The sequence below is a fragment of the Acanthochromis polyacanthus genome, chromosome 19 (assembly GCF_021347895.1).
Source record: "Acanthochromis polyacanthus isolate Apoly-LR-REF ecotype Palm Island chromosome 19, KAUST_Apoly_ChrSc, whole genome shotgun sequence".
Classification (NCBI taxonomy): domain Eukaryota; kingdom Metazoa; phylum Chordata; class Actinopteri; family Pomacentridae; genus Acanthochromis; species Acanthochromis polyacanthus.
The window spans coordinates 12,427,771-12,554,602 of record NC_067131.1 but is presented as its reverse complement, the minus strand read 5'-3'; the positions used below and the strand labels follow the sequence as shown (position 1 = coordinate 12,554,602).

Sequence of the window (126,832 nt, the reverse complement as noted above, 5' to 3'; positions counted from 1 at the left end):
CTGATAAAGATTTGATTCACTTTCCTGATGGAGCTGCACGTCACACATGAGATCAAAGAGGATCCTGTATGTTGTTACAGTTTCTGGCTCCGATAATTGGTAGAATCTTACAGATGGTTTTAAAGAGAACATGCCTTTTAAGAGCAGGTTTTGGGGTTCAGATTTGGACATTTCTTTTAAAGCCTTTTACACCGCCGGCAGGGTTCGGGATTTGGAGGGTTAATTCAATTCAAAATGTGCAGGTTTTTATTTATTTACTGTTAAAGAGCATGTGCGCATTAATGTACCGTGTTTTCAGAACAGCAGAACAACGGTTGTACCTCACATATCATATTGATGAGACCGTGATTTTTACAGGCTGTATGGAGACTACGGGCTGTGGGGGACAAGGGGGCAGCAGATGAGGAGAAAGAGGAAGCTGGGTTGCTGTGGGGGGATAAATAATGCATGAACGAGAAGAGAAGAAGCGAGAGTGAAACAGACAACGAGAACAAAAGAAAGAAAGGCCATTCCAGAGTCACTTACAGTATGTGGGCCAAGAATCTAATATTCGCCGTCTCTCCTGTAATTCACTATAAAGAATCAGTGTCTTTTCCACCTGAGCTTACTCACTGAAATGTTGCCTAATGATGCTGAGATGGCATCAAGATTACAGGAAAACAGATTAGACTATAACCCTGTTGTAATGGCTTCAGTATGTGAATATAAGTAGATGTTATAGTCACACATGAGGACCTTTTTGATTAACAAATGGATATTCTTATCCAGTCAGTGTAAGTAATTTTAGGCTTTTTTTTCCTGGGCATTTCTAAAATCTCTCAAAATTAAAAGGCACATTGAAAAAAAATCTAACCTGATGTTAAAATTGTAGCTTTAGAGGACTAATTGATGAAGACAGGAGCAAATAAACAAAAAAAGGGACAGTGATGTGTGAAGATTTATGACCATTTTGAGTGAGTAGTTTTAATGCATCTTTTACCTGAAATGCTCGTCTTGATATTCTACAGAAATGTCGATTATATCTAATAAATCTTAGGAACGGCACAATCTGGGGGCTTTTGTGTGTTTACCAGTCTATGTTCAGTGGAGGAGTAAAAAGGAGGATGCGTGGATTATGAAATGTGAGAGGAAAACTGCACCAATTTGATCACCTACACAAAGATCTAAACTCACACTAGTGCTTTCATACACATGCATATGCACACACTTTTTATGCAGGATCAACCACCTGGAACAAAATCCTTTTCTCGGAACCTGAGATGGCACAGTAAATGTCTCCCGGACCACCCATCCTCTGTCCACTCACTGCTGACAGATGGCCAGTGTGTGTGTGTGTCATCGTCTTTGTAGGATTTCCATGATCGCCGTTTTTCTTCGGACCTGAGCAGAAACCACCTGTCACGTCCACCTCAGCAGCAGCACAGCGGCACAAACAACACTGGCAAAGCGATCCACGTTCTCCTTTGCGAGAGCTTTTCCTTCTAATGCACTGTAATAGCTGCATGGGCATCATATGACGAGTCGAGGAAGCCCTTGAATTACTCTGAGAGCACTCACACCAATAACTGGCCTGAGAGTGATATCGTGTTGTGTTTAGAGAGAACCTTTAGAGCACTGCAGTGCGTCCCTGTTGTGCACTGTATTTCAATCTGTATTTGAAAGAAGTTCAACAACATCATTACGTGCACGGAGGGCTGGAGTTGGAGCAGATGTTGTTAATTTCATTGTGTGCCTACTGTGGCGATGAAATGATTAAACTTATGCCAGAGTGAACCTTTGGAGAGGACAGATGGCGACAAACCCAGCGTCTCCCTGTGGGACTTCCTCATCTGCACCGTATTGATCTGCTCTCTCTATCCTGCTTTTCTCTGTCCTTACTGTACGTCCTCCCTTCATCCTCTGTTCACAAGCTGCTACATCTCGCAGAAAAGCAATAAATATATATTTTATCACTAAACGCTATGGACAAAATGTTCTGCCTGATTAAATATAAGAACCTGATGATGAATCAACACTGAAAAATCACTCATCCGCTCACTTTCCTTTTCCCATTTACCCTCTTTGAAGTTGCAGGTTGTTTTCCTGTTGTTTTATGTGATCAGATGAGATGTTTAACCATCTCTTTGGCATTTAGCTGTATCCACAAATGCACTTGTAACTGCACTTGCAATGCAGCATATAAAAACTCATGTTTTAAGTCAATGCAAAAACTAAAGATGAATGTGTCTGTTGGGGCTCTTTCTTTTCTTTGTCTACTTCAGGTAAACATGCTCTGACGTTTCCTTCCCTAGAAATGCCTCTGGAAACTGTTATTTCTTAATATTTCTATAGCTTTCTTGCCTCCAAAATTCTGAATGAATGAATGAGCAAGTTCCACAATACGTGTAGTATGTGATATTCTGTCTGACATTGATGTCTGTGGTTCTACTGTGTAGCACAAAGTCGGTGCATTTTCATTTGTGTTTGCTCATCCCCACTGCATCATTAATAAAAGCTTCATTTGTTTCTCTCCTCTGAATTGGCCTTTGTATTGATCAGATTTTGGGCAGATGCAGTTGGGTTTAAAACACATGTAAAAAATGAGCCTCGGGCTGATGACCATCAATGCAGCCCATTATGCATTCAGACACTCTGATAGGGCAGTGAAACGCTCACAGACACAACAGTAACCTGCTGGACTGAGACACCAAAGTCACAGAGGTGCAGGATTGTAATTTATGGCTGTATCACTGGAAAACGTGACCAAATCAAGCTTAAAAAAGTACAGAAAAACTTTGTTTTTAAATAATGTTCAGATAGAAACCACAATTCAGTACATTTAATATAAAATGAGACTGATTGATGACATTATAGTAAGAAACTGAGGACATGAACTCAGCTTTGCTTTAAAAAGTATTGTAAAATGATTGTACGGTTCCACTAATGCGTCATAAATTTAGATATACTTGCGGATGCACGCATGAACATGCTTATACAAGAGTTTTACGCCGCTTTGTCCTTCTTCTTGTTCCATCTAATGACTTTGTATTCTGAGGAATTGTACAAACAATTTAAAAACCACATTATCAGATTTTGAGGTAATGACAGAGGTACAAGAGCACGATCTGGCTACTGAACTTGAAGCATGTTGCAGCAGCTACCAGTGTATTACCAATAACAACAACAATGTGGGTGACGCCAAAGACTGACACCATCCAAAATTCACTGTTTACTTCAACTTACATAGAAAAACAGATGGATATGTGCTGTGCATAGTGAATATCTGTGGAAACTAGATTGCAAGATTACATTTGCCAAGGAGCAAACGAAAGAGGCCTATTGAACATTTGCAGCACATATGTGGATATTGCAGTGTTAAATGTGAAACTTGCCATTTTCCCTGATCTGGAGCTTCCTGAGTACAAAAACAACAAGTGAGATGACATTTATTGAGGATTCTATAAATGCAAGTTCGAGTGAAAAGATGACTCTCAGTCTTAAGAAAGAGAAGAATGTCATGATATGACAACGATCCCATCCCAAACACACAGCAACAGTCACACAAGAGCTTTTAAAGAAGAAAATTGTCAAACTGGTGACTTGGCTGAGGATGTCTCTGAACTGGAACACCTATGACTTGTGAAGTGAAAGGCTACAGTAAAACCCCCTCCAGCAGAGATGGGCTAATATGAATCGTCTGTGAAGAACTGCAGAACATCTGTCCACAGATTTGTGCAACACTGCAGTCACCCATGCCCAGGAGGACAGAATCTGTCATCAAAAACAAAGACAGAAATGTAAAATATATTTTAAAAGATCAAATACTTTCTGCCCCAAATCTTGTAAAATAAGTTAGAAGCATGGAGTAGTAAATATATACACACGTGGACAAAATTGTTGGTACCCCTCAGTTAAAGAAGGAAAAACCCACAATTCTCACTGAAATCACTTGAAACTCACAAAAGTAACAATAAATAAAAATTTATTGAAAATTAAATAATCAAAATCAGCCATCACTTTTGAATTGTTGATTAACATAATTATTAAAAAAAACAAACTAATGAAATAGGGCTGGACAAAAATGATGGTACCCATAACTTAATATTTTGTTGCACAACCTTTTGAGGCAATCACTGCAATTAAACGATTTCTGTATTTGTCAATGAGCGTTCTGCAGCTGTCAACAGGTATTTTGGCCCACTCCTCATGAGCAAACAGCTCCAGTTGTCTCAGGTTTGATGGGTGTCTTCTCCAAATGGCATGTTTCAGCTCCTTCCACATATGTTCAATGGGATTCAGATCTGGGCTCATAGAAGGCCACTTTAGAATAGTCCAACGCTTTTCTCTCAGCCATTCTTGGATGTTTTTGGCTGTGTGTTTTGGATCGTTGTCCTGTTGGAAGACCCATGACCTGCGACTGAGACCAAGCTTTCTGACACAAGGCAGCACATTTCTCTCCAGAATGCCTTGATAGTCTTCAGATTTCATCGTACCTTGCACACTTTCAAGACACCCTGTGCCAGATGCAGCAAAGCAGCCCCAAAACATTACTGAGCCTCCTCCACGTTTCACCGTAGGGACAGTGTTCTTTTCTTTGTATGCTTGGTTTTTGAGTCTATGAACATAGAGTTGATGTGCCTTACCAAAAAGCTCCAGTTTGGTCTCATCTGTCCAAAGGACATTCTCCCAGAAGCTTTGTGGCTTGTCAACATGCATTTTTGCAAATTCCAGTCTGGCTTTTTTATGAGTTTTTTTCAGCAGTGGTGTCCTCCTTGGTCGTCTCCCATGAAGTCCACTTTGGCTCAAACAACGACGAATGGTGCGATCTGACACTGATGTACCTTGGCCTTGGAGTTCACCTTTAATTTCTTTGGAGGTTGCTCTGGGCTCTTTGGATACAATTCCAACGATCCGTCTCTTCAATTTGTCATCAATTTTCCTCTTGCGGCCACGTCCAGGGAGGTTGGCTACTGTCCCGTGGGTCTTGAACTTCTGAATAATATGAGCCACTGTTGTCACAGGAACTTCAAGCTGTTTAGAGATGGTCTTATAGCCTTTACCTTTAAGATGTTTGTCTATAATTTTTTTCGGATGTCCTGGGACAATTCTCTCCTTCGCTTTCTGTTGTCCATGTTCAGTGTGGTACACACCTTTTCACCAAACAGCAGGGTGACTACTTGTCTCCCTTTAAATAGGCAGACTGACTGATTATGAGTTTGGAAACACCTGTGATGTCAATTAAATGACACACCTGAGTTAATCATGTCACTCTGGTCAAATAGTTTTCAATCTTTTATAGAGGTACCATCATTTTTGTCCAGGCCTGTTTCTTTAGTTTGTTTTTTTAAATAATTATGTTAATCAACAATTCAAAAGTAATGGCTGTTTTTGATTATTTAATTTCAATAAATTTTTATTTATTGTTACTTTTGTGAGTTTCAAGTGATTTCAGTGAGAATTGTGGGTTTTTCCTTCTTTAACTGAGGGGTACCAACAATTTTGTCCACGTGTGTATACAGTGCCTTGTGAAAGTATTCGGCCCCCTTGAACTTTTCAACCTTTCGCCACATTTCAAGCTTCAAACATAAAGATATAAAATTTTAATTTTTTGTCAAGAATCAACAACAAGTGGGACACAATCGTGAAGTGGAACGAAATTTATTGGATATTTTGAACTTTTTTAACAAATAAAAACCTGAAAAGTGGGGCGTGCAATATTATTCGGCCCCCTTGCATTAATACTTTGTAGCACCACCTTTTGCTGCAATTACAGCTGCAAGTCGCTTGGGGTATGTCTCTATCAGTTTTGCACATCGAGAGACTGAAATTCTTGCCCATTCTTCCTTGCAAAACAGCTTGAGCTCTGTGACATTGGATGGAGAGCGTTTGTGAACAGCAGTCTTCAGCTCTGCCCACAGATTCTCGATTGGATTCAGGTCTGGACTTTGACTTGGTCATTCTAACACCTGGATACGTTTATTTGTGAACCATTCCATTGTAGATTTGGCTTTATGTTTTGGATCATTGTCCTGTTGGAAGATAAATCTCCGTCCCAGTCTCAGGTCTTTTGCAGACTCCAACAGGTTTTCTTCCAGAATGCTCCTGTATTTGGCTCCATTCATCTTCCATCAATTTTAACCATCTTCCCTGTCCCTGCTGAAGAAAAGCAGGCCCAAACCATGAGGCTGCCACCACCATGTTTGACAGTGGTGATGGTGTGTTCAGGATGATGAGCTGTGTTGCTTTTACGCCAAACATATCGTTTTGCATTGTGGCCAAAAAGTTCGATTTTGGTTTCATCTGACCAGAGCACCTTCTTCCACGTTTGGTGTGTCTCCCAGGTGGCTTGTGGCAAACTTCAAAGGAGACTTTTTATGGATATCTTTGAGAAATGGCTTTCTTCTTGCCACTCTTCCATAAAGGCCAGATTTGTGCAGTGTAGGACTGATTGTTGTCCTATGGACAGACTCTCCCACCTCAGCTGTAGATCTCTGCAGTTCATCCAGAGTGATCATGGGCCTCTTGGCTGCATCTCTGATCAGTCTTCTCCTTGTTCGAGGTAAAAGTTTAGAGGGACGGCCGGGTCTTGGTAGATTTGCAGTGGTCTGATACTCCTTCCATTTCAATATGATTGCTTGCACAGTGCTCCTTGAGATGTTTAAAGCTTGGGAAATCTTTTTGTATCCAAATCCGGCTTTAAACTTCTCCACAACAGTATCTCGGACCTGCCTGGTGTGTTTCTTGGTCTTCATGATGCTCTCTGCACTTTAAACAGAACCCTGAGACTATCACAGAGCAGGTGCATTTATACGGAGACTTGATTACACACAGGTGGATTCTATTTATCATCATCAGTAATTTAGGACAACATTGGATCATTCAGAGATCCTCACTGAACTTCTGGAGTGAGTTTGCTGCACTGAAAGTAAAGGGGCCGAATAATAATGCACACCCCACTTTTCAGGTTTTTATTTGTTAAAAAAGTATAAAATATCCAATAAATTTCATTCCACTTCACGATTGTGTCCCAATTGTTGTTGATTCTTGACAAAAAAATTTAAATTTTATATCTTTATGTTTGAAGCCTGAAATGTGGCGAAAGGTTGAAAAGTTCAAAGGGGCCGAATACTTTCGCAAGGCACTGTATATTCCGACACCAAATTCTGGTGTATATCACTCCTGTTTCTGAAAAAAGGGGGAATATGTTGTTTCAGGATGATGCCAGAGAATTATTACTGAATCACATGTATAAATACATGATCCCTTGTGAAGTTTCTAATAATTTTAAACATGCCTGGAATATATTTGTTTAAATTTGTAATAAATCCTGGAATTCCTGGAAAACCAGTACTGGTTGTAATTCTACCTGAAGAAGCAAATCTCCAGCACAGATTTCCTCACTGTCATCTTTGACAATTTCTGATGTCTGAAACTCTGCTGCCCCCTGCTGGGCTGGAGAAAATCCTCCTGTTGCTGTTCAGAGGTCAGAGCTGATGGTTAAACTGTCCACTGGAGGAGTCTGAATGCTGTTTTATTGAGCAAACTGTAAATACAAAGCAACTTACATTTTATCATGAATCAGTAAATAGTTTTAACTCTCAAAGCTACAAGCAAAGTATTGTTGTTGTTTTTTTGGCTGTCTCACTTTTTACTCACTGTAGGCTAATTTTTTAACTGTCATACAAAAATCTGCACCTTTATGGAAGCAGCACAAGCACAGAGAATTAAAGAATATATGCTTATTGGCGAGTGTAACAAATGCATGATGCCATAAATTGCAAACTAGCTTTCTTTGATTATTTATTTTACACAACTTGAAAAAAGATTTTTAAAAATGAAATGAGTATGCACAACATTTTCTCAAGTGTTACCAACCCTGGAAAAAAAATGTGGCCCTCCATAATGATATTTACCTGTTTATAGTTTTACACCCTCTGCTTAATTTTCACACCACTTTACACATCCTGTCTACAAAGATATTTCACCATGCTGAACATATCTTTAATGCTGACAACTTGCGCTTCTTTATGAGATTTTTGAGAGTTGCTGCGTTTAGCTTGTTCGATTTTCCTCTCAGTCTTTCTTGTCATCCTCTGTCTGGTCCATGTAAAGACTGCCTGCGTTTCACCTGAAACATCTATGAATATTTTCAGGTGACAGTTGTTGTTTTTGGGTGAATTTTTGATTGAGACATCTCGATTAAATATTCAAACAACAAATTGCTATCTACAGCGGTTATATTTCTAAATGTAGCGTGTTCTCTGTCAATACTGTTTATGATATTTATACTGTAATCTTCTAAATATACTCCATACTGCATATAATGCACTCTGTTGCTTCTTTTGCACTTCTGGTTAGATCCAAAACTATTAGTATTTCTCCTCCATGCAATGGGAGTGAAGCTTAATCTAATCTAATCTAATCTAATGAAGCGATTTTGATAAAAATGTCAAAATGTACTTTAATTTAAGCTTAATTTGGTGACACACATAAAGATTGTTGGAATCTTTCTGGCTCTTAAAAAAACAGAAAAATTATGTCATTTATCCAATTTTTTCCTGGCATCATGTTTTGGCTATTTAAAGAGTTAATTAAGCCACAGTTAGGGGTTAAATTATTCTTAATTTTAATTCCAAATAGGTGCAGTATTTCATGGATGCAGTGAATTAGGTTTGACCACAGTGTTTCTTCTTTGCATTTGTGATTACCAGCCACAGGACTGATACCCTGTTATTCCTCACCTGTCCACTAGGGGGCTTCAGTAGGTTTCTTTCCACCTCACATCTTTTGTCATCAGTCTCCTGCCTGTGCAGCTGTTGGTCTGCTTCAGAGCTTCATTACACAGAGAGCAGAAAACAGTTTTCCGGGTGCCTTTTGCCAGACTGTTGCCTGGCTGTCCAACATTTCTTCCTGCCTCGTTCCAGTTTCCTCCAAGTAACCTTCCCTTCTTTATATCTTGTCTAGTGTCTCCATTTGCTTTTAGGTGTTTGATGTCTGCTGCCAAAACTGGGCAAACAGGTGCAGGTAAACAGAAACACTCATTAAGAGGGGTTTGGTCAGCTCCAGCGCTTTTCTACTTGGACTAAGATAAACTATCCGCATGTGGACACCTCTGATACTCTGTCACCACTTCCCATTGATTATGATAATAACAACATGCGTGTCAACATATTTAAAGGAAGCCAACGCAAAACACTGTTGTTTGCTTAATTCTAAAACTTGAATTTTGCATCAGATTTTGCATAAAAATGCATCAAAGTACAAATTTGCAGTATCATCAGCAAGATGTCAGTATAAGTATTAAAAATAAAGGCACTCATTTTATGTTTTGTAAACTAATTAATAGATTATTACCCTGATAGTTTACATTACTTTGTATATAAAAATGTAAACTTGCTAAATTTCTCCTACTAAAGTACAGCTTTTGTGCTACTTTGTGCGGTTTTATTATGTCATGTATTCAGATGTTGCATGATTTGCTCATTCTGGCACGTTGCTACACACTCTGCAGATTAATTCTTTCCTTCTCTAATGTTGAATTCTTAAAATAACCCTGTGACTTTTCATATCACCTCCAAGCACACTTTGCATCCATGACAGTGTCAGTTAGAGCTGCTCTGTCTCAAATCTCTTCAACTTGAATTGTTGATTTACTTTAAAATGTGATTCAGTCAGCAGCAGTGTTGCATTTATCCAACTCTGAAAGAATCTTTTCAAATTTGCAAAGAATATTACTGAGCCTGCGACATACTTCTAAAAATCTAAACAGATTAATTGTTTGACCATCCTGGGTAATTGATCACTGATGTCACACAGACATTAAAATCCTCTAACTGAAGCAGCAGCTCATACTTTACAACACGGTGAACTTTCCCATCTTCATTTTCATCATCTACCTGTGGCCCCTGGCTGGGTGTGGGTCAGGGAGGGGTCATCTTCATCTGGTCTGAGCCAGATGTGGCCAGCTGATAGCATCCCTGTGCCTCTGGGCAGCTTTTATCTTGTTGCTGTCCGAGAGAAGAGCAGAGCAGGTTACTGGTTTGGAGCCTCTGAGTCTCAGCCCCTCGGTCCGTTTGCACCGAGCATCTCAGCAAATGAGACCTAAACATGCTGACCACCAATCAGAGGATCACATTGACTGTGACAAGGAGCCCGTTAGGGTGGGAGGCTGCTGTACATCACAGTATCTTAACCGAGCATCCATTGATCTGAGGCAGTATCACGGAAAAAACTACTTAACAGGTGGGACTGGATTTATTTCTTGATAAGTTGTTATTGTAATTGTTGTCATTATTATAAATGGGTTATCCTTTTAAGGGTTCAGAGATTAAACTACCACATCAATAAAGAACTTCTGATTCTGACATATAGACAAAATTAGCTCCACCTCAACCAGGGCAGTGCTGCTTGCATACAACAGTCATGTTAATCCAATATTATTCTAGAAAAAAGTTTTGATACTTCTAGTACATATTGCTATACTACTATGACACTTTCAGACTTTTACATACATACATTTTAATTTAGGTTTTAGTCGTACCACTGTCCACTGAGAGAAAATAATAATTTCCCAATCAGTGTTTATTTAAATACTGGTAATATTTCAGGGCATCATTTACTAAGTAACTCACAATCACTGCTTCCATCTTTAAAACTATTAAACTTAAGCTGTGATACACGCTTGTGTACACAAATATTATCAGATATCTGATGACATATCTGTCATTTCTTATGTACATTTCTGTCAGACGGATGTCAGATATGTGTATGTACACATACCTGCAGCCATGCATGTGTAAATACTAATACAGTATATAGTGTGTGATATCTCTGCTGAAATCTCTGACAGAGGCAACACATGGTGTGAAGGTTACTGTAATAACACAGTGAAACATTGTCATCTATGATTTCATCTTTTGTTGACTGTCCTTAAGGATGAACGACATGGCGGCATGTGTTCCAGGTAATTGCCATTTGTGCTGACTTATCAACAGGAGATACAGTGAAGGATTTGGGATACATTGAGCTCTGACCTGCTGTTCATGACTGTTAGTGAAACACACACACATGTAGACTCACACTGACTGTTGATATGTCTTCTGACAGGTTAATTAACTGCAAACGGACATCAAAACTCCTACCACGAACCACAAAACTAATACAATGACACTCCAAATGACTGTGTAGTCATGCAAAATCAAGAAAATAGATGCAGTTCAACAAGAGAAAACAACCAAGAGATACAAAACAGCTGTGAAGAAGTGCATCCTGCAGGTTTTGCTGCTGTGTGGGAGGGGTGGTGACCTTTAACAAGGGACCCAGTGTCTGATTATCTGTCCATGGAGGTTCTAGAAGAGCTTAAAAAGAGAAAAAATAGACAATTTACACAATATTTGTGACTAAAATGACACAGAAATACTTATTATTGATACAATAAAGCCTACTTTGCAAACACAGGTGTGATGTTTGGAAGATGATTGCATTTGTCCTTCATGTAGGATCTAAACAATACATTATTTTATATTGTGGATCGTTAAATAGAGTGTTTTTGTTGTATTATATATGTTGCACTTCTGGCTAGTCATTTTTCTGCACAATCTTTATATTTCTGATTCTCTGACATGTCTATCTTATTATCTGTTTTCATAGTTGGGGGCGTTACACACAAAAGTAATGAATTAAATATTATTTTTTATTTATCAAAAACATAATGCCTTGATTTACTCATTGCATAAAATAATTATTTGCACAACATGTTACTGTGCAACATCACCTACGAGGCATTGTCACTTAAATTGCTAGTTAACAATATGTTTATTCTTACATTTTTCCACAAACACATGCAAATCTAATCTTTATTTTAGCCAGTTTATTAAAATATTAGCACAAAACTAAGTTGAAAAGAGATTTGAAGTGGCAGTGGCAGTAAGCTGTACCTCCTTAGAATAAAGTTGCAGTAACTGTAACTTATTAGTACCTCTGTTGTGGTTACTGAACTCAGCAAGAGTAATGTGATTACATTAATGTATTAACCCAACACTGTCTGTTTTGTAGATATTATATTTTTCTGTGACTGAAAAGCAGTAAGAGATGCTTACAAGGCGTTTTATGTGTGGAAAAAGGTCTATGACCTCTGCAGAATCGAGTGTCTTCACTTTTTGTGGTGATGAAACTTGAAATCTATTGAAAAACAGAAGGAAAGTTGGATTAACATGTAGGATCCAGAAGTGATGAAGCTTCAACCACACTAGAAATAAGGAATAGGATATCTGGGCAGCTGTTTCAGTTCTGGCTGTTCTCTGTGGATTTGTCTCTTGTAAATTTGCTGGAGTCAACTTTTAATGAACCGGACAACAAAATGACAAAATGTTTCCTTTTGTGTTTTCTTTACTCTACTAAGAACAAAAGTGACCACGAGGTCTCCTTTTCCACCTCTATCAGAGGGTACGTCACTTAAAAATTAGTTAGTTGGCAGTTTCAGTGTCATTCTCTGCCTGAAGGTGATTTTATCTTTTCAAAAATGTCAGATCTCAGTTTCAGATGATGGACACATACAAGACTATCTTAACGACAGAGACAGAAAAAAGAATGGCAGCCAACCTCCAGCAAAGTTTCTTTCTCTACTCCAGTGAAGTTGAAGGTGAGTGGGCAGGTCCAGCAGCGTAATCCAAGCCTTTGTTGTCATCTAAACACAGACATTAAATGTGATAAGATGCTGGTTGAATAATGACACAGTGCGACTGGTTTTATGACATACCAAGTCTCTGTATTTACTATCAATATTATGGGTGACACCAGAACACATTGCTCTATTGGATGGAGAGAATTAGAGCGTTCCTGTCCACATGTGTGTGTGTGCATGTGTGTAATAGTCCCACCCACTGTCAGGCAGCATGCACCCACACATACACACTGAGGCCGCTTTCAAAAGCCGGTGTTTATAAAGTCATGCTTTTTTGCCAATCTGGGGTCAGTCCCTTGTCACTTCTGACAGCCTGGCGAGAGCCTGCGGGAGGTAAGTGTCACGCTTTGTGTCACAGTTTTGAATAGGATTTGTGCAACAAAACAAGTGAAGTTGTTACTTTGTAGCATTAAAATATGGAAACAGAGCAGTTCTTGGAAGCTTCATGGTTACTGCTACTGTCTCACAATCAATGCTACTAGAATGACTTTTATGCTTAATGCAGGATTTTCTGCTTTTTGATTTTTTTTTTTTTACATGAAAAATACTCAGCAATTTGCAAAAAAAGAAAACTCAGAAGGCAGTGAAGCTCGTAGATTTTCTGTGCGACAAGTGTGGGGGAAATTTAACATCATTACAAAATGTATAGCACCATGTGCAGGCTCTCTGCCGTTTAAGTCACAGGGTAACACACCAGTCAATAACTCAGAGACAAAAGCTCTCAGGCCAGGTTTGATTGAGTTCATTACATAATTACACTACCAGTCAAATGTTTGGACACATCCTCTCATTCAATGTTTTTTTTATTTATTTGTATTATTTCTACACTGTACACTAATACTGAAGATTAACAGTTTTTTTTTTGTTTACAACATTATTCAATAAGTATTATATTGTTATTGTCTCCAGTATTAATCTACAATGTATAAAATAGTTTAAATAAAACTACTGAATGACAATGTGTGTCCAACTTTTGACTGATAGTGTATATAAAAGTGATGCACACATTTAAATAGGTTCTAATTTTTTGGTTAAGAAAATGTGCACAAATTATGCAATGCTGAAAAAAAGGCTGATTTTGCAGAATAAATATTTTCTGTAAGAACTGAACAAATTAATCGATCTTCCCACATGCATACTGACAAATATATGCTTTTATGTATAGATGGTGTGTTTTAGGTGCATGAGATGCATTCACATATCTGCATGTTTCACGCAAACTTGCACAGATATATTGTAGACACGTGCACCTGTGCATGCCCGTTGCACTTACACTTACTCATATAGCATAGCATGTATTTATTCCCTGCACATGCTATATAAATTAGAGCAAAATTGCATTTATTAATTCCCATATGCAGACACACACGTAACATTGGACATTTCTTACAGTCCTGTTCTAACCCTAACTAACCTTAATAGGAACCTTGTCTTTACCCAACACCAACACCTGAACCTTCATTCTAAAATTTAATGATCCATTTCATGGGTGCTTCATTTATGTCCCCACAAGTGAGCAGAATCCCCACGGTGTGACTGTATGAACACATTTATGTCCCCGCAACATAAGTAATAAAAGTACACACACACACACACACACACACACACACACACACACACACACACACACACACACACACACACACACACACACACACACACACACACGGCAGACAGCATCTAGTCAGTCTAATCTGAATTTTCCACCCCTTTGCCTCAGCTGTGTTTTGAAAATAAATCATTGTGTTGTTACAGACAACTTCAGTGCTCCGGTCCAGTCTGAGATAAAGTGGACACTCTGGAGACACCTTCATACAGTGTAAAGATTTAGGAACAACTTGATTATTTTTGGATTTTGGTTAACATCCGCCTAAACATAGAAAAGCTTTTTAAGAATGTAAAATGCGTATGGATGAGAATTTAAACATAAAATGGGATCAAATCCTTAGTTTAATGTATTTACTGTGTTAATTGAAAAAAAAAAAACCTGTCGTTTTTTTGAAATTGGGTCCATTGTGTGTGTTTCAGCCGGCTAGAACACAAACCCCAACGCTAACCCCGGTGCAGAGTATCAGGTAAAGGGCACACACTCGCCATATCTCCACTCCAGACATACGACATGTATTGACAGTCCAAACATGTGGAAGGTGAACCATCAGTCATGTCCACACCGGAAACCAGCAGTGACCCAGAGTGTGGAGCCAGCTGGCTGGGGAGGCAGGACAACCACCATGTTTACCTTATAGACACACAGCTCACCTGGACATTAGCATGATCCATGTCCACTCTGCTGCAGTCAAGAAGATTACAGAAATGGCAGCAGCTTCAGGTTGCTGTGGTGGAAAACAACACCCATAATATCAACAGTGTTTTTGTAATGCAGTGAAGCATGAACATGATTTTATCTGAGGCCACTTTGGCGCCAGGATAGCTCTCTTAAGGACCATATGGCATGAAAATAGGACACCTATTGCTCTTCTCACCTGCAACTCTTATCTGAACGCAGCAAGCTCGGGAATGTTCTGCGAGGTTTGTTCAGTGTAATTCTGGGAAATGTAGGAAATGATAAAGTGGGATAACATAACTTATGGTGAGCTGCTTCCAAAGAAAATTTCTCATCTGAACAGCACAGCTTTTTATATTTTTGCCACCCCTTTCCACTTTCCAAACATATAAAATATATAAATAAATAGAAAAAGCATCTGCAAATTTCATTTAAGACCCCCTCAGGTACGTTTGCATAATTGAAAAGCATATTGTGCTTTGATAATGGTTTGTGTTAGATGTTTTTTTCATGAAAAAATATTCAAATATCTTTTTTTTTTTTTTAAATGACATCAACACATCGTCTCACTGAAACCCTCTTTAAATATGCAAATACCTTTCATTTAAAACTATTGTTCTCAGTGTATGTTTAATCAGGCTTCAAGTTTCCCCATCACAATTGTGTGAATTAGACCAAGATGCTTTACCAAAGTTGGCCTCCAACTCCATGTCTGTAGCGAAAAAAAGCTTTTTATTTTCACCACAAGAATCTGGATGTAGTCCTCTCAGGTTAAAAGCCTGAACATACGTCTCTGTGTTAAATCAAGGTCAGACATCCAAAAGACACAACATTGACACAAACACATTTTTGAAAGGAGGGTTTTTAACATTTTTATGTTGTTGTTTGCAAATTAAACCATTTTTGTTTGGTTGTTTTTACCATACAGCTCACTGTAACTGTGATGCTTTAGACATATGACATGTATTATCATTTTTGTTACAAATAACATATTCTGCATGATGACTTGTGCTGACCTATAATGCATCATCTGCATTACAATAAACTTGATACACATCAGCATTATTGGTAAAAAACAATTGATGACTTAAAGGATAGATTCACATTTTTTAAAGTCCCTTTAAAAACTCTACTGATATGCGTATCTGTGCAGTGAGAAAGTTAACTGGCTGCCGTTTTATGCGGTCTGATTTGCAAAACCATTTTAGTGTAGGAGAACAGGAAGCATTCACCCATCGGTTTCCTGAACAGCGGTTTTAAAGTCTTCTGAGATGGCTCATGCAGTCACTATCTTGGCCTGACATGAGCCACTATTGATCTGCAGCTATAATCCAAAAAAATGAGCATAAAGGTGAAGAGTAAATGGAGCTGTGGAATGTCATGCAAACATCTCTTGGTTGTGGACTGTCTTATGACAGTAACTGTGAGTCAAAGCAGCCCTACCTGCTATTATGTGTAACTAGAATTCTTAATACAATTTAAAAGGATTCATTTTATAAAGATTCACCACCAGTACAGTTGTCCTGAGGGAGAAAATGAGCTATACAGGCCAAAATTATTCTTGGTACCAAGCTGGAAACGTGTCTATTTCTGCTTTAAACTTGGTCATTTTAACATTAAGATCAATGAAGATTCACTCACTGTTGGCGTCTGCCTCATGTGGCCATTTGAGGAGCTGCAGTTTTGGTGCCCATGGGTTGTTTCCATTTCTTGTACCAGGAACAGAAATCACAGTTCTAAGTAGAAAAAATACTTGTATAGTCCAACTGAAGATAATTTAGTAGTCAAAGATATTCAGATCAAGAAACTATCTACTAAAACAATTGTATTTTTAGTACAATAGTGTGAGTTCTATGGATTTAGTTCCTCGATTGCTTAACTACCAGCTAAAAGCGTAGTTTGTTGCTGAAAATTCCAAATTTGGTTCCATAGGAGGAATAAATCAATAACCTCTCAATGGACCAATGGAATGTTTTCTGAGAGAAGCAGTGAACTTTGTACTAAAAATAAAACACGAAAAGCTTTTTAAACTTTTCACCAGGTCAGAGAGACTCACAATGACATACACTGATAATTAGGAAGAGGCCAGCAAATGCACAGTTGTGCACCACCAACTGAAGCTGTGCTTGTGGGAGGTGCCAGTTTGAAATAATCCACCTGCCCTGTCCAACTTGTACTCAGTATCTCTCAAACACAAGCATGTTTGTTTCTGTGCCCCATGCTCATGTCCATCTCAGCCGGACTTCTGTGTTTCTCTGTGCCTTCAGAGCTACGTGGAGCTGAACGAGCTGATGAAGGACCAGCAGGAGACCTACTGGCAGGAGACGGGCCGATGGGCCGGATACGAGGAGAGCTACGACCCCCAGGCCGGGGTGTGGGGGTCCTCACACATCTCCTGCCTCACCTTCAAGAGTCTCATCCAGCTCCGACGCAGCATGAACACAGGTCAGCGAAGGAAATCAGTGAAAACACGAACATGATAGAGTTTATATATAAATATGGCTATATATAATTATTTTCAGCAGTAAAAAGCATGTTACTTGTTGTGCATATGTGGACTTTGAAGGTGTTTGTACTCTAATATCTTCCTTATTACTTTCATTATGAACTACTTTTCAGATTTAGATTATCATAGCAAACATAGTACCAAATACTTGTATGTTGTTTTTGCATATTAAACTACTCTATAGTATACAAGATAATCAAACATAGCTAGTTTCAACTACCTTACAGAGATGCTTAAACACTGGCATATCGCTATTTCTAATGCGATAACTTCATATGATATACATTAAATATATGCGTACTTTTCTCCATAATTAGATCTTTTACAACTTTGACAATATTTTGAAACTAATACTTTAGTACTATAAATGGCTAATACTTCTTAATACATTTGCTAGTATGTGCATTTCTATACTTGGCATTAGTATTTCTGACTGAGTTAAAGCTCAGAGTCTAGTACTGATATATGTTTATAAGTGTGAGGGTAACAAATTCATGACTAAGAGCTTAAAAATCCTTTTGTTTCTTTCTCTCTTCTTGTATACAATTCTTATTATTGTAAGAAAAAATAGCGTTATGTCTTCTTTTATTCCTCTCTGATTATAGTGTCATTGTTATTTTGGAATCAGCTGTTGATTTAAGATATACAGCTCTCACTTTCCTGCTTCTCTGATTTTCCTCTAGACAGTATGCTTAACCATGAGACAAACCTTTTATCATTCAGCATGTTCTGGCCCTTGTGGTCCATCTTTTTAGCTCTCATTGAGACTCAGCTCCCTCCTTAACCCACAAACACAGCTCCCTCCTCTTGATGATCATCTCTGAACATTTCCCAACACTTCCTCTGTCAAGGTGTGACGCTTTTCGACTGTGAAGAGAAGACTCTGGCCACCATTGCAGAAAAGATGGTCGGCGAGATGGTTAATAAGAAGGAGATCAGGCCAGGAGACCGGGAAGAAGTGCTTAAAGCTCTGCTCCAAAACCGCAGGTATCCCCTGAGACATCACCCAACGGTGACTCAAACACAAATGACCTACATTTACGCATTTAGCAAGACGCTATAATCCAAAGCTGCAGGTGAGAAAGGGATATGTCAGTATCTTGCTCAGAGAAAGTTCAACAGAACACGTAGCTGCTGTGAAGACCAAACCTATAATTACAAAACATCATCTCTGACCACCAAACATGCTGCCTGTCTGACCAGTGTGTACTGTCGTTACATTGTACTTGTAAAGATACAGAGTGTGAGAGTTTACTCTAAATATCCAGAATAGACAAATACAGCAGTTTCATATGTTGCTGAATAAATTAAGAACTCTATGGGAAGCTTGTCTGACATGGCACTCCAAATACATCTTATTAATTTAGAGATGGTTTATTCTACAGGGTTAGGGTTAGTTATTTTATGCTACTATTTGGTGTTGTAGACAGACTTGTGCAGATACAGAGAAAATCAGGTCCAGCTGCCTTGTAAAAAAATTAGAGAATATTACCTTTCATTTATATACCATTGTTCTTTTACAGTTATTTTGTTGCTACATTATGTAGCTAACATCTAAATAATGTTTCTCTAATGACAGGTAGATGGAAGCTAAATCCCTTACTGTAATTTATTCGTTTTGTTTTCCATAGGAGGGTATTCTGATGAAAATGTATTCGATAGAGTCCATTAAGAAATAGTGTGGCATTTCCTGGTGAGACTTAGATAAGAAGATCTGATCAGCTCAAATGGCTGTTTGGTAAACATGAAACTACAACCTGTAGCTGGTTAGCTTAGTTTACTATAAAGACTGGAACCTGGGGGAAACGGGCAGCCTAAAGGTAATAAATACCAGCAAATCAGATTACAGACTACCACTGATGCAACCAGCTGATACTCCATGAAGTTATAGATCGTGGCCAAGAAACAGTCCATCAATCCATTTCCTTCTACTGATCCGTGGTTGGGTCTTGGTGGCAGTAGGCTAAAGGTCCCAGCAGCATTTTTCAGTTCCTTCTAGGAAATATTGAGGCATTCCTAGGCCAGATGAGAGATGTAATTCCTCCACTGAGCTCTGGTTCTACCCCACAGTCTCCTTTAAGTTAGACATGGCAGAAAGACCTCCAAAAGAAGGAGTCCAGGAGGCATCCTAATGAGATACCTAAACCAATTTAGATGGCAATTAGAAACTAGTTTTAGCTACTTGTATCTGCAATCTAATTCTTTTGGTCACTACTCACTATGACCACAGTTGATGTGAATGTAGACCAACTGGTAAATCAAGAGCTTCAGCTCCCAATTCACCACAACAGTTGAGTGCAATGCTCACAATATATTGAAACTGTACCAATCCAACTATTCCCTTTAAATGTATTTGGATGTCTCATAAATTCACAGTAAATATTATCAAGTACATGACCTTAGTGTCACCAGTGGATGCCCTGCTGTTATCTTTAATATTTGTCCCCTTTCTCTCAAATGTTTCTCGTCAGTGATTATGTAATCATCTATTTTTGAATTCTTAAGGTAAATATATATTTGGACAAACGGAGAAAGAGTGAATAATTTGGTTAAGTCTGATTCAAATATAACCAGTAACACGCAATTTTCTCCCTTCAGCCAATCATCAGATCCAGAGAGCCAAACTCTGACTGACAAGGCGGACCTACACAAGTTTTCAGTCAAAGAAAGAGTAAGTAATCATTAAAATGCTAATAATACAATCTGAAATCACGATCATGGTGACATGATGACAGCAACGTTGAAGGTGAAAGTAACTTTTGCTTAAAGACCATTTAGAAGGTCATTCAGATGCAAACTTTTTGTGTTCTAATACACATTACTTCAGGTTTTTTGGATAATATCCTTCACATTTCTGCAAATCTTTTTGTTGGTGTAGAGGATCTTGTCTCAGTTGTAATGTTTGCTCACTGCACTTGTCATTCTGTGTTCCTTTAGAGAGATGAATCTAGCTGTGTTGAGGCCTCCATGGTACTAGTAGGTGAGACACTTTGTTTCTTTTCTTGTGTAGGATCTGGAGTGCAGTGTGTTTATGCAGATGTGTTTCAGTGCATAATTCAGTTTGAACATATATGTTGGTGTATTTGTTTACCAGGAGCCTTGGACTTTCTGGAGAGGGCCACGGTTGTTTTTGTGCGTCTGAAGGAAGCAGCGGTGTTCGACTCAGCCCTAGAGGCCCCGGTGCCTGTACGCTTCGTCTTTGTTCTGGTTGGACCGAACAAGGCTGACATAGACTACCACGAGACTGGCCGTGCCATGGCAGCACTGTTGGCTGATAAAGTGAGCTTGATGAGATTTTTGACAAACCTAAAATGTGTGGAACATGATACATTAACTGCAGACGACCTCTTAAAGGTTGCACTGCACTCTTAATGTCTGCATACCAATTTTCACCCCGCATTTTTTTTTTTAAATGGTTGTCTATGTAATTTCATATCATGCAAGACTTCCTGGGTCATCTGTTGCTGTTGTTTAAGAAATAGATCTCACCATGTCTCCAAATTTCTCCCACTGTCCTCAAACGATAAAAAATAAGTTGTTGCAGGTCACAATTGAGTCCAAGTGAAAATGTAATGCAAAACTTCACAATAAACGCAATATCAGAACTTTTCATAGTTCTAAATATGGTGATTATTATCAGAGAAATAAATGCAGTACCACTTCAGGAAAAATAAATACTTAGAGCAAGAGAAAATGCAGACACTCTGATCTCATGGCACTTATACACCCCTCATGCTATGTTGCTGTCTAATCCAACAATCTTCAGTCCTCACATCCAGCGCCTCTTTCTCTTTGTGTCGCAGGTGTTCAATCAGGCAGCTCTTCAGGCAAAGAGCGCTCGAGAGCTGACGGACGCTGTGGGTGATTTCATGGACTGCAGCATCGTCATCCCGCCTACAGAGATCCAGAATGAAGCCATGCTCAGCTCCATCATCAGCTTTCAGAAGAAGTTACTGGCCGACAGATTCCAGTCCTCGGACAGCACGGTCCAGCTGGACTCCAAACCTCGCAGGGGTGAGTAATATCAGGACATTCCCAAAAACACAACATTAGTCATGGTTATCATTCATCTTTATAAAATAAGCACATGCAAACAAAAGGAGATTTATCTTAGATTGAAATTTCCCTCTAGTGTCCATCTCTAGCGGGCCTCCTCCTGAAGATCCTCTTGCTCGTACTGGTCGACCTTTCGGTGGGATGATGAAAGATATAAGGAGACGCTATCAACACTACAAGAGCGACATCACTGATGCCCTCAATGCCCAGGTCCTCGCTGCTATCATCTTCATCTACTTTGCTGCCCTGTCTCCTGCCATCACCTTTGGAGGACTGCTGGGTCTGTATCTGGTCACATTTAGTTGACATGGTTCTTCTGTTACCTGAAATAAATCCTATAATTAACTTTGAGTCTTTGCCACTGCAGCTGATAAGGTGGAGGACATGATGGGTGTTCCAGAGCTGCTCATTTCAACCAGCATCCAGGGCATCATCTTCTGCTTCGTTGCTGCTCAGCCCGTCCTGGTCATCGGTTTCTCTGGTCCTCTGCTAGTGTTCGAGGAAGCCTTCTTTGCAGTGAGTTTCTTATTTTCTAATCACCTTGTACATTTTTTTTGTGATGCAACTTTTTGATTACGAGCTGTTGCTTGCTGTTATAATGCACAATATGCTGGGACTGCGGTCAGAGTTCAACTCATCCCCAATTTCCTTCGTTCAGTTCTGCAAGTCCCAGGAAATTGAGTACATTGTGGGCAGAGTGTGGGTGGGAGTGTGGCTTGTCATCATTGTGGTGATCATTGTGGCCTGTGAGGGCAGCTTCCTGGTGCGCTTCATCTCACGCTTCACCCAGGAGATCTTCTCCATTCTCATCTCCCTCATCTTCATCTATGAAACTTTTGCCAAGCTGGGGAGGGTAAACCATTGCCATCCATTACACACATTTCATCTCACCATTCCATCTGAGACATTTCATTTATGTGATTACATTGCTGTTAATCATGATTACGACCTATCTTCATCTACACTCTTCTAACTTCTCTTCAGACCTTCAAGTCACATCCGCTGATTCTAAACTACGATCACCTGAATGCAAGTTTGGAAAATCCCTGGCAATCAAAGGTGGAAGAGACCGTCATCTACGACAACGTCACCGGCAACACAACTGTTATTATCAGCACTATTAAGTCGCCTTACCCCAACACAGCGCTGCTCTCCATGTGCCTCATGTTAGGCTGCTTCTTTATTGCTTACTTCCTGCGTCAGTTCAAGAACGGGATGTTTCTTCCTGGAAAGGTGAGTCGGAGCCCAGAGGCCAATCCCAGAATGTTTCAGTCCTTTGATTAATAAAATAAAATTCTAATGCTAATACATTTTTGAACAAAGTAAATCATTAAATTTGAACTGCCCATTTTTTTTTGTATCTGATCTCTGCTTAACAGGTCAGGCGTTTGCTTGGTGACTTCGGTGTGCCCATCGCCATTTTCCTCATGATTGTGGTGGACTACAACATTAATGATACCTACACTCAGGTAGGCCCAATATTCTAAGCAACAAAGCCCAGTGAAAAGTGGATTCAGGGAGTTTTTTTTTTTTGCACATTCTGCAGTGTGATTTACATCCTTATATTTGTCATTTCTTTAAATACTAAATAAAGCACAACGACAAAGTGAAAAATGTTTTTAGGCATTGTTGAAAATGTATTAAGATTAAAAAGAATCTCTCATTTACAAAAATATTTAAATCCTTTCCGTCAAACTGTAATTGTATCAAATCTGCTTTACATATTGGCGAGTTTCAAAATGCTCCACACATTAATGATAAGACGATAATAAGACAGTGTAGACAGTACCAGGATTACATAAAAACTTGAATTAAAAAAAATAAATTGGGCAAAATATGAAAATAAAGATATTAGAGTCACATCTCACATCATATCTACAATAAAATAAAAATGCATTTTTATCACTTTCATTTAAAGTGTGTTAAAAAGAGATCTTTTAAAGAAAGAAAAAGAAAGAAAATGGTTGTTTTGATGTCCATAGGATGACCTGACTATTGATTTAAGACAGTTTTGAAAAACTATTTCCCTCAACACTAATTTGACCTAACAGAACTGGAAACTGATTTTCTTTACAGAAACTGGTCGTTCCCAAAGGTCTGATGGTGTCCAACCCAGCCAAAAGAGGCTGGCTCATCAACCCCTTTGGAGAGCACAAGACTTTCCCTGTGTGGGTGATGTTTGCATGCTGCGTCCCAGCCCTGCTCGTCTTCATCCTCATCTTTCTGGAATCTCAGATCACAACGTGAGTCATAAAGTCTCATATCTGGAGCAATATCACTCACCGAACTATCAGCCTCAGAAAACATGACATTTCCTGGCTTTAATGAACTTTTGATTCATATTTCGTATCTCTGACCAGCCTGATTGTGAGTAAGCCCGAGAGGAAGATGGTCAAAGGCTCCGGGTTCCACTTTGACTTGCTGGTTTTAGTTGGCATGGGAGGGCTGAGCGCAATATTTGGAGTGCCGTGGCTCAGTGCTGCCACTGTGCGATCTGTCACTCATGCCAACGCCCTCACTGTCATGAGCAAAGGGCCGAAACCTGTGATCGAGAAAGTGCTGGAGCAGAGGATCAGCGGCGTTGTGGTGGCCTTGCTTGTTGGTAGGTGCTCTCTAATCACCCTTCCACATCTGTCCAGACTTCTGCAGATATATTATTTGCAAGCAGAGCAGATTGTGCAGAACATGCTGTCATTAATCTGGATCTCTGTTTGTATCAAGGTCTGTCAATTCTTATGGAGCCGATCCTAAAGATGATTCCCATGTCAGCCTTGTTTGGGATCTTCCTCTACATGGGAGTCACGTCACTGAATGGCATCCAGCTGTGGGATCGTATGCTGCTTCTTCTCATCCCGAAGAAATACCACCCAGATGAACCCTATGCCACCAGAGTAAGAGCCCCATTATCACAGTATATATGAAGTGCATGACGTTACTGACAGGGCTCGCAGTATCTGGTGCCTACTATGGCCATTTAGAGAGAAAAAGAAGGAGGCTTTTGTTTTGCAAGCATCAAATACATTTCAGATGATGAGATGTTTTATCAAAAACGGTAAATCATCTCCAATCAGAACACATCTCATTATGTTTGGAGACATTTTGTCATTTCATGCCATGACAAGGCACATAAATCTGACACTCATGGTATGAAATCATTCTATATGGAAATGTTATGGGGAACTCTGGAGGATGTTTTGCTAAATGGACATGACAGGATATAAATACCCTTCTCCCATTTCTTTTGCTTCAGGTTTTCACGTTACTTCTGATGCAAAATTTGTCCATGAATTCTTATGTGTCGGTTAGCTATAAAAGCCACCAAAATACATCAACAGGAAAACAACGTCTGAAGTGATTCTGGTGCTAATAGTTTTTACAACATTTTGCTAAAAACCACAAATGTGAACTTCATGGTGGCACTAGAAGAAGCAAAAGTTTGGCCACCGCTATGAGAAGGATTCATGCTCTGGGGACCATGAATTTCATGTGTGCAGTTTTGTCTGTTGAACTAATGTCTGTTCGTCTTGGATACAGGTGAGCACAGGGCGAATGCATCTGTTCACGGCCATCCAGATAGTGTGTCTTGCACTTTTGTGGATTGTGAAGTCCAGTCCGGTATCACTCGCACTTCCCTTCATTCTCATCCTCACCATCCCTCTGCGCATGTGTATGACCGGACGTCTCTTCACTGAACTGGAAATGAAATGTGTAAGAGTATCATTTCAATGAATGCTGGAAATTCAAACTTTGCCAGCGTCTGATAATGTGTCACTTGCACACATATATTCAATTTTTTGTTTTTTTCCGTGTCTCTTATATTGTAGTTGGATGCTGACGATGCCAAAGTGACCTTTGAGGAGGAGCCTGGGCAGGACGTATACTGTGAATCTCAGATGCCATTGTAGACGTTTTCCATGACAGCTGCCTTTTTTTATTTCGACAAAAAGATATTTATTTAATATGCAGCTCAAATGTTTAATTTGTCTACGAGCTTAAACGATCTGAAGTGTTTTTTGAGATACAGATGCCGATACAGATTCTATATCTCTCTAATGTCAACATTAATATCTTGTAAAATACTGTCTTTGTCAAACATTCCTGAAGAATTTTCCACTGTCACTCAGGTAAATTCTTTGCATTGCTGAAGCTGGAAATATTCTCATTTTTATATTTTTACGAGGAAGTCATAAAAAAATGCAAATGCTTTTTAAAGTATGTAAAATAGGTGCTCACATCTGAAATAAAAAAAAATCAATCATGCCAGTTCTCCAGAACTGGAAAGCTTGAATGGGGGGTGAAAAACAACAGCAATAAAAGCATTAACTGTATGTTTTTCCAAGCAACCGCACACTGAATGTAATGTTGTAATAAGTTATTGTTGCTTGATGGGAACAAAAGCTGGACTCTGAAGGAATATGATGTGATTTGTGAGGTATTGATGCAATCCAAAGTGGAAGTGATTTAGCAAGAATGATCAAAATGGTAACACTGGAGACCAAAACGACAACACCACTGTGTGGAAATGAAGGTAGAGACAAAATGTGATTTGTTGTTAAGAATCATGTTGTGTGTTGTGTGGCTGTCTTTTTGTCATCTCTCTCTATAAAACAAAAATTACCTTCAATAAGACTCATTACAGTAATTTCACTGGGTGTTATTAGCTTTTGGTGGGAATAAGGAAAATAAACTGTTGCAATTATAGATGAATGATTTCATTTTGATATCTGTACATAAATTAGACAGTTTGTCTCCAGAAAAAGATGGTGTCAAATGAAATCTTTGTTTCTATGACACATTTATGTGATGCAAAATTATGCACAAACAACATCTGACTTATACAATGTGCGATAACTGTAGATTTTATATCGGTACCACATGTTTCCTCTCTAATTCAGCAATAACTGAAGAAACTATTTCAGTTTTGAAAGCAAATTGTGGCCACACTAAATATTTGTTTAACTATTTTTGGTTTTATACTGTATATATACATGAAGTTCAAACTATTCATTGCACTTTATTTGATAGCATCTTCACTTTATATTCAGGGCCTAAAATACGTATTTCCACTGTGTTTCATAGAATTTATGTTTATTCCAATCATTTTTTTTCGTCTTCTGGCTCAGTAGGTGGCGCCCGTATTGCCCCATCAACAATAATAAAGACACGAAGAAACTTCAGAAGACGCTCGTTGGTTATTTTTATTTCATTTGGCCGACGTAAACCTTTTTCTCGTTTCTGATTGGTTGCATTATGGAAGCGCCCCGCCTACAATACATGTCGGCTCGATAAACCAAAAACAGAATAAGGGCGATTTTGATGTTTCTGGCAGCCACTGATCTGCTAAGGATTAAATAGTAGCTGCGATTTCATACTTCACCAAGAGAGGCAGCAATGTGCCGTGAGGCACCTAGTCTGCCGGAAATCAGAAGAAGAAGGAGAAGAAGAACCAAAAACAGGACATGTGCAACTCTGCTGTTTCATTCGGTGTGTTTGGTTTGTGACAGAGTAACAACGACAGCTAGCTAAATGTCGCTTGTGCTTCTTTTTTTATCTACAAGAGCTGCTATACATCTTTAGTGGAGTCGCGTATATTAAAACTAACTTCTGCCCAGCTGGCATCCAGCTGTGGCACCTGATGTTATCGGAAAACACATTTTGTCTGAAAAATGGAGAAGAAAAGTGAAGGTACAGTAGAGACTCAAGAAATTGGTGGGTACAGGACACAAACAAAGTGTTTCTTTGCTGTTTCACTTGGCGTATTTGTTTTGTAGCTGAGTAGCCTAGTGAATATGTGCTCATTTAAATATTGTTTGTGCTTCTTTAATCTAAAACAGCTGAGTTTGGTTGGTTAGCTGATTAATTAATGTTGCTTTACTGTAGTCACATGTATCAAAACAAGCTTCTGCCCTGTTAGCATCAAGCTGTGAGACACATTGGGTACAGTTAAATATAATGTGTACTATATTCTTTTGAGTCTCTCTTTCCACCTGAAAATCTCACAATGAAAGTAGCTGTGGTTTATTTACAAAGAGAGTATTTTCTGCTCTGTTAATGCCACTGTGATGAATTTATAAGCTGACTGCTGTTACTGTAGGATGGACCGAGGCAGACCTCCAGAAGCTTCTCGTGGGAATGAAAGACAGCATCCCAGAAAATAAGAAAATGAACAGTTACATCATTGGACTGAAAAGTTTAGACTGGAATAAAGTGGCTTTCCCTCCCTTTTCTCCTGAGGAATGCAAACAAAAGTGGACAAAGATGCAGGAGAAGGTGAGTCACATTTATAGTCTTAATTTTTAGTTCACAAAATCACACCACATCCACTGAAAAACTGTTTTGAAGATTTCACTCATATCACCCAAATGCTAGCATACTAAAGCTGTTCAAATCTTAACGTCATCTTGTATGTTTGATAAATTGTTCTCACAGTCCCAATCAAAAATCTTAAGAGCAGTTGAAAAATTGCAAGAAATTGCATTTTGCACTGTTGGATCTTAAGACGTTTCCAAGTAGAGCTTCAGCATGCACAAAGAAGAAATGGGAGCAAGAGAGAAAAAAAATCAGAGCAGGCAACTCTAAAAACAACAACTCCATATTGTCACACTCTTACCTCTGTACTTCACTGTTGGGACTATGCATTTACTGTTGTAGTCCTCTCAAACCTTCCACTAAACTAGCTGGACACCATCTCAGCTGAACAAATTTGTATCGATCTGTTCTGGCCCAGGATGTGACAGGGTATTTTCCTTCTTGTCTTTGCTCAGATGCGTAAGATTCGGACCCTGACAGAGCTTATTGTTGAAGCTGAGGATGTCATAGCCAATCCTGGCTGTAACAGAAAGGTAAGCACAAAAAAAAATATCACAACTTCCATAGTGCCATCATGTGAACACAGATTTAGTCTTCATTAGGCTGCATTTCAAATATCATCTGTAATCAAGTCTTTTGTGATTCCTGTCATTTGCATAGCAATAATCTCATGTTTTTTTGCTTAATTATACTTGCACTGTGTTGTGCACTCGGCTGCGCTATAGGTATCGAGAGAAATCTGAATTAACTGGACTTAAACGTACCTCAGAAGAATTGTTTTGTGAATGTACAGTGAGTCATTTTTCTATTTATTTGATTTGGTCGAATTAATGTGACAAAATGTTTTTGGATGTCTCTGGTTGAAACAGGGTAAAAATTGTACTAAAGATGCAGAAGATCCACCTCCAAAGCCTCCTCAGTAAGTCACACACACACACACTGCATACCATTCTGCTGTATATTCATATGAATGGCTTGTACCACTTACAATTCTTATCACATTATTTGTACATATTTGAATTTTTTTTCCAATTTGAAAATTAGCTGAATGTGAAGGTTCTTCTCAGTGAATTTAACAATTTTCATGCTGCCACAGTAGTGGGTGAGGATCATAGAGCAAACCCTGTTTAACTCTTCCCCAAACAAAGGGAGGAAACATCACTGAAAGGTGGGATTTGGTGCCCTTTAAAGGGGGCCTAATCCATCTAAAAGAGATGTGCACCACATACAGCCTGCCTGCCATTGCATATAAAGAAGAACTTTTGGTAGAAAGAGCTTACTTGGCACCCACAAAGACTTGTGTTGTTTTATTCACATTTTATGTTTATCTTTTGGCAAGTCAACCAAACCGTTTTAAACTAACAAGAATATGAGTAGTTCATTCATTGTCAGCTGAGCACTTGTTTGTCTGTATGTATTTAGGTCTGGCTATGTGCTGTTCACGAAAGAGCAACTGATGAGCATGACGGGTACCTCAGCAAAAAACAAACTGGAAGTTTGTGGTCAACGTTGGCAAGAGCTGAGTGACAAAGAGAAGGAAAAATATCGTACAAACTGCACAGAGGTATGAACATACCGGCTCATTACCATTCCCACTAAAACCACTGCTGTACCACAAGACTCTGAAATCGTGATTATGATGTTGGATTACATGCAGAGTCTCCTCAATTTTCTTACAGTTGAAGAGACAGTACAGGATAAAACTGAATGCATATTTAGAGGTAAGTATGGCTGTTGTTGAAATATTGATCCAATGCTGATAGACTTTGTGCAACTAAACGTGATTTATGTTCCTCAGAGGTTTGACATAGAGAAGCAGCAGCGGATTCTTAAAGAGAATGGCATCAAAACCCCAAATAAGCGCAAGGTGAGAAGTGACTTCATGGCAAAAGTGTACAAATCTTCGACTTTGCAGTCTTTTTTGTGATACTGTTAGTTTCTCAGATATTTAAACATATAAATGTGACCAAAAGTGTTGATGTCTTTGTTTTAAAGAAGATACACCACAGTTTCTCTAAAATATTTTGCAACAGACATGCGTAAGTGACGTGTTGTTCTGTGTTTGATATTTACCTCCGCCAAGGAGGTTATGTGACACTCGGCGTTTGTGTGTCTGTCAGTCTGTCTGTTAGCAAGCTAACTCAAAAACGCCTGGGCAGATTCAAATGAAATTTTGAGGGGATGTAGACTATGGTAAGAGGAAGAGCTGATTTAATTTTGGTGGCAATCCGGAAAGGATCCTGGATTCTGGATCACTTTGAATTTTTTAGTATGTTTTAGTATGTGGTCCAAAATATAACAAAAACATCATAGGTTAGTATGTCGTCCAACAAATTGGAGCAAGGTGTCCAGATTGCTCAACTTGTTAAGGTGTTTCGTAAACAGAACTGTGTCAGAGATGCAGGTTCGATTCCAGCTGATGATCCTTTACTGCTTGGGTTTCCTGTTTTCCTCTCTATCCTTGGCGGAGGTCTGAACTCTCTGAGTGCTTTTCTAGTTAATAGTTCAAACACTTTATCTTGATTGTTGATGCAACATATTTCAAATACCACAATAATGAAAAATGGATGAATGAAAATTTTGGAGATATCCAAGCTGTGACGGTCACATTGGCCTTTCCCAGTCATGAACTGCTATGTAGCGTTTGCTATGATTGGCTTTGCTTATTCTTTTTCACACAAATCGCTGTTTGAAATAATATTGATATGAATTGGTGGAGTTCATATGACAAAGTGGTCCAAAAGTAAACAATCATACATCTCTTCAGAGGAATATTTAAGTCCAGTTATTTCAGATTTCTGTCTATACCTATAGTGCAGATAAGTGCACAAGACAGTGCAAGTACAATCAAGCAAAAAACATGCAACTATTGCTGTGCAACTGACAAGAATCACAAAGGACTTGATGAGAGATGATATTTGAAATACAACCTAACAAGGAGTAATTCTGTTTTTGGACATCTCTGGTTGAAACAGCGTGAAGAGTGCACTGAAGATGCAGAAGGTCCACCTCCAAAGCCACCTCAGTAAGCCACACACTCTGCATACCACTCTGTTGTGTTTTCATCAATGAGTGGCTTGTACTGCTTTCAGTTCTGATCAGCTCAACTCCGCGTGTATTCATGTAGTGAGGTTTTATTTTTATTTTTTTCATTTTTGGGTTAACTGAACTTATATTGTGAAGCTTCAGCCCAGTAAATGATATAATTTTTCCATAACTGATGGATGAGGGTCATGGAGCAAACCCTGTTTACTTCTTCCCCCGACAAAGAGAGGAGACATCACTGAAAGGCTGGATTTGGTGGTCTTAAAAGGTGGCTTCATCCTCACTGAAAAGCGCTGCACACCACATATAGACTGCCTGCCGTTACATATAAAGAGGAGCTTTGGTGGACAAAGCTTACTTGGCACCAACAACGGCACAGAATCTAACACTGACTTCCATTTGTCATAGTTTTAATTATTTGTTATCTTTGGGTAAATCAACCAAACCATTCCAAACCAACAAGAATGTAAGCGTTTCATTCATTGTCAGCTGAACAGTTTGTCTGTTTGTGTGTATGTCTTTAGCACTGGCTATATGCTGTTTATGAAAGACCAAATGGCATGCATGACGGGTACCTCAACAATAAACAAACTGAATGTTTGTGGTCAACGTTGGCAAGAGTTGATCGACACAGAGAAGGAAAAATATCGTACAAACTGCACAGAGGTATGAACATACCAGCTCATTAGCATTCCCACTGAAATCACTGCTGTAACTCTGAAATCATGATTGTGATGTTGGATTACATGCAGAGTCTCCTCAATCTGAATTCACTACTTGGTCAATTTTCTTGCAGTTGAACAGACAGTACAGGATAAAGCTGAATGCATATTTAGAGGCAAGTATGGCTGTTGTTGAAATATTGATCCAATGCTGATAGACTTTGTGTAACTAAGTGTGATTTATGTTCCTCAGAGGTTTGACATAGAGAAGCAGCAGCGGATTCTTAGAGAGAATGGCATCAAAGCACCTAAAAGCTGCAAGGTGAGAAGTGACTTCATGGTAAAAGATTGCAATTCTTAGACTTTGAAGTCTTTATTTGTGATATTGTTAAAGATTCTCAGATATTTAAACATAAATGTGACCAAAATTGCTGATGTCTTTGTTTTAAAGAAGATACACCACAGTTTTTCTAAAATATGTTGCAACAGACATGTGTAAGTGACATGTGTTGTTCTGTGTTTGATATTTAATAGTTCAGACACTTCATTTTAATTGTGGAAGCAACACTTTTTAAATGACACAACAAGAAAAATGAATGAATGAAATTTTTAGAGATATCCAAGCTGTGGCGGTCACATTGGCCTTTCCCAGTCATGAACTATGCAGCGTTTGCTATGATTGGCTTTGCTTATTCTTTTTCACATGCAGCACTATTTGAAATACTGTTCATATGATTTGGTGGAGCTCATATTGCAAAATGTTTCTGGACATCTCTGGTTGAAACAGGGTGAAGAGTGCACTGAAGATGCAGAAGGTCCACCTCCAAAGCCACCTCAGTAAGCCACACACACTCTGCATACCACTCTGTTAGGTATTCATCAATGAATGACTTGTACCACTTTAAGTTTTTATCATATGTGCACTCATGTATTGAGGTGGTATATATGTATTTTTTTTCATTTAAGGGTTAACTGAATTTTTATTACGAAGCTTTGTCCCAGTAATTTATTTTTCTTAACTGTTACCATGCAAAGTGGATGAGGATCATGGGGCACGCTGTTTACTTCTTCCCCCTAGCAAAGAGAGGAAACATCACTCTTCTTTTTATTCATTCCACATAGCATTAAATGCAGTTCACCCAGTGTTGAATGCATTTCTGTGCAGCAGTGTTGTAGACTGCGATGTCTTCAGCTGTACAAACTTGCCCAGACAAAGGACACTGGAGTAAATCCTGCATTGTTTGGAGTTCAGATTCTGGTTACACTGGAAAAAATGCCCCTCTCATAACAAGAAAAAAAATTATTTCAATGAGCTATTACCTTGAAATAGGTGAAAAAAAAATCTGTCATTAGAACAAGTGAAAAATGGCTTGGTAAAATTTCTTGAAGTAAGATATGATATTTAGAATATTGAGATCTTAACATTACCTGGGAAAACTGAATTGAAGTTATATTTCACCAGGATTTTCAAGCTTAGGTATCTTAAAATAAGCCAGTGATGCTTAAAAAATAGCAGTTCTTCACTCAAAAAATAGATTTTTGCTTTCATGTAACCTCCTAATTTGAGACGTATTAAACTTATTTTCAGTTTTCTTGTGAAATACAACTCAAAACAAGATAATTTTTAGATTGTTTGACTTAACAAGGTATTTAAGATACATTGTCTTAAAACAAGTCTCTTCATCTTGCTGAAATGTCACTTGTTAAGTGAATTTATCTTAAATCAAGTGGGATGAGACATTTTGACTCAAAATAAGACAAATGGACTTGGTAAGATTTTGAGTTTTTGCAGTATCGTTTAAATGTCCCCATTTGTAGAGAGGCACCTTGCAACAGCTGATGCCAGTCCTCAGTAGGTTGAGACATTTCCACTCTCTACATCTGTGCTCTGCTGCAGTTGAAAGCTTTTCACAAGGGTAGAGTGTCATCAATGTAGCTGTTGAGAGATTTGAAACTCTTTCCTCCCACATACTGACTCTCATACTCTCAGAAGTGGATGCTGGAAGAGGTCCAACACTCTTCAGGTAGCTCTTGAGGGACACCAGGCAGTCAGCTGCTGGTCCTTAGTTGAAGAGAGGGTGTCACTTGTCTTTAACTTGATGCTTACATTTCTTCATACTGGCAACACGTTATCTGATATCAGTAAGGGTTATACCTGCCAGAACGCATGGGCTATCAGGAGGTGTTGGGTGCAGACATGATGTAATCTGGTGGTGCTAGGCATTAAGAGCAGTGTTGATCTTCACACGAGTGGATCTTTCCCATACAAGGCATGCATATTCAGTAGCAGAGTGCTATAGCAGCTGACTTCAGTGTTTGTTGGCTTTCTTGGCGGTACCGCTGAATTTGTTCAGAATGTTGTTTCTTGAACACATCTTGCTCATGGTCTTCTGAGCATATGTCTTAGATGAGAGGGTGCAGTCAAGGATGACTCTTAGATACAGTGGGTGCGGAAAGTATTCAGACCCCTTGAAATTTTTCACTCTCTGTGTCATTGCAGCCATTTGCCAAAATTTAAAAAAGTTCATTTTATTTCTCATTAATGTACACTCAGCACCCTACCTTGACAGAAAAAAAGAGAAATGTAGAAATTTTTGCAAATTTATTAAAAAAAGAAAAACTGAAATCTCACATGGTCAGAAGTATTCAGACCCTTTGCAGCGACATTCATATTTAACTCACAAGCTGTCCATTTCTTCTGATCGTCCTTGAGGATCACTGGGTGTTCAGTGCTCCAGATCTGTGCCTAGCCAGGTAACCTGTAGTTGCTGTTATGCTTCTTGATTGTGTGGACAGAGGGCACACAACTGTGTCTTAGATGTATTAGCACAGAGATAGTTTTCTTCATAGTATGGTGTTGTTCATCCAAAGCTTTGGACAGTGTATTTTCAATAGGCTTGAATCACCGTGCTCTGCGCTTACGCCTGGGTGTTCTGCAGAGATAAAACGACAGTTACCTTCAGTTTTTGACTGGTCATTGATATAAATGTTGAAGAGGAGTGGAGGAAGCACACTTCCCTATCGGAGGGCATTCTTCAGTTTTCACAATCTGCTCTTCTTATTGAGATGGGATCACATATAGCCTATCTGCCATTATGTATAAAGAGGAACTTTGGTGGACTTTTACCAACAAAGCCTAGGTTGTCATATACTGACTTTAATTAATTATGGTTCTAATCATTTTATATGCTATTTTTGGGTAAATCAGCTAAACCATTTCAAACTAACCAGAATACAAGCATTTAATTTAATGGCAGCTGAACACCTGTTTGTTTGTGTCTTTGTCTTTAGAATTGGCTACAATATGTTCTGCAAAGAGCAACTGGCGTGCATGACAAACACCTCAAAAACAAAAGAATTTCGTGTTTGTGCTCGACGCTGGCGAAAGTTGAGTAAAACGGAGAAGGAAGAATACCGTAGAAACTGCACAGAGGTATAAACATACAAACTCATTAACATTCCCACTAAAATCGCTGCTGTACCACAAGACTTTGAAGTCAAAATTATGATTTTGGTTTACATAAAGAATCTTCTCAATCTGAATTCACTACCTTGTAAATTTTCTTGCAGTTGAACAGACAGTACAGGATAAAGCTGAATGAATATTTAGCGGTAAGTAAGGCTGTTGTTGAAATATTGATCCAATGCTGATAGACTTTGTGCAACTAAACGTGATTTATGTTCCTCAGAGGTTTGACATAGAGAAGCAGCAGCGGATCCTTAGAGAGAATGGCATCAAAACACCAAAACAGTGCAAGGTGAGAAGTGACTTCATGGCAAAAGTTTGCAAAGTCTTTATTTGCGATACAGTTAAAAAATGTCAGATTTAAACATATCGATGAGGCCAAAAGTGTTGGTATCTTTGTACTTTAGAAGAAAAACTCTGAAAGACATTGAAAGTGACAAAAGTAACTGATAAGTGTTATTTTCTGTTTGATATTTAATAGTTCAGGCATTTTATCTTGATTATTGATGCCACACATGATAAATATCCCAATGATGAAAAACTGAATGAATAAAAATACTGCAAATTCTAACAATATTGCATAGCACACTGTTTTGAAGCCAACACTACAAAGAAGCACTTGTTGTAGCTCTCACTGAGAATTTACACTACCCAACGAGTAAGTCCACTCTTTTTGACCAAATTATTTCGCATCTCTCAGATTTAAATGAGGTCTTCCAACAACTGCAGGCTTTTTAGCTCTCCACAGATGTTCAGTCAGATTAAGCTCAGGACCATAGACTGTATATAAAGATGGACGTAGCATCTGGCTCCAGAATTGAAGCCAACCTGGAAGTGTCAAAAACTTGCAATATCACGCCGTCCGCTAGGGTTGGCTCCAAAAAGCTTTTTCTCCATAGACCCCAATTCATTTTTGGAAAAAATAAAATTTGATAGACTGATGTTCTACAGCTCAGGATTTTTTTCCCGTTAGTTTTCATGGTCAAAATGAGAGATCAGGTGGCTGATCTTAAAATAAATCAATACTGAATTTTAAATAAATCGTTAAAGTTGGCGGAGCAAGGGGGCGTGGCTATACTTGATAGACAGCAACAGAAGCCTCTGCGGTAAAATGTGGGCGGGAAGAGAGTCCTCAGCCAATCCTGCCCCTAGTTGCTCTCCGGTCCAGTCTGTTTGATGACGCTTTTTACGTTACTGGCTCCAAAAAATCCAAAACGGTGACCAGGAAGTAGCAAAAATCCGGGCTTCATTTTCTCGGCATTGAAATCAACGGGTGACGTCATGGCTAGTTTACGCCTGCTCAGGACTCATGGCAGACCACTTAAGAATAGTCCTTCTTAGTCAGTTGATCGTTTTGGATGTATCAAAGGTCGTTATACTGATGGTGGAGCCATGTGAGATCAATTCTCTGACAATAGGCATCATTTTGGGCATAGTTTGTTTGCACAATTTATACTTTCTTTGTACTCCCTCATCATGTGTTTACATTTCCTAGATATTATTTATACATTTTGTTATACTGTGTATTTTATGATTGGTTTTATTTGATTTTATCTTTTCATTCTATTCTAATCCAGGGAGTACCACTATAGTTTTATTGTATTATCGCCTGCAGCTCTATAATGACTATAAAGGTCTTGAATTAAATTGAATCGAATGCTTCACTTCAGAAACTGATGAAGGCTTTAAACTGGAAAAGAAACATCTGCTCAGACTTAGCGTTGACAGGTTAGAAATTACAGTTTTGCATGAAGATGTTGCATAAAAATATATACGATACGTTTTAAATGTATGTTTAATTTGTTAATTTCACTGCAGGTGAGACATGATCTTAGAAAATGGAAAACTATGTGTGGGTACATTAGTTTCTGCATCTGCAGTCAACGGAAAATATCAAAATCGAATATTGGCACAAATTCATTGTTGTGCATTCTGAGTTTCATTGTCCGGTTTACAGATATTTACAGTGGGATTCTTTTAGTCTTCTGTAAAAATAGGTGTGACTTACAAAAAAAAATCTGATTTAGTTTCATTTGTCCAGAGAACATTCATCCATAAGCGTCTTTCATTCAGAAATGTTGACGTTGGACGTTAGTGGTTTGTTTTTTGGCAATTAAACTCATAAAAGCATGCATGACTAGAGACTTTAATTTCAAAACTTGTCAGGAAGAAGAAAATGTGAATGTACTGACACTTAAGGCTCCATCCATATAATTTTGTTAGCAGCGGACAAAAGCTGTTTCTCTTTTTCACCTTTCACTCATGTACATAACAGCTTATACAGATTGTGTATGTGATCTTCACATGAATAAATCACATCAGATCCATCTCCTCTTTTAGATGATGCAGGACAAGCGTATGGAGCTACAACCTGGCGAGCCCAAAATGCCATCTCTGTGAGCATGACACACAAATATATACGTCCCCTCGCGACAAATTCAATTTTCTATCCAAAAACAAATGTGATTTATTTTGTTTTTTTTATTTGTTTCTCAGATCTGGCAATGTGATTTTCTGCCAAAATCAGATGAAACTTCTAAAGAATGAAATCCCAAACGCAACGCAGCGCTTTGTCCAGGCCAACAGGATGTGGCAGGACCTCTCCAAAAAGCAGAAGGAACATTACAAAAGAAAAGTTGATGAAAAGATGGAAACATACTCAATAGAGCTGCAGAAGTGGTTTAAAGTATGAAGAACCCCTTTATTTCCTAAACATATTCTTCATATTTCAGCTGAAAGTTAAAGCTTCCCAACTTTTTACATTTTCTAGACGCTGACGGCAGAAGAGCAGGAGGACTATCTGACAAGGAAACCCAAAGTAAATGCCTTAAAATTCAACTTGACATGTAGGGTTTTTCAATATTTGTTTTGACAAAGTTTGCTTTCTTAAATTCATAATACACAATTTATTTCTTGCAGAAGCGTCAATACCTTAAAACCAAGAAAAAAGAGGATTTTGTTAAGAAACCCCATTTGTGCCAGCCATCAGTAAGTTTTAACATTTCTAAAACCCACATGAAGCATTGCATTTACAGTGGGGCAAAAAAGTATTTAGTCAGCCACCAACTGTGTAAGTTGTCCCACTTAAAATGATGACAGAGGTCTGTAATTTTCATCATAGGGACACTTCAACTGTGAGACAGAATATGGGGGAAAAAATCCAGGAAATCACATTGTAGGATTTTTAAAGAATTTATTTGTAAATTATGGTGGAAAATAAGTATTTGGTCAATAAAAGTCCAACTCAGTACTTTGTAATATAACCTTTGTTGTCAATGACAGAGGACAAATGTTTACGGTAGTTCTTCACCAGGTTTGCACACACTGTAGCTGGTTTTTTGGCCCATTCCTCCATGCAGATCTCCTCTAGAGCAGCGATGTTTTGGGTCTGTCGCCGGGCAACACGGACTTTCAACTCCCTCCACAGATTTTCTATGGGGTTGAGGTCTGGAGACTGGCTAGATCACTCCAGGACTTTGAAATGCTTCTTACGGAGCCACTCCTTTGTTGCCTGGGTGGTGTGTTTGGGATCATTGTCATGCTGGAAGACTCAGCCACGTTTCATCTTCAATGCTGTCACTGATGGAAGGAGGTTCTGGCTCAAAATCTCCCGATACATGGTTGCTGTTCCCATGATCATTTTGACCCCACGGAATGAGATCTTGTGTGGAGCCCCACATCAAGGGAGATTATCAGTGGTCTAGTACGTCTTCCATTTTCTAATAATTGCTCCCACAGTTGATTTATTCACACCAAGCTGCTTGCCTATTGTAGGTTCACTCTTCCCAGCCTGGTGCAGGTCTACAATTTTGTTCCTGGTGTCCTTCCACAGCTATTTGGTCTTGGTCATGGTGGAATCTGACTGTTTGAGGCTGTGAACAGGTGTCTTTTATACAGATAACGAGTTCAAACAGGTGCCATCAATGCAGCTAACGAGTGGAGGACAGAAGAGCTTCTTAAAGAAGTTACAGGTCTGTGAGAGCCAGAGATCTTGCTTGGAGGTGACCAAATACTTATTTTCCACCATAATTTACAAATAAATTCTTTAAAAGTCCTACAATGTGATTTCCTGGATTTTTTTCCCCCCGCATTCTGTCACTCACTTGAAGTGTCCCTATGATGAAAATTACAGACCTCTGCCATCATTTTAAGAGGGAGAACTTGCACAGTTGGTGACTGACTAAATACTTTTTGCCCCACTGTATCTGAGCCACAGAATAGAAAATATATGATGTAATTAACGGAAGGAGGAAAAGATGTTGTCTATGCTTTAGCCTGAGATTGAGTCCATGTTTCTTGTCTGTCAGGACTCTGAAGATGACGACATCGAGTTCAGTGAAGAAGAGAGCTGTTGGTACTATGAAGAGGTTAGAAAACTGTTAACCTTTTTTTTTTTTTCTTTTAAACTAGGAAAAAACACCTAAATGCTGAAAAATATAACAGGAAACTGGTGGAAAACGTGAAGTACTCAGCATAAACTAAATGGGCCAAAACATATGAAATATGCATGTCTACAAACATCTGTGTGAAAATACTAATAGAATTTTTAAAAAAGGATTTCAGTACTTATGGTTTGTTTCAAAAAGTTTGCAGCAACATTTGGAATCTTAACATGACAACATTGAGATTTTACTCCCTCCAGGTGCCACATTGCTTTAACAAAGTTTTTTTGTTGTTGTTGTTTTTGTTACAATGAAAATTTGTCAAATATCCTGCTGTTCTCAGCAGACAGACACAGGCAATGAACTCGGCATTTCTGGTTCTTCCTCACACCTGCATTTTGTGTTGTGTGGGTGATAATGTTATAGAAATAGAAATATTAGTTTGATAATCTGAAAAATTTAAGTGAAAGAAATGTGCAAAAACAGAAATACGGATAATACAGCTTTGTTTTCATAATTATCAGTACTAACAAATGTTCCACTAAAGCAGTCTGATTTGGTGCCATAGGTTTAGACAGATTTCCTCTTGTTACTGTTGTTTAAAATATGATTGGTGTGTTTTGAAAGTAGCTGAAAAATTTCCTGGGGTTACTAGCATGAAGTGCCTTCATTCCTGGGACAGAAAATATCTCATTTTTGGGGCAAAAAACCCCCAAAACATTAAGCTCTAATCTAGATGTTTAATATCAACTGCTGGTTTTCAGGATGAGGAAGAGGAGGAGGAAGATGAAAAGGATGCCATGTTTGAGATGTAGACGGTGATGAGATGGACAGCAGAAGTGCCACATGCATATTCAGAGCTGGATTCTGGATATGACAAGATGGAAAACTGCTACTATGACTGATTTTGTGGTCATGCTGGGAGAAAGGTTTCCATCACAATGCAGCACATCCATGCTGCATTGAAAAGGACCATAAACCCTCAGCGCTCTACGGGGTTCGCTACTGTTTTGCTTTGGATTTTGTTCTATGGTTCATTCTAATGTTTTAGAACACACACCACTGATGGACAATGTCTGCTGATACAATGAGAGCCTTTAAGTGCCTGAAAATCTGAACAGAAGAGAGTGCCTCTTCAACATTATGTAGTCCTGAATGGATAACAGTAATTTGGAATAAAAATCTTTTTGTATTACATCAAAGTTTAATAGGAGAAACTTCAAAGTTACCAAAACATTTATCAGGTCTTTAAGGTGGGTCATGTGTTACTACCAATTCTTGTTGCCCTGTTGTAGGACAAAAAAAAAAGTGTTTTAACACATTTTACAGGCAGCAAGATGGGATTCCCAACTGGGGAAGGGATTAACAGCTCAGGGGCCACTGGTGTGGGACTGTTAACCAAGCTGGACTCTGCATTATTAGCCAGTAATGTGGTCCTGTCTTGTGGAGTAACACTGTGTTACAATCTGCACTGAAATTAAACAGCATGCAGGTGGTACGATTTTCTGATTTAGAAGTTAGAAATTCTGTTATCATTAAAATAAAGGGTTCAATTTATTCATATGCCCAAAGCTTTTAATCTCAACCCTGAGTTAATCCACACTGCAGCCGAGTGTGACCAATACAGACACTCATTTTACACGGGACTATAAAAGGCCACCTTAAATGCATTTTTGTTGAAATGGCACGATGCCACAAGAGAAGATGAGAGCAGGTTACTGGAAGATCATGGCTGAATTTCCACAACTCCACCATTTGTTGTCTCTGCCAAATGTTGCTTTGAATGGATGTGTTGGGAAGAAAACATCCCACAAGCAAGATTGACAACTTCATTAACTCACTCTTTCACAGATGTGTGACATTGATGTAAATTGTCAACATGCTGACTTCTGATTTCTGGTCTCCAACTCTTGATCTGCCCAGTAGCATTTCCATTAGTCTTGGTTGTTGCATGACATCCACTCTGATGTGGAGATGCAACAAATACTTCTTCCTGTATGGGAAAAGGAAAGAATTTATTAAAATCAAACCCACTTCTAATATATTGTTGTTTGCAAAGATTTTGATCATTCTCTCATGGATCACTCTCAAATCACATTGTTTTTCCACAGTCTAAGACATTGTTTCATCATGGGAGCCTAAGTGCATTTCTTCTAATTCATTTATTCAAATTAGCACACAGCAAACCTGTGTTTATCCTATAATGTACAATAAATATACTGTTTGTAGTGCTGGAATAGTGGAGGAAAAAATATGTTAACAGGTGCCTTCAAGCAGATTAATGTATCCCTTACCATTACATGATTTATCTGAGTCTGTAAATTATTACAAATAAATAAGACAAAGAATATTAGATTATTTATTTATATTGTAGTATACCTACACTGCTGTTCAAAAGTTTGAGGTCACTTGGAGATGTCCTCATTTTTGAAAGAAAAGCAGTTTTTTTCAGTGTAGATAGCATTAGATTAATTAGAAATACAATCAAGACGTTGTTAATGTGGTAAATGACTATTTTCCTGATCAATTATTGTTGTTTTTTTAATGTCTACACCTTTTACATGTTGTTTATCAATCCTAGAATAAAATGTGTTTCCAGTGAACTTGTTTGCCTGTGTAACTCATCTTGATTGCGGTTAAGCTCAAATCACCGGGCTCCAACTGGAGTAAAGGGTGAAAATACGTTGGTGCACACAAAGCCAAATAAAAGGCCGGTTTAACTCCAAGTCATACCGAGGCGACACGCAGTCACATGCTGTCCTGGGTCATAAACACTCTCCGGCTCCGGCGGTGCAGCAGAGGAAGCTGCGAACTCGTGTAGCAATCGATTACTACTGTCTGATCCCTCTGATGTAAAGATGGATGCCTGCCGAAATAGGTAAATAAACACAATTAGCGGCTTCTCGGCGCCGTGCTTTACGTTTTTCCTCGCATTTGGGCTTGGTGTTTGGGTACAGGCGTCATTTTTCCCCACTGGGGGGTTTACACGGGGCGGCTGAGAGGCAGACAGCCGCAGTGCAGCAGCAGCAGAGTCGGGTTCGGGGGGAAGCAGCCTCAATGTAGTCAGATGTGTTTCTTCAGTCACCAATAAACACTGTTTCTGGTTACTCAGCCCAGTGTGGGACATGCTAGCTAGCGGCTGTCCGTGCTGTCGACCTGGCGGGTTTGTGAGCAGGATACCGCCTCTCCTCTAACCTCTTGGCATTTTCAATTCCTCCAGCAGCCTATTCATAGCCACGCTCTTTGTTTTCTTCTCCCAGGTTTGGGCTAAGCTACTTTCATTACATGGTTAATGCTCGGAGCTGCACTGTGCTGCTCAGCTAACGTCATGTTTGGCTCTGTGTTCACCGGGATGGTGCGGTGCTACAGCGCTGACTTCTTCTGTTTTGTGTTATTCGCAGATTATAAACGTGGGAAGTCAACTCCCTGGCAGTGTTCAACGTGCAGTTGTGAGTACACGAATCCCATTCAAGACGTCAAATGTTGCCCACAGATGCGTTGTCGCTGTGACTGGCTTTAATGCCACCGTGTTTGCTGTTCCAGCCCTGTTTTTGGCCAATGTTTGCTGCCCTACAGCATGACCACAGCAGTGTCTGCTCATCTGGTAGTTCTGGCAAATGAAAATGGAGGAGGTTTCAATGTCCAGCCTGGACAACAGCAAGCTGGAGGTACAGTAGAAAAGAGATCACTGCACAACTGTTGGCTGCACACACACGCACGCACACACACACACACACACACACACACACACACACACACACACACACACACACACACACACACACACACACACACACACACACACAGACAGTGGTGACAGACACAAACAGAAATCTCTGTTTGCCTCTGTCCTCCCTGGCAGGCCCTAGCTCAGGACATCCTGTCTGACCTGGTGGAGGATGCATGCCTGGGTCTTTGCTTCGAGGTCCACCGGGCTGTTAAGCAGGGCTATTTTTTCCTGGATGACACGGACCAAGAAAGCATGAGGGACTTTGGTGAGCACAGTCATCCTGCCTCCCTGAAATAAACCTGAATCATTGATATGTACACATTAGATATGTTTGCCAAAATGGAATGCATTCAAGCAATGAAATCTGTCACTGCTCTAACATCTTGATTCCAATCTCCAGAAATTGTGGACCAGCCAGGACTGGACGTGTTCGGCCAGGTGTACAACCAGTGGAAAAACAAGGAGTGTGTGTGTCCCAACTGCAGCCGAAGCATCGCTGCCTCACGCTTCGCCCCACACCTGGAGAAATGTCTGGGGATGGGACGGAACAGCAGCCGTATAGCCAACCGCAGGTACGAGAGGAAAACAGCTCACCCAAAGAGATCTGAGAGTCAGGTTCAGTAAAAAACTGGTGTCATCTGATGAGGTTTCAATAATGCTGGACTCCTACTGCTGCAACTGACTATTGTTTCCACTGCCTCTTCATATCAGTTGATCAATTAGGCTGATCCTGGGTCTACAGAAGTCAGAAAATGGTGGAAAATGAGAGTTTTCAAAGCCTAAGATGACATTCTTAAATGTTATGTTTATGCACACAGCCTAAATATATTCAGTTTACTGTCATAGAGGTATCAGGACACCTATAGATAGTTTTCTCTTAAATGGTTTCTCAACTAATCAATGAATCTGTGTAGCCGTAATTCTCGGTGTATATGCTGTCAGTGTTATTCTTCCTAAAAACACAGAATGAAGTAAAACTTTAAAGCATCATGTAGCCGCAGAAACAAAGAGTAGTTTGTGTCTGCCGCTGCATGGTCTGTTTTATAATCAAACTGTGATTTGCAGTGAGTAATGCTGACTCACGGTGTGTGTCGTGTCTTACTGTCTCCTCCTCTACAGAATAGTGACTGGTAACAACACCAACAACAAGTCAGAGAGCGACCAAGAAGATAACGACGACGTCAACGATAATGACTGGTCTTACGGGGCGGAAAAGAAAGGTGATGTTCTGGTACTACTTGAACTCCAACGTATATGAAATGACTGAAATGTTGTCTGTAAATCTAAACTTTATTGCCTTTCGTTTGCAGCCAAGAAAAGGAAATCTGATAAGGTACTTTCACTTTCATCCAGCTGTATCAATTAATATGTTGGGGATGATGGCATGTACTGTTTTCTTATCAGCAACAATCCTTCATTCTTTAAAAAACATTGAAAAACGCTGTGCTTTCTCTTTCCACCTCAGAATCCAAACTCACCAAGAAGATCCAAATCATTCAAGCATAAGAGCAGTAAGTGGAAACAAACCTTTGATCACAGGTTGTCTTTTCCTGCTTTGTGTCTTTATGTAAATCAAATGCTTGAAATAAGTGGAACTCATTAAAAAAAAGAGCACAAAAGTGTGAAAATACTTACACACTCTGCATCAAATAATAGTCCTGATTGCTCATTTCATGCTCGTATTATTTTTACCTATGAAGCACAGATTGGACAGTAAAGCCACAGTATTGAGAAGACAGAGAAGTATGCCGGAGGTTATTTAGTCACAGTCCATCTGTTATGAATAACCACTGGAATTTTTTTAAACAGTGATTGACACTAAACAGGTTACATGATCTATTTTAAGGTAGCGTTTGGTCCTTTTGCATGTTGGTGATCCCAAACTGCAAAGAAAAACACAGTTCCAGTTTTGGAACCTTTTATCACCCATGTATGAACTTGTGGTCACTTTCTATCAGTATATTTGTTTCTCATAACATCCCATAAAGAAGAATGGGACAGTTTGAAGGAGAGTATTTTCACTTATAGTGCAGATCTTGCTTAGTGCAGCTTTATGGTCCACAATTGAAATGAATAACTAAAGCCTAATCTATTAAATCTATTGAATTCTCATTGAGGTCAAGATGTTTTTGAATGCTGTCAGTGTATAATCATCATAGAATAAGACTTTTAGCAGGTAATATGCAGAAAAAAATAAATATGCACACGTTTTTAACCAGCTTTGTTTGTTCAGATTACATATTCTCAAGCATAATACACATTTTTGTTCATCAAATTGTCAGAAATGCCAAAAAATGTGCAAATTTTTGCCAGATAAGGTCACAGACTTGCTGCCTTTACTGTTTGCAGACCAGCCATGTTTACTGTCATTCCCATTGTGAGCCTTTAAAAACCCTGGAATTATTAGTGCACTTTTATATTTTACACTGACATGAAACGATATAATACTTTTTTACGATCAAACTGCAGCTTTAGAAAGCAAGTAAACACCACAAAGACATTTTTTTTCAACGATTAAATACTTGTTTTTCGGATATTTTCAGCTGCAGCTCTTGTTATTCACAGCTGCATTGTCACTGCATAAACAGCTTATTCACAAAAACAGCTGAATTTAGTAGCGTACGTATCTACTCTGTTGTTCCTTTTCCCGTGTGAATGCTATAAAATACTCTGCTTGGAATCAATAGTACTATGAAATCGTGACGCTGAATGATGATGAAATGGACTGTAATATAAATGTGTGTGTGTGTGTGTAAGAGGACGTGCTCTTTATTCCCCCCCAGACATGATGGGTCCTAGACGTCGCATGGACAACCAGGAGAGCCCACGCATGCTGATGAAAGACGAGGCGTTCTCTCAATAGCGCACTTGGCCACAAACACACATTCTCTTAGCATCGTGTGTGAACGCGCACACACGGGAAGACCAATAACACTTCACCTTTGGTTTTTTATGTTGTGAAATCAATGGACATCGATGTAATAGGGGACATTTGTGGTGTCAGAAGCAGTCCAGAACTCTTACTGTATACTTGACAAATTTCTTTTTATTCACAAAATCATCGTACCAACACTCAATTTTTTTTGTTGTTTTTTGGGGGGGTCGAGGGCTAGTTTATTTTTCAGTTTAAAATAATGAGTATCACGATTTCGCTGCACAGAAGTAGAGTCTGTTGTGATTCACTCGGCAGTGGAGCAGAGGCAGCCGTGTGCACATACAGTAAATATAATTAGGAACTAGGTGCACTTCTTTAAAAATCTCATTCTCTAAAAAAAATAATGTCAAAGACAATCATTGCTAATGGTTTGTCTGTTACTTTCACGTTCTGTCTCAGTTCTCCAGCTGAATTCCAACATAAGCGGCCCTGTTTGTCCTTCATCTGTGGAAACTTGTTTGAAAAAAATCAGTAATTGAAGCCTCTAATTGTACAAGCAGGTTTCTTTTTGTTTCATTTTTTTTTTCGGTGGATAGATCGGCTTGTTTTCTAGCATCCTGTATCATGTGTTTACATTGTAAAGGGTTACATTTGTCCTTGGTGTGATGTGATAGTGTAAATATTCTAATAGTTGAATTGCTGCTATCATGGCTCAGTTTGTTTCATCTGTTTAGCATAATAAATGATTTGTTACCTGTCGCATGGTTCTGTGTTAATTTGGACACTTCGCCAGCACTGAGTAGAATCTTGATGGACATAAAGCAGAGGACTTGCTAATAAAGACCGACTGGCCAACAGGGGAGGCTGTTGATCAGATGATGAAGCCTGTTTCAGGGTTGATCATTTTAATACACAGATAGGATGAGACGCGAAATGTTGCCTTGTCCCATGTCCAATTTTAGGTCTTAGTTGGTACAGTTTAAGCTTTTTGTTTTCTTTTTTTTTATGCAACGTAAGTTCTGGCAAGAGGGAGCCACCTATGCTGCCTTTGTGGGTCCTTCCTAAACTTTGAAATCTGAGTTTTGACATGTTTGTGTGTTCAGGTGATAAAGCTGAGAGAAAAAGTTTACAATGAACCTTTTAAGTTGTAAGTCCTTCTTATATAGACTGAAAATGTGTTTTAGACATGATTATTAGTTACTGACAAGTTACTTTTGTGCTAATGATTTTATACTAAAGTAAAACAAAAACAGAATTAACTTGTGAATAAAATGCAATGATGGGGATAAAAACTATAGGGCTCCCAAGTTTTTGTTTAAAAAGAAAGGAGGAGGTCCTGTCAGGGCCATATCACATTTGAGATATCTGAGTTATAATCAGTTCTACCAGAAAAGCATTTAGCTTGTAAACTTCTCAGATAGTTTGAGGCAACCGACAGTCAATTTTTCCAAGATTTCACCAGTGGCGAAGAGTAACTATGTACATTTAATCAAGTACTGTGCTTAAGTCCAGTTTTGTGTTACTTACACACTGAGCGTTTCCATTTTAAACTGTTTTTCATTTCCATTTTAAGAGGGAAACATGATGTATTTTCTATTTCTACATTTATTTGGCAGCTTTATTTACTTGTAAGATAAAGATTGTACAGAAAGGATAACATAAAAAGCTTTAAAAAACAACAACATACATGTTAAAAGTTTGAACCAGTGTGTTCCAGCCTTTTAGTCTTCTGATGTCTTACATAAAGCAGTGTGTAGATTACACACTGCTTTTCAGATGATCACATTTCAGATGCCTCAGGCTTTGTTTGCAGCTCCACTAAACAGAGAATTTTCCTTCTAAACTTCTCACACAGTTTTGTTTCAATGGATGAATTAAATGAGCCAATAGCTTTGAAAAACTGGAACTAGACTTCTTCAGAAATTTGCTGTTCCTTCTTTTCTCTCCTGTTAATCATTTCATGTCTCCTCAGATTTATCTTCTGTCCCTGTAAAAAAAAAGCAGTGTGTAAAGTAGTTAGAACTTGCTGCAACAGAAACATGACACTGACACACTGGTGCTTCAGGATTAGTATTATAGTGACATCCTACATAATAATTTATTATTCAGAGGAATTGAACCAGTACTTTTACTTTAAAACTTTAATTACATTTTGCTGCTAATACTTATGTACTTTTACTTAAGACTTTATCATTGTGGAACTTTTACTTGTAATGGTATTTTTACTTTGCTGGATTGCTGCTTTTACTTTTAAGTGTCAAAATACATCTTCCATCACAACAGAGCAAACATTAGTGAATACTTTCCATGTTTGAATCAATTCATTCAGGCATTGGGGACTCTTATCTAAAAAATGGATCTGAATTTCACCACAGTGTTTAACCGCAAAACCTGCTGTATCTCAACCTTATCCCAGACCCCAACCCACCATCTCTGTAACACTTAACCCACTTTAATTTACACCTTAATGTCAGCCAGAGAGGTCAGCATTGTAGGAAACCCACAGGTTCTACTCATCTGTTTGTACACAAGTTTTATTTTAGGTACGTATGTCGGAAACAGAAATTAACCCGAAGGGTCTATGAGGCCTTAGGCCACCCCTGCTGCAAAATCCCTCTAAACCTGCTGTGGAGCAAGACCGGCTTAACAACAGGGCTTTATGGGTAGCTGTTCTAAGGCTCCAGATCCAGAGAATCCCCATTTCACCACTTTCCAGTTTGTGCCGCAAATTACCATGTAGTGAACCTGACAACACTAATTAAGGCAGTTCCTGCATTATTTTCTAATTTAGTTTTTCAGAAAGACCCCTATAGTTCCAAAACCATTGGCATTTTTAGTTTAAATTGTACCCACGTAAATAATGTTTACCACAGACTCCTTGACAGAACAGAAACCTGGAGCCAGAGAGTATTATCTGAGGATAACAGCTGGTCTCTGGGTGTGAGGGGCAAATAATGAAACGGCAATACATTGTATAGTCTGCTGTGGGCTCTGTTCCCATAGAAAAAAAAAATAAAAAATTTTTGGTTCCCGGAAGATCATTTAAGCAAGACATTCATCATAAATTCTTCCCTATAAAGTATCCTTAAAGAATCATTAAAAAAATCATTTAGGCCTAAATAAGTTCCTTAACTAACCATTTTTAAGATAGTTCTGCGTAGACTGACCTGGATCTATTTTGATAATAAGACTTGATAATTGTTTGTGTAATTTAAAAGCAGATAAAGCATTTCTGGGTCCTCCATTGAAGCATATTCATTATTTTGTCTTCTGGACTGTTGATCAGACAGAACAACATATTACAAGGTGCCAACATAGGATTGCAGGATAACAAGGAAAGCAGTTTTCAGATGTTTTAAGGACCAAGTGCTTAACCCAGTAACTGAGAAAATAGTCTGCAGATTCACTAAAAATAAAAAAACAGATAGTCGCAGCTCTAATATTACGATATTACCTGCCACAAAACTAAACAACTCCAGTAAAAATGACATTTTTTAGTTCTTTAAAGAACCACATGCAGTATAAGAACTATCCCCTAAATAATGAGGCACTTCAAATGATGATGCGATCCTCCTGAAAAACCATTCTGAAAAGAACCATTATTATAGCCTGTGTACACCGTGCATGGAGGACAGCAGGGAGGTGGTGTATTGTAAAATTTGCTTTGTAATCTTTTTAAAAAATTGGAGTTATTTTATAGATGTTTCCAGTTTTACTGATGCATACATTTTTAGTAAAGTCACGACATAAAATATTAATTTACATTTGAAATGAAAAAACAAATAAACAAACAAAACGGGGCAAAACTGTAAATAATATCCACGTCAGAAATCTTTATTTTTACAAAAGGAAATTTATTCTTTTACAACATTTGACCAAAAAAGACACAAATTTTATTCTATTTAAAAGGCCAAAAATAAACGACAAAAATTAAAACATCATTTTACAGATATTTGCCATTGTTTGAAAGAAAAAATATGTATATTAAAGACTGAAAAATGGTAAACATTTTGCACAGTTTTTACAGTTTTTAAAAAATATACTTTAGATATACATAGCAACATTTATTATGCAGTTTATTACTGTATATGTAATGATGTGTTTATTATATATAGCAACGTTGTATAAATAAACATTAAAATTCCACCATTCGTTTGCTTTGTTTTGGGGTTTTTTTTCATATTTTTCTGCCACCTTTGTTGACAGATTGCCAGTTTTTTTTTTGTTTGTTTGTTGTTTTTGCAGAATGTTTTCTACAGTGTGGGGTGCCATCTGGGGCCCAGTAGTCATATATTGTTCTGGCATCAGCAAGCAGTTTAATCCAGTTGTCTACATTGCCACATTCTGAAATAACGGTGTTGAAAATGACCGTAAGCATCTGATGGTAGCAGTTTCAATTTAGAAAGTAAATTACACAATGACAAATTGCAAAATCACGAGTGCAGAAAGCGGCAGTGCCCCTGAATGCCACATCATGGAACATAAAAATATCATCTTTAGTGAAATACACGTGAAAATAATTGTGATTTCGGGCCCAAATATGTTTAAATGTATTCTCATCAAGAGGTTAAACGTTAGACTTATGGGGGCTAATCTTAACTGTGCGCTGAAATGTGGAACTGCGGGATTTCCTACCGCCATGAACGCAGCATCCACCCCGTGTGTGGGCAGTTATAAGAGAACTTGGTGTTGCTTCAGACTCTCAGTTTGTCGTTAGTAACTTCTCATGTTTTCCGTTTGCCTCATGGTCAAATAACCTTTAGTTAGCGATGTTCCGTCGGAAAAACCGAGGTAGGACCTGAAGAGCGACAGCCAGCAGTTCGTGTCCACAAAACTAGCAGTTACTGGGTACAAGCGAATCCCGGAACTTGAGACGGGAGGAACCGAGCTAACGTTAGCTAGCTTTTTGTTGACAGTGTGCTTGCTGTCAAACCAGAAGCTCAGCTAAACTCACCGCAGGTAGACAGATAACCGCTCCCAGACCTCACCGCTAGCAGCAGGGCTGACTTTTATTAGGTCCGAAATTCGTTTTAAGTTTCGTTCACTTTTTTAACCACTTGTGGATCTTGAAGATGACATCAAGAGGAAGCTTCACGGGTCCTCCGATGAATCCCAACGTGAGCCCCATGAACGTCGGGCACGCTGCGGGCATGAGGATGCCAGGAATGCCGCAACCTCCGGCTGGTTACCCCCGGAGCATGAACACCACACCCCAATACCCCTCGGTAGGTTTTGAAGAAGATTTCTCTTTATTAAGTAGAAAAAACTGAGGTTAACTGAATTTTCTCTTTAACTTTACACAGTCTCATCTGCTTTTTAAAGTAAATTCAGCCCTGAATTTGGGATAAAACACACTTATCCACTTTAAAGGACTCACTTGAAGGCATCACAGTAACTTTAAGGCTTATTTTAAAAAAATATTTCATCGTGTGATCACGGTTTCCGCTTTCGAGAAAGCATCTACAGCCATAAACTAATTGAGTGCAGCTCTTTTAAAAATGGCCTTAATGGCGATACATCATTAAATGCTTTATAAATAGTTGGAGTTTCAGTCAGCAACACCAGAGAAGAAAAGGTTTTCTTTTTTGCAAGTGTGAAAGTGAAAATCACGTGGTTGCCTCCAGCCTCCTGTCAGTTAGTGTGAAAACAAAAGTAAGTTTATCATCACCACCATCTGCCCAGAGGTAAGCCTGCATACGTTCTCCCAGTTCTGCCACCATCTGCAGCTTCATGTGCCCCTCAGTTCACATGCAACACTTCACTTGTCTCCTCTTTGTCGGTTACAGGCATATGGGCTCAGACACAAAGTAGGCAGCTGGGTTTTAAGAGTGGAAAAATTCACAAACAGTGCCGATCAATTCTTTCAATTTTGTAGACCAAGATTGAAACACAAAACATGCCATTATACCTTCATATATGCAACACACATTACAATTAACACCCTCAATCATCCAATCTGCACTTTCACTGTCTGACATGCTGGTATATGAGCTGAACCGACTGAATTAAGGTATAATAATACCGTATGTTGGTGCCCATTCTTTTTACACACCCTGAACACTGCAAGCTTGGTATCAGTTGGTCACATAAAGTAAAAATGTAGACACAAGGAGGTTAGCTCAAGCACAGCATTGTTTTTTTTTAACAGTTGCTTTATTGTATACTTTATCTCTGACTGTTGTAAAGCAGTACAGTAGAAAGAAAGTGTGACCAAATCATCCGTATGCTTGCAGTGACTTGATTAAGAAGAAGTTGCTCAGTCTATAAAGTGAAATAAATGTTGATCAGTGTTTCCTAAAGCCCACGATGGTGTCCTCAAATGCCCACAGCCCAAAGATTTTTCATTTATTGTCATAGCGGAGAAAAGAAACCTGAAAGTACTTACATTCAAGAAACTGGAATCAGAGAAATTTGATTTTTATTCTTGAAAAAATTACTCAAACCTCTCGAAATAGTTGGCAATTAATTTAATAGCTAACAGCTGATTAATTATTACAGCTTTATTACATACAGTTGTTAATGGAAAGTAGTGAGGTCGAGAAAAATGAACACACACAGACCTGGGGAAAAGAATTTACCACAAAAAAATGTGTTTTCAAAATTGTCATGATCCAGAAATCATAGCTTCGGCTTCCCTCCTTTTTCTCCAGCGCCCAGGGATGCCACCCAATAGAGTGGGGGGCCCCATGGGGTCGATGGGGGGTCAGCTGCCAGGCCCCTCTTATGGTGGCGGTAACATTCCCATGAGGCCAGGCATGGGACACCCAGGCATGGACGCCTCGAGGAAGCGCTTTCTTCATCAGCAGCATCAACAACAGCAAGAGGCGCTGGGAGGCCTCAGACGAGGGTAAACTGTGGAGAAGTGAGAGCGCTTGTGTGAGAGCGAGAGAGCGATAATGCCACAGCCTGGGGCCAAAATGTAGAGAATGGCACTGTCAGATACTTTTTTTTTAGTACCATTTAATTCACAGATCAATTCCGCATTATTCAGCTGGTCATCAAAGTCTGAAAATGATGAAGAAATTCCTTGAAATCAACACGACATTTTCAAATAGTTGTTTTTTTCACATTTGTATAATCAATTTTTTATAGTTAAATGACTTAATCACTGTTCTCGGTTAATTTTCTGTTCATCAACTCAGCAGTAATTTTCCTCTTCACACCTTACTTCAGTGTCTCATTCCATGCAACACTTGCTTCTTTTCCATAACCTAAAGACACAAAACTTCATTTTCGGATGTTTAGTAAAGCAAATGATTGGTATAAAGCTGTCACCAAGTCAAACAATTCAATTTATTTTTAGAATTGCTTCTTCTGACGTAACGATTCCAGGAAACCTCTCATGAGGATAATGACATTTTTAGAAAAGTTGTTGTCAAAACAAGAAAGAGTGTCTGGGTGTTATCTGTCCTCATCAACAACATGGGTTTATAGCAAATAGGATTGCCCTAAAGGACCTTACTAGTTATGTTTTCCTCCAGCAGGACGCAGTAATAGTAGTATTAAACCTATAAATACACAGTTATTCCATTAACATTATTACACTTTTCAGTCAGCTTTCCTCTCTGCGATCAGTTTAAGTTGCTGAACTGTTTATGCACAGTTCAGATCGCACAGACTCGAGGAACGCGGCATCTCATGACTGGACTCGAGTGGTTATTTTTGACTTCAAACTGCTAAGTGATGCCACGCTCACAAATGAGGCGAGCCATGACGTGGAGCAGCATTTACAGTTTCATCCACAATGAGTCCGTTGTGCTTTAAGGTTTATCTCGTAACAAAATTCTTAGCATGGGAGGAGAAATGAGCCACAATGCCAGAAGCGCATCCTAAATTCTCATTAGAGCACTTGGGAATTAGGTTCAGTCATAATGACGGGGAACTGTATAATTTAATTAAAGAAACAAACTGGCTTTTATGAACTCGGTGGCGATGATAAGTGGAAACTCGAGGCAGTCTTTCAAAGGCATCCAATAAAGAGATAACACTGGCCAAGATAGGTTATCGCTTTGTGAAGTTTTCTGCAAGTAACTGATAATCAAATGAAGTGAACGAGGTCTTTCAGTTATCTTGTATCATGTGTCAGCGTGCAGCCAATTCCCTGCAAATTGGTTAACCAAGCTCATACTTTAAAGGGCAAATGCTAAGTGATGAGACAAACTGAAACAGAACATAGCATGGTTCTGTTTGAGATTGTGTTATTTTTAGAATTCGGATCTTCTGTGGTTTAGGAGACTGATGTTTATGTGGGCTTATCTCTCCAAAGTGAACATACAGTACTTTGGAAATCATCTTCTGTTTTATCCTTTCCATGATTTAGACCAAAAAGACGCAAGATGGCTGACAAGGTTCTGCCACAGAGGGTAGGAAAACTTAAAATCATGAAAAAATTTATGTCCAGTCGGCCCAATTCCCTCAAAATTTAACATACATTTGCTCTTTTTAAGATCCGAGACCTGGTCCCAGAGTCCCAGGCCTACATGGACCTGCTGGCCTTTGAGAGGAAGCTGGATCAAACCATCGCCAGAAAGCGTATGGAGATTCAGGAGGCCATCAAGAAGCCTATTATGGTATCTATTCTTGATTCTTTGCCACATTATTAGGATAATTGAAAGACGTTTCAAGATAACCTTTAAGCTTTGCGAAGTGGGGTCTTGAATACAAACAGGAGGGAGACATTGTAAAAGATCAGCAATTAGTAGATCTGTTTATGGTCAATCCAAAGAAATTCACACTTTTTAAATGAAAAAGTCCAACAAACACAATCGCAACTGCGATCAGGTTTCCTACTGTGCAGGAGAAATTTAGAAGTGATTTGCAGTTTGAAACAAAGGCTGAAAATAGCAGTTGTCTTATTTTATTGATGCATTTTCAACAAACAATTGCAGCCAAAACTAACCTCAGGGACATATACATTTTCTGTGCTGTTTTCACCAAAAAAAGCCATTACACATCCACTGGAGCAGCAGGAAATCTTTGACTAGATTAGCAGTAATTTAATGCAGCTATGATATGGCTAAAGGACAGTGAAACAGTGGGAGGGATGTGAAATTAAACAGTAACAGTGGATTACAGGAATGCTTTGTCTCCTGTGTATCCCTTGGTAGTTAAAAATGTGTATCCAGTGCTTGAATAACAAAATCAGACCGTAACAGTTCTAACTAATATATTAAAAAAATGTCAACTATCAAATGCAAATGCTGTAAAAGAAAAAAGAAAAAAATCCACAAAAATCTTCTGGGGTGAAATTTCAGAGTTGTCTCCATCAATCACAAAATGAAAAAGTGATTTTTTTCTGATCTGATTCTAAATTTTGATGGTTCATTTATGCTTGAGAATCTTCTCTTAATGGAATTCCCAATACATCTGCTTGTTCCTCTGTATGACTCAGCAAAAGCGCAAGCTCAGGATCTACATTTCCAACACTTACACTCCCAGCAAGCCTGAGGGTGAGGAGGCGGAGAAGGTGTCCTCCTGGGAACTGAGAGTGGAGGGCAAACTCCTGGAGGAAGTAAGTGAATAAACGCGGCCGTTGCTCGTGTTTCTCGCCATTTCTCCATTGTCCCAGTGTGGTCTGACTCAGAGTATTTCAGTCTGTTATTGTGTTTGCTGAAAAACTTCTCTTGGCCTGTGTCCTTGGCTCAGACCACGCAGCCAGATGTGTGTTTACAGCTCTCCCCATTCCGCCCTGCAACTGCACTCGCACACAAGCTCATGTTCTCGTGAAATACGGAATTGAAACCACTGGCCGTTGCATACCATGAGCTGACATGCCTCCCTCCTCCCTCCCTCCATCAATTCCAGCTCTTCTCATTGTGTCATCTGGGGCCAAACGAAGGAGTCTTCTTTTCTCTCTCTCTCTCCGGTTAATTTTTCTCCTCTGGTCCAGGCATGTGTAGGAGTGTTGCATGGAGTACAAGAAAAAGAAAAAATGGGACGTGAGGGAAGGAGTGAGAGGGGTCATGTTGTGCAAACAGACTTTGACAGGGCTGTGGAGAGGGCGGGGGTGCAACGGCTTTTTCTAGTCTACAGTTTTGTGCTTCACCACCCCCAATGTGGTCAGAGCTAAACAATGCGGTTGCAGCCTGACACAGCACAATGAGAAAACACCAATAGTAATCTTGTTGCTCGGTGTTTTTCATACTCTTTTATGCGCTCTGTATTCCCAGCCGGGCAAGCAGAAGAGGAAGTTCTCATCTTTCTTCAAAAGCCTGGTGATTGAGCTCGATAAGGAGCTCTACGGACCCGACAATCACTTAGTAGAGGTATGACCTAAACCTTCAGACATTGTAGGCAAATACACGCCAATATCCCCTGAGATTACTATTGACTCACCAGCCAGTTCAGCTGGAATCACTAAAGCTTGAAACCAAACCTTTTGTGAGCTTGTTTGTCAAAGCAACAGGGATTCATTTGTGTGAATTATAACCACCAATAAATCAGGCTTTTATTAACATCACTTTTAATGGCAGCTTTCATATTTTTAATTAACATAATTATGGAAAATGTGGTGGTGAAGACGCCAGCTCATGCAAATAGGCCCCCAAAACCAACAATGGCAAAGCAAATATGTCCACTAATAGAGACCCAGTGATTGCCCCATGTAATGAAACTGGGATTGAGCCAGTATTGTCTTGAAGTGTTTACTTGTACCCCAGAAGAGAGGAGTAAATAAGGGGCTGTGGTGGCGGCGGTTCAGACGAAATCTGTTTTGATCTTTTCACACATGTTTCAGTGGCACAGAATGCCCACCACTCAGGAGACAGATGGTTTCCAGGTCAAAAGGCCCGGTGACGTGAATGTGAAATGCACCCTTCTGCTCATGCTCGACCACCAGGTATTTTCTCAGTTCTCATCTTGCATGTAGGTGTATTCCTGGATGGAATGACTTGATTTGATTTTTAACCCACACTTCCCTTGTCCTCATGATTTATCTATTTATTTATTTCAAGCCCCCTCAGTACAAACTGGACCCGCGATTGGCCCGCCTTCTGGGTGTGCACACGCAGACACGAGCCAGCATCATGCAAGCTCTCTGGCTCTACATCAAGAACAACAAGCTGCAGGACAGTCACGAGAAGGAGTACATCAACTGCAACCGCTATTTCAGACAGGTACTAGGATAGTTAGCAGACTCTTAGCTTACCAGCTCCCGGTGTTGCTTTAACATTCCGGCGTGAATATCATCTTGTATGGTATCTTTTTATGTTATTTGTTACTTCAAACCAGGAATGGTGAGAGAGGTTATTATTGAAGATTTGTTTTAGGAATATATTTGTGCATTTGTCACTTGTTTATTTGCCTTAAATTTGTAGTTTGTAGCATCAAATTAGATACAGTCTTTTACAGAGCCTCCACTGTACAGCTGACTTTAACTCTTGGTGTCTATCATGCTCTGTGTTTCAATTGTTCAGATCTTCGGCTGTCCACGCATGAGGTTCTCTGAGATTCCCATGAAGCTGGCAGGCCTCCTGCAGCACCCTGACCCCATTATTATCAATCACATTATTAGGTAAGACAGTGTGGATCATTTCCCTGTTGGTGCCTGTGTAGGTGTATCTGTCTTGGCAGCATCTCAGGAAACTTTTTTGGTCTACTATGGTATTTTCAAAGTATTCAGAGCTCAAGGCATTTCTAAGTTTGTTTCTTTAGCTTTATGATTTGCCCGTTCAGTATTTATTCTTGGTCTGCTCTTACAAGTGTGCAGTCGGCATCACCTTATTACAGTCTAACGTGAATTCTGTTTTGCTGTCTCTGCCTCTTCTGAGCAGTGTGGATCCCACAGATCAGAAAAAGACAGCATGTTATGACATCGATGTGGAGGTGGACGACCCACTGAAAGGCCAGATGAACAGCTTTCTGTCCTCTACAACCAACCAGCAGGAAATTGCTGCGCTTGAGATGAAGGTGAGACTTTGGGAGAGTGGGAATGAAAGAAAAAGAAAAAAGAAGAAGCTAAATTTCATCACATGTTGATTGCTCCTGTTTGTATTCTTTGCAGATTCATGAAACCATCGAGTACATTAACCAGCTGAAGACTGAGAGAGACTTCATGCTGAGCTTCAGCAATAATCCACAAGAGTTCATCCAGGACTGGCTGAAGTCTCAGAGCAGAGATCTGAAGGTAAATGTCATATACACTGCAGTCCAAAAGTTTGGGATCACTTAGAAATGTCCTTACTTTTTAAAGAAAGGCAGTACTTGTCAATGAAGCTATCATTAAATGAATCAGAAATACAGTCTAGACATTGTTAATGTGGTAAATGACTGTTCTAGCTGGAAACGGCTGATTTTTAATGGAATATCTCCATAGGGGTACAGAGGAGCATTTCCAGCAACCATCACTCCTGTGTTCTAATGCTACATTGTGTTAGCTAACGGTGTTGAAAGGCTAACTGATGATTAGAAAACCCTTGTGCAATGACATTGTCTTGGTGAGCACAAACTTTTTAACAGTAGCGTACCCTGTTCCATAGGAGTCTTTAAAGGGTGACGTATAAACATATTATTGTTCAGTAAAATCAAGTCTACCAGCTTGAGAATGTACAATAACATTAGCATTTAATACTACACTGTTGGCATCACCTGTGACAGCTGATTTTCTCCCTGCTTGTCATGAATTAATATCATCTGTGGCAGCACAACAGTTTACAGGAGCCTTTACAAGCTCCTGCAGGTGAAACTGGGCTAATAAAACACTTTAAATGCTCATTAACTCTGAAAGACTGACAGTAAACGGGCCTGAAACACTTACTAACCTAACAAAATCAAGGCTGTAAATAAGACTTGTAAGCTCTCTACTCTGAATATGTCTAGTCCTGTAATATAAGATGAACTGATAACATAGTTTTTCTGCTCACTCCTAAAGCCCTTAGCCTTATGTGTTTTGCGGGAAATTGTTTAGGTGCTACATCCTAGTAGTATAATTGAAGACAAAGCTTTGGTGACTTATCAGTTCCAACAAAAGTTTAAATTGCTGCTTTATCTTCATGAAAACCCGAACAAATATATAAGTGATCGTCGACACACTTTTGTATTCCAGTCAGCCAGTTTAGCCCAAGATTTTGCCATTTTTGCCGGTTAAAAAAAAAAAATCAATGTCTGGCATAGCTTTCCCCATATTTAATTAAACCGTGCTCTACAATGCAGCTGTTTTGTGTGCACTGGTTGCATGCTGTTGCTTCATGTTAGGTAATTACCAGCTGGCCTGGACCATAATTCCTTGCAGTTATAGTGCACCTGGTCTCCTTTGGCTCAGAGGGTGGATGCCAATACAAACACAATTTAATGTGAGATTTAATATGATTGGACGGATTAGAGCTTCAGTAGCCAGATGGAAGCAAAAACATCAGTTAACTAATTTTGATGTGCTCTCGTCACATGAAAAGACTCAGTGCTGCCACATCAGTTGACACTACAAGTCAGTCTTTCAAGTATAGCTTTGGCATTTGGGAATAATTCCTTCATTTTGTTTTCATGAAATTGTGACTCCTTGTGATACATTTTTGCTTCATCAGTTGATGACAGATGTGACTGGTAACCCAGAAGAAGAGAGGAGGACTGAGTTCTACCAGGCACCGTGGGTCCCAGAGGCAGTGGGACGATACATTTATTCAAAAGTGGGTAAATCCAGAAGCTAATGCACTGTTAAACAATATACATGTTCATTTACAGATCCCTATATTTCTAGTATTGGCTTTAATATGCATTTACACTATCCCCTCTTTGTTTTAGGTGCAGCAGAGAAGGCAAGAGTTGGAGCAAGTGTTGGGTATCCGACTCACCTAAAAACATATTCCGGAGCCAACTTAATACTCAGCAGATGTTAATGTCTGCTCAAGTGAAACTGGAAGGAAAACAAGCTAACATTGCAGTCTAAATGTGCATAAAGCCATCCTTATGTAATGAGTATACAGGACCAAACTGATGATTTATAGTACGCTTGCCTTGCATTGTCTGTCATTTTGAGCCTGTTTAAATAACCTTTGCCTCTTTTTGCAATATTTTTCGCTTATGGTACAAAATGCTTAAAACTGTTTAAGCACCGGTGCTGTTCAGATGTTTTTTACTATCACCTTGTGTGCTATTTTTGAAAAGGGGCCTGTTTACCTTCACTTTTATAAGCCATAACCTTGAGATATGTGATGTCTGTGAACAAGAAATGGGAGGCATTGTAGGATAAAATATATATATATATATATATATTCATACTTAAGAATATTTTACAGCAGAAATATCGATTATATTCTTTAAAAGACATGGGAATGAAAAGTCTAAATGTCTTCTGGATTGATAGAAGCCAGAATTGGCTTTTTATGCCAACAATTATTTTACAAGTTGAGGTGCTGTATTTTTTTTGTTTTGTTTGCTTTGTGTAATTTGAAATGAAACACCTGCTATGTAAAAGAGCAGGAATTTCAAGAGAGCTCTACTCTGGGAAAGATTCTACTCTGGGAAAAATTGAGTTCCTTATCTGTCTGTACAAAGACTAGTCCACTCAGTCCAGCTGTAATTCCTCAGCTCTTTTTTTTGTACTTTTTGAATGTTTACATGCTGTTTTCGTGTGTTATTTTGCTCTTTTATTATTTTAATGCCAGGGAGATGAACTGTGGCAGACTTTCTAAACAGCAGGGAATTGTACTTCCCCCAAAAGGTTAACTGATATTAATAAAAACTTAAAAAAGAAAAAGAAAAAAGGAAATGCAAATGTAGTTAGTCGACTCAACAAAGCGCCAAATTGTTGTGTAGTTTTCATTTGTTCTTTTTTCACTGAATTGGTCATTTTGTTAAGAGTCTTGAGAATTTCTTGAAACATTCCATGTTAAGATTGTGCCAAAATGTTTTTTTTTTTGTATGTGTGAGGAAGGCACATAAATTTGAGAAATATTGTGTACAAATAGTTTTAATTTTTTGTACAGCCTCTTTGTAAAATGTTTGCATGTTGTGTATCAATCAAAAGCCTTTATCTTTTATACATTTGGAGTATTTTTTACAATAAATGTGCTTACAAATGTTTTTTAAACTGTCTTTTTAGTGTAGAACTTCTTATTAAAGAATTAATATATTATATACACTGCTGTTTAAAAGCTTGGGGTCACTTAGAAATGTCCTCATTTTTGAAAGAAAAGCAATGTTTTATATCTTTTACTGTACAGCCTCTGCTGTATGAGCAGAGAGCTGGAGTTATGCCATGAAGGTGCATGTTTGGGCTGGTTGCAGAGCTTCTGCAAACAGCCGTTTCAACAGGTCTGTCTGGTCGTCCTCAAGCTGTTTAGGGCCGTGTCTCAGCTTGTAAGATGACCAAAGTTAAATACTGAATGACATTTTTATTATACAGTATGTGTGTTTGTAGGAATAAATTAAGCTTTTTAAATCAAGTAGGTTGCATGATGTTCGTATTACAAGTCATTCTGGGTAAAAGCAAGTTAAAACTTTGACACTGAAGTTAGCGTCCAGTTCACAGCTTTTAAGCTTTAAAGCTTTAAATTTATAAGCTAACGGAAAACTTAAAGGTCCTATATCATACCCCTTTTTAACAAGTTAATGTAAGTCACACATGTCTCCAGAATGTGTATTTCAAGTTTCAGTGTCTCAGCTCAAATCATTACTTCTCCCACGGGAATAATACCCGCTTTAACCCACTTTCAAATGTGCTGTTTCAGTGTCTACAACTTCTAATCCAACTCAGCTGCTGCTGTCCACACCTCTTTAGAAAGAAGCGCTGCAGGCTCACCCCTGTCTGTGTCTGCTGCTTTCAAGGAGTGACAAAGAGGAGCTGATAGGAAGAGGAGAAAGAGACAACATTGCTTGTGTTGCATCTATGATGTATGTAGCTTTAGATAAAAGTGTGTGCTAAATGAAAGTGCAGAATTGTAGACAAACAGGAAGTGGTGTTTATTCTCATTTGACAGCGCAAATGGCTCGTTCAAAGACACATTTTATGATCTATAGAGAAGAAATGGGAATGTTTTTCTCACATTTTGTGGGTCTTTAGGAACACTGTGGACACAATTATATTCAAAAACAATAATTAACTGGTTTTCCATAATGTGGCCCCCAAAATAATGGAAGCTTAACTCACAATGCTGAGCAACTGATCTTATTTTTAGCTCACATCTTAATGATGTTAAATCATGTTAGACATTTTAGGTTAAACCCAGAATGGTGTCTGAAACATACTTTCAAATTTGTGAAACTTTTACTCTATTTGTGAAAATGCAACAATGGGGGAGATATCTATGTTTTTCATAGCTGGACTGCATTAAACCTCTCTGCTTAGACAGGGAAAATTTGAAACAGGATAGATAGATAGATAGATAGATACTTTATTAATCCTGAGGTAATTTCAATGGAGCTTAAACCCTAACTGGTTTGTTTCACTGGCAAGACTGCTGAAAAAAATGCATGTAAAAGAAAAACTGCTGAGCTGATGCACTGATTGAAGGGGTGAAGTCTCGGTATAATCCATCTCTGCAGCGTAAATCTGAGCAAGATTTATATGTTTTTTTGAATGATGAAACCAACCAGTTTTACACTTTTGTATAAACCACATTACCAGATAGCATCTTGTCACCTGAGTGAATATTTCTTTGGTGAAAACAAAAGCATTACTCACCCACATTTACACAGCGTGCATATCAAACGCAGCACTTGGGGGAAATGCAGAATGTGTTAGTCATAATTCTGCTTATCTCCCATGTGTGACAGATCACATTTTAGTATATAAACCGGCCCATTACCACCTCTGTAAGTTATATGCAACATCAGAATGTGCTGAACCTGGAGCCGGCCAGCTGCTCGTATTAATCAAACAGCCCACTTTATGACACCAAGCAAATAGTCACAAATGCTCTTATCGGCATTTCTAATAGTGTGGATGTTACAATCAGATTCATGGTGGCGTAAACTATTACATGTCATCTTTATCACATCCAGCAATCACTTCTTTTTCACAGGCCTCGTTTATAACAGCCGGACAGCTTGTTGCATAATGAAGTTCAAAGCACTCTATCGACCAGGGAGATCTCGCACTCCATATACTTATATTTACATATATTTTGTTTTCCCACTACAGGCAAACAGGCATGATGAATGTATGGCCCTGCTGGGACACAGAGCTGGTCTGCGATCAGGCAACTTCCAGGCTCTACTGTAAAGTCTGGAGAGGGAACATTTTATTCCGTTTTATCTCAACGTGACAAATAAAGGCAGATTTTCTTTAAAGTGTAATCAGCAGATGGCAAGAATGAGTTGATTTCTTTGCAAAAGAAGGTGTTAAAACATGCAAAGTCGCATGTTTTGTTACAGCCACAGCTTAGGCTGTGAGCTCTTCATATCTATGGTTATTAAAAAATAAGGGCCGCAGGGGACGGTGTGCGCATATGCACATAATAAAAATACCGCGAAGAAGAAGTCAACAGGAACTACGTGTGGTCTCAAGCGGATGCAGAAACTTAAAGATGGAGGTGGACGGGATTGATCATGTAGGTGTCTATTTCCATCGTTTTGTTCAGTGTATTGAAACATTATCGAGGAAACGTTGCTTTTTTCTGCGAATTGAATCGTTTCTTTAAACCGGCCGTGAGCTTGAACTGCTGTGCAGCGGTGGTGGGGGTATTTTAAATGTTACTTCATTGAAAACAATGAATGTGTTGTATGCTGCCGGTTTGCTGTCTCATTGTAGCTAACTGAGCTAACAGCTAACTTAGGCTCACTGTCAGTTGAACGTAGCTCGTAGCTAACAGAAGCTAGCTGCTAAGAATGACTGACAGCGGTGTGTCGGTAACTGTTTTCTCTTTTTTTAATTTTAAAGCAGAACTTCAAATGAGGCTAATCATACCTTAAAATTGGGTCGTGAATAGTTTGTGAATCGGAGTGTTTCCATAGCATCGCCTGTGCTGTCTGTGGGTTAGCTAACGTTAGGTAGCGTTAACTTATGTTAGTCTGCAAATAAAATAGGTTATTGTGGAGACAACGGTGACGTTTAGGCCACATTAATACTTTATGTTATACAAATCCATTTTGATAACTGTGTTTTGCTTACTTAAAATACATTAATTTAGCACTACTAACCAGCCTTAATGGGTTATCAGTGTTACCGGTACTGTCATCTGTGTTATTAATGCGATTTGGAAATATTTGAAAAAACCTTAACTAACTTGGTTTACGCTTTTCAAAATTGAAGATTTACAACCAAAAACGTAATGTTTTATTGTAGTTTTTTTTTTTACAATTGTTGGATAAAATATATGTTATGAAGACATACTTGGTGTTCTGGGAACTTTCTGTGGATATTTTTCACAATTTGCTGACATTTGCAGATGAACACTTGAATTGAAAATAGGGCTAAACCAGTATTTGCTTTCAATCACAATTTGAAACAATGCAGTTACCAGATGCAAAGGCTGTACTTAAGGATATATGCTATTCAGCACGTCTGACCAAGCCTTTAAATTGTTGTCAATAAATGTCCCTGTCTTTGTAAAAGTCATACTTTTAATGGTACCTCTTGTGGTATTGCTCCACCATGTTTCAGATCGATTACACTGTAAGATTTCGTTGTAACTAAATCAAAAAATACATCACAAATTAAAATGTTGTCTGTATCTGTCAGAAAAACTTCAATTACATGTTGGTGTCTTGAAACAACATCTATCAGGTTAGTTTAAAAACAATTTAATAATAAAAAACAACATTCAACATTGATTTGTAGTGAGAGTGGTATTTAGTTGATGCTTTAGTTCATGTTAATGGTGGAGATCATACTTTTTGCTAAATTTGATGTTTTTTTTTTTTTTAATCCTTTAACAGATGGAGATGGGGGAGAGTAAAGGTGGATCGGGTCTCCGGCAATACTACTTGTCTAAGATAGAAGAGTTGCAGGTGAGAAACTAATATCTATGCGTTACTTTTAGCTTGTCATGTGAGGCAGTATTGCACAAGTACTTTGAAAGATGTAACTGTGTGAACTGCTGTTTCCTCCACAGTTGACAGTGAACGATAAGAGCCAGAATCTCAGACGTCTGCAGGCCCAGAGGAATGAGCTCAATGCCAAAGGTACACTGTTTTTATTTCTGCTGCATCATCGTATTGCAACATATGTCATTCTGTGCTATGAAGTTCTACAGAACTGTTCCCCACAGTTAAAACTTTTAATTTCTTTGTGTCTCTCAGTGCGTCTCCTTCGTGAGGAGTTGCAGTTGCTGCAGGAGCAGGGATCCTACGTAGGAGAAGTGGTCAGGGTCATGGACAAAAAGAAAGTGCTGGTCAAGGTACGTTGTGTACATGCACAAAGCAGCGCGCTGAATTTTGATTAGTAGGTGACAATTCTGATTAGTCTCCTCATCATTTTTAGGTTCATCCAGAAGGAAAGTTTGTTGTGGATGTGGACAAGAACATTGACATCAACGATGTAAGTGTTATAATTGTTAATCTAAAAAATGATTGTACTATAGTTATGCTATTGTTGTCTTTACGGTAATGTACAGAACAAAACACTTATTAAACAAACATTGCATCTTTCGTTTGTAGCCACAAGTGTTAGGAAACCTGTACCCCTCAGTGTTCTATCATCCCTTTGTCACTTTTGCAACAGGTGACTCCAAATTGCCGTGTGGCTCTGAGAAACGACAGCTACACCCTGCACAAGATCCTGCCCAACAAGGTGGACCCTCTGGTGTCCCTCATGATGGTGGAGAAGGTGCCAGACTCCACCTACGAAATGATTGGTGGCCTGGATAAACAGATCAAGGAGATCAAAGAAGTGATTGAGTTGCCTGTCAAGCACCCGGAGCTGTTTGAGGCTTTAGGTATTGCACAGCCAAAGGTGGGTGATTGGCAAGAACCCTGATAGAGCTGAAGAACTGTGCAGTTTTTTGTGTTGTTTTATCAGATTTTGATGTTAATTTGTAGGAAACAAGTTTCTAATCTAACAACATTATCTCATAAAGCTTGACAGAGTTCTTCAGATAATATCCAAACTATTTTGTCACCAATATAAATAATTTGTAGGAAAGTTTAAATGTAGAAAAGTATGTTTAGTTTCTTGGCGGTACACGTCTTACCAAACAGAAGTGATTTGTGAAGGTGTAGCTAGTGATTATTTTTAGAATGCATTATTCTACTGATTGACCTTTGAAACATCAAAAACGGAGCAGAATGCCCAACACAGTTTCCTCTCCTGTTGTGGCCACCCAACAGACCAAACCACAAAGAAATTCAATTAACTGTAAAAGTTTGAAATTCTGAAGTATTTAAAACTGTATGTTACAGATTTGACAAATCAGATTCTCAGAGTTCTTCTATGTGAACTCAGAAACTGTGTAGCCATTTGGCAGTGAGAGTACCAATGGCTTTTATATTTGTTTTATGCTTGCAGGGCGTTCTGCTGTACGGTCCCCCTGGTACAGGAAAGACGCTGCTGGCCAGAGCGGTGGCCCACCACACCGACTGTACCTTCATCCGGGTGTCCGGCTCTGAACTGGTCCAGAAGTTCATTGGAGAGGGTGAGCTCATCTATCTCTCAATACTTGAATCAAAATTCCTGTCCACCCTGGATAAGACTTTTCAGAACTCTGGTTATAAAGCCTCATTTTTTTCTTTACCCGTCTTGCCCCAGGTGCTCGTATGGTGCGTGAGCTGTTCGTCATGGCGAGAGAGCACGCTCCCTCCATCATCTTTATGGACGAGATTGATTCCATTGGTTCTTCTCGCCTGGAGGGCGGCTCAGGTGGAGACAGCGAAGTGCAGAGGACAATGTTGGAGCTGCTCAATCAGCTGGACGGCTTCGAGGCAACCAAGAACATCAAGGTATCACGGACACACCTAGTGAAATCCCCCTCCTCCCCTTTTTTGGTTACAGTAACACAAAGTTCCTATTCAGGCAACTGTGCCATTGTATTTGATTCATTATTTTGATTTAATAGAGACAGAGACTTAAATGTGGGTTATAGTGCTCTTTTTCTATTCATCCGTTTATATATACCAGCATCAAGTTTCGGTTGCGTAACAGTAAGAGGTGAAGTTGTTAAATGCAAATACTTTAAGATCTTCTATCTGTAACTACTGAAGTGTGTCAAAACATTCATTAAAGGCTTATATGCAGCTTATAAATGCCAAATGAAGGTCTCAAAACAAAGTTATGGTTGCATTAACAGTGTTTATTTATACACCTTAAATATCCATGTTTTCTATCGATGCATTCGCGCACTCTGTAGGTCATCATGGCCACCAACCGTATTGACATCTTGGACTCGGCTCTGCTCAGGCCAGGCAGGATCGACAGGAAGATAGAGTTCCCTCCTCCCAATGAAGAGGTACTCAATTATAACATGCATTCTAGTTGCAAAGTTAGTTATTACACAACTTACTCCACATACTGTGAGTGTGTTTGCATTTGAACCCATCTTATTTCTGCACCAACAGGCCCGACTTGACATCCTGAAGATCCACTCCAGAAAGATGAACCTGACACGTGGCATTAACCTGAGGAAGATTGCAGAGCTGATGCCCGGAGCCTCTGGTGCTGAGGTTAAGGTAAGATTCAGTCACTACATTGTAGCAGTTAGGTGTGACACAAGGCGGTATGTAATTAAATGTCCATTTTGTGTGTGTTTTAGGGAGTCTGCACAGAGGCAGGGATGTATGCCTTGAGAGAAAGGAGAGTTCACGTCACCCAGGAGGACTTTGAGATGGCAGTGGCAAAGGTTAGTGTAACGACCCGTCCTGTCCCAAAAATAATGGAGCTAATCCTGTAATTTTGTATTTGGGCTGGCAGATAGCAACTCAACTAACTTTCCTAGCTCGTGAATAGATAACTGTTAATGTAAAAACTTCTATTCAATTCACTGGACGTTACAAAATCTCAAGCTGTACTCCAAATACTTTTTTCAGTCATGAAGTTTTGAAGCCTCACCTATTGCTTATTTTCTAATGAATTGGGTTTAAATTTGTACTGAGCATCCACGAAACCTTTCAGGATAATCTGAAGTTTGTTGCTTAATGTTTTACAGCAAGCAAATGAATACTTTTCTACCTTAATGAAGAATCTTCAAGATTCATGAATTAATATCGTCACCAGTTTTCACTGCCTTGAAAAATAGCATTTCTGTGTAGTATTAATATAATTCTGTCATATCTCGACGTGATTAAGCAGTGCATTAAAACTGATTGGCACCGATTTTCTTAGACATGACTATACAGCTGAGAATCCCACTTTTTAAAGGTATTTGATTAAATATTTTCCCCAAGAGCAATTATTTTAAATACCTGATGACATTTTTCCATTTAAGTGTGAATATTCAGAGAAAATAGGTGATGTGGCTCCATAATTTATCTAATCTTCATGCTTTTCACTGGCTGCAAAATGACATTTACCGTTTTTACTTCATGGGTATGTAATTCTCTGTGCTATACTGCCACTCACTGGCCACTGTAATAGGTACATGGTTGAAATCTGAAGCAGTCCAATTCAACAGTTTAGCCATAAATTCTACCCTTTCTGAAACATTCTCAGTTTTTGACAAAAATGGAAAAATGATTTACGAAACATCTTTTCGTGAATCTGACTGTTAGCCACCCACAATGACTTTAACAATAAACCTAAAGTGGGACTGTCACCTTTTTTGGCATTAACAAAACTGAAAATGGATTTTATGTCAGCAGTTGGATTGATTTTACTGCTGTACCTAATAGTGGTGAGTGAGTGTGGGTATCACAGAGGGGGGAAAAACCTTAACCTTAACATGCCAGAGAGACATACTTATGAAATTGCACCACTGAATGTCAGTTTGTGGCCAAGGAAAAGTCCAGAACATTCGATATTTTCATTCCAGTTTTTATACATTGGTAATGAACATTAACCCTTTCCAGTTAAGGTTTAAGGAATTTAAAATAATCCATGGGAAAGTATAGTTAACATTTCTGAAAATGTGGGATTTTCAGCCCTAAAGGTAAATTTAGCAAAATCTGTGGCAATTTTTTATGCTCTGCCGAATAACTGATAGCTATGCTGGCTTAATATTACACAAACTTTAAAAAGTTATATGAACTGGGAGAGTTAGCCGAATTGACATAGAATAAGCCATACTTGTATACTGAGTTTTTTTTTACCTGTAGCTTCCAGTTAAGACTCTTCACCGTTCTCTTCCTCAGGTGATGCAGAAAGACAGCGAAAAGAACATGTCCATCAAGAAGCTGTGGAAGTAAAAGGCCTTGTGTTTTCTTGCACGCAATGCAGCCACATATGTATATTTTCCTTCTTTTGTTTATGGTTTGTAATTGTTACATACGTCATGGTCCACAAATAAAAGGTTTCCTCAATAAATACCAGAGGGCTCGTGAGTTTTATTTCTCCAACAAATGCAGACGGATATTCAGCCCATTTCTCTTAACCCAGACTTTTGTCAGGTAACAGTAATCATACAGTCTCCAGCATCAGCAGGTGGTCTGCAGATTTATTCTTTCCTATTACAATGATGTAAATTCAACACGTTCATTATGGCACTTCACATAATAGCTGCTATTATAGTAGGTGTCTTACACAACTGATCGTACTGAGTGCAGATCTTTGACTATGACTTACTTTAGGAACTTGGTCCTGCATGCTTGTACTAGATGCTGCTCAGCTGTTAAACTGCCACTGTACTACAAAGATATACAGTATGTACACCAGCACTGTGCCTACAGGGCAGGGCCGGAGTGGGACTCATTTTCAGCCCTGGACTTTCATGCCTCAGATCGAGTCACTTTAGATCACGACCTATTACTATTAAAATCATGTAATTCTAGCCTTGCATGTTAAGTCTACATTAGTGCACTGTTCTGCAAAGTCTTGTAATTCAGTGTGCTTTTCTAAAATATTTCCAAGTAGGAGTTGCTTCACAATGTGGATATATTCTGTTCAAGGATATCCAAACCTTAAAAATGGAGTAAAAGAAGAAATAATAACTTTAAAAAATAAAATAAAATGTGTTGCATTTTCTAACAACACGATCATCTCTTTTTTCCTCTGCAAGGAAACAGTTCCATCACAACTTAAATTTCACAAATATGAGAACATCAGTTAAAAGAATGATCTCATCACTATTTTTTACAACATCACAATGTCCTTTTTTGCAATATCAAATATCAAGTAAATTAGTGTTCACAGATATCTAATCCTCATGAATAAAGAATAATTATTACACTGTTGTCTGCAAGTTTATTCACAGCATAACATAACTTTCTAATGATGCCATTATGATCTATTGAAAAACAAAAAACGAGTGGTTATTTAATTGTTGTTTTAAAATACTTAAATTAAAATTGAAATACAAGGCGTTTTTCCTTTTCATGATCAAAAAGGGATATACGAAATTTTTAAAGATGCTTTGATTTTCATTTTATATTTACAATAAGATAATTTTCTGAGACCGGAAGTGGTCATCAGTGTACCGTGCATAGACTGTATACGGTTTTTTTCGTTAGTTTTCATGGTCATAATGAGAGATCAGGTGGCCGATCTTAAAATAAATCAATATTGAATTTTGTATCGAGGGCTAAAGTTTTGCGAAGCCAGGAGGCGGGGCTACTTGATTGAAAGTCCGGTCTGGAATGATTGACAGGTCCTATGGAGGAGACAGCCCAGACTCTGCTCTCCTCCTTTGGATTAATTCTGATATAATAACTGTTGGTTTATTTATCGGTGCAGCAGCAGAACCTTTTCCACAAACAGTTTTTTGTTTTAACCAGTTTTCTACCTTTGGCTGATTCTACCAGCAGACACTGAAAGGACTCTGATAGTTCAGTAAGTGTTTATTTTCTTATCGGTACAGTTATTACATTTAAATTGCACCACAGATAAGCTGGATAATAAAATCCTCTCCTCTAAAGCTAAAGTGACTACAGGCCTTTCTGTCTTTCAGTGCTTGGAAAATATATATGACAGAGGAAAGCTTTCCAGTGATACTTTAAAATGAACCTCTGATGCTGATGCTGTGATGTCTGTCTTCATGTCAGGCGTCTCATGTTCACTGTGAGGATCTTCTGAGTGAAGCCAACAGAAGGAAAACCTCATCTGGTTGTGAAGGAGGAAAGTGAATGGACGACATCCTCAGTGAACCACTTCCTGTTTAGCTTTCACTTACAGAAGGAAAGACCAGGGACCTGTTCTCCAGCAGGGCCAGGAAGACCACGACCAAGCAGCCTTGAGATCTGAGGCAGCGTCTCCGTCAGGTGGGTGTCAACGGTGTTCACGGTCAGGTCTGTGGTAATCCTGTCAAAAACAAAACAGAAAAAAAATCTGGATTATAAATCTAGATTTATAATCTAGGGGTGGGGGGGGGGGGGTACAACAGATTTTTTGGAGGGGCCACTGAAAAGTTGTAAGAAAGAAATGAAAGCTGCTACCGACCTCTCGCTTTTACAGAGTATTTTTCATGTTTTGTTTTTTTTGGGGGCTCTTTAACCCAGTAGGAAAGCTGTATATGACCTTTTCATTTTGGACTGTTAACATTCAAATTATGATGGACTTGTCTCCTTGTTTATGTGAATTACAGCATCATCAGCTGCAGCATCTGCCTGTTATGTAAAACTGGTAAGCTCAACAACAGTATCCTGAGGGCAGTTAATAAGTGACAAATATTGTGCAAGAACAGCACTAAATACAACCTGTCAATTTCCACTTCTTAGAATGTTTACTGACAATTATCACACCTAAAATAAGAAATAATATTCTGTACTTTCAGCAACTAGTTCTCAGCTGTAAAGCATAAACATCATAGGGTTCTGTATGCTAATCAGTCTAAATCAAAATTAGTACTACCCAATACACAGTGAACAACAATAATCTGTACCCTTGATCTGTGGTGAAATAATCTGAAATGTTCTGTGCAGGAATGTAAATTTTAAAATACAGTAAGTAGCACTCTGTACATTTCTTTGTATATGGTATTTATTTGAAAGAGTAAGTTTACAAAACTTACTCTTTCAAATAAATAGCCTCCTAACCCCCTGGAAACCAGTGTTTGTCCTGTTTTTGTGTTGGCGACCCTAGACAGTTGTAATGTTTTTTGAGCAACACACCATACTATGACGATTTTACAGTGAAGGTTCTACTAAGGAACCAGTTTGACATGTTCAGGCATTCTTTGTGTGAAAACTCAGAGATTTCAGGTATCAGAAGGTGGTTTTCAACTTTCTTTGTTAACTTTCTGCTTCAACTTTAAACTAAATTTACTCCACCAAGCCAGCCCTCTGGACTTCCAGTAAGCTGTGTTCCTATTGGCTATCCAGGTGGCTGCTTGGTGTTATCAGGAACACCTGAGCAGCTCAGTGTCTTCCTGCTTTATGTCTGCAGTCAAACATTTCCTCTGCTTCTCTTCACTGAACTGGGTTTGGCTCTGTTGCTTTAGTTTGTTCTTTAGGCATTGGCTTGCAGCTTCCAGCAGTAAAGTCATCTTTAATGTGTTTCTTGGTGAGTTTTAGGGCTTTGTACTGGATAGTTGTCTTGGTAAATGTGGTTCTTTAGCCACAGTTAGCACATGGTGCTAGTGTGTGCAGTGATTAGTGGATTTGGTGCAGCTGAGTTGTCTTTATCTTGGCTGAAGTGAGTCTTCAGAGGTTTTTGGTCAGACACATTCTGTATTATTGTTTATGAACCAATGTTGGTTGTCAAGAAGGTAAGAGTTCCTGTCCTGATTCTCTGTTTAAAGAGGTTCTCTGGTAGGCTGCAGGAGACTTTAGTGTTTGGGTTGTGCTAGTTTGGTTTTTGTACGGTTTCATTTGGACAACTATCTTGAGGCCCCTCCATGTGGTTTAGTGAGGTTTTCTGGAACAGTTCTACAAAGCAACCTGCAGCAGAAGAGACTTCGAGAGTTTTTAGGGAGTTCTGGAGACCAGAATTTAGAGCAGCAGAAACATTTGTCAGCAGTTTGAGCAGGAGAAGGTGAGCTTCAGAGTAGAAATGAGAAGGAAACCTTCTTGACCCGTGTGGTGAGGTCCTGTATGAAGAGTTTGAACAGGTTGTGAAGAGTCTGTAGTTATTTGGTCTGAAAGCACCAGAAGTGTTGACTCATTAAAGGAGAAAACAGGAGATATTGTTGGTTCTTCTGTCGCTCCACAGTTTCCTTATATCTGAATATCAAGTTTCTATTTTAAATGATTTACTGTATGAGCACAACAAGACTTGAACAAACTCCCTCCATCCCCTGGACACAACACATTTTAATACCATGTAAAATGTTTAAAATTTTTGAGTTTTAATCATAGTCTTGGCATCATTCTATGCTTTGCTTGTTTAGTTTTGTCGTGTGTGTGAAAGGTGCTAAACAAAGTTGGATTGATAAACTGAATAATTGACTAACTCATTATGACAACAGAAGTATTTTTATTGTGATTTAACTGTTTTTCATTTTTAAGATTGAGGTTAAAATCTTGACAGAAAAAATATAAAAGAAATAAACTACATTAAAAAAGCAATTAAATCAAAGGAAAAAACATTTAATACAATAAAACTTTTAAAAAGAAAATTAAACATTAAATACAATTAAAGTATATTAAACAGACAAAAATATTTAATTAGATAATTAAATAGAAGATACAAAACATGTAGTTATGAAATTAAACAAACATTTTTAAACAATTATTAAACAGTAAAGATGAAGTATTTTAGATAATTAAATATTTTTTAAAAATTGAACAAAAAGAAAATTAAACATTTAAAAAAATTACAAAACATTTAATTAGATTATTAAACCTTTAAAAAGAAAACATTTAATTAAAATATTAAATGTTTAATTAGAAAATTTATCTTAAAGACAATAAAACTTTAAATAGGAATTAAACAGAAAATACAAGAAAGCATTTAAAAAGAAAATTAAAAGGTGGTAAAACATTTAAAAAGAAAAACCTAAAAGATTTAATTTAAAAATTAAACAATGGGAAAGAAAAGGAAATTTTTCAAACAAGCCGATAAAACATCTGAAAAAACAACAAACATTAAAAAGACAAAACATTTCAAAATCAAATCAGACATTAGAAAAAAATAAAAGGTGAGAAAAGAGCAAAACTGAACATCTAAGAAGAATCAAACGAAAGACAAAACATTTGAAAAGACACCAGTTAGACTTTAGAAGATAAAATTAAACAGAAGAGACAATAAAACAATCAAAAAGAACAAAAACAAATAAAGGTCTTAAAGCATTTTCTCGCCTGAAATGAAAACATCAAGTTGTTTCTTCAAACATTTCCTCTTTCTGTGTTCTTGGTTTGATTGTGGACAGATTTACTAAGAGCTCATTTCTGAAAACTGCTTTCTAGATAAAGTCTACTAGTAGTTGAAGGCATCGATCAAACTAATGTTACCTTCTGATCTCCACAAACTTTACTGTTCAGTGAAGTGAATCAAAGTTTGTTCAGGATTTCTAAAGAACCCACAGGTGAAGGTCCGAGAAGAACTCAGATGGATGGTCTAAATGTGAAATCAAGACTCATGGTCACAAGTTTTAAGGCTTCTGTTAACCACAAAGTTCAAACTAACAGAGAAACTTTTTAAATTTCAGCTCTCAGACTGTCTAAAAGCTCAAACTAACAGAGACCTACTCAGGAACTTACAAAATTTCAGTCCTCGGACTGTCAAAAGGTTCAAACTTACAGTGAACTACTCAAGAACTGTCAAAATCTCAGCCCTTAGACTGTCAAAAGGTTCAATCTAATAGAGATCAACTGTGGGACTTAGAAAATTTCAGCCCTCAGACTGTGTCAAAGTTCAGGTCCTGAGGACTCGGGAGGTCTGGAGGCTTTGGAAAGTCTTGGAACTGAGGGTTCAACTCTCCAGCACAAAGGCTGAAGTCCCACCTCCTGAGAAAAACGGTCGAGTCGAGACTTGAGTTTAAAAAAAACCCCTCAAAAACCACAAAAAATTGATGATAAATGCGCAAAAAAAAGAAACCTTAGTATCTGAGCAAGTAGCTTGGGGGATAAGAAGAGAGACTACCAAGTGGAAGGTAGTAGGATCAAGTCCCACCACTGGTATTTTCTTCTTTGCTTTTGTCCAAGTTTTTCAAAAAATTTAAGAAGGTCCAGGTCTTGAATCAGCAACCTGCAACTCCATAGGCCAACTCTTAACTCACTGAGCTACAGATCAGATAAAAAAACATAAATTCGTCATTCCTTTGACATCGTAGTTTCCAAGTGACTACATGTGTGGAGTCTGGGTGGAGCCAAGGCAGAGTCAGGGTGGAGTCAGGGCGGAGAGTAGGCGGGGAGGTGGGTGGTGGCCTCCCCCCTCTACCCCCCACCGCCCCCCTCTACTCCCCCGCCCGACGAGTTCTTCGAAAATCTGAGTCTCGACAGGTTTTCCCCAAGTTTCTTGAGTTTCCACCAGGTCAGAGGCAGAACAAGTTGTCATGAAGAGGTGTCGAAGTCACCGAGGATGAAGTGACTTTTTACAGCGACTAGAAGGAAGACGACTGGAAGAGCAGGTCTTTAACCAGCATCCCTAAAATCCATGGAGTCAACTTTTATCAGCTCCATCCAGATGTTCAACTTGATATCTTTACTTTGAGATTTTTAGCACCACAAACCTTTAGTATCACACTTTATGATCATTTATTAGGACTTTAATGGAATCTACCAGCAGATTTAGTTTTTGTTGACAAACTTTGTTCTTGTCGTCGTAGGACTGCAGTATTTAAAACTGTTCCTTCTATTTGACCTCATATTTATTAGTTTTAGTGGAGAAAGTTATTTTTAGTTTTCCATTAGTCTCTTAAAAACCAAATAACAAATTGGATTAGTCAAGAGGTTTACTTTTCTTTGTCATATTTTAAATATGACAAAAAATATAAAAATAAAGCGTCTGGAGACAATTTGACCTGTAATTGGCGTTCTATAAATAAAATTGAATTTAAATTGTATGTATCTTGTAATGTTGGATGAATTCAGCCATATATGTTGGAAAACACATTTTCTTTGTCCAGTAATCTGTTGATTGTTTTCTCCAGTAATTAATTTCTTCTTTTGGTTTATAAAATGTCAAACCCAAATATATTCAGTTCGCTATCATTAAAACCAAAAAGATTTATATTCATGATTCAGGAATCAGACAGTTTTTACTTTTTATCTTAGTTTACTCAGAAAGATACACACGTGGACAAAATTGTTGGTACCCCTCAGTTAAAGAAGGAAAAACCCACAATTCTCACTGAAATCACTTGAAACTCACAAAAGTAACAATAAATAAAAATTTATTGAAAATTAAATAATCAAAAACAGCCATTACTTTTGAATTGTTGATTAACATAATTATTTAAAAAAACAAACTAATGAAACAGGCCTGGACAAAAATGATGGTACCTCTATAAAAGATTGAAAACTATTTGACCAGAGTGACATGATTAACTCAGGTGTGTCATTTAATTGACATCACAGGTGTTTCCAAACTCATAATCAGTCAGTCTGCCTATTTAAAGGGAGACAAGTAGTCACCCTGCTGTTTGGTGAAAAGGTGTGTACCACACTGAACATGGACAACAGAAAGCGAAGGAGAGAATTGTCCCAGGACATCCGAAAAAAAATTATAGGCAAACATCTTAAAGGTAAAGGCTATAAGACCATCTCTAAACAGCTTGAAGTTCCTGTGACAACAGTGGCTCATATTATTCAGAAGTTCAAGACCCACGGGACAGTAGCCAACCTCCCTGGACGTGGCCGCAAGAGGAAAATTGATGACAAATTGAAGAGACGGATCGTTGGAATTGTATCCAAAGAGCCCAGAGCAACCTCCAAAGAAATTAAAGGTGAACTCCAAGGCCAAGGTACATCAGTGTCAGATCGCACCATTCGTCGTTGTTTGAGCCAAAGTGGACTTCATGGGAGACGACCAAGGAGGACACCACTGCTGAAAAAAACTCATAAAAAAGCCAGACTGGAATTTGCAAAAATGCATGTTGACAAGCCACAAAGCTTCTGGGAGAATGTCCTTTGGACAGATGAGACCAAACTGGAGCTTTTTGGTAAGGCACATCAACTCTATGTTCATAGACTCAAAAACCAAGCATACGAAGAAAAGAACACTGTCCCTACGGTGAAACATGGAGGAGGCTCAGTAATGTTTTGGGGCTGCTTTGCTGCATCTGGCACAGGGTGTCTTGAAAGTGTGCAAGGTACGATGAAATCTGAAGACTATCAAGGCATTCTGGAGAGAAATGTGCTGCCTAGTGTCAGAAAGCTTGGTCTCAGTCGCAAGTCATGGGTCTTCCAACAGGACAACGATCCAAAACACACAGCCAAAAACACCCAAGAATGGCTGAGAGAAAAGCGTTGGACTATTCTAAAGTGGCCTTCTATGAGCCCAGATCTGAATCCCATTGAACATATGTGGAAGGAGCTGAAACATGCCATTTGGAGAAGACACCCATCAAACCTGAGACAACTGGAGCTGTTTGCTCATGAGGAGTGGGCCAAAATACCTGTTGACAGCTGCAGAACGCTCATTGACAAATACAGAAATCGTTTAATTGCAGTGATTGCCTCAAAAGGTTGTGCAACAAAATATTAAGTTATGGGTACCATCATTTTTGTCCAGCCCTATTTCATTAGTTTGTTTTTTTAAATAATTATGTTAATCAACAATTCAAAAGTGATGGCTGATTTTGATTATTTAATTTTCAATAAATTTTTATTTATTGTTACTTTTGTGAGTTTCAAGTGATTTCAGTGAGAATTGTGGGTTTTTCCTTCTTTAACTGAGGGGTACCAACAATTTTGTCCACGTGTGTAATTGATAATGTGTGAAGTGTTGCAGCTTGTGAGCCATAAAAGGCTTTAATCTTTGTGGCCGAGTGTCAGAAAACATTTAGAAACCAACAACAAAACACTCAACAAAGATTTTAACATCGTTAAAGGGAAATCCAACTTTTGCATGACAATGTCTAATAAAAGGACATTTATTTTCAACGTAAATGTGTGATATTCATCCTCCGGAGCTTCTCTTCACATCGTCTTCCACCTGGACTGGTTTGGTCGGGAGCATGTGCAACAAACATGTGAAAAACTGCACTTTAACATCAATGAATGATACTGAAATTTAACCTCTACATAAATGAGACTGAGTCTGGATGTGCTGCTCTGTCATTAACTCCTAAGTTTAGGGAAAGTTAAAACCAAAGAGGACAGTTCAGATAAGACTTGAGAATGAAATTATTTTGAACAAACACCTCAGACTTTGAGCTTCAGCACCTCTAGCAAGATATTTGAACAACAAGCAACTCAAGAGATCCAGAAGTTGGAGAGAGTTAGCTTTAGCTGAGCCAAAGAACGTGGGACGCTAACCTAGCAAACATGTCAGACTATTCTCTGTGAATTCTGAGAAATAAATTCCTATTTAATGACTGTTGCATGAGCTCCAACAAAACCTGTCCAGGTAGAAGGCCACTTTGACAAACAGGAAGTGGAAGATTCCAAGCAGATTTATAGAAGGGGAACCGGACTGTGCTAAGTGTGGTCCAGTATAGAGGGGTGTTTTGTGGGCTTTTAAGGCTGATAATGATTATTAGAGAGACATTTGGAGGAGATATTCATTTGCAATAAATGACAGTATTTAAAATTTTTGAATTAAACTTAGAAGAACACAAACTCTAACAGAAAACTTTGTTGATAGGTTTTTGTTTTGTTGACAGATGCTAAGTTAAAGGAGTTTTATTCGCGACATATAACCAACAAATCAGTCCAGAAGACAGAGCGACCACAGCTCGGTAGAGGTTCAGAGCCAAAGTAGCGCCATTTTAAAATGGATTTATTACCGTAAATCAGTAAAAAATAAAATACTGATAATCAGTAAATCAGTCACCCCACAATTACTACAATTCTACAATGCATGTCTCTTTCCTTTGACTTGTTATTTGTACAATATACAATGGCGTTTTTTGAACCAAAGGCTATGCCATGATGTTTTCTCAGAGACTACTATGCTACTCTGTTTGTTCTGTCCCTGCACTCCTCCTCTGTTGTTTTCTGGATTGTTCTCAGCTGCATGCCTCCGTTGACTCCCATCTCTGGAGCTGAAGCTGGATTGAACAGACCAAAGTACCGTCCAATCACGATGCCAGCTGCCTCTCAAAAGGCTCCTTCATCTTGAGGCACTTCTTCTGAGGGGAAGCTGAGCTTCAGCAGAACTTTGGAGATGTGTTCCAGTGGTTGGTGGATGTTTGGGGAGATAGAGAGGGACCTTTGAATTGTTCAGAAAGGAAAACAGGGAACCCATTGGTAATTTTAGTTTAGGGTGCTAGTGCGGTGTGTTTTTGGGTTTTAAGAGGTGAACAGGAAGAGTTTTTTTTCGTATTGATGTTGGGCTGGACCTGAATATCCCGAGACCAGAAACCACTGGCCAGCCCTGTCAATTTTTATTTTACCAACACCCATTTGCTTTTAACCCCCTCACATATTGTGATGTTGCAAACTTACTCTTTCAAATAAATACTCGTCTAACCCTCTCGAAACCAGCGTTTGGACTCATTTTGTGTTGCTCCTCACCTACTTCAGACAGCCGGGACGTAAGGTTTCGTGGACCAAAGGCTATACTATGAAGAGTGTAGAGCGACATGCTATACTATAGGCTTTTTTTAAACTGACATATTACTACGGTTTTTTTGGCTGTTTTTTTTTAGCAACATATAAGAATTTGAACAGTTTTAAAAATCACTATACTTTTACTTGTGGAATGAACTATTATTCTACTGCATTTTTTAGACCACATATCATACATGACAATTTTAATCAACATCTTATCATTTTGCGCTTTTTGAACAACATAATAATCTATGGGGTTTTTTTTGCCCACGTGCTATACTATGAACTACAGACCATACTATGTTATTCTTGAAAAGTATACTATACTTTGACATTTTCTGAACTACATCCTATACTATGGCGTTATACACAGAGTACTTTGGTTACATGTTGATTTATAATCTACACTTTTTTCTGTTTTCTTTTTTGACAGGATTACCACAGACCTGACCGTGAACACCGTTGACACCCACCTGAGACGCTGCCTCAGATCTCAAGGCCGCTTGGTCGTGGTCTTCCTGGCCCTGCTGGAGAACAGGTCCTGGTCTTTCCTTCTGTAAGTGAAAGCTAAACAGGAAGTGGTTCACTGAGAATGTCGTCCATTTACTCTCCTTCTTCACAACCAGATGAGGTTTTCCTTCTGTTGGCTTCACTCAGAAGATCCTCACAGTGAACATGAGACGCCTGAGATGAAGACAGACATCACAGCATCAGCATCAGAGATTCATTTTAAAGTATCACTGGAAAGATTTCTTCTGTCATATATATTTTCCAAGCACTGGAAGACAGAAAGGCCTGTAGTCACTTTAGCTTTAGAGGAGAGGATTTTATTATCCAGCTTATCTGTGGTGTAATTTAAATGTAATAATAACTGTACCGATAAGAAAATAAACACTTACCGAACTATCAGAGTCCTTTCAGTGTCTGCTGGTAGAATCAGCCAAAGGTAGAAAACTGGTTAAAACAAAAAACTGTTTGTGGAAAAGGTTCTGCTGCTGCACCGATAAATAAACCAACAGTTATTATATCAGAATTAATCCAAAGGAGGAGAGCAGAGTCTGGGCTGTCTCCTCCATAGGACCTGTCAATCATTCCAGACCGGACTTTCAATCAAGTAGCCCCGCCTCCTGGCTTCGCAAAACTTTAGCCCTCTATACAAAATTCAATATTGATTTATTTTAAGATCGGCCACCTGATCTCTCATTATGACCATGAAAACTAACGAAAAAAACCTATACAGTCTATGCACGGTACACTGATGACCACTTCCGGTCTCAGAAAATTTAAAAAACGGACCCTTTTTCGTTTCTGTCTCTTACTGATTTTATTTTCTTGTTATTGTAAATATAAAATGAAAATCAAAGCATTTTTAAAATTTCGTATATCCCTTTTTGATCATGAAAAGGAAAAACACCTCGTATTTCAATTTAAATTTTTGTATTTTAAAACGAAAATCAAATAACCGTTCGTTTTTTGTTTTTCAATAGACCATAATGGCATCATTAGAAAGTTATGTTATGCTGTGAATAACAAACTGTGAACACTAATTTACTTGATATTTGATATTGCAAAAAAGGACATTGTGATGTTGTAAAGAATAGTGATGGAGATTAGTCCTTTAACTGATGTTCTCATATTTGTGAAATTTAAGTTGTGATGGAACTGTTTCCTTGCAGAGGAGAAAGAGATGATCGTGTTGTTAGAAAGTGCAACACATTTTATTTTATTTTTTAAAGTTAATATTTTTATTTCTTCTTTTATTTCATTTTTAAGGTTTGGATATCCTTGAACACTAATTTGAACAGAATATAGATTCTGATATTGTTGTAAAGAATAATGTTGGAGATGTGCACTCATGTTGAAATATATTGTGTGTGTATAAATTGGAAATATTATAGAAAAACACACTGAATTTCAAGACAAGGCTAGAATTACATGATTTAATAGTAGTAGGTCGTGATCAAAAGTGGGCCAGTCTGAGGCATGAAAGTCCAGGGCTGAAAATGAGTCCCACTCCAGCCCTGCACAGCAGTCCCCTTTTCCAGTAGGAGGCAGTCAAGCTCAGGCGGCTAGCGCCTTACCCAGCACACAGGCACCCACTGCGGCTCCATCTGCACCCTCTCCAGCACGACCTGGAGCTCTGCTAAGGCACTGACCGGGTCCTCTTTCACCAAGACATAGTCCACCCAATGACCGTAGCTCTCGTCCATCTGCTCTGCCGACTGCTTCATTTCCTGGAGGTCGTCCTCCTGGTGAGATCAAGGAGTGATTCAGTGTTAGCATGCTGATGGGGAAATAAAGCATCAGCTGACACATATGAAGATCCGGAAATATTTTTATTTCTATTTATTTATTTGATCAGGGACCATGCAATTAGCATAGAAGATATCTGATGTCTTGCTTGTAGAGTTTATAGCGTTAAGCTAATTTTTTATTCCCGACCCTGGTTAGGCTTTTCAGTAGAAGTAGACAGAGGACCAACAATGCTGATAAAAACAGCACAGACATTACAATCATTACACACACACACACAATCCACAATCAGTCGGACCATACAGATGTCATAGGTGGGTACTATCGTTTTTCTTTCAGCCAATACTTAGCTTTTTCTGTAAAAGTTTTTAAATCTGCTAACATACACATTTTTTTTTGGTTTGGTAATGCATTTTATCTGCTTTAATCTCTAATAGTAGCTTTTATTTTGTAGATGGGAGCATTGATTTCCAACAGCAACAACCAAATAAAATTTACACATTTTTACTCGCTGTGGGCTTGTTTGTCATAGCAAAATAAAGTCTATGACGTCTATGGAAACAGCACCCCCATGGATAAAAGTAGACAGAGCTCAAAAATGTCACTTGAGCAGTACGACAGTTACAATGCCATAAATTGCCATAAAATTTGAATTTCCTTAATCACCTATTGATAAACCCTTGAATCAACATTTACAACATTTTTCCAAGTGCACACAGGTTTTGAAAACACCGAAAAAATCATGACACTATATACAATAGATAGTTTGCTACTTTTAGTTTTTTTTTACTGATTTTGGTTACAGCTAATGATATGTTCTCGGCAATTTTTTGAATAAGTCATGTAGAATAAGGTTTATTATGGGGATATTGTGATTTTCAGATTAGATTTGATTCATTTGTAGAATCAGAAAGTTGAAAATCCGACAGTTCTTTTTGTTTCTACAGATTCTGGCTCTGATAAATGATGTTATTCGGATTTTTTCTAAAAAGATAACTTGTCTTTCAAATCTGTCAGTGGGTTGTAGGGTTCAGAGAGTTACAAAGCTATGCTATATGTATTTGTTGGTGTGTTCAGGTAACTCACCGTGATTCCTACGCTGAGTGACGAAGAGGAGCCAAAGTGCTTTTTTTGACCGTCAAAGATGCGAGGCCTTACAAAGATGACGTATGGTTTGAACTCAGCCGTTCGTAAAGTCCTCAGTGCCTGGATGTGGTAGAAACACTCATTCATCACATCAGACATTTTCAACATAAAAACCACTGACGAGTGACGTGAACAGCACTGGTCTTCTAGTTATAATGCAACATTCTGCTGGGAAACCATTAGTCCTGGAAAAAAAAAAAAATCTGATGTTACTTTGTCACCTACACACTGTTGCAGACCAAACACCCTGCTAACTGTTACGAGTAGTGATGCCAAAACTTCAAATAACCAGCTTCCATTCTGCACTCATTAAATTCCTTTCGGATTTCAGATTAACTGTCAGGGACTGTATTTTAAATTTGCAGTCTTTTTGTTCATTTCGCAAAATAGGCTGAAAACTTCCATTATCTTTTTTTGTTTACTTCACAGTATTATTAATTGTTTCTCTGTTTCAATTATAGTTTTTCACATTTGGGATATTGCTTTACAAATAGATTTTTGAACAAAAATAGAAAATGGTGCAATATTTTAATTTTCTATTTCTGTGTTTTGCACCATGAACTGTCTACAGAAGTTCCACAACCACAACGTGTGATAAATATTGCATGAATTACTGGCTACACTATGTGTTAAGCATTAAAAAATACTACAGCCAATATAATATCTATAACATAACACTAATATAACAATGGTACACACAATGTATTGTCATTAAAATTATTCTCGTGTTGTAAAAACTTTAATTCAGTTTAATCAATTATTGTGCCACTTGCACACTAAAAAAGGTCTCTGAAGGCTGCTACTTTATGTGTAATCTGACCATTAATAACAATACATTGGCCAGTGGCTCTAGTCTATCAGTAATGCTCATATCCAACTCTACACCCTCCAAAAGCAGAGCAGCTGATAAATTATTGTATTGCCAAATGCGCTATATAACAAATAAGGTGATTGTGCATCCTGTCTGTAGACTCCCCTGTAAAGTAATGGTACAGTCCAAACGCAAGCACAAAACACAGAAATGTAAAGTTAAAATATGAAGTCATTTTATTTTTGCTCCAAAATTTATTTCTGAAACAAAAACCCAAAGGTGAACAATTAAAAATTAAACTGAGAGTGATGTGATAATAATAAAAAAGAATATTGAAAGCTTCAAAACCATTTTCTATTTGAGTAAATTTGATGTAACAACCAAAAATAAAAATAAAATGTAACATTTTACATCTGCTCCTGTGTCAGCTCTCTTGTCTGAACTGCACACAGACCTTTACTGGATGAAAAACACTTGTAACTGCCAGGTAATGCAACTAAAATCAGAAGTGCATTTATTTGGAAGTGCTATATGTAAATGTTGACACGAACCTCCGGCTGCACATCCACCAGGCAGACCTTGTTTTGATCCAAAGTTCTATGAATAGACTCCAAACTGGTCCCGTACAGATTCTCCTTATACTCCCCATATTCAATAAACCTACAGAAACATAGCAGCATCATGAATTATTCAGACAACGAAGTTAATGTGCACCAGCTTAGGGTAAGTAATAAACATTTCTGGAAAGCTTCAATTAATCCTTCTACATTTGTCCCAAGCACAAAATAGATAACTGTTGATCAGAAAGATATTGTATCCAGCACTCACTTGCCACTCTGGATGTCGGCCTCGAATGCTGCCTTACTGATGAAGTGGTACTCTACTCCTTCTCTCTCATGACACTTCCTGGCTCGAGTGGTGTCTTCAGGCCGCATGTTTCCAGGAGACGACAGGAGACGAGGTGGAAAAGAAGACACTGGCTGAATACGTGGATACGTGTATTTGAATGTGTGAATAAGAGCATTTACACTGCATGTAATTCCATGCATGGAAAAACTGTGTGTTTATGACTGAAATGTTTTGCGAAGAAGTAACAAAGTTTTACATTTAAGATAACGTCATAGTTTAGTATGTTGTCTAAAATATCACAAAAACGTCATAATTTAGCACGTGGTCCAAAATATGAAAAAACAGACATAGTTAAGTATGTCGTCCAAACTGTGACAGAAACGTCATAGTTTAGTATGTCGTCCAAAATATGGAAAAAACGTCATGGTTTATGCCGAGGTACAAAATATTATTTAAACGAAATGGTTTAGTGTGTTCTCAAAAACATGAAAAAAAAGTCATAGTGTAGTATGTCGTCCAAAATGGGGTAAAAATGTCATAGTTTAGGATGCCGTCCAAAATGGGGTAAAAATGTCATAGTTTAGTATGTCGTCCAAAATGTGACAAAAACTTCATAATCAGGGTGCCTGTCTAGCTCAATGGGTTAAGCAAGTAAAACATGTATAGAGACAGGTCTCTGACGCCCGGGGTTCGAGTCCCGCTTGCGGCCCTTTGCTGCATATCTAGCACCAACTGTTCTACTCATTTACTGTCTCTCTCCATCTGTCCAATCCAATAAAACACAGAAAAGGCCAAAATAGTTTTGACTGTCGTCCAAAAAGTTTACAAAAACGTCATAGTTTAGTATGTCGTCCAAATGTGACAAAAACGTCATAGTTTAGTATGCTGTCCAAAATGTGACAAAAACATCATAGTTCAGTGTGTCGTCCAAAATGTGACAAAGACATCACAGTTTAGTATGTCGTCCAAAACGTGAAAAAAAGTCATAGTTTAGCATGTCGTCCAAAATGTGAAAAAAAGTCATAGTTTAGCATGTCGTCCAAAATGTGACAAAAACGTCATAGTTTAGTATGCCGTGAAAAAAAGTCATAGTTTAGTGTGTCGTCCAAAATGTGACAAAGACATCATAGTTTAGTATGTCGTCCAAAATGTGACAAAAACGTCATAAGTCAGTATGCCGTCCAAAATGTTACAAAAACTACATAGTTTAGCATGCCGTCCAAAATGTGACAAAAACTACATAGTTTAGTATGTCGTCCAAAATGTGACAAAAACGTCATAGTTCAGTATGCCGTCCAAAATGTGACAAAAACGTCATAGTTTAGTATGTCGTCCAAAATGTGACAAAAACATCATAGTTTAGTATGTCGTCCAAAATGTGACAAAAACGTCATAGTTTAGTATGCCGTCCAAAATGTGACAAAAACGTCATAGTTTAGTATGCCGTCCAAAATGTGACAAAAACGTCATAGTTTAGTATGCCGTCCAAAATGTGACAAAAACGTCATAGTTTAGTATGTCGTCCAAAATGTGACAAAAACGTCATAGTTTAGTATGTCGTCCAAAATGTGACAAAAACGTCATAGTTTAGTATGCCGTCCAAAATGTGACAAAAACGTCATAGTTTAGTATGTCGTCCAAAATGTGACAAAAACATCATAGTTTAGTATGCCGTCCAAAATGTGCCAAAAACGTCATAATCGGGGCGTCTGTCTAGCTCAATGGGTTAAGCAAGTGAAACATATATAGGTACAGGTCTCTGACGCCCGGGGTTCGAGTCCCGCTTGCGGCCCTTTGCTGCATATCTAGCACCTACTCATTTACTGTCTCTCTCCATCTGTCCAATCCAATAAAACACAGAAAAGGCCAAAATAGTTTTGACTGTCGTCCAAAAAGTTCACAAAAACGTCATAGTTTAGTATGTCGTCCAAATGTGACAAAAACGTCATAGTTTAGTATGCTGTCCAAAATGTGACAAAAGCATCATAGTTCAGTGTGTCGTCCAAAATGTGACAAAGACATCACAGTTTAGTATGTCGTCCAAAACGTGAAAAAAAGTCATAGTTTAGCATGTCGTCCAAAATGTGACAAAAACGTCATAGTTTAGTATGCCGTGAAAAAAAGTCATAGTTTAGTATGTCGTCCAAAATGTGACAAAAACGTCATAGTTTAGTATGTCGTCCAAATGTGACAAAAACGTCATAGTTTAGTATGCTGTCCAAAATGTGACAAAAACATCATAGTTCACGGTGTCGTCCAAAATGTGACAAAGACATCACAGTTTAGTATGTCGTCCAAAACGTGAAAAAAAGTCATAGTTTAGCATGTCGTCCAAAATGTGAAAAAAAGTCATAGTTTAGCATGTCGTCCAAAATGTGACAAAAACGTCATAGCTTAGTATGCCGTGAAAAAAAGTCATAGTTTAGTGTGTCGTCCAAAATGTGACAAAAACGTCATAGTTTAGTATGTCGTCCAAAATGTGACAAAAACGTCATAGTTCAGTATGCCGTCCAAAATGTTACAAAAACTACATAGTTTAGTATGTCGTCCAAAATGTGACAAAAACATCATAGTTTAGTATGTCGTCCAAAACGTGAAAAAAAGTCATAGTTTAGCATGTCGTCCAAAATGTGAAAAAAAGTCATAGTTTAGCATGTCGTCCAAATGTGACAAAAACGTCATAGTTTAGTATGCCGTGAAAAAAAGTCATAGTTTAGTGTGTCGTCCAAAATGTGACAAAGACATCATAGTTTAGTATGTCGTCCAAAATGTGACAAAAACGTCATAAGTCAGTATGCCGTCCAAAATGTTACAAAAACTACATAGTTTAGCATGCCGTCCAAAATGTGACAAAAACTACATAGTTTAGTATGTTGTTCAAATTTGACAAAAAAGTCATAGTTTAGCATGTCGTCCAAAATGTGACAAAAACGTCATAGTTTAGTATGCCGTGAAAAAAGTCATAGTTTAGTATGTCGTCCAAAATGTGACAAAAACGTCATAGTTTAGTATGTCGTCCAAATGTGACAAAAACGTCATAGTTTAGTATGCTGTCCAAAATGTGACAAAAACATCATAGTTCAGTGTGTCGTCCAAAATGTGACAAAGACATCACAGTTTAGTATGTCGTCCAAAACGTGAAAAAAAGTCATAGTTTAGCATGTCGTCCAAAATGTGACAAAAAGTCATAGTTTAGCATGTCGTCCAAAATGTGACAAAAACGTCATAGTTTAGTATGCTGTGAAAAAAAGTCATAGTTTAGTGTGTCGTCCAAAATGTGACAAAAACGTCATAGTTTAGTATGTCGTCCAAAATGTGACAAAAACGTCATAGTTCAGTATGCCGTCCAAAATGTTACAAAAACTACATAGTTTAGTATGTCGTCCAAAATGTGACAAAAACGTCATAGTTTAGTACGCCGTGCAAAATGTGACAAAGACGTCATAGTTTAGTATGCCGTCCAAAATGTGACAAAAACGTCATAGTTTAGTATGTCGTCCAAAATGTGACAAAAACGTCATAGTTTAGTATGCCGTCCAAAATGTGACAAAAACGTCATAGTTTAGTATGTCGTCCAAAATGTGACAAAAACGTCATAGTTTAGTATGTCGTCCAAAATGTGACAAAAACGTCATAGTTTAGTATGCCGTCCAAAATGTGACAAAAACGTCATAGTTTAGTATGCCGTCCAAAATGTGACAAAAACATCATAGTTTAGTATGTCGTCCAAAATGTGACAAAAACGTCATAGTTTAGTATGCCGTCCAAAACGTGCCAAAAACGTCATAATCGGGGCGTCTGTCTAGCTCAATGGGTTAAGCAAGTGAAACATATATAGGAACAGGTCTCTGACGCCCGGGGATCGAGTCCCGCTTGCGGCCCTTTGCTGCATATCAAGCACCAACTCTTCTACTCACTTACTGTCTCTCTCCATCTGTCCAATCCAATAAAACACAGAAAAGGCCAAAATAGTCTTGACTGTCGTCCAAAAAGTTTACAAAAACGTCATAGTTTAGTACGTCGTCCAAATGTGACAAAAACGTCATAGTTTAGTATGCTGTCCAAAATGTGACAAAAACATAATAGTTCAGTGTGTCGTCCAAAAAGTGACAAAGACATCACAGTTTAGTATGTCGTCCAAAACGTGAAAAAAAGTCATAGTTTAGCATGTCGTCCAAAATGTGAAAAAAACGCCATAGTTTAGTATGCTGTCCAAAATGTGACAAAAACATCATAGTTCAGTGTGTCGTCCAAAATGTGACAAAGACATCACAGTTTAGTATGTCGTCCAAAACGTGAAAAAAAGTCATAGTTTAGCATGTCGTCCAAAATGTGAAAAAAAGTCATAGTTTAGCATGTCGTCCAAAATGTGACAAAAACGTCATAGTTTAGTATGCCGTGAAAAAAAGTCATAGTTTAGTGTGTCGTCCAAAATGTGACAAAGACATCATAGTTTAGTATGTCGTCCAAAATGTGACAAAAACGTCATAAGTCAGTATGCCGTCCAAAATGTTACAAAAACTACATAGTTTAGTATGCCGTCCAAAATGTGACAAAAACTACATAGTTTAGTATGTTGTTCAAATTTGACAAAAACGTCATAGTTTAGTATGTCGTCCAAAATGTGACAAAAACGTCATAGTTTAGTATGCCGTCCAAAATGTGACAAAAACATCATAGTTTAGTATGCCGTCCAAAATGTGCCAAAAACGTCATAATCGGGGCGTCTGTCTAGCTCAATGGGTTAAGCAAGTGAAACATATATAGGAACAGGTCTCTGACGCCCGGGGTTCAACGCCCGGGGTTCGAGTCCCGCTTGCGGCCCTTTGCTGCATATCTAGCACCAACTCTTCTACTCATTTACTGTCTCTCTCCATCTGTCCAATCCAATAAAACACAGAAAAGGCCAAAATAGTTTTGACTGTCGTCCAAAAAGTTTACAAAAACGTCATAGTTTAGTATGTCGTCCAAATGTGACAAAAACGTCATAGTTTAGTATGCTGTCCAAAATGTGACAAAAACATCATAGTTCAGTGTGTCGTCCAAAATGTGACAAAGACATCACAGTTTAGCATGTCGTCCAAAATGTGAAAAAAAGTCATAGTTTAGCATGTCGTCCAAATGTGACAAAAACGCCATAGTTTAGTATGCTGTCCAAAATGTGACAAAAACATCATAGTTCAGTGTGTCGTCCAAAATGTGACAAAGACATCACAGTTTAGTATGTCGTCCAAAACGTGAAAAAAAGTCATAGTTTAGCATGTCGTCCAAAATGTGAAAAAAAGTCATAGTTTAGCATGTCGTCCAAAATGTGACAAAAACGTCATAAGTCAGTATGCCGTCCAAAATGTGACAAAAACTACATAGTTTAGTATGTTGTTCAAATGTGACAAAAAAGTCATAGTTTAGCATGTCGTCCAAAATGTGACAAAAACGTCATAGTTTAGTATGCCGTGAAAAAAAGTCATAGTTTAGTATGTCGTCCAAAATGTGACAAAAACGTCATAGTTTAGTATGTCGTCCAAATGTGACAAAAACGTCATAGTTTAGTATGCTGTCCAAAATGTGACAAAAACATCATAGTTCAGTGTGTCGTCCAAAATGTGACAAAGACATCACAGTTTAGTATGTCGTCCAAAACGTGAAAAAAGTCATAGTTTAGCATGTCGTCCAAAATGTGAAAAAAAGTCATAGTTTAGCATGTCGTCCAAAATGTGACAAAAATGTCATAAGTCAGTATGCCGTCCAAAATGTGACAAAAACTACATAGTTTAGTATGTTGTTCAAATTTGACAAAAAAAGTCATAGTTTAGCATGTCGTCCAAAATGTGACAAAAACGTCATAGTTTAGTATGCCATGAAAAAAAGTCATAGTTTAGTATGTCGTCCAAAATGTGACAAAAACGTCATAGTTTAGTATGTCGTCCAAATGTGACAAAAACGTCATAGTTTAGTATGCTGTCCAAAATGTGACAAAAACATCATAGTTCAGTGTGTCGTCCAAAATGTGACAAAGACATCACAGTTTAGTATGTCGTCCAAAACGTGAAAAAAGTCATAGTTTAGCATGTCGTCCAAAATGTGAAAAAAAGTCATAGTTTAGCATGTCGTCCAAAATGTGACAAAAACGTCATAGTTTAGTATGCCGTGAAAAAAAGTCATAGTTTAGTGTGTCGTCCAAAATGTGACAAAAACGTCATAGTTTAGGATGTCGTCCAAAATGTGACAAAAACGTCATAGTTCAGTATGCCGTCCAAAATGTTACAAAAACTACATAGTTTAGTATGTCGTCCAAAATGTGACAAAAACGTCATAGTTTAGTATGCCGTGCAAAATGTGACAAAGACGTCATCGTTTAGTATGTCGTCCAAAATGTGACAAAAACATCATAGTTCAGTGTGTCGTCCAAAATGTGACAAAAACGTCATAGTTTAGTATGCCGTCCAAAATGTGACAAAAACGTCATAGTTTAGTATGCCGTCCAAATTGTGACAAAAACGTCATAGTTTAGTATGCCGTCCAAAATGTGACAAAAACGTCATAGTTTAGTATGCCGTCCAAAATGTGACAAAAACGTCATAGTTTAGTATGCCGTCCAAATTGTGACAAAAACGTCATAGTTTAGTATGTCGTCCAAAATGTGACAAAAACGTCATAGTTTAGTATGCCGTGCAAAACGTGCCAAAAACGTCATAATCGGGGCGTCTGTCTAGCTCAATGGGTTAAGCAAGTGAAACATATATAGGAACAGGTCTCTGACGCCCGGGGATCGAGTCCCGCTTGCGGCCCTTTGCTGCATGTCAAGCACCAACTCTTCCACTCATTTACTGTCTCTCTCCATCTCTCCAGTCGAATAAAACACAGAAAAGGCCAAGGGAGTTTAGAACGTCGCCCAAAAAGTTTACAAATACGTCACAGTTTCGTATGTCGTCCAAATGTGACAAAAACATCATAGTTTAGTATGTCGTCCAAAATGTGACAAAAACGTCATAGTTCAGTATGCCGTCCACAATGTTACAAAAACTACATAGTTTAGTATGCCGTCCAAAATGTGACAAAAACGTCATAGTTCAGTATGCCGTCCAAAATGTTACAAAAACTGCATAGTTTAGGATGTCGTTCAAAATGTGACAAAAACGTCATAGTTTAGTATGCCGTCCAAAATGTGTCAAAAACATCATAATCAGGGTGCTTGTCTAGCTCAATGGGTTAAGCAAGTGAAAAATCTATAGGGACAGGTCTCTGACGCCCGGGGTTCAAGTCCCGCTTGCGGCCCTTTGCTGCATATCTAGCACCAACTCTTCTACTCATTTACTGTCTCTCTCCATCTCTCCAATCCAATAAAACACAGAAAAGGCCAAAATAGTTTTGACTGTCGTCCAAAATGTGACAAAAACATCATAGTTCAGTGTGTCGTCCAAAATGTGACAAAAACATCACAGTTTAGTATGCCGTCCAAAATGTGACAAAAACGTCATAGTTTAGTATGTCGTCCAAAATGTGACAAAAATGTCATAGTTTAGTATGTCGTCCAAAATGTGACAAAAACGTCATAGTTTAGTATGTCGTCCAAAATGTGACAAAAACATCATAGTTCAGTATGTCGTCCAAAATGTGACAAAAACGTCATAGTTTAGTATGCCGTGCAAGATATGACAAAAACGTCATAGTTTAGTATGTCGTGCAAGATATGACAAAAACATCATAGTTCAGTATGCCGTCCAAAATGTGACAAAAACGTCACAGGTTAGTATGCCATGCAAGATATGACAAATATGTCATAGTTCAGTATGCCACCAAAATGTGACAAAAAAATCATCGTTCAGTATGTCGTCCAAAATGTGACAAAGACATCACAGTTTAGTATGTCGTCGAAAATGTGACAAAAACGTCATAGTTTAGTATGCTGTCCAAAATGTGACAAAAACGTCACAGTTTAGTATGCCGTCCAAAATGTGACAAAAACGTCATAGTTTAGTATGCTGTCCAAAATGTGACAAAAACGTCATAGTTTAGTATGCCGTCCAAAATGTTACAAAAACTACATAGTTTAGTATGCCGTCCAAAATGTGACAAAAACTACATAGTTTAGTGTGTCGTCCAAAATGTGACAAAAACGTCATAGTTTAGTATGCCGTCCAAAATGTGACAAAAAAGTCATAGTTCAGTATGCCGTCCAAAATTTTACAAAAACTACATAGTTTAGGATGTCGTCCAAAATGTGACAAAAACGTCATAGTTTAGTATGCCGTCCAAAATGTGTCAAAAACATCACAATCGGGGTGCCTGTCTAGCTCAATGGGTTAAGCAAGTGAAACATGTATAGGGACAGGTCTCTGACGTCCGGGGCTCGAGTCCCGCTTGCGGCCCTTTGCTGCATGTCTAGCACCAACTCTTCTACTCATTTACTGTCTCTCTCCATCTCTCCAATCCAATAAAACACAGAAAAGGCCAAAATAGTTTTGACTGTCGTCCAAATGTGACAAAAACGTCATTGTTTAGTATGCTGTCCAAAATGTGACAAAAACATCATAGTTTAGTATGTCGTCCAAAATGTGACAAAAACGTCATAGTTTAGTATGTCGTCCAAAATGTGACAAAAACGTCATAGTTTAGTATGCTGTCCAAAATGTGACAAAAACTACATAGTTTAGTATGTCGTCCAAAATGTGACAAAAACTACATAGTTTAGTATGTCGTCCAAAATGTGACAAAAACATCATAGTTTAGTATGCTGTCCAAAATGTGACAAAAACGTCATAGTTTAGTATGTCGTCCAAAATGTGACAAAAACGTCATAGTTTAGTATGTCGTCCAAAATGTGACAAAAACTACATAGTTTAGTATGTCGTCCAAAATGTGACAAAAACGTCATAGTTTAGTATGCCGTCCAAAATGTGACAAAAACGTCATAGTTTAGTATGTCGTCCAAAATGTGACAAAAACTACATAGTTTAGTATGTCGTCCAAAATGTGACAAAAACGTCATAGTTTAGTATGTCGTCCAAAATGTGACAAAAACGTCATAGTTTAGTATGTGGTCCAAAATGTGACAAAAACGTCATAGTTTAGTATGCGGTCCAAAATGTGACAAAAACGTCATAGTTTAGTATGCCGTCCAAAATGTGACAAAAACTACATAGTTTAGTATGTCGTCCAAAATGTGACAAAAACGTCATAGTTTAGTATGTCGTCCAAAATGTGACAAAAACTACATAGTTTAGTATGTCGTCCAAAATGTGACAAAAACTACATAGTTTAGTATGCCGTCCAAAATGTGACAAAAACTACATAGTTTAGTATGTCGTCCAAAATGTGACAAAAACGTCATAGTTTAGTATGTCGTCCAAAATGTGACAAAAACTACATAGTTTAGTATGCCGTCCAAAATGTGACAAAAACGTCATAGTTTAGTATGTCGTCCAAAATGTGACAAAAACTACATAGTTTAGTATGTCGTCCAAAATGTGACAAAAACGTCACAGTTTAGTATGTCGTCCAAAATGTGACAAAAACTACATAGTTTAGTATGTCGTCCAAAATGTGACAAAAACTACATAGTTTAGTATGTCGTCCAAAATGTGACAAAAACGTCACAGTTTAGTATGTCGTCCAAAATGTGACAAAAACGTCATAGTTTAGTATGCTGTCCAAAATGTGACAAAAACTACATAGGTTAGTATGTCGTCCAAAATGTGACAAAAACTACATAGTTTAGTATGTCGTCCAAAATGTGACAAAAACATCATAGTTTAGTATGTCGTCCAAAATGTGACAAAAACATCATAGTTCAGTGTGTCATCCAAAATGTGACAAAAACGTCATAGTTTAGTATGCTGTCCAAAATGTGACAAAAACGACATAGTATAGTATGTCGTGCAAGATATGACAAAAACGTCATAGTTTAGTATGCCGTCCAAAATGTGACAAAAACGACATAGTATAGTATGTCGTGCAAGATATGACAAAAACGTCATAGTTTAGTGTGCCGTCCAAAATGTGACAAAAACATCATAGTTCAGTATGCCGTCCAAAATGTGACAAAAACGTCACAGGTTAGTATGTGGTCCAAATTGTGACAAAAACGTCATAGTTTAGTATGCTGTCCAAAATGTGACAAAAACATCATAGTTTAGTATGTTGTCCAAATTGTGACAAAAACGTCATAGTTTAGTATGCTGTCCAAAATGTGACAAAAACGTCATAGTTTAGTATGCTGTCCAAAATGTGACAAAAACGTCATAGTTTAGTATGTCGTCCAAACTGTGACAAAAACATCATAGTTTAGTATGTCGTCCAAAATATGACAAAAACGTCATAGTTTAGTATGTCGTCCAATATGTGACAAAAACATCGTCGTTTAATCGGTCGTCCAAAATGTGACAAAAACATCATAGTTTAGCATGTCGTCCACAATGTGACAAAAACATCATAGATTGGGCACCTGTATAGCTCGATGGGTTCAGCAGACAAACCATGTACCGGGACTGGTGTCCAACGCAGCAGCCCGGGTTAGATTCCCGCTTGCGGCCCTTTGCTGCATGTCTTGACCCAACTGTACTACCCATTTCCTGTCTCTCTCTATATATTCTGTCCGATACAACCCAGAAAAGGCCAAAATAGTTTAGCATGTCGTCCAAAATATGACAAAAACGACATAGTTTGGTATGCTGTCCAAAATGTGACAAAAACATCACAGTTCAGTGTGTCGTCCAAAATGTGACAAAAACATCATAGTTTAGTATGTGGTCCAAAACGTGAGAAAAACGTCATAGTTTAGTATGTCGTCCAAATTGTGACAAAAACGTCATAGTTTAGTATGTCGTCCAAAATGTGACAAAAACGTCATAGTTTAGTATGCCGTCCAAAATCTGTCAAAAACATCATAATCGGGGTGCCTGTCTAGCTCAATGGGTTAAGCAAGTGAAACATGTATAGGGACAGGTCTCTGACGCCCGGGGTTCGAGTCCTGCTTGCGGCCCTTTGCTGCATATCTAGCACCAACTCTTCTACTCATTTACTGTCTCTCTCCATCTCTCCAATCCAATAAAACACAGAAAAGGCCAAAATAGTTTTGACTGTCGTCCAAATGTGACAAAAACGTCATTGTTTAGTATGCTGTCCAAAATGTGACAAAAACATCACAGTTTAGTATGCCGTCCAAAATGTGACAAAAACATCATAGTTTAGTATGTCGTCCAAAATGTGACAAAAACATCATAGTTCAGTGTGTCGTCCAAAATGTGACAAAAATGTCATAGTTTAGTATGCCGTCCAAAATGTGACAAAAACATCATAGTTCAGTATGCCGTCCAAAATGTGACAAAAACGTCATAGTTTAGCATGCCGTGCAAGATATGACAAAAACGTCATAGTTTAGCATGCCGTGCAAGATATGACAAAAACGTCATAGTTTAGTATGTTGTGCAAGATATGACAAAAACATCATAGTTCAGTATGCCGTCCAAAATGTGACAAAAATGTCACAGGTTAGTATGCCATGCAAGATATGACAAATATGTCATAGTTCAGTATGCCACCAAAATGTGACAAAAACATCATAGTTCAGTGTGTCGTTCAAAATGTGACAAAGACATCACAGTTTAGTATGTCGTCCAAAATGTGAAAAAAAGTCATAGTGTGTTGTACAAAATGTGACAAAGACATCATAGTTTAGTATGTGGTCCAAAATGTGACAAAAACGTCATAGTTTAGTGTGCGGTCCAAAATGTGACAAAAACGTCATAGTTTAGTATGCCGTCCAAAATGTGACAAAAACTACATAGTTTAGTATGTCGTCCAAAATGTGACAAAAACGTCATAGTTTAGTATGTCGTCCAAAATGTGACAAAAACTACATAGTTTAGTATGTCGTCCAAAATGTGACAAAAACTACATAGTTTAGTATGTCGTCCAAAATGTGACAAAAACTACATAGTTTAGTATGCCGTCCAAAATGTGAAAAACTACATAGTTTAGTATGCCGTCCAAAATGTGACAAAAACGTCATAGTTTAGTATGCCGTCCAAAATGTGACAAAAACGTCATAGTTTAGTATGTCGTCCAAAATGTGACAAAAACTACATAGTTCAGTGTGTCATCCAAAATGTGACAAAAACGTCATAGTTTAGTATGCTGTCCAAAATGTGACAAAAACGACATAGTATAGTATGTCGTGCAAGATATGACAAAAACGTCATAGTTTAGTATGCCGTCCAAAATGTGACAAAAACGACATAGTATAGTATGTCGTGCAAGATATGACAAAAACGTCATAGTTTAGTGTGCCGTCCAAAATGTGACAAAAACATCATAGTTCAGTATGCCGTCCAAAATGTGACAAAAACGTCACAGGTTAGTATGTGGTCCAAATTGTGACAAAAACGTCATAGTTTAGTATGCTGTCCAAAATGTGACAAAAACATCATAGTTTAGTATGTTGTCCAAATTGTGACAAAAACGTCATAGTTTAGTATGCTGTCCAAAATGTGACAAAAACGTCATAGTTTAGTATGCTGTCCAAAATGTGACAAAAACGTCATAGTTTAGTATGCTGTCCAAAATGTGACAAAAACGTCATAGTTTAGTATGTCGTCCAAACTGTGACAAAAACATCATAGTTTAGTATGTCGTCCAAAATATGACAAAAACGTCATAGTTTAGTATGTCGTCCAATATGTGACAAAAACATCGTCGTTTAATCGGTCGTCCAAAATGTGACAAAAACATCATAGTTTAGCATGTCGTCCACAATGTGACAAAAACATCATAGATTGGGCACCTGCATAGCTCGATGGGTTCAGCAGACAAACCATGTACCGGGACTGGTGTCCAACGCAGCAGCCCGGGTTAGATTCCCGCTTGCGGCCCTTTGCTGCATGTCTTGACCCAACTGTACTACCCATTTCCTGTCTCTCTCTATATATTCTGTCCGATACAACCCAGAAAAGGCCAAAATAGTTTAGCATGTCGTCCAAAATATGACAAAAACGACATAGTTTAGTATGTCGTCCAAAATGTGACAAAAACGTCATAGTTCAGTGTGTCGTCCAAAATGTGACAAAAACATCATAGTTTAGTATGTCGTCCAAAATGTGACAAAAACATCATAGTTTAGTATGTCGTCCAAAATGTGACAAAAACGTCATAGTTTAGTATGTCGTCCAAAATGTGACAAAAACGTCATAGTTTAATCGGTCGTCCAAAATGTGACAAAAACATCATAGTTTAGTATGTGGTCCAAAACGTGAGAAAAACGTCATAGTTTAGTATGTCGTCCAAATTGTGACAAAAACGTCATAGTTTAGTATGTCGTCCAAATTGTGACAAAAACGTCATAGTTTAGTATGCCATCCAAAATGCCACTAAAATGTCATAGTTTAGTATGCCATCCAAAATGTGACAAAAATGTCATAGTTTAGTATGTCGTCCAAATTGTGACAAAAATGTCATAGTTTAGTATGTCGTCCAAATTGTGACAAAAACGTCATAGTTTAGTATGCCATCCAAAATGCCACTAAAATGTCATAGTTTAGTATGCCATCCAAATTGTGACAAAAACGTCATAGTTTAGTATGTCGTCCAAAATGCCACTAAAATGTCATAGTTTAGTATGTCGTCCAAATTGTGACAAAAACGTCATAATTTAGTATGCTGTCCAAAATGTGACAAAAACGTCATAGTTTTATACGTCGTCCAAATGGGGTAAAAACATCATAGTTTAGTATGTGGTCAAAAATGTGAAAAAAAACATTGTAGTTTAGTATGTCGTTCAAAATATCAAAAAAAACGTCATACTTTACTGTAGTATGCTGTCCAAAGTGGGGTAAACACGTCAGTTTTTTGACATAATAGTCAATAACAGTCAACTAATGATATTTTCTTGAGCATTTGTTGCTGCATGCCACAACAATACAAAACATGCTCAATTCACTTTAATATGAAATATTTGGTCAGAAGAATGAAAAAAACGTTGCAGGATCAGGCTATAAACCAATATTTTTTTTCACTTAATTGTTGTACCTGCTTAATCGGTTATGAAATTTAATGTAATTGACCTTTTTTAATGTTTCTGACCAAGTATTTTCATATTAAAAAGTATTTTCTATGTTCTATGTTCAAACATTGTCCTATATTTCAATATGCAAAAATGTGCAAAAAGTGGGTTAACTGGTAATTCAAAAAAATTTCAAAAAGTATTTTATATGTCAAGCTAAAATTTACCATGTGTATTTCTAAATATCCATGTTTTATTCTATATCAATTTGAGGCAAATCAAAAACAGGTCAAGCAGAAATTCTTGAAAAACTATTTATGATTTGAGATGCAATGATCCATAAGCTTTCTGCACTAAATACATACAACTTTAAGTAAAAATAACAAGAGACTTACGAGGCACAGCCAAGCCATACCGTCGAGGATTCTCAGCGATCACCTTCTGCTTGAGCTCAGTGATCCGAGCTCCAAGTGAACCTGTGACCCGACAAATAACAGAAAAAGTACCTGAACAGAAAGGAAAAATATCTGCATCCAAATATCCTGATATAACTTTCAAGTGTTTTTCTGAAAATTTAAGTGTCGTTTCTTGACCTACCTATCAGTACTATAAGGCGGGGCCTCTCATTAGGGCGGGCCAGATAATGTGTGACTTCCTCATAAATCAGGAACTCGGAGTGGTTGCCGTCTGGAGTGTGCGGTTCTCCTGGTGAACCCTGACGATCCTTCCTGAGGCGGAAACTTCGTCGAAGGCTGGCTATGGTCAAAGACATGCAGGTAGCATAGCTGAGAGTATAAATGCTACAATACATGGTGTTAATTCATCCTACATAATCCTTATAAAAATAAATATCCCACTGTCACTTTTAAACCTTGAAATTAGGTTTAATATAGTATCAGACAAATTAGTATTCCTCGCTCTGCCCGATTAAAATTCAAATCCTGTGTCATACATCACACAAGACAGACACACTGAACAACACCATTAGAAATCAGTAAGAGTACCTGAGTAAAAATCCCATGAGAAAGCATGGCCACAGAAGGCAGGGGCTGCCTTACTCTTGGGAGAAACTACAGCTCATATTAGACCATTTGTTCAACCACCTTAAATCTTTAACAGAATAGAAGCTTGGAAGCCATGCATGCTGCATCTACCTCTCAGTCAAACACAATAAAAAGCATCGTTAGCATGTAGCGTGAGGAGAGGCCGTTTGTCAAGCACAATGAGATGCCATGAGGTGCCACAAAGACACTGAGGGAAGCTTGGTGGCTGCAGCACACAGGACAAAAGGCCTGCCGGTCTAACATCAGACACACACTGAAATAAAGTGATGCGCTTTTTTAAAAAAAATTTACAACAAACTAAGGGCAAGAAATACACTGAAATTCATCAACCCTGATGTTACAATACAGAAAAATCTGTGACTGTTTGTCAACTAATCAGTTAAAATCAAACTGATCAGTTCCACAAACATGACATACTGAGTCGATGATACAGGAAAAAGTAAACTGCTTAAGTCACTACAATTCATCCATGAAAGTGTGCACTGGCTATGTAATCTTGTTGTAATTGTAATCATGCAACAGCTGCAGAGAAATTTCAGCCTCGCTAAAAGCCATGATTTAAAAAAAAATACTCGACCAGCTGATATGTAATTTCCACTTTTTAATAACTTTTCAAAACAAAAAACATTCATATGTTTAAGTCCATGCCAAAAGATGGATTAAGACAACAACAAATTAAAACATTTTCAAGGAATCCAATGAAAAACCAAAACTAAACTAGCACAACATCAGTATTGTCTGAAAAAAAAGCTTTCAAATCAAATATCGGCATTGACTTAAAATGCACAATAACAGGTAGACAAGTTGATGCTACCTGTTGCTCAAAGCTATGTAGGAAAAAACATGTTTAAAAATGTTTGAAAAAAAATATGTGCAAGTTGAAGTAGCTTTCTTATTTTGCTCAGTAAACGTGTACTTCTGAAAGGCACTGTATCTTATGTCTGTATCATGGTAAGAGTAAGCATTATAACACATTAAATCCACAACAGGAGAGACCTGATACTCTTGGGAAAAAGTTGGAAAAGGGTTTGGGGATTATTGGATTGTTGTGACTCTAGAGTGTTGCTATGTGCCAAAATTTATGGTCCTAATCAAACTTCAGGATTGAAAATGAGGTGAAAATGCCATCAGAACATGTGGCAAACAGACAAATGAAGTGGCTTTTTTCTGTTTGAGTTTTTACTTTCTTCAAAAGGTCAAGAGTGCTGAAGTGAGGCCCAATATCAGCTGTCCAACTCAAAGAATACGCCAAATATTATCCTTCTTAACCCTCAAATCCACCATCAAAACCAACAAAGCAGCACGATCCACTCTAACACCTCAGCAACAGTTTGCCGTATTGAAAAGAAAAGCATGAATCAGCACACAGACTGAGCAAGAAATGCGATGCTGCAGCGACTGGTACAAACTGACTGATTGTGCTTCCTCACCTATGTCCTTTCCATTGAGAGCACCTTTACTGTCACAGTCTTCTGCGGGGCGGCAAAGCAGGGAGAGAAAACAGGGTGAGGAGGAGCCGATGGAAGGGGTGAACACAGCAGGTCAAACACTTCACTACGAGGTTTGTGGTATAAAGGCAAAAACAAAAGTAAATAAAGGAAAATATAAGGGATGAACTAGAATCTGTGTTTTTGTGAGGTTCAGGTGATGAGAATTTCATACAGAAATTCATTCATGAAAACACGATCCAGGGATAGAAGATGATTTCTAATACGAGGGTTCGTCTACGTACCTCTCTCAGTCCGATCATCTGAGGTTGCAAGAAATAAAACACAGCATCACTGTAGAGACAGAATACTACAACCTGTGTTCTCTACCTCCTAAGGTAAGGAAGTACGCTTTCTCAAAGTCATGAACAAACACCCGTTTTTGAATGTCATATGCAAATTATGTCTGTGCTGAAAAATTCAGAAGCTTATCTGATTTTCCTTATCAAATGTGCTCACATCCACCTAATAGATTTATTAAAGAGTCTGTGGAAGATAAGGGTTGAGTTCTTTGTGAAAGTATTCAAAGAGAACACACCACTATGCTCCAGGATTTCGACTAAACCCTTTATTCAACTTGGTGAGAGTTCAAGAGTTGAGCTTTTATGCAACAGAGCAGATACAAGAAAAGAACTGACTTTTTTCATTCTACTTTTAAATTGGATTAGGAAATAAAACGATAGATTCCGTTTTTTGTGGGGTTTTTTGCCCCAGAGATTAACCTTATATCCACTCTTCTCATTCTGTAATCTCTGTTTCTGTATTTCATGCGTAGATTAGATTTCACCCACAACACACATTGCCTATGTAGATCTAAGCTTCTTGTACATTTGTGGTTGTAGGTCATAGAAGATAATTTGTGCTTTCAGAGGTAAATGAGGCTTACATGTCGATGCTTTGAGCGACGAAGGGGTAGGGAGGGAACCCACTTTCATCCTGTACCTCAGGCGCCTGAGGAGAAAAGAGAACACATGTATTTCTGATTTTAAATTCAAATTTGAATTCCATGCACAGCAGAAAAGACGTAAACTACCTCTCCTGGAACTGTATGGAGGGGATGAGGGCGGCGCGCAGGTTACAGTCGCCCACTCTCTTGGCCTGCCACCAGGTAGCATCCTCTTGACTCACAACCTGAAGAATATCCCCTCTCTTAAAAGGAAGTCCAGCCTCTTGACATGGCGTGGCCTTGTCCTCAAATGGTGTGTAGTCAAACAAAGCCCGAATGTAAACCTTTAACAAGAAGGAACAGTCTGTCAGCAACCAAAGTTGTCTTTTGGAACTTTGTGTATTTTATACAGCCAAGCTAGATTGACATTTTGGGAAATATGTATACGCTTGTTTGCTTTCTTGCCAAGTGTTAGGCTGTAAGGTAGAACAATACAGATACTTTCACACCTGTATTGTAAATAGGATGCTACTAACCTGCTAATTTAGCTTAGCATTAAGACTAGAAATAGGAAGATACAGTTAGCTTGGCCACAGCTTTCAAGCAAGAAATATCATTGCACAGAAAACTACAACTTATTGTACTAATTTAGCTTTTATACTGATAAATTTACAAAGATGCGACACAATTAGGTGATTTTTTTTAGCCTCCAAACAGAACCAGACTAGCTCTTTCAAGGCTTCAAGCTAAGTTAAGCTAATTTTGTTTAACCATAAACTGAATACAAGAAGACAAACATAGCCTTCAGGTCTAAAAGTGAAGACAATGTGGAAGTGACTTAAACATGTATTCTTTTTAAGCCCAGCGGGGGGCGACTCCATGAGTTCCTGCTGTAGAAGAGGCTCCATATTCATGACCACTTTCCTGCTACTTGTGACAGCGCCACCTACCAAAATGAAAGACTAAAAGAGTAGCATGTATTGAAGGAAACACCACATTTCTGACCAAGACAGACAACAATCACAGTTCGAGTGTTGAATGTGAATGAAGTCTCACTTGTTTAACGTTAAAAGCAGTTCTGGTGTCTTCATTTGTGCAGCAAATGCATTAGCTTGTCAAACTGTTAGCTGGAATATACCATTTATATGGAATGAACCTTTAAAACCATGAGTCGTGCGCTTCAGCCATCATCCAATTCTATCATGCAAAATAGAACAAAATTAAGAGCACTACATCTAATCAATGCAAGACACACCCAGCAAGTACCAACTGAAAAACACTAAAATAAGTTCAATGAATAATAAATGTTGCAGTTAGATCTGTATGAACATTGATTATTGCACTAGAAATAGACATGCTTGTTGCACAAGTTTGAATGAAAAATATTGCACAAGAATAAAAGATTGCACGCAAGGAGTCATTTTTTTCTTGTTGGATAGCAGTGCACAGCATACACTACTGCACAAGAAATAGTCACAATTAAGTATTGTAGAAAAATAATTTCTTTGCTGCTGTGAAAACAGGCCACTATGAGTAAAAATGTGAAAACTCCTCGAGCTTCAGTAGATTAAAAGGCAGCGAAGAAAGGGGTAAACTCTTCTGCAACTCTTACTATAAATTACACGGAATTCTCACTTTTCGGGGGTGGAGAAACTCAATGTCGAGTCTTTCAGGAGAAGAGGCAGAAAAAGAGAGTCCTCACCCTGCTTTCTTTCAGTTTGTCTTCTTCTGCAACAGCTGGGATGATTTTCAGCGTGATGGAGCCTTGTGACTGAGACTGACCAAAAACAACACAGTATCATTCATCATCTCTGGCAGTCACTGAATCATCACAGACAACCAAAAATGAGATGATCCTACATGGAAAACCCGTTTTTCCTCACCAGAATCTGACTAATTTCATCTGGCCTTTTGTGGGTTATCAGGTTTCCATTAACCTCCCGAAGCTCATCCCCTACATGCACCAGACCTGGAAACACATGCACACACACAAAAACATGTCAACAAGCAAAGGGAAATTGATTGAGCAAAACTAATTCCCAGTATGTGTAGTAGCATTTTTAGAGCATGAGGCTCAGATGTGACCAAAAAAAGACAATTTTCTCTTGGCATGTTGTCAATAACGTCTCCATGGCAACAGCTGGGACCAACCCTTGTTTGCAATCTCAATATATGCAATCTCGTGGTGCTAATCTCAAGGATTTGAGCTTTGTTGACAGTTCAAGGGGTTACACAACGTAATCTCCTCACTTCTCCGTCAGTGTATCAGTAGTGACAAGAAAGTTAACATCTGAGAGGAACACAGATTACTTCACTTTGCACCCATAATCAGATTATTTTCTCGTGTGCCTTTGCTGCAGATGTGCCCTTATATATTGACATCTTAAAGATAATAAAAAATAACACAACTGAAATATAAATAATCATATACGACGCATGAACATTATCTCACCACTGCGGTCAGCGGCCCCTCCCCTCATGATTCTGGCTACAATCACAGCTCCTGTGGCCTCGTCTCTTCGAATAGTCGCTCCCTGTTGGTGAAAAGAAGATGCGACAATAAATCAGAACAGATATCTAATCTTCAGCCCACTGAGCTCAGACAATCCTCTGACCAGCAGACTGGTGAAAGCTGCTCTCTGTGTGCAGCTCAGTGGTTCTTTGGTGGAAAAGGTCGATAAGTTAACTGCAACGCCGCCTGACTGCAGATTCTGATATCTGAAAATGAAGATCACCGCTAAATTTCTGCTTTTGCTCAGTATTTCTGAAGCATCCACATTCATGCTGCTCTTTATATACTAATAATCTTCTGACTGTAGAAGAAACTGGAGAAAGATTTTGCAACCCACTTTAGTTTTTGCCAATTTTCTTACACAAGGTTACAAATCTGTCAGTTTCAGTTTACACATTTTTCAGTGTACAACGCTTAAATAAACCATAATCAAATCAATTTGTCTCCCACTAAGAGTTAGATGGGAAGAAGAAAACTATTCCTACGTCTTGTACACTCAATATGAAGCTACAACCAGGAGACAGTTAGCTTAGCATAGCATAAAGACTAGAAACAGGGAAATGGTTAACTTGCCTGTGAATTGAACACATTTTGTGAGTTGGGCTGTGACAGAAAGAGAAACTTAATAATAAATTGCTTGCATTAAAATTTTGAAGCTCAGCTAACCTCATTTAATCTGCATATAAATCACTTTTTTACCATCTGAACCCTGAGCAATCTCTGGGCATTTTTCGCTCCTTTCACATTTTTACTCACTCTGAGCAAAAAAATGGCAACTCGACACATTTTACTTTCTTTTTTCACATGTGTCTGATATCTGCTCAGCAATAGTTCAGCCCACTTCAGCTGAATACATTTTGTTCACAACTGATTCACCATTGAGCAAACGGTTTCTTTTTTTGAGAATCTTAACATGTGAAATGTAGATTAAAGTGATTTTGATGAACTGTCAGCTCTGACAAATGACGTTGTTTTGGTGATTTTGTTAAAGATGATATGGCTTTCAAATCTGCTGACAAATGTAGGGGTTCATAGTTAATGCATGCTTGTTGCTGTGAAACTACTTTTTCTCTTAGATTTTTTTAGACCTGCAATCACATCTCGCAGTGCTCCAAAACCCCAAAGCTCCATTAAAATAAATGGACTTTTAAAGCCTCACTTGAGGGCATGAGAATAGTCGAGGGAAAGAAGCGTTCTTATTCTGTCATACGCCCTCGCGTCTGGATGGACTCTCACCAGCGGCTCCTTGTTCTTCACCAGGCGGACGATCTTCACCGACTCCTCCTCCAGGTCGTCGTCCAGATCATCTGGCAGAGGTGGCAACACCGGGTCAAATTTCTTTTGGGCAACTGTGTCGTGAGCTGACAACACTGCCTGTATGCATGTACAAACAGATATAGACAAATACACAGATGAGTCAGAATTAAAGGCCTCAACAATAACAACAGACATAAAGAAAGCAAGAAAACGCAAAAAAAAACACACAAAAGAAAAGCCATGGAAAGTGGAGTGTAGAAGACAGAGATCTAGAGGAAAGACAATTGAGGGAGAACAGAAATAAAGACAAAAGGAGGCATGACATCTCCTTCAGTGGCTGCTTCTGCAAATGAGCGTTCCGCTTTCACAGCCGTCATCTCTTCCCTGAGAGCTCCCCAGAAAGCCAATAACCTGAACATAATCACTTGATCGGGGTAATTAGGCAGTCTTGTCTGTGTCTAGGGGATGGAGAAGGGGCACAGACAGCTGCGACGCCGGTGTTATGTAATAGATGATCAACTCGCACGAAAAATCAGAGCAGCTCAGAGTGAAAACACTGAGAGGCAGCGTCGCTAACGAGATCAAATCTCAGAAGGAATGAGAGAGTGTCTGGGTCCGACAGGAAACAGACACCGTCCTGCATTTATCAGCTAGTTTCTGTGTGATGAAGGTCACTCAGTGTGTTTATACCTTGAGGTGAGGAGTGCTCAGCAGCAGAAGCAGCTCTCGCTCGTCGTCCTCCAGAGGTCCATTCTGAAGCTCTTCTGCCAGCTGATGAGTGAAATCAGAAAATTATCCCCCTCAGGTAATATATTTACTTTGCAAAATGGCTTTCTTTGGATTAAAACGAATGTTTACTCTTTACATGAAATTAAAATTTGATTGCACCTACGTCCTCTGCCAGACAGGAGGCGCTGTGCAGGACTGGAGTGGGGCTCTGTTTCTCATACTGCTTCAGTTTCTCATGGATCTGGGAGGTAAAACAAAGTTAGTTATGTTTGCATGCACAGAAAAGCGTGACATCTTGACATGAAACACTAATAAACAGATATTTACAACCAGCATTGCTCCCAGTACACTGAAAAACTGTCACACTTCTTTTAATTATGTTGAATTTGTACATTTAAAAACCCTGTACACACTGATTTTTTGTATTTGCTATGTTGTTATTTTTCTACTTACAGACAAATCTGTACAATATAGATGAAAATATGTGCAATATCAATCCGTCTCTCAGTATTTCTGTTCATGAAAGAATGTCTCTGATATGTGAAATACTGGTATTTGTTTTTTAAAAAAGTAGATTTTGGTTCATCTTTTACTTTTGTACTGATATTCCTTAAATGTGTGCACTATCCCTTTTGTGGCAACAATACAAATTTTCCCACTGTGTGATTAGGAAAAGCTCATCATATCTTATCAGATGTCTAGTGATACCAAGCAAGTTAAGTAAATTTGGCGACATCAAAAAAGGTGGAATTTCTCCCCCGATATACCTTTTATGTTTATATTAAAGTGTCTCTGTAGTCATTGCTTAAACCCCTAAAATGTAGCTCTCTGTATCAAAGTTACATAATGAGAAGTTTTTCTGTGAAAACAATGCCAGTCTACACAGGCTCACTTACAACTCAGTTAAAAACAGCAAAAGAACTCGATGCTACACAGTGACAAGTCGCAATGTTGGAGTAATTTAGCCATACAAGCTGTAAACTGAAGAACAATGATATGGAAATTTCCTCCCTGCCAGAAGAAAAGATTAATTCCTTAGGCTTCTTACATATGAATTGCTGAAAGTCTGGATCTATACTTTTGAAACTGTCATTGTTGCACTCCAGTTTTAAGATGGAAATGCTTCGATTATGTTTTGTCTTCCAGCATATAAAAGAAAAACGCTACACGGACATGTCAACAACGTAAAAAAACAACAACTTGCTTTTCCACCAGAGTAGTCTTCATCTTATTACAAATGCCCTTTTGCCAGAACTTGATTCCTTAAGAATAACTATTTTCAAAAACCCAACATATATTATGTTTTGAAGAGTTATTTAGTGAGTCCGGAGCTATTTTAACTTTAATTTATTTGACTTGTTTTAAGATATTATTTATTATATTATTCATTATAGCCATTCTAAACTTATATACAATGAGTGTTTGTCCAACAGTGCACCACAGACGTGTACTACGAAGCAAGTTTGATGCAGTCAGTCTTTCTTTGTGGAAGCTGGCACAACAAAACTCGAAAGATAACAGATATTACAACTGGGTTTATCAATTTTCTTTGCCAACCAGGTTTTCAGGTCATTCAGCTCTGTGTGTGCTCTAATGAAAGGGGGCGTTTGAAGCGTCATTTGACTTTTGTTCTGCAGAAAAATGACAGATGGCATGCTGCCTACTTCAGTGAAGAGGAACAGGTGATCATAATGGAGAGAATGTCGTAACGGAAAACCATGAAGACGCTTTTTGTTTTTTTTAAATTACAGTTAAAGGTGCAGCTGATGCAAATGATACAAGAGGGGAATGCTGGTAGAAAACTGTTAATCATGTAAGTGAATATATTTATGTGCTCTCTCAAGGCAGCTGCTAATTCCAACGTGATGTTAGAGCTCTTCTTACATCTAAATAAGATACACTACAAGCGCATCTATCAAGGATTCATGGAAATAACTTTAGCTTTTGGCCACATTAAAGTGAAAATAATGCTATTGATTGAAATTTCTTTGTGATAAATACTAACAGACTGAACAATTTTACAATCTGTGTTCAATTAGCTGCAGTACCAGCAGTATGAAGTGGCATGACAGCAAATTAGGACCAATAAGAATGTAATTATGCTTTTTCTGCACCAACTAAATGATTTTCCATGGCAACCGACATATACAGTTTGCTTAGTGAAACAGCACAGCCTTGTTCATTACTACCTAAACAATTATAGCAAAAACGATTACACGGTTTTTAATTGCACTAACCGGGTTGATGGATTTTATTTAGCTTTGTTGTTTATTATTTTGTTCTGAATGGATTAAGGTACAGAATGTGACTAAATGGACAGATCTGTAGGCAACAGAAGACACAGAAATCAGAATTATAGCAGCCACGTCTATTCAGACATGCAATATTTTCTGTACCTTCATGAGGTAACTGATGCTTTTCTCACTGAAGACATCTTTGAGGAAGACCAGGTCCTCTTTGTGGTTGGCATCGGGGTGAAGCTGAGAGGTGAGCAGGGCCAGAGTCTCATGCAGACCTGTGGGTCATAAACAAAAAAACAGGAGCTATGAATTAATCCCCCATTCAGATGCCCATTTCTATCATGGAAAAAGAAAAAAGAAAAATCAGACATGAATCATCATCAATATGTAACAAGCCGCTTCCACCCCCAGATTTCAGAGAAACTAACCATTCATCTATCATTTCTTATGAGCCAGGTTGACGTTTGGGTACATTTATTCAGAGTAGCAACTTCAAACGAGGCTGCTCAGGAGCTCAGGATGCACAGAAAAGTCAAAGACGGTAATACAGATGTGTTAACGCCAGAGAAAGATGCTCTCGGCATCTATTTAATTGATAGTGATGGTGTTGACAACGAGATGTCTGTGCTCCGGCAATCAGTTAATAATACAATGCCATATTATAGTGCATGCAATATTAATAGGGCTCATATGAGGCATCAAACAACATGAAAAAGGAGCTTGAGCATATGTTTGGTCGTACCTGTGCTTGCAGACACGATGGGCATGGCTTCAATCATTCAGAGGAGGCAGAGGGGAAACAGCAGGGAGGGAGAGGAAGCAAAGTCGAGCAACTCTCCTAAGATTCTCTCCTCCGTTTTCTTCTGTTCCTCACGTTCGGCCGAGACGGAAAACCAGCGACGCAACTGAGAATGAAAACAAATTAAACAATGTGACACCACATTAGGGAAGAGGCTTAGAACAGCATTAAAAAGGGATTAATGCAATATGCAGCACAACTTAATGGATTCTGTTTTATCTAGCAGCTGAAGTTTAATGGATGTGCACGCGGCTGCTCTATTAGGATTAATCTAATATTCCTCAGAAAATTTTAGTTTGTTATCATAATGTGTCTTTTTGTATTCACAGTGGAGGATTAAACTGTGGACAAATAAACAGAGAGATAAACTAGAAAGAAGATAAACAAGCTTCCTGTCGGTGGATGCAAGAAACAGGATTTGAGGAAACTCATATTTGACCTCAGTTGTCACCAACAGTGACACACGGTGAGCTCAAATCATTTCTCATTAAGAAACAACGTCCCAATGTAAATACATTTCTGAAGGGCCGCTCCATCAGCCGTGCTCTGACAGTGATGAATGGAGCCATTACTTTGCTGAAGTTTCATTATAATTAATCGCCACTCTCATTACTGAGGCATAAAGCTTTAATTTCATTTCAAATTGTGCGACTGCCAAACTCTAGGAAAGTGAAGTCAGATAATACCGGCCACTTTAGTCCAATAAGATCTTCTGCCCCATCTCCATGGTAACACAATAGTATCAATGACTGTGATGCTTAGTTTAATTAAATGGAGCTGTGGCACATTATTCATTCCAGGAGCTTGTTAATGTAAGTTATGAAGCATGCAGTATAAGGTTTTTATTCCCATCGTGTTTCAATCTGGTCTTTTGTTCATGTCTGTAATAATCAGTCTTGTGCCGCCGTTGGTTGCTGCTCATGCTGGGCTCATTGTTTCCCCATTTCATATACAAACAACTGATTTTTTTAACCACTCTGCTCATTAATTACAAGTAAAGTTATGTGGGTTAAAGCTTAACTCAAAAAATAAAAAAAAAAACACAAAAAAATAAACAACTGCAAATTCAATTGGGCTGTTTCCTGATAATCCAGATTAGGGTTAAATAGACTGTATAGTAGCATAATTATTCGTATACGGAAATACTCCTTCAGTCATTGTAAGCCAAATATTTTTCGGGCTCAACTGTCTGTCGAAGATGCTGGTGAGAATTTTTCACATATTTTTTGATTCATTTAAAGCAAGTTAACAGCTGACATTAACCCTCGGAACTCCAAAACCTGCCTGTTGTGAAACCTGTAAACACTAAAGAAAGAATCGTACTACTCCACTCTTCTGTGACAGCCTGCTTCGTCCGGAAAAATGAAACAAATCTAGACTGAATATTCTATTTTTTTTTAATTTTTCCCCTAAGAATTCTGCCCTCCTCACTGCAACCATGAAATCATTTAGCAGTGACCAACAGGAACATAACTAAAAATCAGGACTTTTCACCCAAACTGCAGGCAAGTATTGAAACAAATGAAAAACGTAAGTAGTAGCTTATCATAACTATATAAAGCGATCTTTTCTCCAAGTGACTACTAATTTGGTGGCTGTTATAACATTTACAACATAAGGTAATAGTACACAACTATGTCCAGACTGTGGCATTTGGACAGTTGTATTATTATGTGCATCAGCGCACTCATTTTAAAATAAGAGTTTATATTTCAGTAGGTCTGCATCAATACACACAGAACTGTGTAGGTGTCACAGGCCTTTTAACACATAGTGTCCAAAGGGGTTCACAGATAATTGGACAAATACACTCCAGGTCTGTGGGAAATCCTTTTACAGACATTAGCAGATGCTTTGTGTTTTCCCCAGTGATGCTCTCCCAAGATTTTACTGCAGCAGCCCTCAGCTCACACCTCTTGTACATCATTCCGTTTTTCATCGGGTCTTCAGCGAGTGGAATAAAGCTTATATAGTATCAAGATTTCCCCCATTGCAGTTTGATTGTAGATTTATCAGTCCACAGAACCTTTTCTTTCCATAACTTTTTGTGGTCTCTCTGTTTTTGAGGCTTCCATCTTGTGCATCTTTAGTCTTTTGAGGTTGTGATCATGGGTCTCCCTCATTGTTGACAAGAGCTGAACATGTCATAGACGTCACAAACTGATAGTGATAAAAGGGTGTTCTCTTCACCTCACCTCTTCCTGGTCTATTAGGTTGTTTGCCATTTTCTAGTTTCCTGACGATACCTCCAACTGTTGATTTCTCAATTCAATTATCTGTGACAGTTTTTCTTCTTTGGATGTTATTAGTAGCTTTATCACTTGCAGCCTTAACTCCTTAAACACACAGAGAACTTTACCTCTATCTAAACAGCAACCCTTACTCAACTCTGACACACAGCAGGAAACATGTAGTAGTTAAATGTTCAATGACTTTTGTATCCTTGTAGCCGGGGCAGTATGTGTTTCAAGTGTTTCACTCACACAGCGTAGACATAAACCTACTTTAGAGACTTGACACTAGACTTGAATCTGATAGATACTGAATTTTTGGAGCCAATATAGATTTTTAGAAAACTTTCATATTGGCACCTATTTGACAGTATGTACCAATATGTCTGTGACAGGCTAATATCAGCCTGTAATATAAGCCAAAAAATATATAATGGTAAGGCTATACTTGGCAGTGTTGTATCCATTATTTTATTTCAAAATGATCATGGTGAATCCAGCCTTAAAAACCAAAAAACATCAAACTATCCTAATCCTGAACTACATGCACATTCCTCCACAGCTGTAAGCAGCTGTGGGAAAATGTTCAAGTTTTTAATTAACCGTCCCTGCAGCAGTGCTACATTCCTGCAGCCCACCTGCTACATACTTGCTCTAACCTTATAATTGCTGGCGAAACTGCTGCCTGTGTACGTAGGAGGCCGAAACACTATTTTGAAGCTCTAACACACATCTGTGGGAGGGTCGCTTGAGACGCCAGGTGAGCACACAGTCTGTATGATCAGTCGTCTTCCTACACACATCTCATCCACAGAACTAAGAGGCCATGCAGCGGCAGCAGTGTCACACTGTCAGCTTGTTCCCGTCACATCTACCTGCCAACCTACAAGCAAAACAGCATCTCTATTTCGATACACAGGACCGAACCTGAACGTTGTTGTTAAAACAAAACAGCAGTAACAACAATTTACTAGCTGTGGTTTGCATTTTGGGGACCATTTTCTGCTTTAGCGTTGCTTTCCCCCCCGTTTTGTAGAAAGAAAATATCCACCAATGTTCCAAAAGCAATTATTTTTAATCATAACGAGTACTTTTTGCACAAGAATCCATTGTAGCCACTTGATAGTGAGTTTAATGCCAGTTATCTGAACAGCCAGGCACGACACAAACCTCTCTCCCGGAAAAGACGAAACGCACACAAAAAAATCTAATAAGAAGAAGTTGGAGACAGAAAACGTACACTTGACTGGACATCACATCAGAAACACCATCAGAAAGCAGATATGTTGGCATTAAAGCAGACATTAAAGCTGCGTTTGTGCTTTGGAAGCAACATTTGGAGGTTACGAAGCAATCCTGCAGTGTTTTTTCTGGCGATTTCCAAGGCTGGCAAATCAATCTGGCTCTTTGTTAGACATCCACAAACACACTCCTGACGTCCACAAACAAAAGCCAGAAGCACCAGATCAGCGTGTTGGCTGTGCAGCAAGCTGTCAAGCTCTCGTCAAATTTGATTACTGTTAAGACAGAAGAATGCAGATCCATCAGGCCCGTGGATCTGGCTTGTTATCACTGATTTTATTTACAGAAATCACTTACAGCCCTGAGGGTTTGTTTTTGAGCGCAACACAGAAGAATTTTAACTCTTTTTAACAATCATCAATTTTTGGTTTTCTGTCATTTCATTTCATGTAATCTGACAAATTTACAATAGTCTCGCACTAATAATTTGCCATGTTCTGTCAGTTCACTGTCACAATTCCCTCTGGTGGGTTGGTGAAAACATGCCAGCTGCCAAAGAAACTTCTTTATTGGAAAAATATTGATTGAAGTCACGACGGCCCTGTGCCAAAGTGCCAATTAGCATAAACAGCCACAGCACAAACAAACCTTCACTTAGCTGGTGACAAGTGTTTATAAAGTCCAGGTTGGTCCAGGTCCAGGTTTATAATGTTTAAGGCATGATGCATTTAATTGGGCCTTGGACCACTGGATGATAATGAAAAAGAGGCTTTTTAAGCTGCTCTGAAAACAGCTGATGCACATTATAATTGATTGTTTTCCATTTTGCAGCTGCCCATCAGCAGCGCAGGGACACTGGTGGCATCATTATAACAGAATCAATCATGTAGCATGTCTTCATTTCTTGTTTATGCATTCCACATCATAGCATTTTATCACTTTGATGAGAATTGATACTCCCATCTCAGTTTTAGTTTCCAGTTTGCTTAGGTTACCCAGACATTACCAGATATAAGACGTGGATGTAGCTAGTGTGATGTCACTCTTTGGTTTGTGAACTACTGCTTTAAAGCCTCGAGTTTGTAATTTGACCATCATTGTCTTGTTAGATCTGACTGAAAACCTGAGGATACTTAGCATGTCTACATGGTAGCAACCACACCCTGAAGTGGTACCTGTTTTATTTTCCATTTTACTCTAAATGGGACCATAATTCACTAAATAAACATCATGCTGTATTGACAGAAACTGAAAACTAGTGACTGAGACCATAAACTATATGAAAAATATATTTTCTGAGGTAGCAAATCAAGTGAAAAGTAAGGCGATTTTCTCATTGATTTCTATGCAGTTTTATTTCTTTTTGTAACTGGAGGAGTGGACCCCTACTGACCATTAGACAGACTGCAGGTTTCAGGCACTTTTGCATTGGTTTCTTTTTTCAAACCTAAATGTTTTATCCATCTTTTATATACAGTTTACAAGGGTACCATAAAGACTGGAGATGGGTATACAGCTAGCCTGGCTTTACTTGAAATAAAATCCATTCACTTGCACCTTATTATTATTATTTATTCAACACAAAACTTCACTTCAGATTTTGTGTAAACTCTGAAAACAAATATAATGTGTTAATTAGTGAAATTTAGCAGCCATTTAGCAGCTCCTTTGCTATCTTTGGATTGAGGCTTGCTCTTTCCCCTTGTTTTCAGTCTTTATGCTCCGCTAACTCCTGCTGGAGAGCGATATTGATCTTCACTAATCCTCAGCAAGAAATCAAATGAATCCCAACAACAGAACTATTTTTATTTAAAGTGCCCCTCTGTGAAAATCCAGGCACACTGACAGACTAGTGCCACCAGTGTGATTACACATCGTCTCTGTGGAATCACTGTCAGAGCGTGACATGACCTCTGACCTCTCACCAGGCACCAGTAATCATACTCCCAGATTGAGTCAGTCTAACGCTGCACCACCATCAGCACATCTGCCCCTTCATTCACTCACACAGTGAAGCACTGAGAAAAAGCACTTGTAAAAACCGCACATTTTTAGGTGACAAACACACACATTTTGCCACATTTTGCTGATTCACAGACTTTCAGTCAACTAAACGCGTCATACTCATGCATGTTTGTTCATTTATTTATTAGTCTATTAGAGGGATAGTCTGTTGAACAAACAGATTTGTTTCTGTACAGAATACGCAATAACCACCACTGCGGATGAAAATTAGCATTGATGCTGCTGTCTAAATAGACGTTCATTAATGTGCATTGTCCCTATCAAATAAATAAATAAAAGCATTACTAGCATTAAAGGAAATTAATTTATTCAATTTTAAACAACACAATACTTCAAAAGGATGAGCCCATTATATATATTCTTCTTCATTAGGATAATTTAATTACAACTTAAGACTGACAATTATCTATAACTTAGTAACCGCGAGCTGGCGTACAAGATGAAGCTATCAATAATAGCCGCACTGTTAACTTTAGCTAAAGGTAAGCACACATTAAAGATAGATTTATTTATCTTGAGCTGCTATCTTTATACAAAAAGGCAAATTTGAACGTTAACTAAGATTTTTTAAACTGAAAAAAAATGGATAAGCTTGAATTTTTATGCTGACTTTTAACTCCAGTGGAGTTAATGTGATCTGATGTGGTTCAGTGATCTTTAAGTCACATATTTAAATGTATTATGAAAACATGTATAATATAAAGTATACAAAAAATGAACTACAACATTTAAACCACCAGCAGTGAAGTGAATAGACTAGTATTGATTATCTTGTTACAGTTTCACCTGTCAAAAGGAAAAGATTTTTTTTTAGGCAGCAAATGAGCAGTCAGTTCCTAAAGTTAATTAATTGATAAAAAGGAAAAATGGGCCACTGACGGAAGCTGACATTGGCCAAATTGTGACAGCTACACAACTGGGCCAGAGCATCTCCAAAACAGCAGGACTTATGGATTGTTCTTGGTGTTTATGGGGGGTGATGGCTGGCTCGAGTGATCTGATCCCACACAAGAGCTACTACAGGAAAAAGTGCTGAAAATCTTAAACTAGTTATGGTGGAAAGTGATCAGAGTACACATGCTGACTCCTGTCACCCACCAAAGGTGTCTACAATGGGCACAGGGGCGTCATGACTGGACTATGGAGCAATAGAGTCCTTCTCAGTCTTTAAATAAAGACTAAAGACCCAGCTCCTCACTGAACACCTTTGCACTTGACAGACTGCAAAAAGGAAAAAAAAAACAAAAAACTATTCTATTACCTCCCGCCCTACCTGTAGGCACCAAGGTCTTTTCACACTTTAACTTGTTTTATTTTCTGACCAGATCCTTGCTTGTGTTGTATCTACTCTCAGATGTACATTACTTTGGATAAAAGCATCTGCTAAATGAAATTGTACAATTGTAGAATAGAAGAAGGTGGCCAGGTCTGATGAATCATGTTTTCTTTTACAAATGTGGATAGCTGCATTGTTTACCTGTGGAAGATATGGCAGCAGGATGCACTATGGGAAGAAGGCAAGCTGGTGGGAGCAGTAGGATGCTCTAGACTATGATCAGCTGGGAAATACTTGGGTCCTGATATTCATGAGGATCTGACGTTTATTCATGTGGGTCTTACACATACGTAAACGCTGTTGTAGACCACATACACCCCTTCATGACAAAGGTATTCCCTGCTGGCAGTTGCATCTTTCAGCAACATAATAACATGACAAAGAGTTCAAAATTTCCAAGTTCTCAATTCCATCAAGCATCTGTCCAACTGAGGTTTCACATTGTAAATTACAGGACTTAAAGGATCTGTTGCTAACGTCTTAGTGTCTGATACCAAAGCAGACCTTCAGTGGTCTTCTGGAGACCAATTACTCAGATGCTTTTTATTTTGTCAATGATAAACATAATGTATACTTTTGGGAGGTAACACAACCTTCATAAGGAGGAATAAAATGAAGGCAACAGAACTTATCTGTTACACAGTTTGACAGCCAACCCGAAAGATTTAAACTCTTTTTCCTGAACTTCATTACTTGTGTAATTACGGCTTTTTGCCTTTGTAGGCAGAACGGTCTTCTAGCTTCTATTATTCCTAAAATTGAAGGTAATTTATCATTCACTGTCTGGAATGAAAACCCATAAAACAGCATTTTCTTGTCTTAAAGTGAAAGTCTGCTTTGTGTTTGCTGCCAGTTGGCCGTCACACGCCTGAACTCTGCTGAGAAAACTCGGTTCAAACAACAAAGCCAACAGTTCTGGGATAAAACTCTGCTCTGGGTTTCCTTGCTTTCATTCGGTCCTCCTCTCTGCACACTTGGCCAACGTTCCTGATCTTCTTTCTCTCCACTTCTTCTTCCCTCCATCCAGCTCTCTAATTACAAGAGGCTGACAAGAGCTTTAAGCCGGCATCTTTCTGTTTTTTTTCCTCTCTCTCTCACTCACTGAGTCTATCGTCTAAATACTTAAGGTTCCCACTGGCCATATGGTGGTATTATCAAGCCTCCTTGATCTAAGATGGCAGTGCCCGCGGCTCTGTGCATCACGGAGGATTTCAACGAATACAATGAAGCAGATTAGAAAGGACTGGTAGATTAGAAGGAAAACTCAATAGCAGAGAGGATGGAGCAGAAGCAAGCCTGAAAAGCACAGTTACTTTTAAAAAGATGGATTGATGGGAAGTGCATTATAGCAGGGACAAGTCTACAAATAAATACTTGACTAATTGATGGCTGACTGTGTTTTGACAGTCTTTTTCCAGCTTATCCAGTCTTAGAATCCCTTTTTCTCTATTATAAACTGATTACTTGAGAGGCTTTTAAATGTTTGGACAAAATAGTCAAATGGAAGACATGCCATTGGTATGTGGAAAGCCAATTTATTCAAATTTTTGGAAACAGTCCGCCAGTTTCACACTCTTACACCCTCTTTCTACCTTTAGAATGAGTAAATTGTCAGTCCTACTACAGGTAATGTCTTTCAATCAAATTGTAGTTGAAGAAACTGCCCTAAATGCTTCAAATCTTTTGAGCACTTAATCAAGCTTACAATTTATTTATAGAATTTTAAATGTGTCAACAGATATCGTGAGTACTGAGCTTAATATTTTGACATTTTGGGAGCTAAGTTATTGTACAGTATGTATGCAGCTACAGTCAGCAGGCAGGGAACTTATTTTATCATAAAATATTGGAGACGGAGACCAACATTAACTAACCAGACTCCCAAAGGTAAGAAAAACCACCCACCAGCACTTTTGTTATGTTTTGATTGTTTAATTTGTACAGCAGTGTAAAAAGGTTAATTTACTCTTTACTGGAGGTTGATTATTTCTCAGCTGAGGACAGTTGCCAAGCAACCACAGAAGACTTGAGGACATTACTGCTTCCAGCTGAGAAATAGTCCAAAAACCGCAAATTGTTGGGTTTTTTCTTGTTTTTTTTGGATGGGTTGAACAAAATGTAACGTGTACATCAGTTATTGGTGGGCAGATTGTGTTACTTCTTGACTGATGCAGGCTACAAGGTTCCAAAACACTGTCACTTTTAAAATTCAACATGTTTCCAAACTTCTCTGACCATATTTGACATCCAAATAGCTGCATGTTCATTATGTCAAAAGATAGTTGTAAAATCCAACTGTTAACATGCATGGCACACTCAGACTATGCATTAGTGCTGCACATAATATCATTGAGCATTAGCATCGCAAAGTCCAAACGCACATCACAGGACATGAGACGTAAAGTAAAGAAAGTTAACTGAAAGAAAACTAGAACAATTCTCATTTTCCATGACTTATCTAAAGGAGAAGCCTAATAGAACAGAACCTAGTATTGAGAATATAATTAGAATAGAATTTACTCTAAATTAAAGGCTCCTTTAAATTACATTTACAAGAAACAGAGTTTGTAGGCTCCACAGTGCTCAGTAAAATTAGTAAAGCACAGGAGAGTTCAGTTGGAAAAACAAACACAAGGCAGTGATATGCAAATATTTCGACTACAGAAAGGATGATGTTGATCACAAACAGGTGCTCTATTAGCAGTGGTTTGCAATTGTTGCCACTACATGAAGCAACAGAAGCATTTTGTTTGACCATTCAAATCAGCACCACAGAGCTCTGTATAATAAGTGCAAAGCCAGATCTGAATGTCATCCAAAGCAAAAAAGAAAAAAAAGAACTATTTTGGAAGCCTTTGCCAGTGTCAGACCATAAAAGAAAGGCTTCGAAGGGATTTTTTTCAGCATTTTAAAAAATATTCTTTTATTTTCAACGCAGATGGACTCTCCTAGAAAAACTACCCAGTTCATCCCAGATGGATTAAATCTTTCTAAATACATGTATTCAAGCCACCTAGTGAAAGCCATCTGCATCTGAGAAAGACAAAACATCAAAATATTCTACTATGTATGTTATTATGTAGCCGAATAATTGCCAGAAGGTTGCTGCTCCAGGCACTGTAGCTAACAGAAATGAATTAACACCAGACCTAGACAAGTTCAGTGGACAGTATTTTATTAGAAACGCCCAAAGAGCACCACTGCTGCCTATGAATAACAAATATTAGCATATCTTGATATTTCTAGTCAAATCGGAACTTAAAAAAAGTTGACAAAAGTTTTAAAATCTTGGCATATGTGCAGCCTTTTTTATTCGCTCTGCTAACATTGAATGAGGGTAGGACTTGCTTGCACAGAAAAACAACAACTGTATTCTGTAATGCATTACTGCATATCTCATAAATGTTTAGACAAGCTTCATATTTGATTATTACTTCTTATATTATATGTATCATGGCTGAACGATTCAGGAAAAAACACTTAATTATTTAAAAACTGTGCAATTTGCGACAAAAAAGGCGATTATTCACTGTGTAACGCATTTAACACATATGGTGAAGCAATGCCACATGAGAGTCCATCTAAACCATGACTGCCACATAAATTTGTAAAAAAAACAAAACAAAAAACCAAAACTCTGACATGACAGTTGGAATCCTGGGTCAAGCACACTAGTACTAGTGCACATCCCAAACTGCATCCTTTGCAATTTACTAATTGCATTTTTCAATTGCGGTTAATTGTTCAGCCCTCAAATGTACACACGCAATTCAGAGATCGTACTGCAATCTCTTTCAAACTAATTTGGTGGCAGATGTCTGGATTTGGCGAAAGTATGAGGCACTTGGGGCAGGGCTGATTTGCAGGCACAACTGTGCTTTCAGATGGAATAGAACAGAATTCCTTTTTATGTCATTAGAAATTTTGCAAGAAAAATAATCAATAATCTCCTAATGCATTATATATAAATACAAAGTGCATAAGATAAGAGTAGGGTAGAGAGGAATGGGCTCAAAAGTCAGGAAGCTCTAATCTCTTCTTTTTTCAAAACTTATCCAGAGCTGATGACTACTAAAATCAAATTCCACACTTTTCCAGAGTGCATAGAAACCCCGAAACTAACAGACTGCTCCTTTTCCACAGTGTTACTGCTCAGCTAACCAGCCAAAAAGCAAACAAGTTTTTTTTCCCAAAACATGAGTGTAGCATGCTAATAGCTTTGTCCAGCCACATCGGTCTGGTCCTTGCTGTTGGGTGAAATGGAGTCAGTCAGTCGTCTTACTTCAACCTGTGCGATTCATGCTTCCAGCAAATTAGACGCTGACAGACTCCAGTCGGTGCAGAGCAGAATTCTATTATGCCGACACTGTGTTCGGGGAGCTTAACCTCGTGTCTCTGTCCTCTCTGCTCTCGCACACAAACATGCGTCGACGCCACCTGCTTGCCAGACTCGCTTGCTGTTGGACGGAGCCCCGAGAGGCAGCGAGAGGGGCCGAGGTCGCCAACACACTGCTGCTGCCATCTGCCCACCGCTCACGGTGTGTGTGTGTGTGTGTGTGTGTGTGTGTGTGTGTGTGTGTGTGTGTGTGTGTGTGTGTGTGTGTGTGTGTGTGTGTGTGTGTGTGTGTGTCCACGACCTGGGATGCCACCCACATGGCTGCTCTGACATGTTAGGATGTCATTCCTATATCTGTTTGGAGGGGGGGAAATGCCTGCTGTACATTTTTTACAAAAGTAAAAATAGTCTCACAGAAAAAATAGAAAAGACAATGGGATTGTCGTTTCAAAGATTGAATCATTTCTGCTCTCTTTATAAACTGGGAAAGTGCATGTCCCAGATAGGATCATTTAGTCTAGGAAATGTCAAAGTATGAATAAATATCAAGCACGACTGCACAGCCTCCAAGGTGGCATCGTCAAATGTCTCATCAGGTTCAATTAGACCTAAAATGAGCATCATGAAAAGCAGCAAATTGTTTCATTTCAAAAGCAGGAACTCAAGAATATTTAGCATTTTTTTTTCACTATTCTTAAATTGTTGCTGCTCTAATCCCAAAGTAAAATAAATAGTGTGTAGGGTCTCTACAGAAGTCGGGATTTTATTGCTGTTAAATAATTTTTCGGTTGTCTTTTCAAAAATTTAATGATTTCAATTCTCTTTTTAAAGTGGGAAAGTACAAGTATTTTACATCCCAGTAATGTCCATTTAGTCAATGAAATGGCAAAGAATGAATAAATGTATAGCAAGAGTCTACAACCTCCACAGAGATTCTGTAAATGTAACCTGAGGGTAATAAATACAAGCAGCAAATTCTGTCATTTCAGAAGCTGGAACCCAAGAATATTCCACATTTTTTCACAATTTTCCTTAACCCTCCTGTTGTCCTTATTTACGAGCTCCAAAAAAATATTGTTTCCTTGTCTGAAAAAAAAATCCAACATTTCAGCAAAAAAAATTCCCCAAATTTCTAACAATTTGCAAAACCATCAGGAAGAAGATAATTCAATAATTCCTTAAAAGCTTCCCTTTCAAAGTTTGATTTTAAAAAAATCCCCCAAATTTGGCAGGAAAATTCTTGTAAATGCTTTCAGAAAATGAGTAAAAATCTTCCAAAAAAATCCTAAAAATATCTAAAGTGATTACATATATATCAGTAAAACTTCTAATATTTTCTTAAGAACATTCACATAAAAATCAAAATCCAGATCCAAATTCGCTGGATTTTGGTTGATTTTTTTGTGAATGTTCCTAAGAAACATTTTTAACATTTCTTTTTTTTCCAACCAAAAAATGTTCAAAAATTTCCCCAAATTGTTGAAAATGTGGACATCAGAAGTTTCACTGTGAAAATGTATTTTTTTCCCCCACATTTTCATACTTTAAAACAGGTCAGATTTGACCTGCAGAACAACACCAGGTTAAATAGGAGTGCCTTTTCTGTCAATCAATAAATCTTTGCTGCTCTAATCCCACAGTAAATGAAACAGTGTGAAGGGTCTCAACAGAATGTGGGACTTTATTATTGTTAAATAACTCTCCAGTTGTCATTTCAAAAATTAAATGATTTCTATTCTTTTTTTTTTTTTAAGTATTTTACATCCCAGTAAGGTCCATTTAGTCAATGAAATGGCAAAGAATAAATATATTTACAGCATGAGTCTACAGCCTCCACGGTGATGTCTTCAAATGCCTCATTTGTCTCAACAAAAACATAGCCTGAGGTTAATGAAAAGAAGCAAATTCTGTCATTTCAGAAGCTGAATATTGCGCATTTTTCACCACCTTCGTTAACAGAAGTTCCTTTTCTGTCAATCGTTAAATCTTTGCTGCTCTAATCCCACTGTAAATGAAACAGCGCGAAAAGTCTCAACAGAAGCCGGGATGTCATTGTTGTAAATAATTCTTCAACAGAGGAGTTTGTCACCCAAACATTACCAGTTAATCTTCACGACCATGCAGCTGCAGCGAGATTTACTTTCGATTTTAATTGTGCTCGAATAAAAATGCTGGAAATAAAATGAAACGCGGCGCAGTGGAGGTCAAGAGCCAGACGGCACTTAAGAGGCTTATAAGAAGAACATCACTTCAAAAACACCTTCGGAACGCCCACTCGGAGACACAGCAGGAGACAGGATGAGCCCGTCCACTGTTTGGGAGACTGAATTTGCTCTGTGTCTTATTCTTGAGGCTCTTTTCGGCAGTTCGACGGCCAAAGGGTTTTAGGGGCAGAGCAGGACCTCGACATGACGGTTGACAAAGTGCCAAACTGTCTGGTCGGGAGCCAAACTTGAACCAGTGGCTGCTGCTGAGCTCCCACTGAGCGAGTAAAAGCCCTGAGAAGCAGAGTGTGAAAGGGGACACACGAGGCAGGATTATGGGACAACGGGCCTCCAGGCACAAACACAGAGCAGCAGCAGTTTTGCACCTCTTTGTGGTCATTGTGCACATCTTTGTGGTCATGTTGCATCTTTTCGTGACACATTCTGTGTCTCTGTTGTCTTTTATAGGTTTTTGCATTTCTTTGTGATTTTGTGCCTCTTTTGGCGTTTCTGCACCTATTTGTCATTATTTTAAGTCTTTTTGTGGTCAGCTTGCGAATACTGCGGTCGCTTTGAGTCTGTCTGTGGCTCTTTTGCACCTGGTTGTAAACATTTTGCATGCATTTGTGGCCATTTTGACTCTGTGGTCATTTTGCTTTTCTTTTCCTTGCTCTTCTAGTCATAACTGTTTTGCAGCTATTAATCATTTTTTCATCTCTTTGCTGTTCTTTTGCACCTATTTGTGATTATTTTCAGTCTATTTCAGATTGTTTTCAGCTTTTGTGGTCATTTTGTGTGTATTTGTCATTGTGCATCCCTTCATCATTATTTTGTGGTGGTTTGGATAGTGTCTATCATTGTTTTGCAGCACTTTGTGGCCATTTTGCATTTCTTTTTGCTTGCTTTGGGCCTATGTCGGACTGTTTTGCACCTGTTTGCTATTATCATTTTGCATTTCTTTGCCATTCTTTTCTATACATGGTTATTTTCAGTCTATTTGTGAGTGTTTTGTGTGTCTTTCAGATTGTTTTGGGTCTTTGTGGTCATCTTGTGTTTATTTGTTTGTCATCATGCATCCCTGTGTCATTATTTTGTGGTCGTTTTGATAACGTCTGTAGTCATTTTGCATTTATTTGTGGCCATTTTGCTTCTATTTGTGACTGTTCTGCGCCTCCTCATTGTCATTATGCATCTCTTCCTCATTGTTTTTGCACCCGTTTATGGTTGTATCGAATCTATTTGTGACTGTTTTGCGTCTCTTTCATGCTGCTTTGAGTCACTCTGGCCATTTTGTGTGTCTTTGTGGTAATTTTGTGTTCATTTTTTGTCTTTCTACATCTCTTTGTGATCTTTTAGCCACACTTTGGGGTCATTTTGCATCTCTGGGGTTATTTCATATCTCTTTATGATTGTTTTGCATCTCATTGTAATTATTGTGCATCTCTCTCTATGGCCTTTCTACATTTCTTTGTGGTTGTATTGTGTTTTTGTTTCAAGCTGAATCGTACATCCAGATGTCCTGGGGATCATGGATCATCAACTGCACAATATGAAAGCAAAACAAGAAAACTATCTGCTTTACTTCCATTAAAAACACTTCATTTCCATCTAACTCATGACAGTAAAATCATCATAATGAGTTTCTAGACCTGAGACACCCTTTATTCTCGGAACAGCTGGTGAATATTTTTGATGCTTGCTGACCAAAACAACTGTGCACGACTCTGACCTTCACCGAGTCTTCCACCGAAAGCCAATAAAACCATGAAACAGTGGTGCCCTGCAGCAAAGCGTGACCAAGTCGTAACTTAAGGGGCCTGTCATGTCAACCACCTCTCACTGAGGTCACCAAACACACCGTGCACAACTTACACTGACATTTAATTCATCCGAGCCAGCGTTTGTAGTCATTTAATTAGCTTATGCACTGCACTCCTCCCAGGCAGTTTAATCTAATACTGGAGCTGGCAATCAATCACAGGTGATCCCTCATTTAGAAGCAGCACTCTCAGGCAGCCACATGGTCAATTAAATAAAACAAATATGAGTTTCATGGAGGTTTGCACAGAGCACATGATGTGTGGAGTTGAGTAAATGAAGACAGTCAGTGGAGCTCCAGATGTCAGTGTGAAGTGAGTGCAGAGCAGAAAGCATCCCTACCTTGTTGAGGCTCCTCTCAGCCTCTTTGTGCGGGTTCCCCTTCTCTCCCTTCTCCCTCTTTTGTCTCCTCTTTCTCTCGCCTCGGCACCGCTTCTGTGTTTTAACACCAGTTTTCTTCCCTCTCCGCCTCTGAGCGCCTCCCGTCAGGTTTTATTCCTCAGCTCCATGCAGTCTGTCGCTCACTGAGCCTCCCCTTCCCCCCTCTGTCAGTCACATCTCCTCCCTCTCTCACCCTCTCTCTCTCTCCTTCTATCTCTCCTCCGTCTCTCCCCGTGCTGCCTTCAGGGGCGCCTCAGAAACTACAAATTCTACCAGGGCTGCTGTATGTAGATTTATTTGTTCTTTTAACAAATGCAGCCGATAGGTGATTTTGACTCTGATGTAATAGCCTGGGCTGTGATCATTGCTTGAATGTTCGTTGGAGGTTTTGATCAAAATAAACACATAAAGCAAAAACTTCAAAATGCCAAACATACATTTCTACAAGAGGGAATAATACATAAGATGACATAAGATGGTGGGAATGACAGATAAAGTCAAAACCTATAAATAGTGAAACAAAGCACTTTTTTTTTTTTACATAGAAAGTCAAAATATTTACTTATCCCACAATTAGGATTTTAACATGACATCAGATTTTATGGAAAGTTTGAAATTCTACTCATAATTTTGAATCATTTGACTTACCATGAAATTCTTCTTTAGCCATTTTTTTTTTTTTTTTTTTTACAAAAATCTATGTTGTCGCTTGAGGAAAGAGTAATCAAATTTTTAACCATTTTAAAAATAATTTTTGGACCAAGAACATTTTTCTCCTTGTGGTTTGTTTTAGTGGTCAAACCTACAAACTATATCAAGATTTTGCAATGATTAACCAATTTGCTGTCAAAAAGCATTTTGCCAACTATTTTGGCAGTCACTTCTTGTTCGAATGTTTACTACGTTTTGATATTTTATTGACCAAACAACCAATCTACTAATCAAAAATAATAATAATCATCAGATCCACTGACAATTAAAACAATCATTAGTTCCAGCCCTGACTATAACCTAATATAAAATCAATCATTTAAACATCCATTTAGATAATTAAGGCTAATACCGCCTGTCATAAATAGGTTAAAAGAGTTCATCTGTTTTGTTTTTCCTTGAGGAAATGGAGTTTCCTACAAATTATGGCACGACCGGCAATAACTAATCAATTTTCTGTCACCTAATAAATTAATTACCAGTTGTTTTTTTAATCCATGTCATTTATTTTAAAAAGCATTCATTTTCACTTCAGGACACATTGAGCAACACTTTCACCATTTTTGGCATTTTCTAGACAAAACAACAAATTAATTATTCAAAAAATAACTAAAAAAATTACAAGATTAATTATTAATGGAAATAGTGATGAGCTGCAGCCTTGACTATGACCTAATATTAAAGTAATTATTCAATCATCCATTTAGATGTTGAAACAATGGGCAATAACTACTCTACCACATTTAATTGAATCACTTTACTAAAGGAGCAAAAATTGCAAGAGAAAAATGATTACATAGGAGCAACTAATTATCTCTCGAATGCAGACTGTCATTAAATTTTCCCACTGAAAGTTTCAATATTACACTACAACCGGTTATTGGCCAAGAAGGAGTCATTGATGGTTAGATAACTGAAGACAGAGTGTATCATTTCCGACAGCCCCTGAAGGCAGCACTGTGTGTGCACACATGCTGTAAGCTGCATGCCTCTTTGG

The 126,832-nt window shown here is 38.4% G+C and overlaps 6 protein-coding genes across 20 annotated transcripts; 5 read left to right on the top strand and 1 right to left on the bottom strand.

Annotated features, from left to right (window-relative positions):
- The first annotated feature begins 17,215 nt into the window (after positions 1-17,215).
- On the top strand, positions 17,216-26,196 carry slc4a1b (solute carrier family 4 member 1b (Diego blood group)). The gene is made up of 16 exons (XM_022200400.2): positions 17,216-17,390; positions 18,303-18,438; positions 20,050-20,122; positions 20,389-20,431; positions 20,546-20,730; positions 21,255-21,465; positions 21,584-21,787; positions 21,875-22,023; positions 22,166-22,360; positions 22,492-22,740; positions 22,887-22,976; positions 23,584-23,750; positions 23,868-24,109; positions 24,229-24,398; positions 25,042-25,215; positions 25,332-26,196. The coding sequence occupies exons 1-16, from the start codon at positions 17,237-17,239 to the stop codon at positions 25,410-25,412; spliced, it is 2,523 nt and encodes an 840-aa protein (XP_022056092.1). The 5' UTR covers positions 17,216-17,236; the 3' UTR covers positions 25,413-26,196.
- Positions 26,197-26,798: 602 nt separating this feature from the next.
- LOC110955442 (nucleolar transcription factor 1-like) lies at positions 26,799-41,974 on the top strand. 8 transcript variants are annotated; one of them, XM_051939430.1, is made up of 21 exons: positions 26,802-26,991; positions 27,602-27,777; positions 28,272-28,349; positions 28,686-28,735; positions 29,239-29,380; positions 29,496-29,537; positions 29,615-29,683; positions 30,792-30,841; positions 31,386-31,527; positions 31,658-31,699; positions 31,777-31,845; positions 32,311-32,360; positions 34,815-34,956; positions 35,094-35,135; positions 35,213-35,281; positions 37,330-37,385; positions 37,486-37,675; positions 37,760-37,807; positions 37,909-37,977; positions 39,297-39,356; positions 40,136-41,974. In XM_051939430.1, exons 1-21 carry the CDS (start codon positions 26,967-26,969, stop codon positions 40,184-40,186), a joined length of 1,662 nt encoding a protein of 553 aa, XP_051795390.1. In that variant the 5' UTR covers positions 26,802-26,966; the 3' UTR covers positions 40,187-41,974. The 8 variants fall into 8 exon arrangements, with proteins under 8 accessions (XP_022056134.2, XP_051795393.1, XP_022056133.2 ...); XM_022200440.2 differs by having other exon boundaries at positions 26,802-27,192; XM_022200439.2 differs by having other exon boundaries at positions 26,802-27,216.
- A 132-nt stretch (positions 41,975-42,106) lies between these two features.
- atxn7l3b (ataxin 7 like 3b) lies at positions 42,107-46,735 on the top strand. Of its 3 annotated transcripts, none has more exons than XM_022200443.2 (9): positions 42,107-42,249; positions 42,773-42,820; positions 42,915-43,039; positions 43,234-43,366; positions 43,502-43,673; positions 44,221-44,321; positions 44,412-44,434; positions 44,567-44,612; positions 45,885-46,735. In XM_022200443.2, the coding sequence occupies exons 3-9, from the start codon at positions 42,989-42,991 to the stop codon at positions 45,962-45,964; spliced, it is 606 nt and encodes a 201-aa protein (XP_022056135.2). In that variant the 5' UTR covers positions 42,107-42,249; positions 42,773-42,820; positions 42,915-42,988; the 3' UTR covers positions 45,965-46,735. The 3 variants fall into 3 exon arrangements, with proteins under 3 accessions (XP_022056135.2, XP_051795394.1, XP_051795395.1); XM_051939434.1 differs by having other exon boundaries at positions 45,861-46,735; XM_051939435.1 differs by lacking the exon at positions 42,107-42,249 and adding an exon at positions 42,307-42,631 and having other exon boundaries at positions 45,861-46,735.
- Positions 46,736-50,612: 3,877 nt separating this feature from the next.
- On the top strand, positions 50,613-60,998 carry smarcd2 (SWI/SNF related, matrix associated, actin dependent regulator of chromatin, subfamily d, member 2). The gene is made up of 13 exons (XM_022200447.2): positions 50,613-51,201; positions 52,627-52,823; positions 54,297-54,339; positions 54,424-54,546; positions 55,368-55,487; positions 56,146-56,241; positions 56,712-56,813; positions 56,929-57,090; positions 57,391-57,488; positions 57,748-57,883; positions 57,978-58,100; positions 59,494-59,595; positions 59,711-60,998. Exons 1-13 carry the CDS (start codon positions 51,049-51,051, stop codon positions 59,762-59,764), a joined length of 1,509 nt encoding a protein of 502 aa, XP_022056139.1. The 5' UTR covers positions 50,613-51,048; the 3' UTR covers positions 59,765-60,998.
- Positions 60,999-63,387: 2,389 nt separating this feature from the next.
- On the top strand, positions 63,388-69,299 carry psmc5 (proteasome 26S subunit, ATPase 5). Of its 2 annotated transcripts, none has more exons than XM_022200448.2 (12): positions 63,388-63,459; positions 64,787-64,858; positions 64,963-65,032; positions 65,150-65,247; positions 65,331-65,387; positions 65,571-65,801; positions 66,354-66,480; positions 66,594-66,784; positions 67,192-67,290; positions 67,400-67,510; positions 67,594-67,680; positions 69,128-69,299. In XM_022200448.2, the coding sequence occupies exons 1-12, from the start codon at positions 63,436-63,438 to the stop codon at positions 69,179-69,181; spliced, it is 1,221 nt and encodes a 406-aa protein (XP_022056140.1). In that variant the 5' UTR covers positions 63,388-63,435; the 3' UTR covers positions 69,182-69,299. The 2 variants fall into 2 exon arrangements, with proteins under 2 accessions (XP_022056140.1, XP_051795026.1); XM_051939066.1 differs by lacking the exon at positions 63,388-63,459 and adding an exon at positions 63,470-63,589.
- Positions 69,300-70,750: 1,451 nt separating this feature from the next.
- LOC110971258 (MAGUK p55 subfamily member 3-like) lies at positions 70,751-125,351 on the bottom strand. Of its 5 annotated transcripts, XR_007937813.1 has the most exons (23): positions 125,086-125,350; positions 109,495-109,657; positions 108,909-109,027; positions 106,676-106,753; positions 106,474-106,554; positions 105,763-105,900; positions 104,467-104,548; positions 103,898-103,983; positions 103,717-103,791; positions 102,162-102,358; positions 102,015-102,079; positions 101,374-101,391; positions 101,072-101,113; positions 99,582-99,647; positions 99,175-99,333; positions 98,973-99,053; positions 84,561-84,654; positions 84,284-84,392; positions 82,862-82,981; positions 81,604-81,771; positions 80,422-80,476; positions 79,996-80,206; positions 70,751-71,228 (listed from the first exon to the last, which is right to left on the bottom strand). XR_007937813.1 is itself a non-coding variant. In XM_051939063.1 (22 exons), the coding sequence occupies exons 2-21, from the start codon at positions 109,529-109,531 to the stop codon at positions 80,459-80,461; spliced, it is 1,833 nt and encodes a 610-aa protein (XP_051795023.1). In that variant the 5' UTR covers positions 109,532-109,657; positions 125,086-125,350; the 3' UTR covers positions 78,734-80,206; positions 80,422-80,458. The 5 variants fall into 5 exon arrangements, 4 of the variants coding, with proteins under 4 accessions (XP_051795022.1, XP_051795024.1, XP_051795023.1 ...); XM_051939063.1 differs by lacking the exon at positions 70,751-71,228 and having other exon boundaries at positions 78,734-80,206; XM_051939062.1 differs by lacking the exons at positions 79,996-80,206; positions 80,422-80,476.
- Between the last annotated feature and the right edge of the window lie 1,481 nt (positions 125,352-126,832).

What these genes read in the sequence shown, in the direction of transcription:
- slc4a1b (XM_022200400.2), top strand. Translation starts at nt 17,237, where the DNA reads ATGAAGGACCAGCAGGAGACCTACTGGCAGGAGACGGGCCGATGGGCC. An exon ending in TTAATGATACCTACACTCAG is followed by an intron (nt 22,977 to 23,583) that starts GTAGGCCCAATA and finishes TTTTCTTTACAG; the next exon opens with AAACTGGTCGTTCCCAAAGG. An exon ending in CTGAACTGGAAATGAAATGT is followed by an intron (nt 25,216 to 25,331) that starts GTAAGAGTATCA and finishes CTTATATTGTAG; the next exon opens with TTGGATGCTGACGATGCCAA.
- LOC110955442 (XM_022200439.2), top strand. Translation starts at nt 27,174, where the DNA reads ATGGAGAAGAAAAGTGAAGGTACAGTAGAGACTCAAGAAATTG. An exon ending in ATCGTACAAACTGCACAGAG is followed by an intron (nt 29,381 to 29,495) that starts GTATGAACATAC and finishes ATTTTCTTACAG; the next exon opens with TTGAAGAGACAGTACAGGAT. An exon ending in ACCGTAGAAACTGCACAGAG is followed by an intron (nt 34,957 to 35,093) that starts GTATAAACATAC and finishes ATTTTCTTGCAG; the next exon opens with TTGAACAGACAGTACAGGAT.
- atxn7l3b (XM_051939434.1), top strand. Translation starts at nt 42,989, where the DNA reads ATGAAAATGGAGGAGGTTTCAATGTCCAGCCTGGACAACAGCAAGCTG. An exon ending in TGGACAACAGCAAGCTGGAG is followed by an intron (nt 43,040 to 43,233) that starts GTACAGTAGAAA and finishes CCTCCCTGGCAG; the next exon opens with GCCCTAGCTCAGGACATCCT. An exon ending in AGAAAGCATGAGGGACTTTG is followed by an intron (nt 43,367 to 43,501) that starts GTGAGCACAGTC and finishes TCCAATCTCCAG; the next exon opens with AAATTGTGGACCAGCCAGGA.
- smarcd2 (XM_022200447.2), top strand. Translation starts at nt 51,049, where the DNA reads ATGACATCAAGAGGAAGCTTCACGGGTCCTCCGATGAATCCCAACGTG. An exon ending in CCATCAAGAAGCCTATTATG is followed by an intron (nt 54,547 to 55,367) that starts GTATCTATTCTT and finishes TGTATGACTCAG; the next exon opens with CAAAAGCGCAAGCTCAGGAT. An exon ending in TGCTCATGCTCGACCACCAG is followed by an intron (nt 56,814 to 56,928) that starts GTATTTTCTCAG and finishes ATTTATTTCAAG; the next exon opens with CCCCCTCAGTACAAACTGGA.
- psmc5 (XM_022200448.2), top strand. Translation starts at nt 63,436, where the DNA reads ATGGAGGTGGACGGGATTGATCAT. An exon ending in AGAACATTGACATCAACGAT is followed by an intron (nt 65,388 to 65,570) that starts GTAAGTGTTATA and finishes CTTTTGCAACAG; the next exon opens with GTGACTCCAAATTGCCGTGT. An exon ending in TAGGTATTGCACAGCCAAAG is followed by an intron (nt 65,802 to 66,353) that starts GTGGGTGATTGG and finishes TTATGCTTGCAG; the next exon opens with GGCGTTCTGCTGTACGGTCC.
- LOC110971258 (XM_051939062.1), bottom strand. Translation starts at nt 109,531, where the DNA reads ATGATTGAAGCCATGCCCATCGTGTCTGCAAGCACAG. An exon ending in CCTCCTGTCTGGCAGAGGAC is followed by an intron (nt 106,555 to 106,675) that starts GTAGGTGCAATC and finishes TTCACTCATCAG; the next exon opens with CTGGCAGAAGAGCTTCAGAA. An exon ending in GCCGACATCCAGAGTGGCAA is followed by an intron (nt 84,393 to 84,560) that starts GTGAGTGCTGGA and finishes ATGTTTCTGTAG; the next exon opens with GTTTATTGAATATGGGGAGT.